Source organism: Leptidea sinapis, chromosome Z (genome assembly GCF_905404315.1).
Source record: "Leptidea sinapis chromosome Z, ilLepSina1.1, whole genome shotgun sequence".
In the NCBI taxonomy this organism is placed as follows: domain Eukaryota; kingdom Metazoa; phylum Arthropoda; class Insecta; order Lepidoptera; family Pieridae; genus Leptidea; species Leptidea sinapis.
In genome coordinates, this window is record NC_066312.1 from 16,865,472 (window position 1) to 17,009,650 (window position 144,179).

Sequence of the window (144,179 nt, forward strand, 5' to 3'; positions counted from 1 at the left end):
ATTATTATCATCAACATCATCATCATTCATCACTACCCACTACTGGTATTGTATCTAATTTTGTTAATTAATTATTCTTATTCACAAACTCTGTCGAAGAGGATATCTCGATCCTATTCTTCTAATTTATATTTATTGTGTTAGTCGACTTTACATATTCCAGTCATCTGTAGTAACCTTAACACTGTTATTTTGCAATAAGGTAAGCATTTCACTAGCTGTAAATGGTTGACATGTACGAGGGCTGCACTAAAAGTATCGGGAATGAAATATTTCCACTGTTCCTGTCATATTAAAATCTTTTAATTGAAAACTCCTTGGTTTTAAAAATCGAATACCATTTATTTATTTAAAAAAAGATTCTCGGTCTAGTCACAAGGTCTTTTCAAACTTGTTTAGTCGTTGAGAAAATGGAATTGACTCGAGAAAATTCTAGAGCGATGATTTATTATGACTTTCGAAGTGGTTTAACATAAAAACAGTGTGTTGACCGGATGATTTCTGCATTTGGTGATGAAGCCCCATCCAAAACCACAATTTATCACTGGTTTGCTGAATTTCAACGTGGACGTGTCAAGCTCAGTGATGATCCCCGTCAAGGTTGTCCAAAAACTGCAGTCACCAAAGAAAACGATGATGCTGTGCGTAAGCTGATTGAGGAAGATCGACATGTGACATACCACGAAATTCAGGTAACTTTAGACATTGGCATGAGTCAAATATAAAAAATCTTGCATGAACAATTAGGTGTAAAAAGTAATGTTGTGTCACTTCCATGATTCCCGAAACTTTCAGTGCCGCCCTCGTAATTTCTGTTCGGCTGCATTACTCCGAACTCCGGTCCCGGACTTGTCTATCCGATCAAAAAATAAAGAGACAGTTCGGATTTGGCTAACAACAGGCCTATTGCTATTACCTCCCTGCTGTCCAAAATCAGGGCAGGCATTGTTAGCCTCCAGTTCTTGGTATACACTAAGACTACCTAAGTAAGACTCGATTTTGCGCGTTTACCACTCATAAAGCCCCATTTGTTGTAACACCGCTCTTTGACCTTTAAGCTTCGCCTAGTATCGGAATAATAGATAGAACACGGCAATACTTCAGGCTGGCCCACATTCTAGCACTCTACAAAGCGCAGGTCCGGCCAAATAAGGTGTACTGCTGTCATTTCTGGTCTGGCGCACCCCAGTATCAGCTCAAACCATTTGAACGGTTGACGCAGACCTGCTTGAGATGTCGGGAATGAAGTGCTCTTTGAACGGCTTGATCACCCATGCCTTTCGATTATTATTTACATGATTTGAATATATTCGATTTAAATGTCAAAACCGATTTTTGAAAGTTGGTTTGTTAACGCATAAGCGTGGCGCATCACTTTACTCATGTACCCATCCATGAAGTATAACATTATCTGTATTTTTTTTTTATATGAGAGGGGGCAAACGGGCAAGAGGCTCACGGGATAGGGAGAGGTGAGGCAACCGCCCATGGACATCCGCAACAACAGGTGTGTCAAGAAATGCGTTGCCGGCCTTTAAGGTGGGAGTATGCTTTTTTCTTGAAGGTCCCTAAGTCGTATCTGTTCGGGAAGACCGCTGCCGGTAGTTGATTCCACAAAGTGTGCGAGGCAAGAAATTTCGAACAAAACGTGCGGTTGTGGAATGCCAGACGTCTACGTGATGCGGATGGTACTTTGCACGTAATGTCCGACGGTGGAATTCGGCCGCTGGAATCAACCCGAACAGCTCCTCTGAGCACTCCCCGTGATAAATTCGGTAGAAGATGCAGAGAGAACCCACATCTCTACGCAATGCTAGAGAATCAAGCCGATCGGAGATGACTTGATCTTCGATGATTCGAGCCGCTCTTCGTTGTATGCGGTCAAATGGAAGAAGCTGGTGATGGGGAGCACCCGCCCAGAGGTGAGAACAGTACTCCATGTGAGGCCGAATTTGCGCCTAATAAAGTTGCAGGCGGTGGATTTTAGTGAAGTAGGATTTAAGTCTCGCCTTACTGAGTACACCAAGCTTTTTAGAGGCCAGTTTGGCCTTCTCTTCCAAGTGACCACGGAACTGAACGTCGCTCGATATATCGACGCCAAGTATGCCAATACGCCTGTACAGCCTTGTGGCAGTTAGAGGAGTGATCTCGAATCGAGGGGATACGACAAAGGTAGACTTTTTAGTGGTGATCGCACAAACATGTGTCTTCTTGGGGTTGAATTGGACTAAATTATGTCAGCCCCATTCCGAGACTTTGAAAAGCATAGTCTCGATTTCAGACACAAGTTTGTTCCGGTTCTCGTCGACGCTATCCCGGGACATGTTGGCACGGCCGGTGTTGGAAGCATACCCTGTGCTGTCGTGTGCATAGCATGAATATTGCTGATTTGCAGCATATCATTGATATGCAGAAGAAACAGCGTAGGGGATAGCACGCAGCCTTGCGGGACACCAGCGTTTGCGCCCATTTATGGGTGAGGTATGCAAGAAGATCACCAGCTGAGCGACCCTGACGGAAACCGTACTGGCAGTCGCTGATCAGCTGGTGCCCCTCTAGGTATCCCAAGAGCTGGCGGTTATGATCGACTCCATTACTTTGGAGAAAATGGAGGTAATGGCAATGGGGCGGTAGTTGGACGGATCTAAGCATACACCTTTCTTAGGGATCGGGTGCACTAAAGCCGCCTTCCATAATTTCGGGACTAAGCCTGATGAGTAGGACAGCCGGAAAAGACGGGTAAGGACCGGCGCCAGTTCCGGAGCACATGTCCGCAGGACACTATCGGGGGAATGCGTGCAAGTCTCTCGCCAATTCTGCCAATGTGCTTCGACTTCGCGTCATCAATAACTCTTTTGAAGGACCTGGAGGCATGATTGAAGTGTTTTTTAAGTTCGCTGGAATTCACATCCTTAGATACAACCGCATTGACCCAAGCCTGATAGCACTCCTGCTTTCGGCGAGAGGCCATTTTGCAGGAGCGGTCAAACCATGGTTGGGACCTGCCACCGATAGGCACAGAGGAGAATGGAATGAAGAGTTCCATACCTTGCAGTACCACATCAGCAACAGCGTCAGCAGCGGCATCTGGATATCCCAGCGAAAAACAGATCTGCCTCCACGGGTAGGATGCAAAAAAGCACCGCATCTCGTCCCACTCTGCTGACCTATAGTGCCACAAGCGGCGACAGCCTAAGAAGCGGGGCCGTGTTAGGCGCGTGATCGGCACGGTGCTCCGGATCAGGCAGTGGTCCGACGATCCCAGAGGGGGGCCAACGGAAACTAGGTAGCCGTCCGGATGTGAGGTCAACAGAAGGTCCAACAGTGAAGGTGTATGATCTTGCACATCTGGGATTCGCGTTGGCGCAATAACCAGTTGCGTCAGACCATATGCTAAGGCGAAGTCGTGAACAGATCTCCCTGCATGATTGGTGGTACGTGAGCCTAGCCATTCAGCGTCGCCAAGAAACACGATCTCTGCAGTGAGGATCTGCTCCGACACGGAATCTGTAGCCATTTGGATGTGTTCGAGGAGCCGGTCAGTCTCTGCGTTACCGCTATGGGACCTATACAGGCATGCTAGATTTGCGGATGGTCATCGCAGTCTACACGCAGCCAGATGATGGAAAGGTCCTGTCCTTCAAGAAAACTCAGGCGTGGAGAACAGACATCCTCCCTAACGTAAACGCACACGCCAGCCCGTGGTATAAAGGAGTGTTCCAAATTATACCCCGGGTAGGAAAGGTAAGATGAATTAGCCAGGGAGGATATCTGTGTCTCGGTTAAAAAGAGCAGGGCCGGCTTCACCGTCTCCAGGTGAAAGTGGACGGCATTTAAATTTGATCGAAGCCCCCTTATGTTGCAAAAGTCCACAGTGAGTATGGAGGAGGGTGGTTTGAGCCTCCTGCTCTGTTTGCCCCGAGTCAGCGCAGATTTGCCCCCTCCAGAATACGCGGGGCAGCCTGGGCAACCACTGTTAGGTACAGGCCCTAATTGTGGACGCCTAGGGACGGATTCTCCAGGGCTGCATAGCCTGGTACCGTCCTGGAGTAGTCTCTTTTTAGTCTGTGCTGCCATTTGTATATGGGAGGGGGGGTGTAGGCCTCCGGATACCCCACTCACCGGGCGAAACACAGCGTTAGCCGCTATTTCACGCCGGTTTCGAGTGGGGGAGTGGTATTTCTCCGCGCGTGCCGGCCCAATTCAGTTGTGTCCGTGAGGACCCAACATGGCACTACCACTCCTAATAATGGTATGACAGTTTAACAAAAAAAATATGTCAAAATTAGGCGTGTGTATGCCATATACTATGTGTTGACCAATTAGAGGGTTGAATTAGCGGTTACGTATGTGTGCAAATGCTTTTTCGTTTATTTGAATAGGGCGTGTAGTTATAACATTGAGTGGCGACAATGGTTGCCATACAAATTACGCGTGATGGCCATTCTAATGTCTTTTACCTATTCTGTGGCTGTAAATATATTTTATTGAACATATACACAGGTATTCAGGTTACGATTCTTGTCAACTCAGTGGAAGAAGCCGGGATTGATGCCGTGATATCTTGTTCTTTTAAGAACAAGCATTTATTAAGAAACTCATGTCCTAAATTGGTCTTGTCAAAGATTACTCCTATTTTAATTTTGTTAATATTTTTTAAGTACTTATTGCCCTTAACCGTTGGAATCTAATCTAAAATATTGGAAGCAACTAATTCCGATAGGCTTTTTTTCATCCTTGCATTGGATGAACACAATAAATTCGTAGCCTGCCGCACTATCTTATGGATACCATCTATTATAGTCTGTCACCATCTACGGCTTCTATATTTTGTTTGCTTCATTTTCGTAATCGGCATCCTCTTCGCTAGAAAAGAACATAGTTCGCAATCAAGCGCAGCACACCCGGTGTCGTAGACAAACTTGACAGCGCTGCACAGATATTTTGTTTACTTTTATTTGCATCTATAAAAAATAAGCTATTATTGTTGTGAAACGTGTGAAATATCTACTATTTATTCAACATCAGTGACAATTTTAAGTAGAATCGAAGGAAATATGGTGCGATGTCGTTTTTTACGATGTAAAAGTGATAGTACGAAAACTTGTGTATTATTATGTACATGTACCTATTTAATATATTATTTGTCTCATGTAGGCCAAACCGATGTCTATAAAAAACTTTACTTGGTCTATGCCCTCACCACCCTCACGTTTCGAATCTTCCCGCGCTCTGCAATTCATTGTTGTTGATGTTATGTTTTTTTTTATTCATCCGGACCAGGAAAGAGTCAAAGACCACACAGCCTCATCAGCAAGTTACATTCATATATCTTAGAAATCGAATTACATAAAATCAAAAAATAAATCCTATATATATATATTGTCCATCGCACAAAATTATTACTATTTATTATAACTGTCCGGGACGTATCGATAATAATTATTATAATAATAATAATTATTATTATTATTGGTGGTAGGCGCCCATCGGACCGTTGGAAGGTCCATCCGGCAGCCGTACCAAATAAGTCCACAAAATTCGTTACAGACGTAGTCTTAATATTTGTATTATTAAAATTTGTTTAGTATTGTGATTTCTTGCTACACTTTAGTGATCAGTTTTTAGTACATTTTTATGACATTGCGAAATGGCTCCAAGCCCAAGAAAAACTCCAAAGTCTACTCCACAAGTTCAGCGTAAGATAGATAACGCACAACCTTCTGTTAACTCGCTAAAAATTGTCATGACTTCAAAGACTACAGAAAAAAAATTTGAAATTAAAGTCCAAAAAGGTTGTAAATAAGCTCACTTGTTGCAAACAGTAAATGTAATACCAATGACCATTTAAATCATTATTTACTCAAAAATGTTTACTTTGTTTAGAAATAAACACGCCTTTGGTAGAATCTAGGAAGAGAACAAATACAGTACCGAACCTTTTAACTCCTAAAGCGAAGGAGAATAGAACATCGCAGATACCCGATAATGTTACTAAAAGTGCAATGAAAGCATCCTGGAATCGTAAACCTGCGCCAGCCCACTCTGGAGTTCCAAAGCCAGAAAAAATGAAAAACCTTGATGAGAGAATTCTGTTAAAGTTTCTGGATCCTGAATTTAAGAAATAAAATAACTAAAGTAATTGACCGATTTGCCTAAAAATATGTTACTTATAATTGTAGAAATATTCGGTTTCAGACTGTCTCAGCCTATTTTGTTGATTTAACCAAATTAGTCTTGTTCTTGTGTGGCTAAAATATATATTATTTTGCTATAACATTAGTATACCCACAGGCTGTAGCATAAAGAGTTGTTGCTTGGCCTCTTTGTTCAGGAAGTGTTTCTTTAGATTGTGATCTCTATCTTAGCCTAACATTCAGTCATTTAGGCAGTGAAAAAATCTTCTGCATATAAATAATAGAAGACTCAAACATCCATTATGTGTACACTAACTTTAAATTTTGTATTCTAAATATGATATGATAAAACTTATTGAACATCCAAATCTACAACCAATATGAAGATTTATGTCACCAACCTGATAAGAATACATGCAAGAAACTCTGTGCTCTCCTTTTTTTCATTCTGAGGGTGGTTGCTCCATTCCTAGTCTGTGTTATAGTAACCTTTTAGTAGTTCTGGAGACAGATACACAAGCAATAGTCATACAAAAAATTTCAGACTAAATAATAGTAAACCATTCTAAATAAAGTGATAAATTATTCAATAAAAGCATTTATGAGGTTGATACCATAATATGATAAGCAATAAAGATGTTATAAACCTATTTAGCCATTGTATTATATATGTTTTTATCGGCATTGTGCTGGATAAATTCTAATATATATATCAAATAACTAATGGGTAAATATTTTTTTTGCAGATTGGATGGTGAAAATTTTTGACTTGCTAAGATTGACAATTCAATTATTGAAGCTCATTCCTACTTTTTACTGTTACTTTAATCTACTGATAACTGAAGTGTTGTTAGGGTGCCTGATAATGTGCTTGAGTAATATTAGTTACATCCATCTCAACAGTATTCCACAACAATTATTATACTGCATTTGTTTGGGCCTCTAAACTCTTTAATACATAAGCTGGATTGACCATCACATACAACCCAACAGCTACTGTTTCTACTGAATTGAGAAAATATTGCAAGTGTGTGTATATTAATGTTTTTGTCATAGCGTTAGACATTTTAATATAATATAATATATGGAATAAGAGTGTTTGTGGCAATTGCCTGCATCATATTAGCTGTTATAACGGGTCTCACACACCTGCATTAGCATTGAGATTTATGTATTGAAGTGTTTGTCTAAAACTGCAACATTTAATTTTAAGATAAGGCTGCAAAAAACTAAGCTTTATTCTAAGCAGTCCTAATTTTTTAAAATAAATCTGCATATGTTATATTTTTTTATGTTAATAGCCTAATAAATCAAAGTGAATTTAAAGACTCATTTTATTTATTAATTGGAGCTCATTCTTTTTACTTTCAACATTTGTGTTTAAAAATTAAACTATGTTTAAAATAAATAATAGTTAAAAAAAACTTTTTAATTTTTTTTTAACATGACATTACACTAATTTGACTAAAAAATGAAAAATAAATAATAGTTAAAAAAACTGATAAGCACGCTTCATATAATAAATATTACAATAAAATATATTTTTTTACACTATTTTCAATTTAAATTTATTTTCTATTTTTTAGTTGAATTTTATATTAAGCGTGCTTTTTAATTTTTTTAACTATTATTTATTTTTCATTTTTTAGTCAAATTAGTGTAATGTCATCGGTCCTCGATAAATCTACAAAGTTTGAACGAAATCTAGCCGATAAAAGTGGGTCAAAATCGCGCCCAAAGAAGTCGGTTACAAACATACAGGTGAAGCTGATATAAAGCGTATAAAAACCGACTTCAAAAACTGAAAAGTATCAAATAACTAAATATTTAATTTAATTCACATCTTATGCAAATCTTAACATTTAATATTAATAAAATACAATTATTTATATGTACTACCTATTGATAGGTTTTAAGTCAGTGCCAAGCCCTAAACAAAATAAAACTTAATATTATAAACAGCTTACTTACTGTATTTATGTAGGTTGTCTGGCCTTGCGTGTCTGTCCGCTTGGCTTGTTTTTTGTTAGACGAAGCTATCTCGCTCATAGTCACGCGTGGCGAGTGTAGGTACCTTTATTACATTTGGCTTGGCGCCGACTTCAAAGCTATCAGTTTGTAGCACATACAAATAATAGTATTTTATTAATATCAAAGGTAAAGGTTTGCATAAGATGTGTATTTGATACTTTTCAGTTTTTGAAGTCGGTTTTTTTAAACGTAGTTTATTTTTTACGTTTTAGTGTCAGTTAATAATAATATATAATCAACTTGAATGAAAACTCCAAAAAAAGCGGTACACAGAAAACAATTATGACATCCAGGTAGACGAGACTTCATGTTGTTCATAAAATGAAAACTACTGAGCCAAACTATGTAAAATTTTCATGGGACCAAATGGTATCTATTTCGCATCAAACAAAAGAAGAATTACATTAGTCGGATCATAAATCTCAGAGTAATCGGTGTACATACATAAAAAAAACCGATCGAATTGATAACCTCCTTCTTTTGGAAGTCGGTTAAAAATAAATGGACTATTTCTCGACATAGTACTGTACATAGGGTCAGTGTTATTATCTCTGAAAAAATCTATGCCTGACTTTCAAAGTAAGAATGCCCGATTTTCAAGATAAAATGATCTTTACCCGTGATTGAAGTAAAACTTAACAAAAATTAACTTCAGGAAAAATTAACAGATACATTAACATATTACATTAAACAAAGCCTTGTTACCAAATAAGCACTCACGTACTGAAGGTTTTGCTATTTTTTTCTCGATAACGCTAACGCTGTAACTTCATCTTTTAAGCAAAGTTGGCATTTTCTCTATCTAACATAAAATAATGCCTTCATAATAAATAATATTATTTAATCAAGCGAGATTTTATATATTTAACAAAGAAAGATATAATCTTATATTTCGATATTATTATTCATCAGCACACTACCCTTTATTCATAATAGTCTGCTAACTTAAAGCATTGCTAATTCTCAGTCTGTCTTCTTCTATTGCCCTAAGTCATGAGTCAATGAGAAAAAACACTCTTTAGCGAATATTTAAAGCTAGCGGACTATTATGAATAAGGGGGTTAAACTTTTTACAGGTGAGGTCATTATCAGGTTCTTGATTTTCTCTTTTATGCTTATTGATGAAAGAGTAAAATCTTCAGAATTCACATATACAGGTGAACCTAATAAAAGCAAAACGTACATTATGTATAACTTTTTGATGTTATTGAAGATAAATTTATTTGAATTAGAATAATACGTTGCGCGCGCTCAACCAAAGAGAATTTAAACACAAACGTTCACGCTCAACGACATTTAAAAATAAAAGTTTTCAGAAAGTTTCTATTATATTACTATTTTTATATTTTTTATTAGGACAGGCAAAGGGTTCGAGCTAATACAGTCGTATACGTTAATATTCAATAATTTATATCATAATTTTTACAATATTCTACAAACGTAGATTTAACTGTAACTTTCTACAAACGTAGAATAGCACGACGTATACATTATTTTAAGGATTTGTTTTGTTACGCCAAAGACGTATAAATTCTTGCGTGAATACATAACACACCTATACTAACACTTTTATTTTAGACAGTGGAATTCAGTGGAAACTGCCTATTTTTTAGTATATCAGTAAAATAAATATTTTTATATTAGGAACCAGAGGAATCACATCAGCGTTTAAGGAAGCCGGCCGAAGCGCCGGCCTTTAAGGAAGGAACAACGAATGAACGCGCATTTTTTTGTTAGCCGTTTATTTATGATTTCTAGCTACTGCTGATTCATTGTTCTTCTTTGTATTTGCATCGGATATAAAAAGGCAAAAAGTAGTCAATGCTTACTGATGCTTGCGAGACGATTATAAAAGTTTTGAAAGAATATCTTAATGTAAACCGAGATATATATTGCTAATAGAGTTTGTTTCTTTGACCACGCCATTTATCTTCTTCTTTTCCACTTTTAAAAATGCGGTCTGTCCGGTAAATGTATAAAACTTTATACAACAAGCATAGATAGAGTATAAAACTTGTTTTAAATATTACGTATTATACATATATGTCCATAAAAATAGCTATACTTGTTAACAACATGCATGTTTTTTGTTGGTGTGAACGCTATCAAGTATCAGACTGTATCAAACATGTCTTAGACCTGTATGTAAAAGCAAATGCAAATGCTAAACTTGCATAAAGACTTGTTGGCAACACAGTGAGAACGAAAGTAGTGTAAGTAGCTAATACTTAGATTAAAATAATTATGTCATTATTCGAAGGGCTAATACTTGAATCTTGACAGACTTATTAGTCTGTGATCTTATCTCTTATTAGTCTGTGGTCTTTACTTTAATAATCTTAGTTACCAGGTCAAAATATCAAAAAAAAATGAGTACCTATATTATACAATTGACATACAATAAATTGTAAAATATAAATATTATACCTGATTATACCTCTTTAATACAAAATAAAAAGGTATACCTAGCTAACATATTGTGACACTTATTATTGTTGCAATCAAATTATACAATAAATTGTAAATGGAGATCACTGATATTCGAATTAACAATTATGCCGTTCAAGAATAGGTTCACTTTCCATAGCGGACACAAAAAAATATAGTTTATATTGGCGAATGCGCAGTAGAATATAAGATTTTACGCAGGTGCAGCTCATCGCGATCTATATATGCGCAAAGAGTAAAATTATGCGTGTATACACAAGATGGGAAATAGGCCTTTATTTGATACATAACCAGGGTATGTACTGTCTATTATCAATATTTTATGGGATAGGCGAAGATCTACGGAATGAAAACGATTGTTTGTTATTGTTGGTCTTGTCAATACTGAATTTCACGAAGTGTTAGGTTCTCCAGCAGATGTGAAGTTTTATCTAATAATATCGTCATTACTTGAAATGACTTTGGAAGATCCATTTTATGTTGTAAAAGAGTAAGTCATTTAGTTTCCATTTTATTTATATTCTACAATCATTGATATTTTATACAGAATACAATTTAATTCATTGTATTTTGACTGAATCCGTTTTTTTATTGCATTATTGTTGGCAATTATTATAAAATATGAAATTAAGAACATGGTGATGGTTCCAGCTGACCTCAACTTTCCCATGTAGTTTTGTTTATGTGGTTATGTCATGATTAAATTATATTTTGTTATTAAAAAAATCATGTTTTTGTTTCAATTGCATGGAATCCTTATTCATTTTCTTAAAGTCATTTCTTATAATATGACCTATCCACTCTGGCTGTTTTAGTGATTACCAAGAACAAAAAGAAAGAAAATAATTTTAAAAAGTAGTTGTCTGATAAAAGTATATTAAACCTTCATATATGAATTAAGCTGTTATTCAAATTGTTTTAGGTCTTATTGTGTACAATAACCATGTTTCAATTGTTAGAGTTTGTTCACTAGTTAGTGTCCCGTAATCGTAAGTAATTCCGAATTTTTGCTGCAGAGAATCTTAAAGAACCCCTAAACCGGCTCTCTCTTATCAGGCTAAGTAGTCTATTTGCACATAAGCTGGGTTGTACCGTGAAGGTGGGTTGTACTTAAATCCAACGAAGCTTTTCAAACAAATATTCAGGCTTCTTGTTCCAAATGACCTTTTGAGTTAACCAAGTATAGTGAATTTGTCTTCTTGCATTCATGTTCAGGATGCCCTTGCTATTCATGCTTTTGTCATAATTATTCTTTTACATTAGTGAGGTGTTTCGAGCATTGAACAAAACCAGAGGGCTATATATAAGGTGGCAAGAGTTGTCAACTTCATCATTACTCCCAAACAATGTAGAGATTGAATGGACTTCTATAGAATTGCGGAATTCCCTTCGTAGCATAGAGTGGGATTTGGAAGATTTAGAAGACACTATATATATCCTTTTTAAATGTTGTAGTAAATATAATTACTGGTACTTACTAAGAAATAAATCTTGTATGTATTCTTTGTTTATATTATGTACTAGCTGACCCGACAGACAGTGTTATGTATATAATAAATAAAATAATGTTTTTATATGAATTTGTCAATAATATATCATAACATCAAAAATTACTTCGTAAAATATGCACCCTGCTGTCGTAATGAAATTGTTTCACAGCAGAACTGTCATACATTAAATGTCATTAAATTCTCTCATAGAAATTATGTATGGACACATCAAAGGAAAAACAGATTTGTTGTTTTTATTTAATTTAGCAGCAGTTTCCTATTTCACAAATAATTCAAGACAAAAATTAGCCAAATCCGTCCAGCCATTCTCGAGTTTTAGCGAGCAGCAATTCACAGCAATTCATTTTTATATATATAGATATTAATTATATGTATATTATTATATTATATATATTAATGTTTATATTTAAAATGTAAGAAATCATTACATTTGGTGTTATAAGCTGTGCTAATTAGTGTAATTGCTACAAATACATATTTCTTATTTTAATGAGTTGCAAATTTTAGTGAAAAAAACATTATATGTTGTGTATTTCCATAACTTTTCATCACGTATTGCAGAGAAGAATTCATCAAAATTTAAAATAGATAATAAAGAAATTTCCGACAGGCGATCATTTATTGAAACAACTAAACAAGAAGTTAAGGTATGTTATTTATTTTGTATCTTCATCATAATTAATCAACACCAAAAGTTATTAACATGATATATATGAATGCATTATATTGTATGTAATTATCAGCTATAAAACTAATCCAGGAGCTTGAGCACACAACTCCAGAGAGTACTAACTGCCAGACATTCTAAGATTTTTTTTGATTTATGGTTAAAATAGAACATAATACTACAATTTCTTTAAATCATTATAATTTTCTCTTAGGTTATGAAAAACAAGATGAGTATTAATAGAAATCATGACAGTGATGGCACAGCACATGAACCACTTCTTAGGGATGGAAGTCCAACAAACTTCAGGAATATCACATGGTCATCAACACCCAAGTATTCCAAATACACCAAACTGGCTTCAACAGACAGTCCCGTTAGATTTGACATATATGATAATGACATGATGTCTTTGCAAGATGGTATGTTGATAAGTCAAAATGATCAGCTGACAATGATTGGTAACTCTGTCGGATCTTTGAAAACTGTCTCCACCCAGATTGGCCTGGAGCTTGATGAACAGGCTATGTAAGTAAAACACTTCATATGCACATTAGGGATGTCTGCTGTGAGCCCTATTTGCGTAGTGAGGTTGAGTGGATTATCCCACCGCCCTTAAGCCTCCCACATTCTCTTGCAATACTATAATAATCACAGGAGTGTTGCCGGCCAATTTATAGGTTTTGTAACTAATTTTCTCATAGTACACATTTTTTGTCATTATATAGAATATAATATTATATTTGAAATGTTTCTACCCTATAATGAGCCCTGATTAATGTGTACAATGAGTGATAACTTTACACAAAAATGTTTCTCATATTTATAGCTTGCACCAGGGTGTAGTGAAGTAGGGGAAATGATTAAAAAAATGGGGCTACTTCATGTACATATTTCCTAAAAATAGTCTAAGTTCTAACATTTAGGAGAGTGAAAAATAGATAGTAGCCGATTCTCAGACCTACTGAATATGCATATAAAATTTGGTAAAAATCAGTTAAGCCATTTCGGAGGAGTAAGGTAACTAACATTGTGACACAAGAATTTTATATATAAGATAATCTGTTGGAAGTTGTAATGCTGTCTGTGTGAGCATTGTGTTATTTCTCATAAATTGTATGCAATTTTTTTAACTTTCAGGATGCTTGAAGATTTAAACTCTGAACTTGAGAATGCAGATTCAAAGTTGCATACAACTGTTGTGAAAATATCCAAAGTACTCCATATAAATAATGGTAAATTTACTTATTTTAAATTATTGTTGTTTTTTAGTTTCACTCTGGCTAAAATTAAATTTGCCATTCGGATTCACAAATAACCAAAATGTATGTGTAATGTAAAGAAATACCTTTTATTTTAAGCCTCAAAAATATATTTGATATTATTGTTTATAATAGTAACTGAAAGATAATGATTGCCAGGTTTAGCTTATACCAGGTTTTAATGGCAATGTCTTCATCTGAATGTACTTCAAAGCATGGTCCACTATAGCAGGGTGCTCATTGAGCAAAACCAGTCTTATTCAATTAAGTCAAACTATGATACTTATGAATGTAAAAAAGTTATACTTTTCGCCTTTTATCGCGAGTTTGGAAATTGTTGAACTTTAGTGAGAAGAAGTATCAACAAACTCATTCTATTATTGAAGCCACTCTATTATATCAATATTTACAGTATATAAATAATTTATTAACCTATTATGGGAGCAATCATAGATAATTTATATGTCTAAATAGGGTCTCTTCCTTTGTTAGATAACCGATAAAAACCGATGTTTTCACAGATGTCATAGTCTATTCTATTTTATTCTTTCTAGTGGTTTCTGTGGAAGGGGCACCACCACTCGCCAATGTCACGTTTCAGTAGACCACCAAGCTTAGAGTGTGTCATTTGATCGGTGTTAGCGATTTTACAAGTGATTATGGTAATGACCAGTGCCCAGATTCATAACAGATTTATTTTCTTATTATACTTGAAACAAATATACATACTGTTAGATTAAAATGGACAAACACTGATAATATTACTTATATAAAACATTTATTGTGTTAGTTATCACTTAATATTATTTTGTTTGATATATTTACATAAAATATTTACAAAAGGAATCTAAAGAAGAATTATATCAACATTATGAATATAATATATATTTATTATATTAATTATATTAAGTTTAAAATTAACAACATGAAGCAGAGTTTTTGATGACAGAATGATGGAGGTTATGGCTGGTCCATTACTATAAGTAGCGCCATACTAGTAGTAATGAACCAGCCATCACCTCCCAAAACCATATTTCAAGGAAGGAAACTACTTACTTCACGTAACTGCCACTAGCAATGACATTTAAGTGAGCATGATGAAGCCTGATATTAGAACTCAACTAGTTAGAAACATAATAATGTATATTTGAAAGTGATAAACTTACAATAAAAGATTTACATATATGGTATGGTATGGTAAAGGGGCTCCTGTTTCCGCAATTACACCACTTAATTGGGTCTATTTTGTGTGCAGTGTTGGCCAGTCATTCCAACCAGCCTAGCTTCTTCCAGAAGTTCAGATCACAGTGGCAGGCTCCTTTGCACAGAATGCCGGCTAAATTATGGGTACCACAACGGTGCCTATTTCTGCCGTAAAGCAGGAATGTGTAAGCATTATTGTGTTTCGGTCTGATGGGCGCCATAGCTAATGAAATTACTGGGAAAATTAGACTTAACATCTTGTGTCTCAAGCTGACGAGCGCAATTCTAGTGCCGCTAAGAATTATTTGGTTTTTCAAGAATCCTGAGTGACACTGCATTATAATAGGCAGGGCGTAGTGTCCTCGGCCAGACAGCTATTAGAATGCCCACCATGATTTGGATATAGTGTTTGTTTAGTCTGATAAGTTGATGTCTTATTTTCAATAATTAATAATTAACTAACCTGTCTTTGATACAAAACTTTATTAATTTACCTTTTTATTTCCAGATGGTCGACAGTGGGCAGCAATCGGGCTACTTCTGTGTATACTTGTAATTTTGTTAATAATATTTATAATTGTATAAGATTAGTAGCTCTCATAAAGTACGACCATTCTATACAATATAATGTTAAACATTAATTTGTCATAATTGCTGTAGTTTAAAGCTTTATCAAGTTCATCTCATACCAATTAGTATAAATTCTTACTACAAATAAAATACTAATATCTAAGGATTAGTATAGTCAATGCAAGCTGGTATAGCATAAATATTGAAAATGAAACACTATATTAGACAACAATGATAGTTATTGCAGTATTGCTCTTCACAGCTACAATAATTTACTTTCAACATTCCTTGTGTATAAAAACACTGCAACACTAAGCTGTTTCATAAATATGAGACTAAAACTAATTCAGTTATAACTAATACATTCGTGCATCTAGATTCTAGATAGCCCATTGGAGTTATCTAGATTTACTATCTAGATTCTATTTAGTAAACTAACTTTTATTGATATCTTTTAAACAACAATGATCAGTTGTAAGAAAAGGAAAGATTTAAACTGAGCTAAATTTATGCACATCTGACATAAACAAAAGGTTTCCATACCAGGTATTATATATTAATAATAGTAATTGTATATTTTTAAGTTATAGTAACATTTGTTGTTATAGTGGCAATAGAAATACTCTGATCAGATACAGCCAGCTAACTAGCAGATAGAGTTGAGAGAGTCAGGTGTTTCTTCACTTCACTTCACTCTTTGTATACAAAACTCAGAAGAGAATATGATACACATTGGTATTCAAATGTGGAGGTAATGTTTGCATTTTGATACCTACACCTTGCCACAAGATGGAGCTACAAGGGAAATATATATTTATTAATTTATTGTAAGTGCTTCATGAGTGAGCTATAGAGAAGTGCTGCCAGATGTACCTTGTAAAAAATATTAAATCCAAATGATATTTTTGCAACTTGAACTCGAAATGTAATTCTTTTATCAATTTAGTGTTAATATTATTGGAATTTTGGTTGGTTGTGGTATTATTGTCTCATTTTAATTTACTAAATAGGTGATAAGTATTAATATACATAACGTTCAGGGGTGATTAAATTATAGTATTGGCACACTTTTTACACAAATTACCTTGCCCCAAATTAAGCATATATAGTATATATATAGCCTGTGTTATGAGTTGCAAACAATGATATATTTAATACAATATAATTACTTAAACATACATAAATACTTATACACATCCATATTCATCATATAAATGCTTGCACCTATTGGGATTCGTACCCGGAATAACGTAACCTCATAAGGTTACCTTTCCTGTAACATCCATACAATTTTATGTATACTTACATATAGGAGAGTATCTAAACGATCAATTAGGCTCGGACTTCAATTATTTTTTATAGCTCTATCAAATGACCTCGTAGGTACAATACTGTATAAATTGTATTACTTAAAACATCACAAAAAAATAATAATTTTATAGTTTCTTGCCCCTTCTCTTCTATCTCATGGCGCTATTTCTTTCCGAGGCGGTGCCTGTGCTTTAATTGATATTAAAAAAAAACTCAAATGAAACTGACTTCAAAAAATAAATGCCTTTTTTATATTTTTGAAGTCTTGAATCAATCAAGTCAATAAGAGGGTATTTTGTAAAATTTATGAATGTCCGATGTAGGTGTCTATGTCAGTCTTTTTACTATTGGTAAACTTCGTTCATGTTTCTTTTAGTCTCGTTTAGGAATGTAAGTATATTTTTTCACTTTTAAATTCAATAATTTTTAATAACTACATACATTATTCTCATAGTCGTTTCCATCTCTCAAATTGCCAATATCATGTTTATAAAACAATAAGAGAATAATTATTAAGTACATAATTGATAATATTCGTTAGTGGAATAGTAATAGCTTTGAACAGTTTGTTATTTTAAAAGATATCTCCCACTTTTGGGATTATCTATACTTACAAATTTAATTTAAACCAAAATTCACGGACGGTTGGCTCAGTTGGTAAGAGCGCTCGGACGGAACCCGAGAGGCGCGGATTGGAGTCCCGTATCGTCTAATATTAATTCATTCGATATATTTATGTGCTAAATGTGTAATTAATTTTATTCTGATACTATATCTTGTGTTTTATCATAATTTTATCGTCTTTAGAGATGAAGTATCAAAAATAGACATGAAATAATATTGTAGTAGTCACTATGTCTATTATTTAAAATTGAGTTAAGTAGATACTGTGGTCTCCTTAGATTTTATGATTTACCCCCTTATTCAGAATGGTCCGCTAACTTTAAACTTTTTTCTCATTCTGACTTAGGTCAATAGAAGAAGACAGAGTGAGAATTAGCAATGCTTTAGGTTAGCGGGCTATTATGAATAAGGGTGTTAATATTTATTGTATTCAAGTTCTACATGTGCGCCTTAAAATGTACCTGTTTTTAAAATGAAATTGAAAAGAAGAAATGTCTAGTATCTGACTGTAAATAATTATATTTTTAATGAAATAATTACCTATCGATAAATCTCACACAAAGTTGATTATTAAATACTAGCTGATGGCCCGCTGATATTGAGCTTGGATACGCTTTTTAAATCAATTCGAGTTATTAAAAAGCTAGTTTATAAGATACAGTAGGAGGCTCCTTTGCACAGAATGTCGGCTAGATTGTGGCTACCACAACGGCGCCTATTTCAGCCGTGAAGCAGTAATGTGTAAGCAATACTGTATTTCGGTCTGAAGGACGCCATAGCTAGTGAAATTACTTGGCAAATGAGACTTAACATCTTATGTCTCAAGGTGACGAGCGCAGTTGTAGTGCCACGCAGAATTTTTGGGTCTTTCAAGGATTCTAAGCGGCACTGCATTATTGTGCTGGGCAGGGCGTATCGACTACCATCAGCTGAACGTCCGGCTCGTCTCACCCTTTATTATCATAAAAAAAATACAAATTACTGTCACCAGTGCCAGATATCCGGTTCTAACGTAACTACCGTCGTAGTGGTAATGTCGTCCTTTATGTGTGTGCAAAGTTTCATTTCAGTTAGGCTAACAGTTCTCGAGTTTTAGGTGAACTACATTCATACACATTGCATTTTATAAATGTAGATTAGCTTTTTAGCATATTTTAATGCATTTTAACACTCATAGGAATTATGAAAGATATTTTTGTTGACTTTCAATGTAATGAAAGTTGTAATTTACTAGCTTACGACGTAACAGGTACGTGACCTAAAATTTTAAATATTTTTATACATTCTAAAAGCGATTTTAATGTCATTTAAGCTAATATATCGACGAATTTAATCTAGCTTATGATTTTAAATAAATAGTAAATAAATAAGAAAAGAAACTAGTCAAATTATCCTATTACATGCTTTCTACCAAAATTAACGAAAATAAGTTTTTTTTTAAATAATTGTTATGTAATGATACGATTGACTTTGACCATAAATAGGCGGCTAGAATTGTTTGGCTCTAAATGAAAAATTAATAATGATAAAATATATTATTATTATTAACTTTTTAATATTTCGTTGTAGGGAAAAAGAAACGTTCAATGTATATTTTATTTTAGGGTTGTGTTCATTGACATTCTATACATTATAGACAAATCAAATAGAATAATATAAAAATGAAGCCAAAATCTGGAACATACCACAAATTACACACCATAACAAACTTCGACTGCTATATCTATACATTCCCGCATTTACTGCAGTTGTTTAAAATATTCTTAATCGATAAGCAGCAATTGTTCGAGACTGGCTCGAGTACGCCTGCGGTATTTAGTTGGAGCGCAGCTGCGACCAATTCTTAATCTAAGGATATTTCATTAGTAAACAAATATTTAAATAGCCATCACAGCTCGCCGCTTGTTCAGTTATTAGTTAGCTGTTAGGCAATTGAACAAATTAAGACATAAAATATTTCATTTTAAACCTAACATAGCGGATGGAGATCGGTGGTAAGTTGAAGGACTTGGTGTTTTGTATCGTTATGGTGAAGCCATGATTCGTCAAGACTAGCTTGTTTTTGGGCATAGGTAAGCTGTCGGACGATAGAAAGCGTTTTTTTTTATTGTTTAAAAATCTGTGCTAGTACTTCTTAAGCTTGAAAACGTACTGTGACAATGATACGCTTTTATCAACTTTCTAAACGTTTCTCGGTCACTGGCGATGGGTGTTCCGAAAAAATCCTTGATCAACTTATTCTGTAGTCAATTTTTGACGTGATATCGCTTTGCCTGAGCCGAGCGTGCAAGCGAGAGCGCGGAACAAGCGATAGAGAGGCACGACCGGCGTAAGCGTTCGGCTTGCGACGCATCTTGTTCTTTGATTATTAGAAAACGTAGCATCGATGGGCGACTGCAGTAGTAATTGGTTGTTACAATTTTTACTAAAAGATGTTTTATATAAACGAAAACGAAAAGATGTTTTATATATTTCATATAAACGATCGTATAAATAGATGTTTTCTTGTGACGATATCACGTTAAATTATAATCCGTAAGCCGACTTTACAGACAACCAATTTTTTATTGGAATCTCGCACAGATAGGTACTTAATAACTTATTATTGAGCGAAGCGAAGCGAAGCTGAGCGGAGCTCCCACCGGGTGACTCCAATTGATTTCTGTGTTAAATTGTTTCTCGGCCAAATTCTGGACCGATTTTAAAAAATTTTGAACTCATATAGAGCTTTCGAAATTTATGGTTATTGTCGAGTTAGAATATTGAATTTCGACTTGATTCAATCATTATAATTAAAAACAAACATTATTTCAAAATTATTCTAAATTAGCACGCGGTATTTATATTTAATTAAAAATTGAGTCGATTGATCAAATCTTGTTTGATTAATTTTGTTTTGTTTATGTACACAGACTTAGTTTAGATCGCTTCGCTCAAATATACACCGGAGCGAAGCGGTACGACGAGCGACTGCGTCATCCTAGTTTTAGTTTATAGCTCTGACTATTTATTGGATGCTTTATGTAGATTTATTATGATGGCTTGCAAAACCGTCCGCGTTGTACTTGGTGTAATTATACGCTTAGCATCGTAGCCTTATACAGACTTCGGCAGATTCCGACTTCATTCTGCTTTCATATCTCTGAGGAAAATTTAAATTAATAGAATACACGATTTCGCCTGTGCTGACGTAATAAGACTGTGTTTCTGCCTTAGCCGAAGGTAGCAGTTGATTTGTTGGAACTCCTTATAGACTAAATATAAGAATATATATTGATGTCTTAGTGTAGCTATTATTGATGTCGATGTTTTTGACTTTTTAACTGAAATACCTTGCGCGCCAGTCTTTTGTATCGTGAACGAATATCGAAACGAAATAAGTTCGACACAATATTGGTACAGTGGCGCAGAAAGCTCTTAATGTTTAGATTGTAATTTTTGTTGTAGATGTTGACTAATCGTATTTATTTGTTATTTAATAAAGTGTCATTATTTTACAAACTCGTTTTATTCTATCTTCGTCTATTTAATGTCCACAATCTATAGGTATACGACTAAAGGTGAAAAGGTTGTACAGAAACAGTATCACCAATTACCACAAGTTTGGAAATGGTTGAACATTAGTGAGTAGAAGAAGCACCAAACTCATTGCCACTTTATTACATCAATATTTACGTAAATAATTTATTAACCTATTATGGGAACAACCTTAGATAATCTATATGTCTAGCTAGAGTCTCTTGCTAAGAGACAACCTATAAAAACAGGCCAGGAATATTAGTTTAGCGTGCGTGACACGCTACGTCTTACACTCACGATTTGTATGACATTGTTTTGTGTTAAAAAAATCACGATATGATATTAATAAATATGAATTTTTTTTCGACGTTTTCACAGCTTTCATAGTCTATATAGACGTATAAATGATCTAAGGTTACTAGCAAAAAGTCATTGAACAAAATGGTATCTATATATATATTTATACTTATATAAATCTAATTTTTAAAAAATGTTTGTGTGTACATTATGTAGGTACCTACGCACGCAAGAAGTTATAGGTCTACCTTGGGCGTAACAAAACAAAAATCCTTGAATGAATTTATTTCTCGTGCTATTTTACGAATAACAATATTGTCATAAACAAGGTTTTAAATACAATCACGAAACTTACCGCGTCAATAGAAATATAACTTATATTTTACATTAATACTAGCTGCCCGGATAAATTTAGTAAAGAAAGAATAGATCTAATTAATCAATTAAATTTATACTCATTAACAATTCAAAAGAACCAATTAAAATATGAATCAGATATAAATAAATTAAATAATGAAATCCTAAATCTACAGAAATCATTGGAAACAATGAATAACAGATACAATGTTACAAACAAACAAGTGAAGGATCAAGTACTGGTTTTAGATGAACTTCTTCTAAACAAGGAGTCCGTGACAAGACACCACAAATGTGTTACCTACAACTTAGAGAAGAAATCTGAGCCTACTTGTGAGCCTCTTGCTAATCAGCAATTACCTTCACACAAATATAATCAAAACACAAGCTTATCTGATACTAAGTCTATCAGTTCCTTTAAACCAAATAATGTGAATAGCAAAATTGTAATGTTTAGTGATAACTTAGGTAAAGGTATGGGCCGGCTTATTTCAAGCGAGATGGGACAGGCAGTAACAAATTATTGTTTACCAGGACTAACCTTTTCACAGATTGTGCAAAGGCTATCTAAATTTAACTTCACCCCTGACACTACCTTAATGTTATTAATTGGAAACAGAGGAAATACAAACAGAACACAGCTAATCAAACAGTTTGAGTGTTTAGATTCTCTAAACATAAAGAATGTTGTTTTGTTTACTTTCCCCTACGGTCACAGATTGTCACAATCTGAAAATGATATCAGATATAAATTGAATTTATCACTTGACATGTTGATATGCAATAATAGAAATAAATTCCATTTGATTGATATAAATAATTATATTAAATCTAATTTCTCTATGAGAAATATTATTCCAATATAGCCCAGTCATATTAGGGCTTTCACCTCGGAATGAAAGATAATAAGCTGCAAATTGGTATGAACCTTTGTTTTGTCATTCTAAATGTTGTCTCAAAAGTCACAATCGTTATCGTGTCCGCGTCTCAAGATATTCAAGGTCAAAGGTCACAAAAATCGGTTTTTCGCGAATATCTGGCTTCCTATCGATTAAATGAGATTTGCATTTATTATAAAAGTTGTAGGCTATAAAATTCCCTACAACTTTTGTTTAAACTTTTTTTTCATACGACCAACCGTTTTGAAGGTAGAGCGCGAAGTGCACATCGTACAGTCATATACGGCCTAATGCAAGGTCAAGCGTGAGTTATGGTTATCAGTACGTTATAAAGTCAATTATTTACTTGGAAATTATAATTATTAAACAATGCCTATTATTTATGTACTAACTATTAATTATTTATATTTAATTAAAGTAAGTAACTTGATTATTTATATATAATTATTCATATTTAACTATTTAAGTATAAAATATTATTAATTCTGGATTATATATTTTAGTTTTATTTTAAGTTAAAATGATAGTAAGAGTATATATTTTACACATATTTTTATTTATTATTAAATACGGCATAATATACATTTATCAAAATGTGAGTTCAAATATCAAAAGTATCTTTGTTGATTTTAATTGTAATGAAATTGGAAATGGAAGCTAATTATCTTCTTCTTCTTCGTCTTCTTCTTCTTCTTGTCGCTCAAAAATGTTCGATTCATTGTCATCATCCTCATTATCTGTCATGTTCATCTCCAAACCTTCCAGAATATCGGGATCATATGTATTTTCTTCATCGGGATTACTTGGATACAGTGAAGCGTTGAGGCAAGCTTGTCCGTTGCACTGGCCGCAAGCTAAAGAACATTGTAGCCCTGATTTTCTGCATCCACAGCGGGAACCACAACCATTTTTGCAATTGCAAAATATTACGTTTAGTAGTTCGGCTAGTGCTGGAGGTAATAACGTTCGTATGGGCTCCAGGATTTCATTTTCAAGCATCCAGCCCCATTCTTGAGGTTCTAAGTCCTTCCCTAACCACGTTTGAATCTGGTAGTAGACACGTTTTATGTGTTGATGAGCTGCTACACTTGTTGGTGGAAGTGTTGACAGTTGTACAGGTTTATTTAGTTTTGTAAATTTGATGAATTGCGTGTAGCGGAAATGATCAATGTTGTCCTCAGATTTTGGAGCATTATATAATGCCAACAAGATGCGCACTCCATTTTCTAATAATGTTTGTTTTGGGCAGTTTTCTTGTTGAAATACTTCCACCAGTTTATCTAAATCAGGAATTTTTTCTAATGCTCTAGTAACAGTTTTTTTTCCTTTTTTAAATAGCGCAGAAGTCGTGTCACAGCCACTGAATGCGTGTAAAAATAAAATGTGCTTTTTAGTACGAGGATATTGGTCAAAACTTTTAGTAGAATATATTTGTGTTTTGACATTGCCTTTGCCAACTTTTTTCAAAAAAATTTCCTGATGATGTGACTGAGTACGTCCAATTAAAATAACGAGCAAATCGATATCTTCTCCTATGATGACAGCAGTCTTTTGATGTTCTGATAAGGCAATAGCTGTGTCAATGATGAGAACATCAGCATCATCTCTGGCTTGTTTTGTTGTGATATTAACAGTTTTAAATTTTTCAACAAGCATGTCGATAATTTTTTTTTTATTAGACCGATTTGATAAAAATTTTTCTTGACTGATTGGCACAACCATTGTTTCGTCAAAACAAACTTCATATGATTTTGAAAGTGCAGCAGTTCTTCTTCGTTGTTCCAGTGCTTTAATATTTTTACTATAGTCCGAATATCCGTCAAATACAACAACAATTGCTGAGCCATAATGTGTTTGTAAATATTTAATGTACTTATTTAAAATAATAGAGAAAGTATCGTCTTTGCTCCATACGACGCGATGCAGAAGAAATCCACCATCGATGATGTATGTTACATTATTTTCATCAAGATCGATAACGACAGGCATCATATTGTCATATAATGTTGCTTTCGTGGTTTTTCTCATGCCATTACTATCAAATAAAGATGTCGGATACGGGCTTAGTTCATACTGAAGATGTTCTTGTAAATTACTTTCAAATTTTTTGCTTACAGTTATTCTCTGGAAAAGTAACATTGGATCTATAGAAACTTTACAATCATTAATTTTGACAGATTTGTTAATGGCTGAAAGCGGTAAAACCTTATCGACGCGTTTTAACTTTATTTCGTTGAAGTTCAAACCAGTTACCTTTACCATAGATTGCAATCCGATTTCATGGGCTCGGTGACAATTAATTTGGTCATTTCCAACGATTCCTGAAGCTAAGGATACCAACTGATTCGTATTTGGAAAGGGATTATGAAGCGTAAACCAACCAACCAGTTCATTTACATCAGTATCATCCCTTTTTATTCGTGAATCTCTAGCATCAACATGTTGGTCCACAGAATCTAAAGAAATGTTACAAAACCGTTCAATTTCTTCACAAATTGTATTCGTGGCATGCATAGCATATACCCACTTACATAGAACACTTTCTTGTGTACTTCGGCCTCGAGATACTCCTCCTTCTGTCTTCATAGATTTCATCAGACTTTGCTCGATTACCATGTCTGTCCATGTACCAGAATTGAATTTTTCTGTTCGTTTTACAGTAAAGAATCCGTTTTTAAAGTTCTCAAAAGCCTGTTGATCCATTGTCTCCTCAAGTTTTAACATATCTTGAAGATACAAATGAGCTGATTTCGCATATAGGAAATGACCACCAGCATGAAAATAGGGCAGCATTTTTCGCACTGCATCCAAATGTTCTTGAAAAAGTCCCAGCCTTTCAGCGCGAATGAAATCTAGGGCTATTGATACCATTTCAAAATATTGCACCCATAACTGTGCCGTGGGACCTCGAGCTTTTAATTCTTTTAGTTTATCCTGAAATTGATCAATTAACGAGTTGGAGCTGCTCGTACATCCTTCAACATCTTCGTAGGAAACATCGCGACTAGTTATCTGTTCAATTAACTCATCTAACACACAATTTTCAATTTTCATCTCTTCAAAAATCTTTATTGATAATGCAAGTCGTAATAATATATGGCCTCTGATACTTCTTGCATAAGCGTGACCATTCAACATTTTGTCGACCGAATTTGTAGCATATATTTTACTTAAAGCTTCCTTGAGACCACTACCGTCCATTACATGTCCTATGCATCCAAGAAAAGACATGAGCATATGAAATCCTCCAAGTTTGACAACTGTTTTAGACAAGTCTGAGTTTGCATCTGACGCAGCAACCATTTCACGTGCTTTTGAGTACAGGGGCTGATCAAATGTAATTATGCACGTTTTTTGTTGATGTGACTTGGCAATATTTATAGCACTATGTAAAGTTGTATAAATTGTGTCTAAATTACTGGCAGGATGATCAATGAAAGGTAGAAATATAACCTGAGAAGTTGAAAAATTTTGATTATTTTTCGTAAGTTGTTGAAGATAGCCATTCCACCCTGGCAACGGTGAAAGATTCTTCCATTTTCCGTATAACCACAACAAATCAACTGCATTAAATTTTTTTTCAATCAGTACTTGATCATCATGTAGATTTTGGACTTGAATCTTGCTGTACCCAGGTACAACTGGCTTTTCATATGCTAAAAGAGATACATGTGATATTGCTGCTAACTCTTTTGCACTCGGTTTAGTTGTACATTTTTTTATGCGATCATCATAAATTACAGCATCTTTCGGAGTAATTATTTTTATCATTCCCATAACGTGAAGAGTATTATTACCGTCAAGAGTACTGACATTAATATCTGCATTGTCTCCAACATATTGTACCAACGCACCAGACTCTGATGGTAAAATACGAGGTTGTATGAGTAGTAGTTGTATTTATATAATAAAATGATAAGGATTAATATAATAATTGTGTGAACAGCTTTTACATTAACGCTTTATAATTGCCCATTTTATAGTATTCAAACAGATATAGTTATCCTGATCATATGCCATCACGGACTCTTCTGTGTTATCGTGTAACACGATTACACTATTCATTATTTTGTTATATCTCAAAGGGTTTAGACCGCGTTTTCGTTAAAAGATCCTAGACGGCTTCTTTTTTCTGACACGGCCAATAAATGTCGTTAATGTATACAAAAAATTGTACAAAAACTTAACAAATGATATATTAAAACCATCCTCGAGAATTGGTGAAATTTACATGCAAATCAGTGCAGTAGTTTTTGTGTTTATCGCGAGCAGAGAGACGCGGCGGGGGACTTTGTTATATTATATGTAGTGATGATTTAATATATAAGCGTGAGGTATGTGAAAAAAAACTTTTTAATACAGTTGCTTAAAAGTGGCGTGGGCTATTACTCTTACTCGTGCTTTTTCTTTAGGTACCTTTTCCGAACTCGTGTGTTCTCTTTTCCAACTGTCAAAATAATGTCTTTTAAAAAGAAAAAACCAACCACGAAGTTTTTATGGTTTATGCAAATATTTCTAAATAGAAGCTACTAATTTGTTTCAATATCAGATTTAATGATTTGATTCAATGAGTTAGGTTAGGTTTTATTTCATTTCGTCTCATTAAATTTCATTTTCATTTCATATTAAAAAAAATCTACTTAAGACTTGGCTGTATGGGCCTTTGCCTACCCAAAATGGGTAAAGAAGTCAAAAAATGCGCCTCGGCTCGAGTAGACATTTGTCGGAACTCTTTGCAATGACAGGCTTTTCGCACTCGTAATGAAATATACTATTCTCATCCCCTTTTTGTGGCATTCACAAAACTTGACAAGTCTTAGATAAACTGCCATCTACCAAACCTATACATCCTTAAAATGTTCTTCACGTGAGCAAAGAATTTAATACGAATAATTAATAAAACCACGCCACAGGTGTCGCTATTAACCCAAATGTCTTTATTATATACTAGCTGACCTGGCAAACGTTGTTTTGCCATATAAATTATATATGTAAACCTTGATTGAGCTTCAACGACTCTATCACAAAAGATTTCATTAGGATCGGTCGAATAGTTTAGGACTTTTTAGGGAACATACAAACATACATTCTCTTTTATATAGATAAAGAAGAAGATATAATTAAAATTAACGATTAAAGTTTATCGACATCTTAGATATTACATAATAAATAGTTCAGAGAATTTAAATAATTAGTTTCAAGATTACATGAATGAATAAATGAAAATAATTGTTGTCTGAAGAATGATACAAAATATGGTCTAGTTGACCAGTTAACCAGGGTGTCCAATTTGCGTGACGGTGTGCGAAACGAAGTAGTTTTAACTTTAAAAATTCTTGAGTTTTAATATAAAATGCATAGACCCTGATTACCAACCAACCAAAATACACTCCCTATAATATTTTGGCTATTTGTGACGAGTATTATAAGTGTAATCAACAAAGTATTTATTTCATTGCACAAAGCTCGACGGACAGATGGCCGTTGGAGCATCAGTCTTTGAATGGCTACCACCTATAGGAAGACGCATGTTGGTAGGCCCCCCACAAGATACACCGATGATCTGGTGTAGATCGCCGAAATAGGTTGGAAGGCCTTTGTCCAGCACTGGACATCTTCCGGCTGATATTAGGATGGTGTACCATTGGTAGGTAAATCTTATAAATTTGCGAATAAAATGTACCCTGTTTGCCTTTCTTTAAAGTCTCATGATTGATTAGTTTGGGTCGAAAAGCATTTGCATTTATAATATTAGATTAGAATGTCATTCATTGTGATCAGTAAATACGTTCCTGATCTTTAAACGGTCAAGAAAAGCGAAAATTTTCACACGGATAAGGTTCTATTTATAAATTACATAAAATAAATATTAATATAAATATTATATTTTTGTTATTTTCACTAAACAACCACTTCAAATAATTTTCTATTGTTAAATAAAAATGAAACAAATTCTCTTCTTTAATTTTCTTCACTTGTGCTGGAACTGCCAACCACTTTGTCGTACACTGCCGGGATAAAATCATACTCATTACCGTACATATCTTCATTGAGTGAGTTCTTTAGATCGTCCCACGATAAATTGAATTCGGGGTCGAATAATCTGTATGGGCAAAATTTATGATTTAATTTTTTCAAATGCTTTAAATATATTTTTTTTTTCAAATGTTTACATTACATGGTTCCTACTATTAAATTTTGTGACGTATTAATATGTGGACAGAATTCTTTTAATAATATGATGATTGAAATATTTAATAAAATTTGAAGAAAAAAAAAAAACGGTTTCAGTACATTTTTAGAAGCCGTATTCGGAACAGTGACAAGTAATTCCTCTAGTGTAACTTATTTTTTGATGTGAAAACTTCTTTAGCGCCGTTGAGCACTTTTCTTGGGATCGGTATAAAATGTTTAGCTCTCTTCAGGACACGTGGCCAGCTGCAGAGCAATAAATAAATATTCTAATCAACTAATAAAATAATCTTTTATACTGATAAAATATAAAGCAATTCGTGCGAAACTAGTCCCTAACCCTTCCAAAATATTCACAAATGCACAACGTTAATGATAGCTATCATAGTTTTATGATAATATAAAACAATTCAAATAACAAGCCTATTTTTCAAAAAATTATCAAATATTAAAATCAATCGAGAATTTTTTTCGTAATCGTGTTTTCGAAACTGCCATAATTTAGTTGGAACCGTAGTATTTGTAAAAGTACTTTAAGTAGATTTTTAGGTCTATAGCGCCTTAAGTTTTCACCCATTTCCGGAGTGCACCCGTATTCTTGGTGATTTTAACTTTGTTGCTTCTTCTTCCACAGAGACTCAAAAAACCGCAAACAAGCGTGTTTTTAACGAATAATTTCTCGATATACTTAATTCATTTCCTGATTTAATCGATTTACGCATTTTGTTTTTACAATGCATCTATTGGTATTTAACTCGATTTTTAGCGTTTCTGTTATGATATGGATTTGAAAATAAAGATTTTAAATCTATTGAAATGCAGATCTGGTTAGGATTAATTGACAGGTGACATAAAATCTGTATACTATAATCTTAGATAAGAAATCTCATATTGAAGTTAGAAAGAAAAGATGAACAGACTAACCGCCAGTTGCACAAAGCATATTTGAAGTTAATGTTTCGTTATATCACATTATTAATAATTGTAAAAATGAAAAAGAAAGTGACGTAGTATTATATTTAATGAAACATTAACTTTAATGATGCTTTATGCAACTGGCGGTATATCTAGTAATTAAAAAAGAAACAAAAAATCATACAGTCATTCTATTCGTAGTCAGAGTCATAGTCAGAGGACCAATAATAGTTAAACCAAACTGATTTTTTTTACACAATTTTATTAATGCTTAAGGCAGAAGCAATTTTCCTTTAAGTTGTAAGTCAAAGGTCCTGAATTGTAGTAGTTGGGTTCCATTGATTTACAAACTAGATTGTATAGTAAAAGCGAGTAGGGATGGATATTTACGTATTTAAAAGTACTAAATTGTATAGTAAAAGCGCGTAGAGATGGATACTTACGTATGTAAAAGTACTAGATTATGTAGTAAAATGTAGTAGGGATGGATACTTACACATGTAAAAGTACTAGATTGTATAGTAAAAGCGAGTAGGGATGGATACCTACGTATATAAAAGTACTAGATTGTACAGTAAAAGCGAGTAGAGATGGATACTTACATATGTAAAAGTACTAGATTGTAACGTAAAAGCGAGTAGGAATGGATACTTACATATGTAAAAGTGAAGATAAATTTGAACGGGGTTACTTCATCGGAAACCGTTTGGTAATGGGTAATAACTGATAATTAGTAGCAATTACCTGCTAACACAATTCATGAAGCCCCATAAATGCTCGGCACTGACTGAATGAATCATGTTAGTGAATCCAGTGCAGTTGGACCATTGTGCATCTGGAGCCATCATCAAGCCCACAACCTTACCCTGACATATTAGTGGTGCACCATACATTCCCTGGAATACGGGTAGTTATTACTATACCTATTACTATGAGATAAGAAAAATGTAGATTGTTAAGTCACTTATTGAGAATACATACTAGGTTGAAAGCAAGGCTAGCAGTTATTTTAGATTAACCATTTTTTCGACTCTCTCTTCTTCTTTTTATTTATTTATGAAAATGAGGGATAGGACGAGTAGGACGTTCAGCAGATGCTAATTGATATGCCCTGCTCATTACAATTCAGTGCCGCTCAGGATTCTTGAAAAAACCAAAAACTTTGAGCGGCACTACAATTGCGCTCGTCACCTTGATATAAGATGTTAAGCAGGGGCGTGCATATCATATAGGCAATAAGGCAGTGCCTACCTCATTATGAAACTAAATAATTATAGTGTTAAAGTTAATTTAGTTTAATTTGGTTTTGTTATTTTATAACCAAACTTCAATTGAACCCCACCATATTTTTTATCCTAAATAATAACTCCATGCTCAACTGCGACTAGTTAGATCTACAGTGGCTTCCTTGCTAGAAAACAAATGCACGCCTCAAATGCATTTGCCCACTTACTACAGCGCCCTTCAGACCGAAAACAGTAATGTTTACACATTACTGATTCATGGCAGAAATAGTCGCCGTTATGGTACCCATAATCTAGCGGCCATCCTTTGCATAAAAGGAGCCTCCCAACCCCTTTTATATTACTATTAGTTATTTTTAAAATATCCCACACTTTTGGGATTAATTATACAAATTAAATTTGTAACCAATATTTATGAATGAAGCGTGACGTGAACCCGCGCCTCTCGCGTTCCGTCCGATCGCTCTTACCATCAGATCCAACCGTTCGAGTGACGCATGGATCGTAAATCTTGGTATGTCTTTTTCAACTCTCAGGCTGTGGCTCCATCTACAGGATTTACTTTACAGTAATTGATAACCTGCTCAACCCCGATTATTGCATTCAAATCTAAACTATTTATTTGTATTTTAAAGTGATATCTCTCACCTTTGGGATTAAATCATACAAATTAAATTTGTAACCGAAATTTATGAACGAAGCGGGATTCGAACGGGTGGTTCAGTTGGTAAGAGCACTCGGACAGACCCCGAGAGGCGCGGGTTCAAGGCTCGCATCGTTCATAAATTTTGGTAACAAATATAATTTCTTTTATTACTTTAAATATAACTTGAACGGCAACAAATTATTATTGCAGTTAAAGAAGTAAGGCCTAACTTCGTAAATGGTAAGCTCATTTTTTAATAGTTCACATGTGGACACATACCAGTGGGAGGCTCCTTTGCACAAGATGCCGGCTAGATTATGGGTACCACAACGGCGCCTATTTCTGCCGTGAAGCAGTAATGTGTAAGCATTACTGTGTTTCGGTCTAAAGGGCGCCGTAGCTAGTGAAATTACTGGGCAAATGAGACTTAACATCTTGTCTCAAGGTGACGAGAGCAGTTGTAGTGCCGCTCAGAATTTTTGGGGTTTCAAGAATCCTGAGCGGCACAGCATTGTAATGGGCAGGGCGTATCAATTACCACAAGCTGAACGTCCTGCTCATCTTGTCCCTTATTTTCATAAAAAAAAATGTAATCTGAATGAAAACAAATTCATTTTTCTGAGTTTATTTTCTTACCCTTTATATAAACTATAATAGATTATTATTGCAGTTGTTTGCATAATGAGCGGGGATGTTATTGTACGATATTCTCATTATAAATTTACAACAAGAACAAGAACTAAGTACTACGGCGGAGCTGCACTAACGATGAATAAAACATGCAAACAGTATTGTTAAGAAAACTTAACGGAGTTTCCTATAATAGTCTACCGGGTATCAAGTGTGCAGCGGGAAAATAAATAAGATTCTTTCAAAAAGAAAGCAGTCTTTACGAGAAAATAGTTTATAAGAAATTGATGTGGATTACCTAACAAATGAAGTATTTTCTTTGATTAACGCGAGTCTAACACATTTAAATAAAACACTTTTAAAGGATTAAAACGCGTGTAATTGTAACTGTTTTACATTAGATTTTTGCGTAAAAGTTACATTTTTATTTTAGTTAACCCGACGTTTCAAGATCTTTCCAGATCTTAAAAAATAAAGAGAATATACTGCAGATAAAATATTTCTATATTTAAAAAATTAAGAAAAATTTTCATCTGCAGTCCCCCTGAAAACGAGATCTGGAAAGGTCTTGAAACGTCGGGTAAACTAAAATGAAAAATGTAACTTTTACGCAAAAATCTAATATAAAACAGTTACAATTACACACGTTTTAATAGTTTAAGAGTGTTTTATTTAAATTAACACATGAAACTTGATAATAAAATACATTTAAATAAAATTTTAATTTGTATCACTAAGTCTCGGTTGCATCGTATTACCTATTATAGATAAGGTTAAAGTCAAATTTAACGTTAACTTTAAAATAGTCTGCGGCATGTGTTACACCATCGTATTCCTTGACATAGTTAAAGTTAAAACGTGAAATATCAATTCAATATCGAATATTCATTTGAAACTTATGACAAATCGCTATAATATAGATATTTAACATTAACAGATAGCTTTAACTGGCGAAGATTGGACGGTTAGTTAAAGTTATGACGTCATCTAAAAATTTTCAAATGGTGCAACTCATTTTTAGTACGCTATTATTAGCTTCATACGTATGTTAGTATATAACGGAATCTTTGTACATGATTTTGACCCCCTTCGAAACGTTGGATTAAGTCGAAATTTGGCATAGTTATTGAGGACCGATGACAATTTAAAATAACAAAAAAAACTTTAAATTAAAATTAAATAATAGTTTAAAAAAAAACAAAAAAAAATACGCATTTATAGAAAATCCCACTAAAAAATAGAAAATAAATCTTAAAGTTTTTTTCAAACTATTATTTATTTGGTTGACCGATACCGTAACATGTATGTTATTGCTAAAGTAAGTTGGTGCAACCCAATCTAAAAACACACGATCTATTCACATTTCACATGTAAATAAAATAGTTTATATAATTATGTTAAGTTAATAATTTATCTTTGTTTCTAGAACAATTAGGGATCTGAACTAAGTTACTAACTAGCTTCGTTAAGAAAACTTTCTTTATTACGCGTGCCTCACGTTTCTACTAATTAGAGACTGCTTTGTTTATGGTTCGAGTAATTTTAAATTGAAATAATTTGCTATTTGCAACAAGCTGAATATTGATAACATGAGACATTTCTTAGCTTACAAAAATATGATTTTACACAAATTGTAAACAAAATTTATGAACGATGCGAGACTAGACTCGCGATCTCTCGGGTTCCATTCGAGTGCTCTTCTACTGAGCTAACCGTTCGAGTGACGTATCTTTTAAAAAGTCTCGATATTCATTGTTCAATTCTCAGATTGTGGCTCCATCTACAGGATCTACTTTACAGTTATATAACCTGCTCAACCCCAATAGTTGCATATTAGGAAATTGACTTGAGATGTCGCTCTTTCAAATCTAAGCAATTTGTTATTTTTTTAAAGTGAAAACGCTCACTTCTGAGATTAATTACACAAATTAATATTAAAATTTATGAACGATGCGGGAATTGAACCCGCAACCTCTCGGGTTCCGGCCGACCGCTCTTTCACTGAGCCAACCGTTCGAGTTACGCATGGTTCTTCAATCCTGGTATGTCTTATCAACTCTCAGGTTGATTTTTTAAATAATAACATACTTTTATGGATATAGAGACAATAATCTTTCAATTTGTTAAAATTTAACTATTACAATTTGCCTTTGATACCTTTTATGATCATAATATTATGTGTGCGGTGATTTGCTATATTACAATTTCTATTTTAATTTTTTTTTAAGATTTTGTGGAAATATTTAAGTGTTCATAAAAATTTGGAGAAATAATTTGTAATTTAGTAAGTTTTCCGCAAATTGTAAAAATAAAAAGGGTAAGTTGGTCATTACTACATAAATTTATGTTGCGGTTGAATTTGTTAAGTTTTTAAGAGGTTTTAATTAGATGATTCTGCTTATTTTTTTGCGTCACATTTAGTAGTTATCAATTAAACCCTTTTCTGTTGACAAATTAATATTATATTTCGTACACACCTGAATTATATATCAGTACCTACCATTTCTAGTTGAGATATACCGGGTAGGCATTACCTGGGATATTTTCCAGAATATATGGACTAAGGCTAATAAAGTACTATTTCTACCTGAGGCAAGTAGAAAGGTCTACTGCCTACCAAGCTCTTTCATATTTAAACCTTATTTTCTTTCTCCTGAAGGGTATCACGGAGGTCATGGATAGGTATATAAGACAGGATGCTCTTAGCCCTTTTAAATTTTTCAATATGCCTTCTGTAGAGGCAGAGGCAGAGCAGGCGATACAAGACAAACAAATAGTGTGCGTCTGTGCGTTCCTAGACATTGAGGGCGCTTATGACAAGACCCCTTGATAGTCAAGGGCCTAATAAACAATAACATAGACTCCACCACTGTCAAATGGGCAAGGCTCTCAAATCTCAAATATCTAATCTCACTCCATGGCACATCACTGGCAGAGTTTGCTCACAAGGAGGCGTTCTATCGCCACTTCTATGGACACTAGCAGTGGATGAACTACTCTGTAAGCAGACCTCAGGGCTGATACAATAGGGCTTGCAGACGACCTAGTTGGAATCATCAGAGGGTTCTCCCAAAGCCTATTAAGCTCAATATTGCAAATCCCGCTATACACTATTTCACAGTGGTGCACAGCTAACAAACTCTCAATCAAAGCAGGAAAGACTGACTGAAAAAGAGTACTTAATAAACTGAAGCCTCCCAGTTTCCCTCCCCTCACTTAAATGCAAGAAAAATATTTAAATGTCACGAGTAAGTATAACACGTAAATTAATTAAAAACCAAAATTAATTAAAAAAAAGATTAATAGATTCACCAATCCACAGACGCTGCATAAAATATTATTTTATGCAAGCATTCAACATTACGAAGATAATAATATCTATAATGTATAATTATAAATGTATGAGATATCGTAATATTTAACAACATAAGACAGGATAATCCAGCCGCAACAAGTCGCGCCCGTTCGCCTCACTCCACCATATTTTAGGTAAGAGAACGACCCGCCCCACGACACTGCTACAAGTATTTACATTTAAGCTAAAATGGCGTAGCCTGCCACAAGAAATCGAATTATAGAGATATCAAATGTCAGAGATATCTGTATTTAAAAGTAGACTATACTACGACTTTTTAAAGTAGGTAATCTAAAATTAATAGATTAGGAAACTATTCATTCTGAAGTTTTAGAATTGAATTGAATAAGGTATAGTATAATTATGTTATTAAAATTACTTACATGACATGGCTGAGCTATTCTTTCAGTCTAAAAAAAATAAAGTAAATTAGATGCCACTAGACATTAAAATCTTAAGCGTTACGGTTAAAAACTAAAATCTTAAGGCTTACGTTAATTAAGAAGTTCAATAAAGGTGAAGTACAAAATGTAATATAAATGTTTTATTCCGACTTTTAAGCTTCGTTATACAGATTAATGTGATAGTATAATAATCTTTTTTCACTTGTCCAACTGATTTTGTCTGAGGGTTGTGATGTAGGTACCTATGTTAAATTGGTACTTATTTACAGCCGTTCCCAATATACTATCTACAGATAGAGATAAATTACTACCTTCTACTGTCAGTATAAGGAAGTAATTTATCTTCTATTTGCTATTTCCATACAAACTTCTATCGCTGGTAAACTATACGTCGTCCCATTGACAGACAGCATGTACGGATAAGGTGAGTTACCGTCGATAAGTTTATTGGGACAGAAAAGTCAACGATAGTTACGATTTTTACCTCAAGTAAGAGATAGACTGAATATTGGGAACGGCCGTTAATAAATTTAACATAAAGCCATTCACTTCTTTTTTGACAGTCTCACACCAATTCTCATACAATCTTTTTCGTATGAATAGCAACATAATTCTGTCATGATCTATTATTTTTTAATCAGCGACTGAAAATACTTACATCTCGTACGCATATGCAAGCATTTTTATCGAAGTATCCTGTGTAACCAAGATTTACAATAGCTTGCTGAAACTTTAAAGACAGCGTCTCGCACCATACACTTCGTTTCGAGATATCCACGTACTGGGCTCTCAAGTTTCTTTGCAAAAGAAACTTGTTACCTGAAAATATTTTATCCTGTAAAATTATGGAAACTTTAGTGTAATTTTATTGACTCCTTATTTACTATATCAACTTTAGAGACACACGGTAAAATAAGCGTCAGAGAAACTTCTTAAGCTATTTCTATATTTATAAATGACTGTAAAATGTGCAACAGTAGGTACGACGCCATTGCAACATAATTGTTGTTCGGAAGATATGAATGTATATAAGTGACAAATCATATAAGAGATTTATCTATCTTTGACAATTAGTTAATTTGATTCGTGCAAATTAGTTGGCACTCAAGCAGTGTCATCTAACAGTTGGTAGCATCATCACGGTAGACGGTCGTGCCCTATAGGTATAAGTCAAGAGCGCTAAGTAGTAGTTCGAGTAGGTATTACTTATTGTGTGTTATTTATGTATTTATTCTCCCTAGATACCTAACCTAGGGGTAACGCTGCCCAAATTGTATTGAGTCAGTTATTGTTATAATTATTAGTGGAAACTGTAAAATATAGATATTTAAATTTTATTAAGTGAGTTTAAATTACCAACGCTTTCTACACATTAAACAAAAAGTCCCCGCCGCGTTTGTTATCGTAACGCGATAAACTCACAAAGTACCGAACATATTTACCAATTGACGGGGTAATTTATCTGATTTTAGTGTACATACTATCGGCATTATGAAAAATCCGATATTTTATGCAATAGCTGTGCGAATGAATAGAATCCTAAAGTTTGTCTGGTCCATACAGGCAATATATAATACCTATATATATTTCCAAAAAGCAAGTCGAGATCAGTCATCAGATATGTATTACAATAATAATTATAGAAGCAAAATTAAACAAACTATCTAGCTAGTATACAACGATATATTTCATATTGTAAACTCAGAACCAAGAAGTTGTCTAACGGCCGTTCCCAATATTCAGTCTATCTCTTACTTGAGATAAAAATCGTAACGACGGTAACTCACCTTATCCGTACACGCTGTCTGTCATTGGGAGGACGTATAGCTTACCAGCGATAGATGTTTGTATGGAAATTGAAATTCACGAGTCAGAATATAAGGCGATAAGAATGACTTATCGGGTATATTGGGACAGCTTCAGATTATTGACAGTAGAAGGTAGTAATTTATCTCTATCTGTAGATAGTATATTGGGAACGGCCATAAAGGCAAAGGTTTTTTCTTATCCTAATTTTGGACACAGTAACTCCTAAATTCGGAAAATAATAATCTTACATTTTTGTAAAAGAAGTGCCATCCAGGTATTAGACATTCCTCATGAAGAGACAATGGTATCTCTCCTTTGTAGTCTATTTTAATTCCTCTTGGTGGTATTTCGGTCAAAATGTCTGGAACCTTGCGATAGAGTATCAAAAATGCCGGAGATTTTTCTACAAAGTATCCAATTTCGTATGTTTCGTTTACTAAAAATAAAAAATAAATTGATTAACAATGAAAACACTGTCTTATTAAATAATATCGGATCAATGAACCACAGAACTGTATAACACTTACACAGATGGATTTCTATTTTAGTAGTTGTATATTTATAACTAGTGCCCTATTTCTCTACGTTTACTTATATCTTAATAATACATATAAATTACGTGACACATTGTTTGTCCGCAATGGACTCCTAAACTAATGAACGGAGTTTAATGGGGATTACTTCATGAAGTGCAGTTTGGTCCAACTTGAGAGATTATGTTAGAAAACTTTTGATGATTCATAATATTTTTCATTCAATTTATTTCGAAAGTTAAAAACATATATGATATATCTATCCTAGTCCCAGCTTCACAGCTATTGAAAATACTTTATAATAATATGTAGTGTGTGGCAATAACAGTTTTTTAAGAAATGCGTTTAGTGAACATTTATGTATTATGTAATCATTTAAATACTAATTTTAATTTCTTTCTGTATGTTTTCTGTATGTACCGGCTGATCGCCGAACTCTGAATCGGCTGTACCAACTTTGACCGAAATTTCACTGGAAGTATGCTCAAGTAAGGAGTAATTAACATAAAACTAAAACTCCTGAAACGGTGAACAAAATACAATTCAATGATATGTATTGTTTTTTATTGTAAGAAAGTCTTATTTTATTTATCAAATGAAGTTTTGATAGAACTTTTCAACTGATTTTTAGTGATACGCCCTGTCAGTACAGTGCCGCTCAGGGTGCCATAATTATATTTATTATTATTTATTTAATGAAAATAAGGGACGAGACGAGCAGGACGTTCAACTGATGGTAATTTATACACCCTAATGGGTATCATCAGTTCAATGCAGTGCTCAGGATTCTTGAAAAACCGAAAAATTCTGATATATTCTATTCTGATTCTGACCGAAATGAGATTATAAGTCTCATTTGCCCAGTAATATATATAACTGCTTAATGTGAGAAAAAACCGCTTCTGTGTTATCCATTTTCCCGGTATCCTATGCAACGAAGCCTCTTTAAATAATTGGAACTTACTCCGTGGCAGCACAATTTTTGACACTTGTACTTTAATACCACGTCGTGGATGTCTGTAGGATGAACCAGTCACGATGGTTATGGATCTATAGTCGTGCATCTCAGTCGTTGGATTGGTGACGCATACAGCTGCCGTTATAACCAAACTCCTTGATAAAAGAGTCCCGACACACACACCACGGTAACGAGATGCAAAGTATACCTAAAACAAGAAAATTTTATTACCATTGCAAGTGATTATGAATATGCTTCCGGCAGGGGCGTATACTGTTTTTCAAGTAAGGTAGGCACTGTGGATCTAACTAGTCGTAGTTGAGTTTTGAATGTGAAAATATTGCTTACCGTATGTATTGAGTAGGTATCTAGCGTAAGGAAATTTTTTATGAGCAGGTGTTAAATAGAAGTTTGGTTATAAAATAACGGAATCAAATTAAACTAAATCATATGATTTATTCCGGTTTATAATGATGTAGGCACTGCCTGATTGCCGATATGATATGCACGCCCCTGGCTTACGGCTTGCTGTTATCAAGTAAGTTATATTATGATCCTAAATTGAGAGTATTACACACATATTGGGATTTTACAGCAGGGTATTGCGCAGGGAATGAAAGAAGTCTTGGATCATTGGAGGACTAGTGACCTGCTTTCGAATTTGAAAATTTATTTTCGATATAAAAAAACTAAACAATTTGTTTTTTTTTACGTGATATCCTTAACTAAAATGATACTCTTACAGAAGAAGAGAATCATTCTTAAATACGGAGACTTCGTTCCAATACTATAGCATGAAGTCCTACAGTTTTTTATAATTTACAAAATTTCAACGAACCTACATCCATTTTTGAAAAATATTTACTAATATGGTAACCACGACCACTTCTTTAGTTTTTTTTATCAGTAAATGTGTTGTGTGATCATCATATCATATCAACAATAGCTGATCAGGCCCCCACTTAATTATTACCGTTGTAGTGATTTTAAATTTATTTATTTTATGACATAAATCTTCTAAATCTAAAGTACCATAATGCATAATCTAATAATAGCCCAAACACATGTTCGGATGTGGTACGGCCGAACCAGCGGACAGTCCGGTGGGCGCTTCGCACCTATTGTTGCCGCGTCGTACTCCGTACGGTCCGGACGGTAACAATAATAATTTTGTGCGATGGACAATGCTACATATCTTCTAAAATGATCCGATACCAGACCGCGTTCGATGGTTTGGCCGTACCAAATTCTATCATGTGTTCAGTTCATTCATAATGAATACAAGCAAGTGGTATTAAGCATTGCTGCGAGCATTACGCCAATTCTAATATCCAAGATTTGCGACTGTAGCAATTCAATATTAAGGTATAGTAATACTAATTTATAGATCATTAAGATCTTGCATGACATCGATTTCGTGTTATAAAGCGTAATCAGAAATTAGAACTTTCGATTAACTATCCATGTATTATGGCCAACGCTATTCATAAGTATTCATTTCATATCACCGTTCCATGTGATGATAACCTTGTGAAAGCTGAAATGGACAAATTGTCGAAGTACCTAGACTTAGCACACGAGGTTACTGACATGTGGGAAGTTGATTCAACAATAATTGTCCTAATAGTCGTTTCCGTAAACGGTCTTATAGCAAAGAGCCTCGACCATCATCTCAAGAGGCTCTCACTTAATAACTGGATAAAGGGTCAGTTACAGAAAGCAGCTGTATTGGGAACGGCAGGCATCGTGCGGAAGTTCCTCAGTCTGTCGCCCTAACCACCGGCGGAATTGTCGTGAACCAACGCCGGTGGGACTCTATTTTATATATTTATATTTGTAATATTGTTTTTTATAAATATGTTATACATATATAAATGTAGAAAACAAGATAAAATTGTAATAAAGAGAATAATAATATTGACACACTTTTACAAAAAATAATCTTGCCCAAACTAGGCATAGCCTGTATAATACAAGTACAAGGGTACAAGACAACGATATAATTAATACAATATACTTACTTAAACATACATAAATACATATCATTGCACCTATCGGGATTCGTACCCGGGACCTCTAGCTTAGTAGTCAGGGTCACTAACCATTCGGCTATATCGGTCGTCGAATTATATATTATATATTAATATTCGTTATTACTCACTTAAATATTGTTACATAGATTACAGGGTAATGTTTAAATTGTGAAAATACTTACAAGAAACGGTACTGAGCCTTCAGTTGGCTTAAAAGGTTCTCGTCCATAACATAATGTTATGGCTAAAAATAACACCACGACTATAGTATTTCTGCAAACATAATATTAACAACAAAATTCATGAGATCTCTGTTTTAATTATAACAATCAATTATTTTTAGTGATATTACCGAATATGTGCGATGAATTCCATACACATATTGAAATTGTAAATATTCAACAATATTTCATTAGCAGATATGAACGCTCCATGTATTTTTCAACGATAACAATTTAAAAGTTTACAAACAATATCTCGTTATATTAAAACCTAATTGATTTTCGCTTTACTGATTGCATCGGAGTAAAACTCTGGTTAAGCTTTTTCGTGTTCGACCCCGGCGTATGAAAAGATAGGGTTGTCCCAGGCCTATGAGTGTCGATATAGTTGACTGTGGCTTTTGATGTAGAAGAGTTACGCAAGATTCTTACAACAACAGCTTGACAGTATTATACAGAACTAGTGTTAGCCCCGAAGTTGAAATAAGACCATTATTCTTTTAATTTTTAAATATCAACTTAATCAGAGTTTATTTGTCAAATCCTATTTAACCTCTATAGTGTTTGTGTATGTGTATATTCTGTGCCATTCAAGCATTAGAGTTATTTTAATTGTTTTAATGTATTTGTAAGGCATTTTATTTGCACTTTTTCTCCGTATAATCTTTGATTGTGTTAAATTCGCGTTCATCCATTTGTTTTCATTTGTAATCGTTTTTTTTTAAAAGGGGTTTAAAGTTTTCTATATAGATTATTATAACCTATAATAGTTTAGTCTCGAGAACGAGCGCATATCAATATCAGTGTACCTGCAGAAATCATTACTTCAGTAAACTACCATAGTTCGATTTACCACATCCCACGCTGAATGTGGATTTTGCAGAGGACTCCACTGCAACTTAAAAACCTTCCATACCTGTCACAGCCGACCTTGACATTCCAGCCTGATAAAGCGACTCAACCTACTAATCTACAAAATTGATCGTTATTTTATGCTTCACCCTGGCATTGGTATTTGTGTTCGCTATAGCCTAAACACATAATCGTATTTGTTACGGTCAAACCATCGGATGCGGTCTGGTAGCGGACTATATACGATAGTATGTCACATTGTCCATCGCACAGTATTAATATTATAACTGTACCAAGTGCAATGAAGGAGAGCAATCGATGCGAGTTGCCCATTGGACCGTGCGATGGTCCAGTTGTACCAAATCCGAAAATGTGTTTAGGCTCTATAGTTACGGGCCAGTCTACTCTCAGCTGCACGTAGATGTTGGGTTCTCACGGACACAACCGAATAGGAGTGGTAGTGCCATGTTGGGTCCTCACGGACACAACCGAATTGGGCCGGCACGCCCGGAGAAATTCCACTCCCCCACTCGAAACCGGCGTGAAATAGCGGCTATGCCGCTGTGTTTCGTCCGGTGAGTGGGGTATCCGGAGGCCTACACCCCCCCTCCCAAATACAAATGGCAGCACAGACTAATAAGAGACTACTCCAGGACGGTACCAGGCTATGCAGACCTGGAGAATCCGTCCCTGGGAGTCCACAATTAGGGCCTGTACCTAACAGTGGTTGCCCAGGCTGCCCCGCGTATTCTGGAGGGGGAAAATCTGCGCTGACTCGGGGCAAACAGAGCAGGAGGCTCAAACCACCCTCCTCCACACTCGCTGTGGACTTTTGCAACATCAGGGGGGCTTCGATCAAATTTAAATGCCGTCCACTTTCACCTGGAGACGGCGAAGCCGGCCCTGCTCTTTTTAACCGAGACACAGATATCCTCCCTGGCTGATTCATCTTACCTTTCCTACCCGGGGTATAATTTGGAACACTCCTTTATACCACGGGCTGGCGTGTGCGTTTACGTCAGGGAGGATGTCTGTTCTCGACGCCTGAGTTTTCTTGAAGGACAGGACCTTTCCATCATCTGGCTGCGCGTAGACTGCGATGACCATCCGCGAATCTACGCTGACCGGCTCCTCGAACACATACAAATGGCTACAGATTCCGTGTAGGAGCAGATCCCCACTGCAGAGATCGTGTTTCTGGGCGATTTTAACGCCCACCATGCCGAATGGCTAGGCTCACGTACCACCGATCATGCAGGGAGATCTGTTCACGACTTCGCCTTAGCATATGGTCTGACGCAACTGGTTATTGCGCCAACGCGAATCCCAGATGTGCAAGATCATACACCTTCACTGTTGGACCTTCTGTTGACCTCACATCCGGACGGCTACCTAGTTTTCGTTGGCCCTCCTCTGGGATCGTGGGATTACTGCCTGATCCGGAGCACCGTGCCAATCACGCGCCTAACACGGCCCCGCTTCTTAGGCTGTCGCCGCGTGTGGCACTATAGGTCAGCAGAGTGGGACGAGATGCGGTGCTTTTTTGCATCCTACCCGTGGAGGCAGATCTGTTTTTCGCTGGGAGATCCAGATGCCGCTGCTGACGCTGTTGCTGATGTGGTACTGCAAGGTATGTAACTCTTCATTCCATCCTCCTCTGTGCCTATCTGTGGCAGGTCCCAACCATGGTTTGACCGCTCCTGCAAAATGGCCTCTCGCCGAAAGCAGGAGTGCTATCAGGCTTGGGTCAATGCGGTGGTATCTAAGGATGTGAATTCCAGCGAACTTAAAAAACACTTCAATCATGCCTCCAGGTCCTTCAAGAGAGTTATTGCTGACGCGAAGTCGAAGCACATTGGCAGAATTGGCGAGAGACTTGTACGCCTTCCCTCGGGAACTCGTGCGTTCTGGTCGCTCGCCAAGGCTGTCCAAGGAAACTTCTTCCAGCCAGCCATTCCGCCACTGCACAGGGATGATGACTCGCTGGCCCATGACGCGAAAGAGAAGCTGATCTCCTGGGCTCCCTCTTCGCGTCCAACTCGACTCTGGATGACCAAGGTGCACCACCACCGCATATTCCGCGGTGCGATTCATATATGCCGGAGGTAAAAATCCGGCATAGTGCCGTGCTTAAGGCGCTTCTCACCTTGGACATTCACAAATCGAGCGGGCCCGATGGCATTCCCCCGATAGTGCTGCGGACATGTGCTCCGGAACTGGCGCCGGTCCTTACCCATCTTTTCCGGCTCTCCTACTCATCAGGCGTAGTCCCGAAATTATGGAAGGCGGCTTTAGTGCACCCGATCCCTAAGAAAGGTGTACGCTTAGATCCGTCCAACTACCGCCCCATTGCCATTACCTCCATTTTCTCCAAAGTAATGGAGTCGATCATCAACCGCCAGCTCTTGGGATACCTAGAGGGGCACCAGCTGATCAGCGACTGCCAGTACGGTTTCCGTCAGGGTCGCTCAGCTGGTGATCTTCTTGCATACCTCATAAACGGGCGCAAGCGGTTGAGTCGAAGGGAGAGGCGTTGGCGGTGAGTTTGGACAAAGCGAAGGCCTTCGATCGGGTGTGGCATAAAGCGCTTATAGCGAAACTGCCATCCTATGGGCTTCCCGAGAAGTTGTGCAAATGGGTCACTAGCTTTTTGGCTGATCGGAGCATCAAGGTTGTTATCAACGGTGCATGCTCCGACTTAAAACCCATAAACGCTGGTGTCCCGCAAGGCTGCGTGCTATCCCCTACGCTGTTTCTTCTGCATATCAATGATATGCTGCAAATTAGCAATATTCATTGCTATGCAGACAGCACAGGGTATGCTTCCTACACCGGCCGTGCCAACATGTCCCGGGATAGCGTCGACGAGAACCGGAACAAACTTGTGTCTAAAATCGAGACTATGCTTTGCAAAGTCTCGGAATGGGGCCGACATAATTTAGTCCAATTCAACCCCAAGAAGACACAAGTTTGTGCGTTCACCACTAAAAAGTCTCCCTTTGTCGTATCCTCTCGATTCGAGATCACTCCTCTAACTGCCACAGCCTGTATTGGCATACTTGGCGTCGATATATCGAGTGACGTTCAGTTCGAACGAAGAGCGGCTCGAATCATCGACGATCAAGTCATCTCCGATCGGCTTGATTCTCTAGCATTGCGTAGAGATGTGGGTTCTCTCTGCATCTTCTACCGCATTTATCACGGGGAGTGCTCAGAGGAGCTGTTCGGGTTGATTCCAGCGGCCGAATTCCACCATCGGACATTACGTGCAAAGTACCATCCGCATCACGTAGACGTCTGGCATTCCACAACCGCGCGTTTTGTTCGAAATTTCTTGCCTCGCACAGCCACTTTGTGGAATCAACTACCGGCAGCGGTCTTCCCGAACAGATACGACTTAGGGACCTTCAAGAAAAAAGCATACTCCCACCTTAAAGGCCTTCTTGACACACCTGTTGTTGCGGATGTCCATGGGCGGTTGCCTCACCTCTCCCCATCCCGTGAGCCTCTTGCCCGTTTGCCCCCTCTCATATAAAAAAAAAATCTGGGACCACGCCGTTTTCCACACGCGTGTGTGTGTCCGGTACACACCTAATGCGGAGCAGGATTGTCGCAGGGGATGCGTTCAATAAGCAATCTACACGTCCTTGCTCAGATACCGTCCGCTAATCTCATAGTATTGAGTAACTTTAACACTCACAAGCCCACAGAATATCGCGCTACAGATAACGCAGGGCGATCATAACATAATAACATAGTAATGCATTTGGTGTATGGTTTGTCAAACACACCAGATGTACCGTATAGATGAACAAAAGCGTACGAGAGAGACGAGCAGCTCTAGCAATTCACATTCATTTTAATTTTTATTTTAGTCAACCCGACGTTTCAAGACCTTTCCAGATCTCGTTTTCAGGGTGACTCCCCATGTATCTCTACTCCCCAAAAATATAACATTTACGCAAAAATTTAATGTAAAAACACAGTTAAAATTACACACGTTTTAAACCCTTAAAAGTGTTTTATTTAAATGTGTTACACTCGCGTTAATCAAAGAAAATACTATACAGAGTACATTATTAATATAAATATCATACAGATCTTATTAAACAAATAACTATTATTAGTAATATACTAGCAAACGAATACATATTCATGTATTTAACACACGATAGGATAGGATATTCAATATCCGTTCTGCCACTCTCTTCCTGTGATTGGAGAATATGAAGGAACGACATGATGCAATAGTAAAGGCAACAATAGAGCATCTATGAATATCATAATATCAAATAAGATAAAGATCTGTTGAGGTCTCCAAATTAAATCATATTATGTAAAAAATGCCAATAAGTAGATAATATTAATTAAGTCAATTGTGAAGAGGCTGCTTGATTCTTATCTAATAGCCTAAACACATGATCGGATGATTATTCGGCCGTACCAAATCCGATCATGTATTGATCGGACGCGGTCTGGTGGCGGACCATATTCGATGGTATGTCGTATTGTCCATCGCACAGAATTATTATTATGACGGTCCGGACCGTACCGAGTTAAATGCCGGATCAATTGGTGTGAGGCGCCCACCGGTCCGTCCATTGGTCCAGCCGTACCAAATCCGGCCATATGTTTGGGCTATTAGACTACATCTCATCTACGACTGTTCTATGACTGTCGATACATAGTAGCGTTATGTTGTTGAGGTATTTTTTTATCTATTTTTTTTTGGAACAGGAGAACGAACGATCGTACGGGTCGCCTGATGTTAAGTGATAACCACCACCCACATTACCTTACAAAAAACCAGAGGAATCATAGGTCTTTTGATTTGTCGGCCTTATAGAAAGGAGAGCGCGCTTTTTTCGGTGTATTAACTTGGAAACACCGCACAAAGAAGCCCATTCCACAGCTTGGTTGTACATGGAAGTAACTATCCCATTTATGAAGTTACGTACATATTTTTCTTATCTGATGTTTTACATTTGTTTTGAAGAAGTAAATCAGCCCATACCAATGTTGGAACAAAGGTTTCGCGTATAATAAGAAAACGATGTTTTAGTAGTCTTCAGTATGACTTGGTTCATTGCTTTTGCGTCAACATTTTTTTTGTGAACTGCTTAAATATACTCTTAGGAATTCATTATTTGCGTTATAATTTGAAAATCCACATTGTACAATAACCTACTGTAATAATCGTCATTTGGACGTAATTCCAGAAAAACGTTCCAAACCACAATCATGTCAAAATTGAGTTAAGAACACTAAACTGGTCACGCGATTTCATATTAACAGACTGACAAAAATGGCAGCCCTACTGTCACTATTTAAATAACATCATGACTAAATAGCCCAACTCACATGTATGGAATGATATTTATTAAACTTTAAGCACGAATTCCCTAAAATGTGATGTTTGTGGCTTGGAACATTTTTCAGGAACTGCGTCCATTTATTGGATGAAGTGTCTGTTTTTAGCGCCAGATTTGGACGATACACATCGTGGCGGACAATATCTAGAGTCTAGACAGTTGGAAGTTCAAACAATAGTCCGTTGAGAAGGGCCTGTCACTCTTGATTTTGTCGTCAATCTGCTTCAATCGTCGGCAATTACGTTTGGGTTATTGGGTTAATATAAGACAAAGAACACGGTTTGTTGACCGTTAGTATCACAATACTATATCATTGTGTTGGTCTTTGCGTTTTTATTAGAGCATCATGTAGGGTGGAATTTACTTAGCAGTGGGAGGCTCCTTTGCACCGGATGCCGGCTAGATTATAAGCAGTAATGTAAGCATTACTGCATTTCGGTCCGAAAGGCGCCGTAGCTAGTGAAACTACTGGGCAAATGAGACTTAACATCTTACGTCTCAAGGTGACGAGTGCAGTTGTAGTGCCGCTCAGAATTTTTGGAGATTTTTAATAATCAAAAGAAAAAAATTATAACGACCTGCGTACGTCAAGCCATAATGCTTATAAAATGGCAAATAACACTTCTCTGTATATCAAAAAAAGAAGTCTTATTTCCAATTATGTGCATAGAAGTTATTTGCTCCATGCATTAGAACGATAAACAACTCACATTCAAATCTACGACCAAAACGAAAGAGTTTGTCGTTATGCATTTCAATAGTTATATATATACATTATAGCTGACCCAGCAACCTTGGGGTACAAAAAATTGGTGACGACCGATTCTCAGAGCATACATAAAATTTATCGTACTACAATTATTATTATATTCGATTTCCATCTTGCAACCCTATTGTTATCCTATTTTTTTTTATGGAATAGCAGGACAAACGAGCGTACGAATAATATAAAAGTCGCGGTACAAAACAGGCGTTGATCGTAGACGGGTAAAAAATTTAAAATTGTATTTATATTTTAAAGCTGAATCATAATAATAAAAAAATTATGAAAAACAAAAGTTTTTGGGTGGGGTCACCCTTATCATTTATGGATATGATAAATAGATGTTGGCCTTTTCTAGGACCTACCCGATACGTGCACAAATTTTTATACAAATCGGTTAAGCCGTTTCGGAGGAGTTTGGTAACCTGGACACGATTTTATATATTAGACTAGCTGACCCGGCAAACGTTGATTTGCAATATAACTTTTTTTACACCTCTGCTACCTGCCAATAAATTCCCGTCAAAATCGGTCCAGCCATTGCAGAGATTAACCGGAACAAACAGACTGACAGACATAACTTGTAAAAAAATTATTTTAGTGTATGTATGTATGTATGTATACATGTAGTAAAAACGGTTATTTCAATATTACAAACACACTCCAATTCTATTTATATGTATATATATAAGATAATGAAAACACAATCTACTGTGCATGCCGTTATATAATTTTAGGTACCGTATTACTAAGACTGGTAAAAATTAAAAAAAAAAAAAAAAACAAATTCATATCAAAAAATGCCTAAACCAATTTATTCCAATTTCGTTGCTAGAAGAATGTATTCGTTGCTAAAATTCGTACTCTTATAATACACAAGAATGACATATCACTGAATCGGGGTACAACCATGACAATATTTTAACATACGAACCAGGAGTAGCTATAACTGTCAACGCAACCTAAAAAAAAATTATTCAAAACATATATCTTGTTTTTACTACCTATATACTTATTTTAAATATTCAAATATGTTGGAATTTATTTCCTATGTTACGATAGTGAGGGCCCACAGTTATTTTTTTTTAACAGCCAAGGATGCTGGTTTATAAGCTAACAAACAAACATATTTGTAGTTAAAACTTCTTTGGACTCGCGACACCGTTACGAGACGCAGCTATAGTGTGTGCAATTATCCATGTACATATAGCAGACCGCGAACGAGTATTGATAAATAAAATGTAAATATATTATTATTAGTATGTTTCTTACATAACTTTACATCTGTTATATGTATCTGACCCAGCAAACGTTGTATTGCCGATATTAAAATCGCGATACAAAAGTAACTGATGATCGTAGATGGGTGAAAATTTGAAGTTGTATGTATTTTTTAATGCTGACTCATAATCAAACAAATTAAAAAAAAATGTCAAAAAAATTAAAAAGAAAATCGTGTGGACCACCCTTAACATTTAGGGGGATGAAAAATAGATGTTGTACGATTCTCAGACCTACCCAATATGCAATCAAAATTTCATGAGAATCGGTCAAGCCGTTTCGGAGGAGTTCAAAGTTTAACACCATGACACGAGAATTTTATATATTAGATATTGTAAATTTTTTTTATTAAAAAAATGTAAATCTTGATTTAAAAGAGTGGCAAATGAATTTCTTGCTACTTTTTCTCATTAGCTCAACCCTTTATGAAGTAGCAGTAGATTAATTATAAAAAAAAATTGGTGATAGAAGTGATAATTTAGAAAATGTTAAATTTAGTATTAAAATTTGAAATTTCATAACGTGTAAAAATAATTAAATTATTCATTTCAATTAATTTTTGAAATCTTTTTTTAATAATATATTAATCAAACAAAAACACTATATCAACAATGCACAGTAAATACAATATGAACTTTTCACTAAATCCATTCAATTTCACTTGTAAGATATACACAGCATTAATGTTGCACATTACGTTAGCTGTATAGCTACAGATACACTGCTATAAGCATTTCGGTGACGCGATTCTTACTATATAAATGTTGATTTTTTAAATTGTTTATTTATCGCGTACGCCAGTCATGAGCATATTAGTGACGCGACCCCATAAGATTTTCCCTCACCAAAAAGTGCCCAACGCGGCTAAAGGAGTTTTCACTTCAAATATTTAAATACATACAAATTTCATACATTATAGACAAGTACATATCTGCCAAATTGTATCGAAATACATAATCATTCAGTATTAAAAGTGCATTGTATTTAAGGCGCGGACAACCAACCCTACAATATTTGTGTTGATCATGTGGCTAAGCTGCAAATGGGCATATAAAATTGAAAAATTGTTCGGTTTAAGTTTTAGAAAAGTACTAATTCTATTGAATTCTTTAAAAAAAGAATGTTGTTATGGCTGAAAATTTTGAGATTTTTGACTCTAAAGTTTAATTTTGGGAAGCAACTTCCAAATTTTTTATTGGATATTTCAAATTATATATAAATATTCTATTCGGTTCAAAATTTTCTTTAGATACTTTTTTGTGCACTGTATTTTTTGCGTCGGAATATTTTCATTGCGTTATGTTGTAATCGACTCCCTAAGAAACCAATTTTTGTGGATATTGAGGCATACCGGTCATAACCGCGCCTTAATTAATTAATAGATGTATAACTTAGTAACAATGACCATTACCGTTCACAATAAAAATAAAGCTACAAAGTTGGACAAAATAAACAAAAGCTGTCTCGTATTATTTCCAACGAAGCCGTATTATAACATTCCGCAAATCTGAAGTAACTTTTAAGTCGAGGAAATCCGGTCATTCCCGGAAAAGACTATAAATCTTGCCTTTCCACAGATAGAGATGCGGTAAGAGGTGAGTGGGGCGGGGGGAGAGGGGGGGGGGGAGAGTTCAGGAGTAAGCAGGAGCAGTCGTTGTATAGACGGATCAATAGGGGAGCGTCCTAGGCGCGGTTAAGAGTTGCGACTGCCGCTTTCGCGTTACTTGCTGGTGGCACTTGCGTACTGGCCCTCGCTGACAGAACACGACCGCGCTTCGCTTACTACTCAACTGTTCCGCATCATCCGATATGGAGGTAAGCTCTATATTTATTTTATTACTCTATATTTAAACCTGTACAAATCCATTCTATATTTAAATTTTACTACGGACTCGTTACATATTTTGAAAACATTCTTTATTTGAACCGCTCTTTACATTTATTCAAAAAATTTATTCATGGACTTGTTTTATATATTGCTTTTAGTATAAAATTGATGTGTACAGAATTGATAAGTAATTTATTAGTATTAAAACAAATTTAAAATATTTATTGATTGGTAGAGTTACGCTATTAAGGTTTTTTAATTGCCAATTAAGGCGCAGTATTTCGCTCAAAGTAAAACTTGCGCGATATGTATATAGTACATCACATAGAGACCCCATCTACTTTATACAATCTCATCTCTGTCACACGACACAAATATAAAAATATAATACAGTGCCATATGCGATTTATATTTATCTCGCTCTATCCTGTGGGGCTTAATAGCTCTAATAACATACGCAGGGATTTTATCATTCCTTTTTTGTGGAATGCAGCTTCTACAAGCTTTTTTGCTTTGCGTTTCTCGGGTAAAGCAATATCATGTTTACGGAACTCAGCTAACAAACTTTTGGTCTGAACTTTGTTGGAGACAAAATAGGTCAGTTTACCTGCAGCGTCAATGTTATATGAACCCTCATATTTACAGTTAGTTTTATTTCGCAACTGTTTTAAATAAAAAACCAAAATAAATTATTGTATTATTAGAATATCATAACTACCAGTACGTAAACAAATATAGTTTTTTATTCTTGTGTTTTTTTGATCATCCAAAAAAGCGATTTTGCAATCGCTTTTCGTAATTTATTCTAGCTGTAAGTGTTTAATCGATATTCATAATGTGGAAGTACATGAAAGATAACTTGCTTATCTGAGGTCACATGGATGAAATGACCCATCCTCAAGTTTATTTTAGAAATGGCGCCATTATTAATAAACAATAAAGTCATTGACATGACACTGAGGACTATGTACTTATTGGATATTGTCCTTGTTCATTGATCTTTTAACTACATAAATATAGGCACGAACATGTAGACAGATAAATCAACGGGGATCCAGTGGCTGGATCACTTGGCGTTGCATAGAGACGTCGCTTCATTGTGTGTCCTCTACCGCATTTATTATCCGAAGATGTTTTTTTTTATAATTGCTTATAAAATGCTTACAGAATACCTTTTTTTTTACGGGGTGTGTGGATAATGCAGCTACTGTAGTCAATAACTTTTGTTTTGTTTTAATTTATTTTTACTGTTTTGACTTACTCGTGTAAAGCATTGACTATTTTACGTTTGAGTATGTTTGAATTGAAATGATTTGTAAAACGATAAAAATGTAATTAAATCTTGATTTAAAAGAGTGGCAATGTGTTTCTTGCTACTTCTTCTCATTAGCCCAACCCTTTACGAAGTAGCAATAGATTCATTAAGAAAAACATTTTTTTTGACATAAGTGTTATTTCCGTGACCTACATGAATAAAGGGATTTTTCGATTTAATTTGATTTGAAGAGCTGTTTCACCTGATTCCTGCCGCCTAACTCCACCTTCGCATGATAGGATATCATTGCTATCATCTGGATGTGTGGTGTTCCTCTACAGTAGGTTTTTAAAGGAACTTTCTTCCACGTACAACGAAGTTGTGGAATGTGCTTAATTATGCGGTGTTTCAAGCACAATACAAATTTGGTACCTTCAAAAAAAGCGCGTTAACCTTTTTAAAAGGCCGGGAACGCCAATGTGATTCATCTGGTGTTGCAAGGGAAAGAAGTGATCACTTAACATCAGGTGCTCGTTAATCCTCCTCTGCCATAAGACTACTATTTCCTCATTAAATTTATATTTATAACCCCCTTAGCCATGAGATAAATAACGTATAAATTATAAACTATCTTCAAACATTCAGAAATTTGTCGTTGAGTATACACACAAAAATAAACATTTTGTTTATCAAATACAAATTCATTTTCCCTGGAAATATTAAAATGAAACTCATAGCAGGCGTTAATATTAGGTTTAATTCCGAGCGAAGCGTTAAATCCGAATTAACTCTGCAGACACTAGACTGTTAACTGACGTGTAATTATTATGCTTATCTAGGTTAGGCATTGCAATTAAAACTGTATAGAGCCTCTTTTACCCTTAACCTTTTACATTTTAATATAACAACATTGAAACGGAAAGTTGTATGTTGGAGTTTAGTTAAATTTTAATACTTTAGGAAAACTATTTGAAGATACAGTTTAGTAATATTGTGTCATCTTTGGTAAGTTTTTGTATCACAAAATAATTAAAATTAAGTACATAAAATAATTTATTCTACTATAAATCTTTAACTAATTCGTTTTTTAATATGATTAATACATTTATAGATTTAATATACAACGTATCATTATATTGTTTTTCTCCTACTCTTCTTTTAACTAACATGATACTTCATTAAAACATTATGTTGGTTTTTTCATTCGTGATTCTTTCTCAGAAAAATTTGTTTATATTTTTATTATTATTAAGTTTTGACTTTGTGATTGAATAAGTAAGCGATTAAAGTATTTATAATAAAGGAGCTTGAAGTACAATAAAAATTGTTCTATTTAATAATAGTTTTTATATAATATAACGTTTTACGAAAAATTACTAATGTAATTTTTCGTAAAAACGTTGTATTACCATATAAATAAATTTTAAGAATGTAACAAATACTCGTTTAAGTTATAAAAATATGATTGCTACCCATTTTCAAACCTATGAAGTAAACACATAAAATTTCTTAAAAAACGATCAAGCTGTTTCGTAGGAGTATGGCAACTAACATTATGACACGAGAATTTTATACTTATATCTATATATATATAAAACAAAGTCGTGTTATACCATTTATAAACTCAAGAACGGCTAGACCATTTTTTCTTTTGTTTGATTTTTTGGGTTTCTCTTAGTCCGGAACAGGATAATAAGTAATGAAATATCGAAAAAATTTCAAAAAAATATTATTATAAAAACATTTATTTTCTCATACATTTTGTATGGATTGACATTTTCTTGACATCTCGAGAATAGAAAGAATTCAATGAAGTTTTTTGGTAGTTTCACGCTACATGAGTAATAAAATACAACAGACAGTGTACGTCATGTTATTCAAGTTGACTGGTGGGTGCAATGACGTTCTTATGTAAAGAATGTCATTGGGTGGGTGTGTTTGTTTCGGGTTTCTATTAGCTTATTGTGCCATCTTTCCCGACATAGACGCAATGCAACTAGGATTCGAAACATTGCGAACAGTCCAATTCGTCCGTACGAAGAACAAGAAATTGCAGGTAAAAAGCACCGCATTAGTATGGGCTCGACGAAGACGCTCTGAATCAAAAGAGCAAAGCGAGGCAGCCATTAAACCTCAGAGATCAACAACTAGATAATTTTCGACGCACAAGAAGAAATTGATGAAGTACTGATTTGAATCGAGCAGCGTTTCGATACGATTGCAGTACTAGCGTTCACATTGGGCAATGGACGTTGTTTGCAAGTATTTTCCGAAGAAACGCCAGGATTGTGCTGTCTTAGTGGGAAACGACCGAATCACGACATTTTCTAGAAAAAACACTCAAAAATACAATGTTTGTTTCTAAATGTCCTCATTTGGGGCAGACATTATCTAAGAACCACGATTTAATCCGACATTCAGGGTATTAATTTATTTATATTCTTACACACGATACAGTAGAAGAATAACATACCTACTATACTTATTCCTATGTATTGTGTATGCTAATTCTAAAAATAAGTGATTTATGAAATTCCATTGGCGAGAGTTTTTTTTTTTTTAACAGAACAACGTCTATCGGGTTCGCTAGTAGGTATATAAAGTTATCATAATCTAGATAGAGGTAAAGGATATTCTTAAATTTTCAAAAAATATTATATACACTAGGTATTTGAAAAAAATGTTTAAAAATCAATTTATTGATATTAAATTATTACGCTTAAAAATTGTTTCAATTCATTCTTTTCTGACGGAAGTTATCACTTCAAAAATTTTACTTATAAATTACACTTATTCGTATAAAACTTGGCCGGATAAGTTACATATTATCACATTTAATGCAGGTAGAGTATTTTTGCTGCTTATAACATCCATGTGGACGACGTCGCGGGTGGCAGCTAGTATTAAATAAATCGTTACTAATAATTTTCGATAAGCAATTAGGCCAATACATACCTAACACAATAGGTATTCAACTGTTATCCAATATAATTGTAATTAATTCATCATTTATAACTACAAAACTGCGCTGCTTGCGAACTATCACAATTATGCTTTTGCGAAAATTTATTGGCTTCATTGGTGAGTCCATTGTTCTGAATTGTATTTACCTAAAAATATAGTGTATAAAACTATATTTACAAATACATTCACATAAACATAACATAATTTCTATGAAGCCGAGCTTATTGATAAATCTACGGAGTGGTGAGAATGGTATTTCTTTGTGCAGAACAAGTATTGGATACTTCTTGTGGCCGGTTTGGTTCTCGTGTCAATCTCGGCTGCCATTGCCGACGGTGAAGTTGTCGAGGAGAGTGACCATGAAGTACTGATCCGTAACGAAAGGGGCGCTAAAAATAGAGGTAAGGACGATGTAACTCACTCACACACGATACAGTGCTACTTAATGCAATTTGTATTGGTTAAGATGTAATTGGAATCTTGTTTATAATTCAATTGGTATCATTTAAGCTCGCTCAATGTAAATTCACTTAATTTAAATATTAAATTATCTACCCATATTGTAATAAAATCCTTTTATAAGTTTTTTAGGGATCTTGGCTATTAAAAAATGGTCTTTTTGTTAAACATTATCATATTTATAAACTAAGTTAAAAAAATATTTGAAATGGTCTGAAAAAGTTCAAATTTAGATCAAAATTCAATTATATAACATAATAACACTTAGAATTGAATATGAGTGATTATAATTCATATTATTTTAATTAATATTATATTATTTCATTTTAACTTTAATCTTTCTATATTTAGAAAAGCATTCATGAGCAAAGTAAAATATGCCATTATGCTAACTCTAATCTTACAGAATATTATTGTTATAAATATGTTGTTTGTAATTTATTTAATTATTTATCGAGTGCAGTTTTAGAATCAGAATTATTGGGTTTTCAAGAATCCTAAGCGACACTGCATTGTAATGGGCAGGGCGTATCAATTACCATCTGAACGTCCTGCTCGTCTAGTCATAAAAATAATATTTTTTTCGGGATCCTTACAAATTCATTATGATCAACAAAACAACATGTTTATAATATCAGATAAAGAAAATAGTTAGAAAGAAATGCTTATAAATGCCAGGAGATAAAAAAAATCTATATTTTATTTGATATATACATATATTTTTTACTAATGCTTATCTTTGTTTTATAAATAGCTTCATGATTACGCACCATATATCAAATGCACAGAAATGGCTTACTTTATTAGTTACTAATATTTTTGTGACATCAAAAATATATAAAAGTATTAATTAATTCAAAACAAAACGCACGCATTTTACAAGAGAGTTCGTTTAAAATATAAATATACACAAACAAAATTTTATGTACGATGCGGGATTCGAACCCGCGACGTCCGGCGTTCCGTGCCGGTGCTCTAACGAACTGAGCTAACCGTTCGAGTACCGCTTCGTTATAAAATTCTGTTTGCTTTGTTCAACTCTCAGGTTGCGGCTTCATCTATAGGATCTACTTTGATAACCTGCTCAACCCCAATATTTGCATATTAGGAAATTGACTTGAGATGTCGCTCTTTTGTAAATCTAAACAATTGTTATGTTTTTAAAGTGATAACCCTCACTTCTAGGATTAATACACAAATAAAATTTGAAAAACAAAACTTTATGAACGATGCGGGATTCGAACCCACGACCTCCGGCGTATATAAATATACGTCAAACTTAAGTTTCCGTTAATCAGAAGCCGCCATGAATCGTTGCCACATGTGTTTACAGTTAGGGATAATTTTTTAAGTCCTTTTGTTTTTGCAACTGCTTTCCATTTGGTCATTTTATTTGTTAGCTCCCAGCATGTCTGGAAATAAATCTCACAACACGTGTTTCAAACAAAGTTTATTATTGTATACACATTTTGTCTATGAAATATACATAGAATAGGGATAAAAACCTTTAATACTTTTCGAGTTGGGTATTACGAGGGATTTTGACAGACATGAGGATAACTACGATGCCTGTTATCGATTGTATAAATTATAAATATGTAGATAAATTAAGATTAAGACAATTTTTAAAAATGAAAGTTCAATGTGAGATTTTTACATAAATAATTTACGTATTCTAACGTTACCTCTTATTATTAACTCTTATTAGCGTGGGTCCATAATAGTTACCTACTCTCAATCATCCGCGAAACGGCTTAACGTTTGTCAATTCAAAAATATAATTTTGAACTAAATTTAGAAATAATTTTTTTATGAACGATGCGGACTCGCACCTACTACCTCTCGCGTTCCGTGCGAGTGCTCTGCAACTAAGCCAACCGTTCGAATGACGTATCGTCATAAAATCTTGTATGCTTTGTACAACTCTCAGGTTGTGGCTTCATCTACAGGATCTACTTTACAATTGATAACCTGCTCAACCCCAATATTTGCATATTAGGAAATTGACTTGAGATGTCACTCTTGCAAATCTAAACGTTGTAGCTTCATCTACAGGGTCTATACGGAACGCGAGAGGTCGTGGGTTCGAGTCCCGCATCGTTCATACAATTTTGCTTTCAAAAGTTTATTTCTGTATTAATCCCAGAAGTGAGGGTTAAGCTTATTAGAGGTTAAATTAGAAAAGGTTTCATTTTAGCTCTCTTACTCTGTCAATGTTGTGTTACCCTTAACATGTAAGTAAGTATCTATCGCTCTGTGCCCTTGACATATACCTTCGCTTCGTCCTCCTCTGTTGGTAACCAAAGCGCTGTGGCATTGGTAACAGATGTGCAAGTTTAGACACATTTTTTGATGCATATTGCGTGCATGCGGACATATTCGACTACGTCAGAATATTTATTTTATTTCTTTTTTGAGTAAGGACATCTAAAAAGTTTCTTTGTTAGACAAACAACAAACCTCCTAAAAGGCTTGATATCTTGAAAATTAAGCTGGTGCATGAGCAAGGGGTGCTCATTTAAAATATATTGAAAAAAACTTTTTTCTTTGTTTTCATTGTAAATCATTGAATTTTTTTTTTCAAATATTCCTTTTTCTAAAATAAAATTCAATTTTCTGCAAAAACGGTCTCTTTAATTTTTTCGCTATAACGCATAGAAATAAAGTTACAAAGCTTTTAAATAGGAAAATTGTAAAAAAAATTACTAATAAGTTAATAAAAAAAGAATTTTGTTCTACTTAATAGAAAAATTGATACGCACTTTTTTGACTTTTTATAATTTTCGTTTTTTAAAGCCTAGTAATTTTTTTCCTATGCGTATAAGCGAAAATATGAAAGAGACTTGTTGTAGAAAATTTAAATTCCTACAAGATAACGAAAAGGAAAATTTTCAATAAATCAAGCTCATATTTTAGGTTTTTTGTCTAACACAGAAACTTTTTAGATATATTAATAAAAAAAATATGACGCAGTCTAGTACTTATTGCTATATAATGCATAAAATAGAATCTTCTCGTTATAAATTATTGTAAGGCGTGATTTCCAATATTATATCAAAAGTAAAAATAACTGAAAAAACAGACATACATACGCTAAAGTGGCAATCAAATCACTGTTTTAATTTCTTACGCCTTAATTACTTGCGGCCGTTTTCAATAACCTATCTATCCTTAGTTTAACTTACTAGACGTAGACAAATCTATCCTTTTAAGCTTACTTACATTTCAATTACCTATTGACAGATAGCATTGGACTATAACTATATTGGACATTACTATGGATAGATAAGATCTTGTCATTACACGGTGACAGCAATGTACCCGTAAGTTAAACTGAGGGTAGATAGGTTATTGAAAACGGCCGTTAATTAACTTTTAAATAAACGCTTGAAGAGAGAGTCTCAACTGTAAATTTCCATTAAATATCAAACTGACCGCAAATATGCCCTTTGAAATTATTTAAAGACACTTGCCGCTATGTGAGAGGAACCTGGTCTGACTGTGATCCGAAGACTAACATTAGATCCCGGACTTTGACGCTGAAGAAAGGCGACCCGGCCAGCTGTGATCGCTCCAAGACAATACAAAAGAGATGCAAGAAAGGTAATAACTATATATATCACAATAACATAGCATAGTATGTGTGTAATCATCCCATTTACATGCAAATTATAGGCATTATAAATATTGATTTTGGTATCAAATCACCTAACCTACCCTAAGACCGAAAGTCTTTTTAGTTTAAGTGTGAAAGCTTACGTAGGTAACTCTCAATACTCATGTAATTATTACAAATTAATTAAACATAATATTTACAAGTTTTAAATCGTAGACTTAAAATACACCAACGTACCAGTGGGAGGCTCCTTTGCACAGGACGCCGGCTAGATTATGGGTACCACAACAGCGCCTATTGTAGTCGTGAAGCAGTAATGTGTAAACATTACTGTGTTTCGGTCTGAAGGGCGCCCTAGCTCATCAAATTACTGGGCAAATGAGACTTAACATCTTATATCTCAAGGTAACTAGCGCAATTGTAGTGCCGCTCATAATTTTTGGGTTTTTCAAGAATTCTGAGTGGCACTGTATTGTATTGGGTAGGGCGTATCAAATACCATCAGCTGAACGTCCTGCTCACCTCGTCGCTTATTTTCATTAAAAAAAACTAACATGACAGTCCGATGATGCATGATCAATTTTGGTTTGTTACTGTGTGCGTGAGCCAGTTGGTTTCATATTCAAAATACTAAGTAGCTAATACGACGCGTGGCTGACTGTTTGCGACTTGCCCATGAAAATTCGTTTACAGTAACAATAGATTCACGTTTCTCCGTTAGAGATGTCCATCTCTCTCGCACGCTCTGTGAATACAAACAATGAATACATCAGCCATGTGGTTATTATCTCTGACATAGAAGGTGTGTATGTATCAAGGACGTAAGGATTGATAGTCAATAGTAGATATTATAAGTGCTGCAGATGTTTTAGAATGAATTAGTGTACTTGCATTGTAATTGCTGATACTTTCATACCAGGAATGTAAGTTGTAGCTTACCGTAGAGAAAAATCAAACGAAGAAGTACAAGCCGATATCTTAGTAGAAGCCAAACCTTGGAAGGAGTAGCGTAAAAAGTGAAATAAAAGTTATAAATAATTAATATTTATGATTCTTATTTGAATTATCATTAAAACAATGATAAGTAAACATGGCAACGTCGCTTCACTAGCATGCGCGGATCTGGGACGGAGCGGCAACGTGGTGGCGTCGCGTACTTTTCGAAATGTTTGGTATCAGTATCTCTACATCCCTATTTCATACATCATACAATTTGATTCACACTTCATAGTTATCTTTACAAAGAGCGTCACTGACAGCAATGTCGTACCGATATCAACCGGCGTAACATTGTGGGGACGATGTTCGCACACTTTGCAGATATTAGTATAATTATTTCGGTAGGAATGTTTAAGCAATAAATAATGAAATGTAAAACAAATACAACTTGTTCACTGCTTCCTTTCTGGCGATTCTGTCAACCTTAACCGTAGAGCGTCGAATGACCACAGGCAATCGTTAAGCCGGCGAAGACGTGTTGGTCCATAAACGAAATTGACACTGTCTATGTATCCATTGTACATATTTTTACTCTCGAAAACCAGCTAGTTGTAATGCGGGCTGTTGGTGTACATTTTTTTTGCGATTAAGTGCTTACAAGCGTCTTCTTATTAAGTATCTAATTGGAATAGAAGTTGCCTGCGTACTTAATAAATGCCCCCGCGGTTAACTACTTTAGCGTTTAGGTAGGCGGATTAATGTATGGTGGCAGATTTAAAAAACATTTTTTTTTCTGTAGCATGCCGCTATGAAAAGGCGTCTTGGAGTGTATGCGACATAAATGGTGAAATGACCCGGACTGATATGCTGAAGACAAGCAGTGATCCGACCTGTGACCAAAGCAGACGGATTACGAAGAAGTGCAATAGGAACAAACAAGCTAAATCCATTAAGGACAAGGGTAACTAAGACACCTCACTAATTTATGGATGGTTTATCTATACATCTATACAAATAAATAAAATTGGAGTGTCTGTTTGTAATATTGAATTTTTTACTACATGTATATGAATGTACACCAAATTAACATTTTTTTTTTTTTACAATTTTTGTCTGTCTGTTTGTTCCGGCTAATCTCCGAAACGGCTGGACCGATTTTGACGGGACTTTGATTGGCAGGTAGCTTATGTAATAAGGAGTAACTTAGGCTTACGTTTATTTTAGAAAAGTATAGTAATGTTGCAATGTCCAAGAAACGGACTAACTCTAAAAATAATTTATATGGCAAAACAACGTTTGCCGGGACAGCTAGTAAAATAATAAAAACTAACGATTGCTTTTTACAAAGATAATGTTGAAGACAGTTTCCGCTGAGTATTGAAAGATAATCTGACTGACGTGATTTGATCAATTAAGAAAAATGTTTGATTTCTTTGATTCCACAGTAAGAATTAACTCTATTTAAATATTAATATAAAAACAAAGTCAAATTTATTTATTGTTCTGATGTTCACATAAGCAAATAGGTTAAAAAATATTTTTGTTTTGGTAAAATATATTCTAATCCATTTTGAAAAGAGCTCTTATAGTTTTGATTGCACAAAAACTTTGATATAATAAAGTTTGGGCTAAAATAAAAACAGAAATAAAAAGCTCTGTCGCTGTCCGAACAGCCAGCAAAACTTTCTTTTCACTTAACTTACTAAGTTTCTCCTAGATTCAATTCCGATTCAACTCGGCAAAACTAAAAGTAACTATTTTTATTCAAAATAGGATGTGACATCACTTATTGAAAGTCAAAAACTACCACCCATTCCAAAATTAATGCCTCAGATCTGAGAAGAACGGGCGCAACAAACTCAGCGGGCTTTTTTTTCATCGAAAAAATATGTTTGCAAAGTAATATTGTACAATTAAACTTATTATTTAATAGCCTGAGGGCGGTCCCTCCATTCCCAATCTATGGTATCATTAAGAAAGTCATTTATGTTATAGTAACCTTGACCACACAAACGGTTTTTAACAATTCTTTTGAATAACGTAATACTTTTGTTGTAAAAGCATATTCATCGCCACACAAAAGACTTACTAACTCGACATAGCCGAGTAATTGTCCTCTCGCGTTCCGCCGAGCGCTCTTTCCAACTGAGCCAACCATGCGAGTGCTCATTTGTATTATTTTTACATTTCTTAAATTTTCTAATCTCAACATTTCATACCGCTATTATCAGCCGGTTTTCATTGTTTGCTATGAGTAAGTATTTTATAAATAAATAAGGATCTTTCGGACAGGACCGCGGTTTTTTCTGGTCTTTAATTATATAATATACAGCGTGGCGCTACAATAGCGATATTCATTAAAAATAAAATACATAATTCACCTAAATAAATAAATTTTCCGTTATATAATCTCGGAACATCCTGTAAGAAATCTAGTAGCCGCGCGTTAGCGTAGGCACTGATACCTATATCTTGCCGTCTTTAATCGACCACGTGAGAGCGATTAAAATTTTGTTTCTTAATATATTTATTAATTTGTTTGTTTGGAAATTACAAAATTTCATTTATATACTTTTAGATTTATTTTTTTACGATTAAGGTTAGAAAGCTCTTTTCGTGTGTTCAATCAATGTCGCCAATATAGTGCTACTCTATATATTAAATCGATATGTGTGTTACTTATCATTGCATTTCGAAACGGCTGAGACGGTATTGATGAAATATTCAGACAATTTTTTAACATCAGCCGAGAGAGTATGGGTGCGGAGGGTATGTAACTGCTTCATAAACTGCCTGTCAAAGACTTATCCCTTCCCCATTTAAACAGTAACCACTGTAAATATCTCATTCATCAATAAATGTTTTATTTACTTCCAGGTCGTCGAAATCGCCAGTAAGAAGAATAAGAATATTAATTTTTTTAGATAAAATACATTTACCCATGAAATTAATTCATAGGATTTAATTTATAAGCGTTAGTGCCAAAAATATTCTTTTAACTTGTGATGTTATTAGGAATTTGGCAACAATAGTACAATCGAAGTATAAACCTACATTTAGTCATTAGATATCTTTACTTTATTATAACATTATAACGTCTTTGATATTAATAAATATTATGAGTACTTAGACTTGTTTTATTTTATACATACACCAAAATTGCTTACCCTAACACTAGCGTAAGTCTTCAAAATACCCACAAGACGATCATGGTCTTGAGTTGCCAGGAGCAAGATGGCACAACCGAAGGTTCGATGATGATATGGTTCTCCTGAGTAACAATCTTAATAATCTTCAAGTCATGATCCTTGAGTTTAACGAAGTTGATGTGTTTAAGAGAAATGAAGTGGTGCTCGAATTGTGGGGGAAGTAGTGCTCTATGAACTCACTTGGCGTTGCATAGAAACGTCTCTTCATTGTGTGTCTTCTTTCTCACCTAGTTTTTCGACCTGATTCCTACCGCCGAATTCCAGTTTCGCACGCAAATTAGGATGTCATCCCCATCATCTAGATATCTCACGTTCTTCTACACTGCCGTTTTTAAGATAATTTCCCCCACGTACAACCAAATTACGGATTGAGCTTCCTTTCTGCGTGAAAGTATATACGGATTATGTGAAGGCGTAATAAATTTACAGGTCTTCTTAGAATGATAGGTACCAATTAAAATGGTAGTTGTAGCTGGATCATCATATTACCAAACAAGCTGCTGCCGATCTCTGCTGTATACTCCGTTAGAAAGGTTAGATAACACATTATTGTTATTACCGTCGTATTAGCATCTTAATTTTCATAGCATAGAATTACGATATATTGGCAGGGCGTCGTACTACTCTAGTGACCTTCTTGATCCTTCTTGCGTTGTAGGAGAGAGTAGAGATACGTTTACAGCAGTCACCTTTTGCCAAAAAGTGATTTCACTATTACAACATTAGAAATAATGATTTGCTTTAAGCTTGGAACAAAACAGAATAGGGGATCACAGGGGGGTTGCTGACCTTTTAGACAGGTGTACGCCCTTTATTTTAAAGGTACTCATATCCCGAAAAGAAGTTAATTTCAAAGCTATGATGTAGATTTTGCTGGATACTTACATACCGCACTGCACATCCAGATTCAGTTTTGGCGTGTGGTGCGAAGGTGGAATTGGGCCGGACTTGCGTCTTTTAGGGCGCTAGAATATGGGCCGGCTTGAAATAATGTTCTCTCTTGGCGTCCCCCTTCTTCTTCCTTGCCTTCCAGTCAACCGCAGAATTGGCAATCACTCGAGATTTTTGAGGGGGAGGCAAGGGGTAATGTTTCCGAAGTATAGTTAGAAAGACACAACAACAACAACAACAAGCATGCCTTATGCTTCAGGCATCCCATATATGGCTGATTTGCAGAAGAAATATTGTTAGGGGTACCATACAGTTTAGAAGAATTCCAGGGTTCACGGGCTTGAGTATAATCATAATCTGTCAAAAACAACACTTCTATCTGCACCTGGCGAGGTAGCTGGTGGTCCACTTGCGTGAATTTTTGAGAAGCGCAATTTGCAAATGATGGAATCGCCTTGTGCCACCCCGTTCATAGGCCTTCGCTATATCCACACAAACTGGAAGGCCTGCACACTTACTTTTCATAGTCACTGCTCATCTACGTGTTAGGTTTACCAGAAGATAACCAGCTGATCGACAATGGCGATAGCCGTTCTATCGGTCTTTCATTAACTAGTAACCCTCTAGGTATAATTGAAGTGGGAGGTTAATGATGCTTCCCATGACATAGAAGAGGAAGGAGCAAATAGCTTGAAATAGATTGAATGACAGGGGCAAAGAAATTGATCCGGCACCTAAGCTTTTGAAATATGAGTGAGTGACGCGTTAAGCCGGTGTCAAAATAAGGACTCTCTTGGTTGCTTCTACCGTAAGACACGGTAGAAGCACGGAAGCAACCAAGAGGGTTTGGGACTTCCCTATTCTTTTACGCACGAAGCACTGAGCACTCAGGGGAGCACAGATTTAAGGGTATTTACACACTTTCATAACAAAGTCAAAGTTGTTATAAGGCGCCATTTAATAAATAGATTTTACTATAAGAAAGCTCTGCTCTAAACCTCAAAGTTCAGAAGCAGAATATCTACGCGATCTGTCAGCCAGTGATTAAATTACGATTAAGGATTAATCATATTTATAGTAATATCAAATGACATAGTTTGATATTGTATAAATAGTATTTTTTATGGCCCAGTATGGCTACCTTTTTATCTAAAAATTATAATTAATAACGTAAAATTTTAGTGCAATAAAGAATTTTCATTCATTTAATTGATTTTTGTGTGACTGTATAGTAATCGCAAAACAAGTACTTAAGGAAGGATACTCGTACGCAAGTACTTGTATGAAAGTATGGATAATATTGAGTTATGTCATTTTGAGTTCAATGTCAAAGCCCCTCAGATATTTTCATGGCATTGTACGTTTCATTTATTAGTTTTTCAAGCGAAAAGGTAGAACATAAAGAAGTTTTGTTCAGTACATTAGTACAGCCCTCTCATGATGATCTTATATCAACTAAGAACTTCCCTTAAAGCCTCGCTTAGTATCGGAATACTGGGTCTCGAAATCTCGAGCGATTTCCAATTCCGTGGCCAACTGGAGGGCAAAGCCAAATTGGATTCGAAGAAGCTGGGTGCCATTAATAGAGCACGGCAATACTTCAAGCCGGCCCACATTCTATCGCTCTACAAAGCGCAGGTCCGGCCACACATGGAGTATTGCTGTCATCTCTAGTCTGGCGCACCCCAGTATCAGCTCGATCCATTTGACCGCGTGCAACGCAGAGCAGCTCGAATTGTCAGGGACCCAGTGCTCTGTGAACGGCTGGATCACTTGACGTTGCGGAGAGACGTCGCTTCATTGTATGTCCTCTAACGCATTTATCACGGGGAGTGTTCCAAACAGCTGTTTAACCTGATTCCTGCCGCCTAATTCCACCTTCGCACAACACGCCACAATTAGGATATCATCCTCACCATCTGGATGTGTGACGATCCTCCACAGTGCGGTTTTATAGGAGCTTTCTTCCACGTACTACAAAGCTGTGGAATGAGCTTCCTTGTGCGGTGTTTCAGGGACGATACGACATGGGTAACTTCAAAAAAGCGCGTACACCTTTCTTAAAGGCCGGCAATGTACCTGTGATTCCTTTGGTGTTGCAAGAGAATGTGGGTGGCGATGATCACTTAAAACCGCAAACGGTCCTACCCGTACGCTCGTTTGTCCTCCTATTCCACAAAAAAAAACACACTAAAAATAAAACAAAACATATATAGTAACATTATATTCATCGAAAATATTAGAATAAAACCTGAATCGCGATGCTTGTGGTTCGTTGTTATCGAAATGACAATTATGCACCTATATTAACGTCTCCCTCTATCAACAAACACAAACATAACATCCAGATTCAATCCTTTACATAAATTAAATAAATAATCTTAATCTAAAATAAATACTTCAACTAAAGTCGAAGGATGTACGCTTTGTACTAAATTTTCTATTCGTACTAAATGTTTGCGTTGAAATATCACAGGTTACAGCGTACGAGAAACAATCTATTTAAACAACTGTTTCGCGTAGTACCATATTCGGAAGAAATATTCGTCTCTTCGAAGAAGTGATCCACTGGCGTATGATTCTATATCGGCATCCATGTTATGGTCTCTAAGCCAGGACGTTGTAGTTTGTGTACTGAATGACGTTGGTTCTGTCATCTCTGTTTGTTCACCTGGCTCTTCGTCGATTTGTGAATCTGTAAATAGGTTTACATAAAGCACTATTAGAATACAGAAATAAAATTAAGCAGATGATTTATACGATATAAAGAGTCTATATATATTTAGAGTGTGGCCCTGCCTGACTGAAAATTTCAGTTCTGAAACTAAGGTGCTGAGTACCGTATCTTTATTATTACGATTCTCAATACTAGTGGTATGAAAGAATGGCAAACAAATCATTACACAGATTTAAATAATAATAACTGGAGCGATATATAGAAATTGCACTCTTTTGAAAAATCCTGAAATTTTTTACTATTTAAAAATAAAAAAATATATATTAACGTTTTTAACCATTGCGACACAAAAAACGGTGACTCAGGTAGAGCTATATATAACTTTTAATTCACGTAATTTGAATTTACATGAGAGGAATATTAAAAATCAATAAATCAAATCAAAGAAAAACCTTATTAAAAATGGTATCTTCACGTCACATTTATTATGATAAAACTGATTGCCTTTGGATAAATAAGTATCTATTAAAACTAAAAAGTTGTGCACTTATTAGTACCTAGTGGATGTTTATTTTTAGTTTATTACTTCTATTTATTTTAAGATTTTTTTTAGAGATTTATAAATGTACTTTATTGAAAATTCTAAAAATTCCGAGTTTTCATGAGATTTGCTAAATTTAGCCGCAATCCTGAGAAGAGTCCAAAAATCCTGAGATCTCAAGACATATCCGGAGATATGATAACCTTATCATGAGTAACGAGTACTTTAGTCACACTTATTATTTTAAATAATAGCAAGGGGCAATATGTACGGTCCCTCATACTATAAACTGTGTTCAACAGTTTATTCGTAAGCCAAATTTCTTTTAAAATTATTTCAGTGTTCAACTTTAAATTTAAATAATATTATATGTATTCCGACGACCTTAATGTACACGGTAAAACTCGAATGAGTTTATGTATGTACAATAATTTTGTTATCTATTATATGTAATTAGTTAATAAGAAATAAATAAATAAAGATTTTCTTTTATCATTCCACACTTACCATCGCCAGGTATAAATTTGAATGGTTCATCAGACTCGAGCGGTTCGCTAACACCGATCTCATTGCGAGCATAAATACGTATGATGTAAGTATGATTTTCGCTTAGATCTCGAATGTTGAACTTGAGGTTGTTTGCGTCCACTTGACCAACTTCCATCCACATTGTCTTCGTGACGTCACGTATTGCAATGTTGTAGCCCAATAGCGGTGCTCCACCATCCCATTCTGGGGTTCCCCAAGCAGTCATTACTACATTGTTGCCCACCATTCGCATTTCTAGTGGGCCAGTAGGTGGTGAAGGCACAGCTGAAATGTTATCAGTATGATTAAGATACACACCGACCAAGTGTATAGTAGACTCTAAAAATATTATTAAATTAACATTCGTAAAATACAATTAATTCTTCAAACAAGGCGTCAATAATCGTGTAACTTAAATTGGTGAAATATGGCCGAAACCTAATAGATTGATAGTGACAACGTATAGTAGGTTCAAACGCAAAGTTATGGTAAAACCTGACTTTCGTAGTTTGACTGACATGATGAATAGGTTATCGTCATCATGATGATTTTGCAGTAATAACTACTGTCCAATTAGCTATACCAAAACCAGACTACTTACTCGCATATTTCTCTAGTCGTATACTCTGTGACTGAGTGGGCAAGCTGATACCGATCGCATTTTCAGCTGAAATTCTAAACACCAGCTCATCTTTTTCCTTCAAGTTCTCCAAGCAATACTCGTAAATAGAACCGCTCACTGTTTTCACTTTAGTCCACGTTTTACCTTTCACAGTCTTATATTCAATTATGTAATCTGAAATTAAAATTAAATTGAAGACAATACCACGAAACGAGTAAGAGCAGAAATACTACGATTCTTTTTTGCGATTTATTTTAAAATTGAAACATAATAATTAATATTCACCATTTTATTTTTAAAACAATTTTTAAACATTGTCATAAAACGAACTAATTTCAACATTAGTATGCCTGTGTCCATACTGGTATATTTTTAATGGACGTACCACTAAGCAGAGTAAAATATCGATTGACTTGAATTATTGTCGATCATAAAAAATGTAGCATCTTATATTTTTCAACTTATTGTTTACAATATCGTTAAATACAAGTTTATTTATGAGTAAATCACTTAATAATAATCAAATTGTTTATAAATAAATAAAGGCATAAAATACATTAATTTTCTCAAAATTGATTCCTTTAGAATGCTTTAGGAAAACAATTCCAGATTAACTTTTAAAATAAAACCATGCACCATCTGATTAATATATAATAATAACGAGATCTTCTACATAAATTATATTTGTGTCGGAAATTTAAAATACCCAGTGCAATCAATCTCCTTTTTGTAAGCTTTGTATAGCTCTAATTACTGTAATAATAACTGCCTCAATAACAATTAACTTTTTTTATTTACACTAGAGACAGTATTGCGGAATTTCACACTTAGCCCTTTCAATGATTTATTAATTATTGAGCTTACAGGTTAAATATCCAGCTGATCTATATTTTAAGTAACTATTTAAGTAATTATTATTTATTTCCAAAATTCATTTTTTTCTTATGATAAGTATTTCTATAGCTAGTAATTATTAAATTTACACATATTTAAATAAACCACTGTCAGTAATATTTTCATTTCCTAAAATATTACAGGAGGAAAATGCAGTTTTTTTAATTTATATTGGTGGAATGACCCATTTCTGGAGTATAAATACTGTTTGATTCTTGGCAGTATACTCCCAGAAAATATTATAGTTATTGTTTCACGAAAAAAACCGTACTTAAAGTACATAATATTCCAAATTTTACGTACTCGTTATTGGACTTCCACCATCGCTCTCTGGTGCGGCCCATTGCAGTGTCACCGATCTTGATGTGATTTCCCGAATGATAAAACTCTGAGGTCTTGATGGCGGTGCTGCAAGATATTGTTTAATAAGATACACATTTATATTAATTAGTGTTAAATTATTGCTGTTAGACGTGGCAGTGGAACATCAGGAACATTGCCTAACTTGATTAGCGACTTTATTTTTCTTAGATACGTACATATTAATTATTTTTATCAATTCACGCTAAGTTAATTAGTTAATTTCAATTACAGTGTAAACATTTTTGATATTTCCTAAATCTAGTGAATAATTTCCTTCGCGCACTCAAACGCGAGCGCAGAAGAAAATTATAACGGACCAAACAAGAAAGTTCCTAACACTCAGTTTTAAGTTAAAATAAAACCTATGAAAAAAGCATTGTTAAAACTACTAGTAGGCCTTTAAATATGCGGTACAAATAATATAATATAATCATATTTAATGGCTTTGCATATGTATATATACCTAATATGCTATGGGTATGAAAACATCTAACCGAATTCAATCACTCGTATAAAAATAAAAAGAGAATAGATATAAAAAAGGAAACTTTTTTGCATATCGGATTTGCAAGCTCTAATTTCATTCCCAATATATATTTTACTCTGCACGAAATTTGATAAAAATTTACATATTTTAACCAACGTGCATAGCTGCAATTACAGTAACTCCTTCCGTTCCTTTTTCAAATACAGCATAATCTAATCTTGCTAAGACACCGTCCATTTTTGGCACTGACTTTGAGTCAGTAACGTACATGCAAAACGGTCCTAATGGCAGTAATGGGATATCTTAAAAAATAGAAACATAAAATTACCGCTACAATTTAGTGTAATGCTGATTAGAACTTCTGAGAGAACTATGTACATTAGTAATGTAAATATGAAGGAAAAAATGAATTATCAACATACCTAAAGCAGTCTTTATCACAATTGGGTCACTCTCTAAAGCTTCTGACACACCAACTGGATTCTGTGCCATAACTCGGAACATGTATTCGCAATTCTCGTTCAGTCTTTGAATACAGTAAGTCTCAATATCTTTATTGACGTCAGCTATTTTGATCCATTGGTCAACCTCTGGGTCATGCTTTTCAATCGCATACTTCGTTAGCTCAAGACCTCCGTCATCGAGAGGTGGTTTCCATTCTATCGTAACCGATTCCCTGCTTATCTCTCGTAAAACAACAGGACCTTCTGGTTTGCTGGGCTTGTCTGAATATTACATTTTTAATTTAATCATAATGTTTATGTAGTATAATTAATCCGTCCCGGCCATCGGATATATCGGCCACCCAAAATCGTAACTAATATTATAAATGCGTAAGTGAGTTCCTTTACGATACACAAATATTTGTGATATCCAAGATGGCCGGCGCGCAAAATTATCATAAAAAAAAATATTTATAAATATATAAATAAAAAAAATCTAATTATTTTTGATGTCACTTCTATCATTACCACCTATGTTAACCTTGAAAACGATGTCCATATCACTCAGGTGAGAAGAGAACTTGAGATGACTGTTGAACTCCAAGACGGCCGTGTAACAAAACTATGATTTCAACAACGTGGCTATCGTTTTCAAGGTTTTAGGTTTTCAATTATTTTTGAAGTCTAAAATGACCGCCACCCAAAATTACTATTTCAACAATACGCATATTATTTCCAAAGATCTTGGGGTGTCTGATATCAAATAATTTTTTATTATGTATGTATTACATATTATGTATTAATGTTCCGTACGTCCAAACCAAAATATAAACGCGGTTCCTAAAAATCACGATTCATCCGTCCGTAAAAAATCGCTGTGCAATAAATTGATGTTATTTTAATTGACTTACCGAAAACTTTGAGTGATAGATCAAACGTTGTTGTACCAGATTTATTTGTTGCTTCAATAGTGTATCTACCAGTATGTGAACGTCGCAGTTTCGATATAATAATCCTGCTTATATTCTCTTCCGTGACTACATCAATTTCTTTCTTACTATCAATTCTTGATCCATTTTTATACCATACTACACATGGATTAGGGATGCCTTTTATAGTCGCCGTTACTATCCATTCCTCATCAACCTTTCTTTTCTGATCAATTTCATCTTCGTGTACTGTTATTATTGGTTTTAAATGTATTTCTAAATTACATGATGTTTCGACAACGCCAAATTCATTTGTGGCTATACATTTGTACAAGGCTTCTGAATTTTCAGTTGCTTTAACAATTAATGTTGCCACCCTGTTTACATATGTAGCCTTCGCAGTTTTTAATTGTTTGCCGTTCTTCATCCAACTGATTTTTGGTTCCGGAATGCCACCGAATATACATGTTAATTCGATATTCTCATTCGGAATAGCCACTATATCCCTCAACGGCTGCTCAATAGATGGCGCCTGACCCTTTGTCACTTTTTCAATTCGAATAAATTCGGTAACCTCGGAAGATTCGCTAACTCCCACTTCATTTACGGCGAAAATACGGAAGCAATATGACGATTTGTTTTTCAAATTCATAACACAATATTGATTATTTCTTACATTTTCAATTGAAATCCACCTATAAAAAATATACGTGTTAAAATTAATCGTAAGCATTCGTAATTGTAAACAAACTTATTAAAGAATGTAGTACTGCATTTATAAGCTAATCTTAGTGCAATATTACATTGTTTTTATTGATTAATGATTTTTTATTATTTTTATTATAATATGTATTAAATTTACAGCTTTTTTGTAGATATTATGATTTAAATATCGTCTGAGGCTAAGTTTATTTGTGTATTATATAAAAACTATTCGAAACGTACTCAGTCGTATTTATCTCTTGATATTCAACTATGTAACACTCAATACGCGAGTTGCCAATATCGGAAGGTTCGCTCCAGTAAATGTTAACTGAATTATCGTCCACCTCTAATATTTTCGGTGCTCCTGGTTGCGAAGGAATGTCTGAAAAATAATTTATTATTGCAATAGCAAATCTTATATCTAAATTGGTTTATGTGAATGTTAAAAAAATCTTATGGTACCTAGAATAAAAAAGCTTCACACAAATAATACTTATCAGTTTGAAATATTTATTGAAAACGAAAACAGTCATTGAATGACGTACGGTCAGGAATGTTTTGTATACTTTTACTACTACTACTACTACTACTACCCCTCTTTTAAATGTCCAGAATGAATGTACTGAATCAGATGTTTCTGTTTCTACAACATTCAGTCTGTTGTATTACAAGTTATTCTTATAAATCTATGTATATAATATCCATAATAAATTTCTTATGAATCGTATATATTTTTGATAAAATATTATAACATGTGAGGTCTCATAAAATATTGATCAGTAAATAAGGTCTCACTGAAATAATATAATCATGGCAAAGAGAATGACGTAAGATAGGAAATCAGGCCGAAAATCATTGTCAAATCCAAAAGTTTTCGTAAGTTGGTGGCAAATTCAACAATGACAATCATTAAAAATAATATGTACGTACCCATAACAATAACTTTAATTTCTATTTCTACCTCTCCACAATTATTTTCTAGCCTCAACTTGTATGATCCTGCGTCAGAATTTTCAATTTTTCTAATAGTAAGTGTAGCAGTCTTTGAATCTATAGCAGGTCGTTTATGTTTCGATCTCTTTATAATTTTGGAGCTAACTATCCATTCATCGTTCGGTTGCGGATTTGCTTCATATTGGACATTTATTGTCACATCACCACCTCGTCTAACCCTGTATTCTTTATTATATGAAAGTATTTTTGGTGCAAATTCGATGACTGAAAAATCAAGAAAATTAGTACATTTAGTGCGGTGCACAGTTTATTAAAATTATCGATTGGGATCACTCATCGACTCATAACGGTGAAAATTTGATCTGAGTCATCAAGAATTACTAAATGATATATGGCGGAGTGTACCACGATACGATCGTGATTACAACCCACTGCGCCCCTTACTTTAAGACCATCCATTGGACTGACTCATCATCTAATTACTAAGGAAAACACTATATTCAATAGTTACTGAATGGGATTCAGTAACTATTTGTGATTTTTAATTCCTATGATATTAATGAGCGGATCATCCATGAAGGCTTATATTTATTACAGTTTAGAAAGTAAATATTACCTTCAACTTTCAGCTTAGTGGTGCATTTGGCATCTTCTAGAACGCACGTATATTCACACTGATCTTCTTCCTCACATTTTCGTATCACTAGTGTTCTCTTTTTCCCATCAAACATCAATGTAAATTTGTCACTATCTTCAATAACAGTTTTTCGTTTATACCATGTTACATCCAGTGATTCATCAGGAATCTCGACTGTTAAGTAAGCATCAGTACCAGATTGCACAACAACAACTTCAGGTAACCTTAACGTAAAATCAACTAGTGGTTCATCAACAACCAAATGTGCTACACATCTATCGCTACCGACTTCACAAGCATATTCTCCCACATCATTGGTATCACAATCGTAAATTTTCAATTTTTGCTTTTTTCCATCGATTTTTAGCTGAATATGATTTGAAAACTGTATTTCTGTGTTATCTTTAAACCACCTGACTAGAGCATCACCTTTAGTAAGCTCAATATCAAAGGTGGCTTTATGACCTTTACTCACACGCTGATCTTTAAGTCTTGATATTATTTCTGGTGGTAATTCAACTACAGTAATTTCAGCTGCGCAAACATCATCTCGTAACCTACATGTATATTCACCTTCGTCATGTACGGATGTGTTTCTAATAAATAACTTTCTGACGTTACCTTTCTTTTCAAGTTTAAACTTATTCTTTTTAGTTTTAATGATTTCACCATCTTTTTCCCATATAACATCAGCTGTTTCAGAATTGACTTCTACTTCTAATATAGCGGTATCCTTTTCTTTAACTTCAAAATCTTGCAATTTTCGAATGAATTCAGGAACTGTCTCATTAACTTGCAGCACTGTACTAGTTTCCTGTCCCTTAACGACACATTTGATTAAACCAAGATCAGACAACTTAACTTTTTTTATTCTTAGCTTATGAATTCTTCCTTCCTGTATGATTTCTCTATGGTCCATTCCACTTAACTCCTTCTCATTATGATACCATTTTGTTGACACGGTATGAGACGTTTCACATTCAAAAACAACTGATTTTCCTTCTTCTGTTTCGTATTTATTTTTAAGAAGCTTAACAAACGTAACTTCTTCAACGTCTATCGTAACTCTTGCACCATGTGACGCTTTACCAGCGCTATTTGATGCTACACATTTGTAATCACCAGAATCTATTTCTGAATCTACATTCGTAATAATTAATTCTATGCTTTCACCATCAAATCTTTGTTGAATTGTATCCGATTGCCTTAATATTTGATTGTTTCTATACCACGTTATAGTTGGTACAGGATTTCCTGTTACTTTAGCGTGTAGCTTAATGGTCTCTCTTTCTTTTACAGTTATTTCTTGGAATCTGTGCACAAAAAGTGGCGGCTCGGCATCTTCTTCTGTAGGTTCTAAAATTAAAAGTTATAAATCAATTTTTAATTATAAAAAAGCATCATTAAAAAATATAAATATATAGAATTTTACCTTCTATTACTATAACTGCATTAGTTTCCGTAGATCCTTCAGAGTTGACTGCTCTGAGGGTATAAATTCCATCGTCTTTTCCTTTTTTTGGTTTGATAATTGTTATGCAGTGAATATTACCGTCGGATTTTTGTGGTACTGACTTCAAGGGCTTATTGTCTTTAAACCATGAAACTTTAGGTTCAGGGTTACCAACAACCTGAGTTGTAAGAACAAAACTTTCCCGTTCCCTAATAGTCATGTTCTTTAATGGTTCGATCACTTGCGGTTTTTCTTTTTCACCTGTCTTTACCTTCAAAACGATCGGCAAGCTAGCCTCACCTTCTCTATTTACAGCTAAAACTGTGTACGTTCCTTCTTGATGTTTTTTTACATTCGTTATTTTTAACACGCTACAATACATATGCATATCCGACTCAATGGAAATTGAAACATTTTCACTTGGGATTATTTCATCACCTTTGAAAAACCATGATATATCTGGTTCAGGTATTGCAACAAGACGACATTCTAAATATATATCTGAGCCCTCATCAATATATTGCGCCTTTGGACGTTTGGAAAATGTAGGGGGAATACCTTCTAAAATATCTGCCAAAGAAGATTCTCGAGACAAGCTCTTTCTTGAGAGAATTGTCATCTCAGAGCCGTGATCAGAAAGTGGTGCCTCTACAATCAACTCGGTCGTGCTCGACGCAAATCCAGCTGCATTTTTGGCAACACAAGTAAATGTTCCCGCATCTTCTGGGAATACTTCACGAATAACTAAAGTGGCAACGTTGTCATCGTCATAATATATTTGGAAATCTTTCGATGGCTTAATGATGGCTGTCTGGCGGAACCATGTTATTTGAGGTCTAGGATATCCCTCTACTTGACATTCAAATTGCACAGTAGAACCGTCTGGCGTATGTTTTGGACGCAATTTTTCAACGAATATTGGAGCGATGGCCTGTTCTTCGGATGTAGGTTCTATAAAAATAAATGTTATTTCAAAAACTATCAAATCAATGTCTAAGGTTTTGAAGATTATATAAGTGATTGTAAATAGCCACAATATAACGAAAATATGTTTTTTCTATGAATTGGTAGACTTTAATATATTTCTACAATGACTTGAAGCAACATATTGGTAGCTAATGTTAGCAGGAACAAATTATAGACGGACAAACAAATTATTTTCTGGTATAATCACCGAATAATACTATCAATAAGACGTTACCAAATATAAACTGCAGTTTTATTTATAAACACCACACTCTGCTGTAACACCATAGTAATCAAAGTAACATTGTCAGTCTTATAAGGAAGTGCTATTTTTGAAGATCATGTCGTATCGGCCTGGAAACTCCGTACAAGGAAGTTCATTCCATACTTTGGGGGTACGCAGCGAAAAGTTCATAAACAAAAAAGAAACCTCTAGGGAAGCTAAAGTGATGCGAGTTCCGAAAGAAGCACCTTGTCATAAACAATACAATGCTTTCACTTTATCCAGACTAACTGTCAGTCCTTCTCCCTTGCTTTCGATAGCTGCTACACATGTGTTAGGTACATCTGAATATCACCAGCCGATACCGATCAGCTAGATTTGTAACACCAGTTTACAGGCAATGTGCACTTGTATTGTCTCCTAACTTTCAAGCATGAATTAATGTTTATAACACGGAATGAATTTTCTTTGAATATTTATATTATTACTAGTCATAACCATTATGTTAACACCAGGAACAGACATAAACTTATACAACAAGATTCCACAAAATGTTCAAAACAAAAGTATTACGTTATTCAAAAGAATTATTAAAAAACATTTATGTGGTAAAGGTTACTAAATTATAAATGACTTTCATATACCACAGATTGGGAATGGAGCGACCGCCCTAGGCTATGAAATAATAAGTTTAATTGTACAATATTACTTTGTAAATATATTTTTTTTAATAAAAAAAGCCTGCTGAGTTTGTTGCGCCCATTCTTCTCAGGTTTGAGGCATTCGTTTTGGAATGGGAGGTAGTTTTTGACTTTCAATATGTGATGGCACATCCTATTTTGAATAAAAATATTTGAATTTGAATATACTTACTCTCAAAAACAGGCAGTTTATCAATTTTCTCGTTTAATTTCTTTTGCAAATATAGCGTGTAGTTATCTTCATCCATCAAATATTGCGCGGGCACCCAGCCCTTTTCTTCAGTTAGATGCTTACAGACAAACCACCAATCTTGATTTGAAGTATCTATACAGTAAAGATAAACAAAGAATTATACACAATATTCCATACAAATAAATGAGAAATAAAAATATACAATAATAATTTGTGCATAAAGAGTATTTTAGTCAAAATATGTAATCATTTAGGAATTAAATAAATTTGTTATATTTACCTAATATGTAGAGACGTTCACCCTCAACAAGATTGATTGCTTCATCAGTTTCAGCCACATACGAGTATACGGCAAACACAGTGTCTCCAGAACGTACATTTACTGGAGTTTCTGTGAAAAAAGTGCAGTAGTAAATTTTACAATTTACGTGCAGCCTTACGTTTTCATTAATAGTTTCGTGAAACGTCCTCATATTTCTAGCAGATACACAATAGTTACCTATTGGTGCATAGTTACTTAATTTGTACACAGCTTATTTAGAATGGTGGGCCATTACCGATCTTCAGACTTTGATGCTCTTTGGAGTATCTAATTTATAAATTTTTAAAGGTTCTTCATTATTCGTGTAGAATTTAAGAAGTCTTTTTGACGTGAATATTTTTTGGTGGAAAGCATAAAGGTGGTAGGAATTCCAGAAAAGTGGAGATTACAAAATATGGGCTCATAGCTCATGAGTGTTATAGTGATATAATTATTATCTATCATCAACATCGAAATTTTAATTAGGTTGAGTGACGTTTGTGAATTATTGCGCCAGGTGGAGGGGAATGCACCCCATTTTTAACAACTTTCGTTTAAAATATTCTTTTACCTAGATACCAACGTCGCTCTTTTATATTTCAATCATGATTGAAATCAATCGATTGCTTATAAAAACTATGTAGATTACAAAATATTGTATACTATGATAATTGTAAAAGCATCCCACTGAAATGTGGAGACCGCGGCTTTTTGAGTGCCAAAACCTGCATAATGGTGAGTTGTGTAATATCTACGTAAAAAATAAGCGAATATTTTTGTACGTAAAGAATGGGCAAGGCATTGAGAAATTGTGGCGGTTGACAATGGAATTACTCCGCTCTCTTTATATAAAGAGAACTAGTGAAAACCGGTTATACTTAGTACTCAAGATCGCTTGAATGTATGGAGGGGAAAAGAGCTTCATGGATGGTTATGCCAGGCTCTCGTATCGGCTTATGAGCCTGATGGCTACGATTTAGAGATCTCTTTGGGGAAACTGGATTTGCCTGTGCAATTGCTGATGATGTTGTCAAGACAAAAAACTACTGGAAATACATCATGGAGGATGGCACAGTAGACATATAGGCGTAGGGTGTGTCATCATCCTGTCTGAGTCTATAAGACATATTATTTCCGGTTGGTCTCGTCTTGCCAATGGAGAGTGTTTACACAGACACAACCAAGTTGACAGAATTATCCATCAGCGACTTGCTCTTCGATACAATCCTATGCATTTTGAAGTACCGTATTATGATTACACTCCGGTCAAATCTCTTTCAGAGGATTTATAATAACTAAATATTTACCTGGGAATTCTTGTTCCTTTGCAATGCTCATAGATACATCTGCTTCTGTAAGAAGTAAAATTTTAAACTTATTGGGTTAAAAAAATGTCATAAAATTCTAAATCATTATTAAATAATGAACAATATATTCTTTTACTACCTTGTAACACAAGCTATGAAAGTTATTTTTTATTTTAAACAATATAAAATAGATCAATATCATGCTGATGATACAAAATAAATTCTGTTAACGATTAATTAAACAAGGAAATTATTTTAAATGGAACCAAAGTAAAAAATGAACAATGTAAAAAAAACAAAATACCTTGTAGAGATGTAATTTTTTTGGGCGTACGTCTCGTTGATACCGTGACTTCTTCTTTTTCAAAGGTTTGAGGTCTATTCTTTTTAGGTTTTAACTCAACACTTAACTCCTCGACATCATTCACTTCATACGAGGGTTTTTTAATTTTTCTCGTAATGGTCATTTCAATATTTTCATCAGATTCAATATCACTCAGAACTACCTCTTCGGCTTTATCAGTATCAAAAATTTCTTGTTCTATTTTAAGTGAAACTTCATCGGATGCCTCAGAAAGGACCTTTTCTTTCTTCTTTTTTAATAAAATTTTGCTTGAAAGTGAAAGCTCCTCTTGAGTAAACTGGTCAGTTTGCTGTTTAACATCAAATGACACTTCATCTTGATTGTCTATAATGTACGGATTCTTGTTTTTTAGAGTTATATTAACATCCTTTGTTATTTCCGTCGAGACATTTGTTTCTATTGGTTTTGATAAAGTAACTGTAGACAAAATTTCTGACTCTGCTTTTAACTTCTTTTTCATTGGTATGAATATATCTGTCGCATCTTCGTCAGCAATGTCTTCATTATTGATTATTTCAGTTATATCTGGGCCTTGTTCCTCTTCATAAAATTTGATTGATGTTTCATTTGCTTCCTCACTATAAGTAGGTTGCTTTTGCTGTTTTAATTTCACCTTACTAGACATTGATATTTCTTCTTCAGCGTATGAATCTAATTGAATATTGAATTCCTGCTCCACGTCTTCTAATGTTTTTGTAGTTTTAGGCCTGAAAACAACTACTTCAGGCTCTGTTATTTCTGGTAGAGTAACAGAGGACTTCCTCACGGGCTTAAGCTTTTTCTTAATTACAACCTCATCAACCAATTCTTCAACTTTTTTCAAACTTGCACGACGAGGCTGTACGGTAACTTGTTCTGGCTCATCATCTTCTTCGGTTGTCTTTATGTTGTCAGTAATTTCACAACTTTGTGTTTTATTTTTAGTTTCTGCTATATCTATTTGTGTAAACATTGGTTTCTCAAGGTCTACTTTTTCAACCTCTGGTATTTCTTTTTGTATCAAAGGCTTTTTCTTTAATTTTTTAGCTTCTTGAACATTTCTTGATAATATTCCGTTCTGCCTTATACTGTCAATACTAGTTACTAGTGGCTTAAAAATCTCGGGAGGCCAATCATTCACATATTTAATTCGACTTTTTAACTGTATCTTTGGTAATTTTACGTCGGAAATTTCTTGTTTTGGTTGAGTTTTGGTTGTTTTTAATTTTAATTTTACGAATTGAGGTGTATCCATATTTTCAGCATGTTGCAACTTATCTATTTGAATAATTTTTTGTTCTATTTTGAGCGGAACTAATTTTTTCAAGTCTTTTTTGCTAGAAATTTTACATTCAAGAGGTTCGATCTCAGGAGAGTGTCTCTTATTTATCAAACTAATATTGCCATCTTCTAATTCTTTAGTCTTTTCATAATCTAGCTTTTCAGGGACCTCTAAGTCGTTTTTCTCATATTCTGGGATTATAATATCTTTCTTCAGTTTCTTTTTTACTTTATTCGCTTCTTTTACACTTCTTGATAGTTCGCCATTTTGTTTTATACTGCCCACTATTGTAACTGAAGGTTGTATAATACTGGGAGGCCAATCATTGACAAAACGAATTCGACTTTTAAGCTGGAACTTAGGTAAAGATACTGATGTAGGTTCATCTTTTGATTTCAATGTGGGTTTTTTAAGTTTCAATTTAGCAAAACTAGTGCCTGGTGTTTCACTCGGTTGCTGGGCTTGAAAACCTTGTACCGACATATGTTCAATTTTTTGCGGTTTCAAGTTAAATTTCACTTTTGCAGTTTTTTCTGAATAATCGCCAGTAGATGTTCCCACAGCATCTGTGAATAAAAAATATAATCAAAAAGATTTAATTATTACCGTGTTATATATAATAGAACAGAAATAGAATTTTCAACAAAAATCACAATAAAAAGACGGAAATGCGGTATTAAGTGTCTATATTTAGTTCTTCAGGAGATGATTGAGCTAGCACATTTAGCGAAGGCCCTGAAAGAAATATAAATACAATTAAATGATTTAATATAATATATACAATGACAAACACAATAAAGACATTAACTATAAAACGTATAACTGTATATATATATATAAACAACTCCATGCAAAACATTATATGTTAGTATATTTTTGTGCGTCAATATTAAAAAATATAAATATACATCAACATCTTTGTCAGATCCGTCTGTAATCATCAGTTCAACGCTGATTAGTAGTTATTAATTCTGGTGCATTTTCAACAACGTTTAGAATGTCCCACCGAGAGTTTGTTTATCGATTATATGTATCATGTGAAGTCATGTTTTAACTAAGTATATTATGATGGGTGTGGTCTCATTATGGATTTAGTTTTATTTGTGTATTATATTTTGACTGTGTGTAAATTTGACTTCTTATTGCAGCCCAGCTCTTCTGTTTTCAACAACGTGACTTCCGGCACGACGAAGTTTGTCGTTTATTTTTTTCCCTACAGCAACCCTCCAGTCTCTTTTGGTTTGGTGTCTTTGCGACAATGTCTGTACTGACCAGATGTGATATCTCTTCAAGCCACTGGGATGTTTCAATATTCGTTCTCTGTCGTGTACTGTAGAATAAGTAGTGTCAGGTGTCGTGAAAAGTAGTTTTCTAAGTAAGTTTATTGACTGTCTTAGTAATTACTATGCCCATGGGCATATCTTCGTATTCTTCGACATTCGGTTCTTCAGTTATTTCTACGTCATATTATTGTTCTTCAGTTATCTCCACCTCTGTGAACACCTGCTGGATATTTTTTCGGTTTTGTATATCGTATCTTATTCATATCCCTGTGTGTGCCTCCGTGATTTCGACTGTCAGATAAATATTTGACAGCATAGTAGACTATGTCCAGTTAAGGTGATCATCCTTCTAACAGCTTGGATTTTTTATAGAAAAAATGCTGTGTATCGTATGTTATATTGTCATATTAGTATCTGTATCTGTATGTTAAAAGTTTTGAGATGGACTTTTGTTCGTAAAACATAATATGATCTTATGATGTTGTACCGCTAGGACTTAATATACACTGGCTTTTGTACATTTTATTTATATTGTTATGTAAATAAAGATATTTTAAAATTGAAATTGAATTGATATATTTAAAAAAAAATCGGGAAGTTTTTGGTTTTACCCCGTTTTTCGAAAATTGCGTTTTCATCAGATCTCGATTTTTAAAGTCCTAGGAAGCTTCACTGACTATTCCCGCGATGGTGTGCGCACGTCTGTATGTGTATTATAAACATATTATATATAGGATTACCTATTAAAAAACTATAGCAGCTAAAATAATTTGGACCTGCTAAGTAATATTTATTCGTTTTAACTCGTACAAACATTTTCACTGTTGTTAATTTAATCTTATCTTAAGTATGACGTTGTAATTTATTGGCATTATTTTTTTTTAAATCAGTTGATTCGTTCGTGAGTTAACGTTGACGAAATAGAACCGATAAAAATGTTTTTTCGGAATTACTTTGAAATTCCAAGTTCGATCAATTGAAACTCAAAGATTCTATAAGAAGTTCAACAAACTGCATCGAATGCCGCGTGAAAATCGATTCATTCATTCAATAGTTATTGTCGCTTGAAAATTTAAATTTATAAATAAGGGTTATATTTAACTTTTATCAGACTTTTGGGCCCGAAAACAGAAGAGCTCAAAATAATAGAAATTATATTTTTGAGGTAGAACGTCATAAGTACAATTTGAACCATTTAGGTATGGAATTAGCGGGAAGCGGGTGGCCTTAGGGTCAACGGTTTTGCTAATTGTTATATGTTTTCGAAACTCTTTAGTCTCAGTCTTTGTATCTTTAATTCCGAGATATATTTCATCGAATATTTCTTCAATTTTGTGTACTGTAGTGTCAGTGGTACAAGGTTTTGAGATATGATTAGATTATGGTATGGTCGTGTCAGTGGTATAAGATGTCGTAATATGTTTAGATTACTTAGTGTGTTTTTGACATTCTTAGTAATAGTCTTACCTTCGGTTGTATCAAGGATATCTACTACAACTGGTTCATCAATTATTTCGACCTCTTCCTGTGGTCCTTCTGTGGTAACCACCTCTGCAACTTTCTTGGAAACGTCATGCTTTGCGGAAATGTAAATAAGATTGTGACTTGTCATTTTTGCCTTACGCACCTCTCCAGTCCCTGTTTTTGTCTCTGTGACTATGAGTGTTTCTGATGTGTCTTCAACCACGTCTGCAAAGTCCAGCCGAGGTGTCTCCTCTAAAGGGATAGTTGTATCGTCTTTTATTTGTTCAATTTCGTGTACGGTGGTTACAATGGAGTCAGGTGTCGATATATGTTTAGTTTTCTTAGTGTGCTTTTGGATAGTCTTAGTTATAATCTTACCTTCGGGTGTTTCAACGATTTCTTCAAATACTGGTTTTTCAGATATCGCGTTGACGACTCCATCTTTTCCTTTGACCTTGCGTTTTAATGTTTTTGTCTTACAAATCTCACCAGTTTCTGTTTTTGTCTCTTTGATTTCGACAGTCTCTGCTGTGTCGTAACCAACGTCCAGCCGATGAGTATTCTCTAATGGGGTGGTTGTTTCGTCTTTTATTTGTTCAGTTTCGGGTACGGTAATGTCAGTGGTGTCAGGTGTCGTGATATGTTTAGTTTTCTTAGTGCGCTTTTTGACAGTTTTAGCGTTGGTCTTACCTTCGGGTGTTTCAACGATTTCTTCAACAACTGGTTCCTCAGTTAGTTCCACGACTTCTTGTGGGCCTTCTGTTTCTTCCACCTCTGTGATCTCGTTCACGACGCTATCTTTTCCTTTGACCTTGCGTTTTGTTGTTTTTCTCTTACGAATCTCACCAGTTTCAGTTTTTGTCTCCGTGATTTCGACCGTTTCTGGTGTGTCTTCTACAACGTGTGCGAAGTCCAGCCGAGGTGTCTCCTCTAAAGGGGTGGTTGTTTCATCTTTTATTTGTTCAATTTCGTGTATGGTATCGTCAGTGGTGTCAGGTGTCGAGATATGTTTAGTTTTCTTTGTGCGCTTTTTGTTGACAGTTTTAGTGATGACCTTACCTTCGGGTGTTTCAACGATTTCTTCAACAACTGGTTCCTCTGCTATTTCGACGTCTTCTAATGGGCCTTCTGTTACCTCCACCTCTGTGATCTCTTGGACGACGCCATCTTTTCCTTTGACCTTGCGTTTTGGTGATATTGTCTTACGAATCTTACCTGTTTCAGTTTTTGTCTCCGTGATAACGACTGTATCTGGAGTGTCTTCAACAGCGTCTGCAAAGTCAAGCCGAGGTGTCTCCTCTAATGGGGTGGTTGTTTCGTCTTTTATGGGTTCTATTTCGTGTACGGTGGTGTCAGTGGTGTCAGGTGTCGAGAAATGTTTTGTTTTCTGAGTGCGCTTTTTGACAGTTTTAGTGATGGTCTTACCTTCGGGTGTTTCAAAGATTTCTTCAATAACTGGTTCCTCAGTTAATTCGACATTTTCTTGTACCTCCACCTCTGTGATCCCATGGAAGACGCCAGCTTTTCCTTTAACCTTGCGTTTCGTTGTTTTTCTCTTACTAATCTCACTTGTTTCAGTTTTTGTCTCCATGATTTCGACCGTTTCTGGTGTGTCTTCTACAACGTCTGCAAAGTCCAGCCGAGGTGTCTCCTCTAAAGGGGTGGTTGTTTCGTCTTTTATTTGTTCTATTTCGTGTACGGTAGTGTCAGTGGTGTCAGGTGTAGATATTTGTTTAGTTTTCTTAGTGCGCTTTTTGACAGTTTTAGTGATGACCTTAGCTTCGGGTGTGTCAACGATTTCTTCATCAACTGGTATCTTATTTAGTTCGACGTCTTCTTGTGGGCTTTTTGTTACCTCCACCTCTGTGAGCTCTTGGAAAACGCCATCTTTTCTTGTGACCTTGCGTTTTGTTGTTTTTGTCTTACGAATGTCACCAGTTTCTGTTTTTGTCTCCGTGATTTCGACTGTATCTGGAGTGTCTTCAACAGCGTCTGCAAAATCCAGCCGGGGTGTCTCCTCTAATGGGGTTGTTGTTTTGTCTCTTATGTGTTCTATTTCGTGTACGGTAGTGTCAGTGGTGTCAGGTGTCGAGATATGTTTAGTTTTCTTAGTGCGCTTTTTCACAATTTTTATGATGATCTTACCTTCGGGTGTTTCAACGATTTCTTTATTAAATGGCTCCTCAGTTAGTTCGAAGTCTTCATGTCGGCCTTCTGTTACACCCACCTCTGTGAGCTCTTGAACAATGCAATCTTTTCCTTTAACCTTGCGTTTTGTAGGTTTTGTCTTACGAATGTCACCAGTTTCTGTTTTTGTCTCCGTGATTACGACTGTTTCTGGAGTGTCTTCAACAGCGTCTGCAAAATCAGGCCGAGGTGTCTCCTCTAATGGGGTTGTTGTTTCGTCTTTTATGTGTTCTATTTCGTGTATGGTAGTGTCAGTGGTGTCAGGTGTCGAGATATGTTTAGTTTTCTTAGTGCGCTTTTTGATGGTTTTAGTGATGAACTTACCTTCGGGTGTTTCAACGATTTCTTCAACAACTGGTTCCTCTGTTAATTCGACGTCTTCTAATGGGCCTTCTGTTACCTCCACCTCAGTGATCTCTTGGACGACGCCATCTTTTTCTTTGACCTTGCGTTTTGGTGATGTTGTTTTACGAATCTTACCTGTTTCAATTTTTGTCTCCGTGATTACGACTGTATCTGGAGTGTCTTCAACAGCGTCTACAAAATCCGACCGAGGTGTCTCCTCTAATGGGGATGTTGTTTCGTATTTTATGTGTTCAATTTTTTGTATGGTAGTGTCAGTGGTGTCAGGTGTCGAGATATGTTTAGTTTTCTTAGTGCGCTTTTTGACGGTTTTAGTGATGACCTTACCTTCGGGTGTTTCAACGATTTCTTCAAAAATTGGTTCCACAGTTAGTTCGACGTCTTCTTGTTGGCTTTCTATAACCTGTACGTCTGTGAGCTCTTGGACAACACCATCTTTTCCTTTGACCTTGCGTTTTGTTGTTTTTGTCTTACGAATGTCACCAGTTTCTGTTTTAGTCTCCGTGATTTCGACTGTATCTGGAGTGTCTTCAACAACGTCTGCAAAGTCCAGCTGAGTTGCCTCCTCTAACGGGGTGGTTGACTCGTCTTTTATTTGTTCTATTTCGTGTACGGTAGTGTTTGTGGTGTCAGGTGTCGAGATATGTTTAGTTTTCTTAGTGCGATTTTTGATAGTTTTAGTGATGACCTTACCTTCGGGTGTTTCAACGATTTCTTCAACAACTGGTTCCTCAGTTATTTCAACATCTTCTTTTAAACCATCTGTAACCTCCACCTCTGTGATCTCTTGGACGACGCCATCTTTTCCTTTGACCTTGCATTTTGGTGTTGTTGTCTTACGAATCTTACCTGTTTCAGTTTTTGTCTCCGTGATTACAACTGTATCTGGAGTGTCTTCAACAGCGTCTGCAAAATCCAGCCGAGGTGTCTCCTCTAATGGGGTTGTTGTTTCGTCTTTTATGTGTTCAATTTCGTGTACGGTAGTGTCAGTGGTGTCAGGTCTCGAGATATGTTTAGTTTTCTTAGTGCACTTTTTGACAGTTTTAGTGATGACCTTACCTTCGGGTGTTTCAACGATTTCTTCAACAACTGGTTCCTCTGTTAGTTCGACGTCTTCTTGTGGACTTTCTGTAACCTGTACGTCTGTGAGCTCTTGGACAATACCATCTTTTCCTTTGACATTGCGTTTTGTTGTTTTTGTCTTACGAATGTCACCAGTTTCTGTTTTTGTCTCCGTGATTACGACTGTTTCTGGAGTGTCTTCAACAGAGTCTGCAAAATCCGGCCGAGGTGTCTCCTCTAATGGGGTTGTTGTTTCGTAGACGGTAGTGTTTGTGGTGTCAGGTGTCGAGATATGTTTTGTTTTCTTAGTGGGCTTTTTCACAATTTTTGTGATGATCTTACCTTTGGGTGTTTCAACGATTTCTTCATTAAATGGTTTCTCAGTAAGATCGAAGTCTTCTTGTCGGCCTTCTGTTACCTCCTCCTCTGTGAACTCTTGGACAACGCCATCTTTTCCTTTGACCTTGCGTTTTGTTGTTTTTGTCTTACGAATGTCACCAGTTTCTGTTTTTGTCTCCGTGATTACGACTGTTTCTGGAGTGTCTTCAACAGCGTCTGCAAAATCCGGCCGAGGTGTCTCCTCTAATGGGGTTGTTGTTTCGTGTACGGTAGTGTTTGTGGTGTCAGGTGCCGAGATATGTTTTGTTTTCTTAGTGCGCTTTTTGACGGTCTTAGTGATGACCTTACCTTCGGGTGTTTCAACGATTTCTTCAACAACTGGTTCCTCTGTTAATTCGACGTCTTCCTGTGGGCCTTCTGTCACCTTCTCCTCTGTGAGCTCTTGGACAACGCCGTCTTTTCCTTTGACCTTGCGTTTTGTTGTTTTTGTCTTACGAATGTCACCAGTTTCTGTTTTTGTTTCCGTGATTACGACAGTATCTGGAGTGTCTTCAACAGCGTCTGCAAAATCCAGCCGGGGTGTCTCCTCTAATGGGGTTGTTGTTTCGTCTCTTATGTGTTCTATTTCGTGTACGGTAGTGTCAGTGGTGTCAGGTGTCGAGATATGTTTAGTTTTCTTAGTGCGCTTTTTCACAATTTTTGTGATGATCTTACCTTCGGGTGTTTCAACGATTTCTTCATTAAATGGTTCCTCAGTTAGTTCGAAGTGTTCTTGTCGGCCTTCTGTTATCTCCACCTCTGTGAGCTCTTGAACAACGCCATCTTTTCCTTTAACCTTGCGTTTTGTTGTTTTTGTCTGACGAATGTCACCAGTTTCTGTTTTCGTCTCCGTGATTACGACTGTTTCTGGACTGTCTTCAACAGCGTCTGCAAAATCGGGCCGAGGTGTCTCCTCTAATGGGGTTGTTTTTTCGTCTTTTATGTGTTCTTTTTCGTGTATGGTAGTGTCAGTGGTGTCAGGTGTCGAGATATGTTTAGTTTTCTTAGTGCGCTTTTTGACGGTTTTAGTGATGACCTTACCTTCGGGTGTTTCAACGATTTCTTCAACAATTGGCTCCTCAGTAAGTTCGACGTCTTCTTTTGGGCTTTCTGTAACCTGTTCCTCTGTGAGCTCTTGGACAACACCATCTTTTCCTTTAACCTTGCGTTTTGTTGTTTTTGTCTTACGAATGTCACCAGTTTCTGTTTTTGTTTCCGTGATTACGACTGTATCTGGAGTGTCTTCAACAGCGTCTGCAAAATCCAGCCGAGGTGTCTCCTCTAATGGGGTTGTTGTTTCGTCTTTTATGTGTTCTATTTCGTGTACGGTAGTGTCAGTGGTGTCAGGTGTCGAGATATGTTTTGTTTTCTGAGTGCGCTTTTTGACGGTTTTAGTGATGACCTTACCTTCGGGTGTTTCAACGATTTCGTCAACAACTGATTCCTCTGTTAATTCGACGTCTTCTAATGGGCCTTCTGTTACCCCCACCTGTGGGATCTCGTTCACGACGCCATCTTTTGCTTTGACCTTGCGTTTTGGTGTTGTTGTCTGACGAATCTTACCTGTTTCAGTTTTTGTCGCAGTGATTACGACTGTATCTGGAGTGTCTTCAACAGCGTCTCCAATATCCGGCCGAGGTGTCTCCTCTAATGGGGTTGTTGTTTCGTCGTTCATGTGTACAATTTCGTGTACGGTAGTGTCAGTGGTGTCAGGTGTCGAGATATGTTTAGTTTTCTTAGTGTGCTTTTTGACGGTCTTAGTGATGACCTTACCTTCGGGTGTTTCAACGATTTCTTCAACAACTGGTTCCTCTGTTATTTTGACGTCTTCTAATGGGCCTTCTGTAACCTCCACCTCTGTGATCTCTTGGACGACGCCATCTTTTCCTTTGACCTTGCGTTTTGGTGATGTTGTTTTACGAATCTTACCTGTTTCAGTTTTTGTCTCAGTGATTACGACTGTATCTGGAGTGTATTCAACAGTGTCTCCAAAATCCGGCCGAGGTGTCTCCTCTAATGGGGTTGTTGTTTCGTCTCTTATGTGTTCTATTTCGTGTACGGTAGTGTCAGTGGTGTCAGGTGTCGAGATATGTTTAGTTTTCTTAGTGCGCTTTTTGACGGTTTTAGTGATGATCTTACCTTCGGGTGTTTCAACGATTTCTTCATTAAATGGTTCCTCAGTTAGTTCGAAGTCTTCTTGTCGGCCTTCTGTTATCTCCACCTCTGTGAGCTCTTGAACAACGCCATCTTTTCCTTTAACCTTGCGTTTTGTTGTTTTTGTCTGACGAATGTCACCAGTTTCTGTTTTCGTCTCCGTGATTACGACTGTTTCTGGAGTGTCTTCAACAGCGTCTGCAAAATCCGGCCGAGGTGTCTCCTCTAATGGGGTTGTTTTTTCGTCTTTTATGTGTTCTTTTTCATGTACGGTAGTGTCAGTGGTGTCAGGTGTCGAGATATGTTTAGTTTTCTTAGTGCGCTTTGTGACGGTTTTAGTGATGACCTTACCTTCGGGTGTTTCAACGATTTCTTCAACAATTGGCTCCTCAGTAAGTTCGACGTCTTCTTTTGGGCTTTCTGTAACCTGTTCCTCTGTGAGCTCTTGGACAACACCATCTTTTCCTTTAACCTTGCGTTTTGTTGTTTTTGTCTTACGAATGTCACCAGTTTCTGTTTTTGTTTCCGTGATTACGACTGTATCTGGAGCGTCTTCAACAGCGTCTGCAAAATCCAGCCGAGGTGTCTCCTCTAATGGGGTTGTTGTTTCGTCTTTTATGTGTTCTATTACGTGTACGGTAGTGTCAGTGGTGTCAGGTGTCGAGATATGTTTTGTTTTCTGAGTTCGCTTTTTGACGGTTTTAGTGATGACCTTACCTTCGGGTGTTTCAACGATTTCATCAACAACTGATTCCTCTGTTAATTCGACGTCTTCTAATGGGCCTTCTGTTACCCCCACCTCTGGGATCTCGTTCACGACGCCATCTTTTGCTTTGACCTTGCGTTTTGGTGTTGTTGTCTGACGAATCTTACCTGTTTCAGTTTTTGTCGCAGTGATTACGACTGTATCTGGAGTGTCTTCAACAGCGTCTCCAATATCCAGCCGAGGAGTCTCTTCTAATAGGGTTGTTGTTTCGTCTTTTATGTGTTCTATTTCGTGTACGGTAGTGTCAGTGGTGTCAGGTGTCGAGATATGTTTTGTTTTCTGAGTGCGCTTTTTGATGGTTTTAGTGATGACCTTACCTTCGGGTGTTTCAACGATTTCTTCAACAACTGGTTTCTCTGTTAATTCGACGTCTTCCTGTGGGCCTTCTGGTATCTCCTCCTCTGTGAACTCTTGGACAACGCCATCTTTTCCTTTGACCTTGCGTTTTGTTATTTTTGTCTTACGAATGTCACCAGTTTCTGTTTTTGTTTCCGTGATTACGACTGTATCTTGAGTGTCTTCAACAGCGTCTGCAAAATCCAGCCGAGGTGTCTCCTCTGATGGGGTTGGTGTATCGTATTTTATGTGTTGTATTTCGTGAACGGTAGTGTCAGTGGTGTCAGGTGTCGAGATATGTTTAGTTTTCTTAGTGCGCTTTTTGACGGTTTTAGTGATGACCTTACCTTCGGGTGTTTCAACGATTTCTTCAACAATTGGTTCCTCAGTCATTTCAACGTCTTCTTGTGGGCCGTCTGTGACCTCCACCTCTGTGACCTCTTGGACGACGCCATTTTTTCCTTTTACTTTGCGTTTTGTTATTTTTGTCTTACGAATCTCACCAGTTTCTGTTTTAGTCTCCGTGACTTCCACTGTTTCTGGCGTGTCTTCAACAACAACTGCAATGTCCAGCTGAGTTGTCTCTTCTAATGGGGTGGTTGTTTCGTCTTTTATTGGTTCAATTTTATGTACAGTAGTGTCAGTCGTGTCAGGTGTCGTGATAGATTTAGTTTTCTTAGTGCGCTTTTTGACAGTTTTAGTGATAATCTTACCTTCGGGTGTTTCAACAATTTCTTCAAAACCTGGTTCCACCGATGTTTCAACAACGTCTTGTGGGCCCTCTGTGACCTCCACCTCTGTGACCTCCTGGACGACGCCATCTTTTCCTTTTTCCTTGCGTTTTGTTGTTTTTGTCTTTCGAATCTCACCAGTTTCTGTTTTAGTCTCCGTGACTTCCACTGTTTCTGGCGTGTCTTCAACAACAACTGCAATGTCCAGCTGAGGTGTCTCTTCTAATGGGGTGGTTGTTTCGTCTTTTATTGGTTCAATTTCATGTACAGTAGTGTCAGTCGTGTCAGGTGTCGTGATGGATTTAGTTTTCTTAGTGCGCTTTTTGACAGTTTTAGTGATGATCTTACCTTCGGGTGTCTCAACAATTTCTTCAACAACTGGTTCCTCAGTTATTTCAACGTCTTCTTGTGGACCTTCTGTCACCTCCACCTCTGTGACCTCCTGGACGACGCCATCTTTTCCTTTTTCCTTGCGTTTTGTTGTTTTTGTCTTTCGAATCTCACCAGTTTCTGTTTTTATCTCCGTGACATCCACTGTTTCAGGCGTGTCTTCAACAACGTCTGCAATGTCCAGCTGAGGTGTCTCTTCTAATGGGGTGGTTGTTTCGTCTTTTATTGGTTCAACTTCATGCACAGTAGTGTCAGTCGTGTCAGGTGTAGTGATAGATTTAGTTTTCTTAGTGCGCTTTTTGAAAGATTTAGTAATGATCTTACCTTCGGGTGTTTCAACGATTTCTTCAACAACTGGTTCCTCAGTTATTTCGACAACGCCTTGTGGGCCTTCTGTTACCTCAACCTCTGTGACCTCCTGGACAACGCCATCTTTTCCTTTGACCTTGCGTTTTGTTCTTTTTGTCTTTCGAATCTCACCAATTTCTGTTTTTGTGTCCGTGACTTCCACTGTTTCTGGCGTGTCTTCAAGAACGACTGCAATGTCCAGCTGAGGTGTCTCTTCTAATGGGGTGGTTGTTCCGTCTTTTATTGGTTCAATTTCATGTACAGTAGTGTCATTCGTGTCAGGTGTCGTGATAGATTTAGTTTTCTTAGTGCGCTTTTTGAAAGATTTAGTAATGATCTTACCTTCGGGTGTTTCAACGATTTCTTCAACAACTGGTTCCTCAGTTATTTCGACAACGTCTTGTGTGCCTTCTGTTACCTCAACGTCTGTGACCTCCTGGACAGCGCCATCTTTTCCTTTGACCTTGCGTTTTGTTGTTTTTGTCTTTCGAATCTCACCAGTTTCTGTTTTTGTCTCCGTGATTTCGACGGTTTCTGGCGTGTCTTCAACAACGTCTGCAATGTCCAGCTGAGGTGTATCTTCTAATGGGGTGGTTTTTTCGTCTTTTATTGGTTCAATATCATGTACAGTAGTGTCGGTCGTGTCAGGTGTCGTGATAGATTTAGTTTTCTTAGTTTGCTTTTTGAAAGTTTTAGTAATGATCTTACCTTCGGGTGTTTCAACGATTTCTTCAACAACTGGTTCCTCAGTTATTTCGACAACGTCTTGTGGGCCTTCTGTTACCTCAACCTCTGTGACCTCCTGGACAACGCCATCTTTTCCTTTGACCTTGCGTTTTGTTGTTTTTGTCTTTCGAATATCACCAGTTTCTGTTTTTGTCTCCGTGATTTCGACGGTTTCTGGCGTGTCTTCAACAATGTCTGCAATGTCCAGCTGAGGTGTATCTTCTAATTGGGTGGTTGTTTCGTCTTTTATTGGTTCAATTTCATGTAAAGTAGTGTCAGTGGTGTCAGGTGTCGAGATATGTTTAGTTTTCTTTGTGCGTTTTTTGACAGTTTTAGTGATTATCTTACCTTCGGGTGTCTCAACAATTTCTTCAACAACTGGTTCCTCAGTTATTTCAACGTCTTCTTGTGGACCTTCTGTTACCTCCACCTCTGTGACCTCCTGGACAACGCCATATTTTCCTATGACCTTGCGTTTTGTTGTTTTTGTCTTTCGAATCTCACCAGATTCTGTTCGTGTCTCCGTGACTTCCACTGTTTCTGGCGTGTCTACGACAACGTCTGCAAAATCGAGCTGAGGTGTATCCTCTAGTGCGGTGGTTGTTTCGTCTTTTATTTGCTCTATTTCGTGTACGGTAGTGTCAGTGGTGTCAGGTGTCGAGATATGTGTAGTTTTCTTAGTGCGCTTTTTGACAGTTTTAGTGATGATCTTACCTTCGGGTGTCTCCACTATTTCTTCAACAACTGGTTCCTCAGTTTTTTCAACGTCTTCTTGTGGACCTTCTGTTACCTCCACCTCTGTGACCTCCTGGACAGCGCCATCTTTTCCTTTGACCTTGCGTTTTGTTGTTTTTGTCTTTCGAATATCACCAGATTCTGTTCGTGTCTCCGTGACTTCCACTGTTTCTGGCGTGTCTACAACAACGTCTGCAAAGTCGAGCTGAGGTGTATCCTCTAATGGGGTGGTTGTATCGTCTTTTGTTTGCTCAATTTCGTGTACGGTAGTGTCAGTGGTGTCAGGTATCGAGATATGTTTAGTTTTCTTAGTGCGCTTTTTGACAGTTTTAGTGATGAACTTACCTTCGGGCGTCTCAATGATTTCTTCAACAACTGGTTCCTCAGTTATTTCAACGTCTTCTTGTGGGCCTTCTGTTACCTCCACCTTTGTGACTTCCTGGACGACGCCATCTTTTCCTTTGACCTTGCGTTTTGTTGTTTTTGTCTTTCGAATCTCACCAGTTTCTGTTTTTGTCTCCGTGACTTCCACTGTTTCTGGCGTGTCTACGACAACGTCTGCAAAATCGAGCTGAGGTCTATCCTCTAGTGGGGTGGTTGTTTCGTCTTTTATTTGCTCTATTTCGTGTACGGTAGTGTCAGTGGTGTCAGGTGTCGAGATATGTGTAGTTTTCTTAGTGCGCTTTTTGACAGTTTTAGTGATGATCTTACCTTCGGGTGTCTCCACTATTTCTTCAACAACTGGTTCCTCAGTTTTTTCAACGTCTTCTTGTGGACCTTCTGTTACCTCCACCTCTGTGACCTCCTGGACAGCGCCATCTTTTCCTTTGACCTTGCGTTTAGTTGTTTTTGTCTTTCGCATATCACCAGATTCTGTTCGTGTCTCCGTGACTTCCACTGTTTCTGGCGTGTCTACAACAACGTCTGCAAAGTCGAGCTGAGGTGTATCCTCTAATGGGGTGGTTGTATCGTCTTTTGTTTGCTCAATTTCGTGTACGGTAGTGTCAGTGGTGTCAGGTATCGAGATATGTTTAGTTTTCTTAGTGCGCTTTTTGACAGTTTTAGTGATGAACTTACCTTCGGGCGTCTCAATGATTTCTTCAACAACTGGTTCCTCAGTTATTTCAACGTTTTCTTGTGGGCCTTCTGTTACCTCCACCTTTGTGACTTCCTGGACGACGCCATCTTTTCCTTTGACCTTGCGTTTTGTTGTTTTTGTCTTTCGAATCTCACCAGTTTCTGTTTTTGTCTCCATGACTTCCACTGTTTCAGGCGTGTCTTCAACAACATCGGCAAAGTCCAGCTGAGGTTTTTCCTCTAATGGGGTGGTTTTTTCGTCTTTTATTGGTTCAATTTCATGTACAGTAGTGTCAGTGGTGTCAGGTGTCGAGATATGTTTAGTTTTCTTAGTGCGTTTTTTGACAGTTTTAGTGATGATCTTACCTTCAGGTGTCTCAACAATTTCTTCAACAACTGGTTCCTCAGTTAATTCAACGTCTTCTTGTGGACCTTCTGTTACCTCCACCTCTGTGACCTCCTGGATGACGCCATCTTTTCCTTTGACCTTGCGCTTTGTTGTTTTTGTTTTTCGAATCTTACCAGTTTCTGTTCGTGTCTCCGTGATTTCAACTGTTTCTGGCGTGTCTGCAACAACGTCTGCAAAGTCTAGCTGAGATGTGTCCTCTAATGGGTTGGTTGTTTCGTCTTTTGTTTGCTCAATTTCGTGTACGGTAGTGTCAGTGGTGTCAGGTATCGAGATATGTTTAGTTTTTTTGGTGCGCTTTTTGACAGTTTTAGTGATGATCTTACCTTCGGGCGTCTCAACAATTTCTTCAACAACTGGTTCCTCAGTTATTTCAACGTCTACTTGTGGGCCTTCTGTTACCTCCACCTCTGTGACCTCTTGGACAGCGCCATCTTTTCCTTTGACCTTGCGTTTTGTTGTTTTTGTCTTTCGAATCTCACCAGATTCTGTTCGTGTCTCCGTGACTTCCACTGTTTCTGGCGTGTCTACAACAACGTCTGCAAAGTCGAGCTGAGGTGTATCCTCTAATGGGGTGGTTGTTTCGTCTTTTATTTGCTCAATTTCGTGTACGGTAGTGTCAGTGGTGTCAGGTATCGAGATATGTTTAGTTTTCTTAGTGCGCTTTTTGACAGTTTTAGTGATGAACTTACCTTCGGGAGTCTCAATGATTTCTTCAACATCTGGTTCCTCAGTTATTTCAACGTCTTCTTGTGGGCCTTCTGTTACCTCCACCTTTGTGACTTCCTGGACGATGCCATCTTTTCCTTTGACCTTGCGTTTTGTTGTTTTTGTCTTTCGAATCTTACCAGTTTCTGTTTTTGTCTCCGTGACTTCCACTGTTTCAGGCGTGTCTTCAACAATATCGGCAAAGTCCAGCTGAGGTTTTTCCTCTAATGGGGTGGTTTTTTCGTCTTTTATTGGTTCAATTTCATGCACAGTAGTGTCAGTCGTGTCAGGTGTAGTGATAGATTTAGTTTTCTTAGTGCGCTTTTTGACAGTTTTAGTGATGATCTTACCTTCGGGTGTCTTCACAATTTCTTCAACAACTGGTTCCTCAGTTATTTCAACGTCTTCTTGTGGACCTTCTGTTACCTCCACCTCTGTGACCTCCTGGACGACGCCATCTTTTCCTTTGACCTTGCGTTTTGTTGTTTTTGTCTTTCGAATCTCACCAGTTTCTGTTTTCGTCTCCGTGACTTCCACTGTTTCTGGCGTGACTTCAACATCAACTGCAATGTCCAGCTGAGGTGTCTCTTCTACTGGGGTGGTTGTTTCGTCTTTTAGTGGTTCAATTTCATGTAAAGTAGTGTCAGTCGTGTCAGGTGTCGTGATAGATTTAGTTTTCTTTGTGCGTTTTTTGACAGTTTTAGTGATGATCTTACCTTCGGGTGTCTCAACAATTTCTTCAACAACTGGTTCCTCAGTGATTTCAACATCTTCTTGTGGACCTTCTGTTACCTCCACCTCTGTGACCTCCTGGACTACACTATCTTTTCCTTTGACCTTGCGTTTTGTTGTTTTTGTCTTTCGAATCTCACCAGATTCTGTTCGTGTCTCCGTGACTTCCACTGTTTCAGGCGTGTCTACAACAACGTCTGCAAAGTCGAGCTGAGGTGTATCCTCTAATGGGGTGGTTGTTTCGTCTTTTGTTTGCTCAATTTCGTGTACGGTTGTGTCAGTGGTGTCAGGTATCGAGATATGTTTCGTTTTCTTAGTGCGCTTTTTGACAGTTTTAGTGATGAACTTACCTTCGGGCGTTGCAATGATTTCTTCAACAACTGGTTCCTCAGTTATTTCAACGTCTTCTTGTGGGCCTTCTGTTACCTCCACCTTTGTGACTTCCTGGACGACGCCATCTTTTCCTTTGACCTTGCGTTTTGTTGTTTTTGTCTTTCGAATCTCACCAGTTTCTGTTTTTGTCTCCGTAACTTCCACTGTTTCAGGCGTGTTTTTAACAACGTCGGCAAAGTCCAGCTGAGGTTTTTCCTCTAATGGGGTGGTTGTTTCGTCTTTTGTTTGCTCAATTTCGTGTACGGTAGTGTCAGTGGTGTCAGGTGTCGAGATATGTTTAGTCTTCTTAGTGCGCTTTTTGACAGTTTTAGTGATGATCTTACCTTCAGGTGTCTCAACAATTTCTTCAACAACTGGTTCCTCAGTTATTTCAACGTCTTCTTGTGGGCCTTCTGTTACCTCCACCTCTGTGACCTCCTGGACGACGCCATCTTTTCCTTTGACCTTGCGTTTTGTTGTTTTTGTCTTTCGAATCTCACCAGTTTCTGTTTTTGTCTCCGTGACTTCCACTGTTTCAGGCGTGTCTTCAACAACGTCTGCAATGTCCAGCTGAGGTGTCTCTTCTAATGGGGTGGTTGTTTCGTCTTTTATTGGCTCAATTTCATGCACAGTAGTGTCAGTCGTGTCAGGTGTAGTGATAGATTTAGTTTTCTTTGTGCGCTTTTTGACTGTTTTAGTGATGATCTTACCTTCGGGTGTCTCAACAATTTCTTCAACAACTGGTTCCTCAGTTATTTCAACGTCTTCTTGTGGACCTTCTGTAACCTCCACCTCTGTGACCTCCTGGACAACGCCATCTTTTTGTTTGACCTTGCGTTTTGTTTTTTTTGTCTTTCGAATCACACCAGTTTCTGTTTTTGCCTCCGTAACTTCCACTGTTTCAGGCGTGTCTTCAACAACGTCGGCAAAGTCCAGCTGAGGTTTTTCCTCTAATGGGGTGGTTGTTTCGTCTTTTATAGGTTCAATTTCATGTACAGTAGTGTCAGTGGTGTCCGGTGTCGATATATGTTTAGTTTTCTTAGTGCGTTTTTTGACAGTTTTAGTGATGATCTTACCTTCAGGTGTCTCAACAATTTCTTCAACAACTGGTTCCTCAGTTATTTCAACGTCTTCTTGTGGGCCTTCTGTTACCTCCACCTCTGTGACCTCCTGGACGACGCCATCTTTTCCTTTGACCTTGCGTTTTGTTGTTTTTGTCTTTCGAATATCACCAGTTTCTGTTTTTGTCTCCGTGACTTCCACTGTTTCAGGCGTGTCTTCAACAACGTCAGCAATGTCCAGCTGAGGTGTCTCTTCTAATGGGGTGGTTGTTTCGTCTTTTATTGGTTCAATTTCATGCACAGTAGTGTCAGTCGTGTCAGGTGTAGTGATAGATTTAGTTTTCTTAGTGCGCTTTTTGACAGTTTTAGTGATGATCTTACCTTCGGGTGTTTCAACGATTTCTTCAACAACTGGTTCCTCAGTTATTTCGACAATGCCTTGTGGGCCTTCTGTTACCTCCACCTCTGTGACCTCCTGGACGACGCCATCTTTTCCTTTGACCTTGCGCTTTGTTGTTTTTGTCTTTCGAATCTCACCAGTTTCTGTTCGTGTCTCCGTGATTTCAACTGTTTCTGGCGTGTCTGCAACAACGTCTGCAAAGTCTAGCTGAGATGTGTCCTCTAATGGGTTGGTTGTTTCGTCTTTTGTTTGCTCAATTTCGTGTACGGTAGTGTCAGTGGTGTCAGGTATCGAGATATGTTTAGTTTTTTTGGTGCGCTTTTTGACAGTTTTAGTGATGATCTTACCTTCGGGCGTCTCAATGATTTCTTCAACAACTGGTTCCTCAGTTATTTCAACGTCTTCTTGTGGGCCTTCTGTTACCTCCACCTCTGTGACCTCCTGGACAACGCCATCTTTTCCTTTGACCTTGCGTTTTGTTGTTTTTGTCTTTCGAATCACACCAGTTTCTGTTTTTGCCTCCGTAACTTCCACTGTTTCAGGCGTGTCTTCAACAACGTCGGCAAAGTCCAGCTGAGGTTTTTCCTCTAATGGGGTGGTTGTTTCGTCTTTTATAGGTTCAATTTCATGTACAGTTGTGTCAGTGGTGTCCGGTGTCGATATATGTTTAGTTTTCTTAGTGCGTTTTTTGACAGTTTTAGTGATGATCTTACCTTCAGGTGTCTCAACAATTTCTTCAACAACTGGTTCCTCAGTTATTTCAACGTCTTCTTGTGGGCCTTCTGTTACCTCCACCTCTGTGACCTCCTGGACGACGCCATCTTTTCCTTTGACCTTGCGTTTTGTTGTTTTTGTCTTTCGAATCACACCAGTTTCTGTTTTTGCCTCCGTAACTTCCACTGTTTCAGGCGTGTCTTCAACAACGTCGGCAAAGTCCAGCTGAGGTTTTTCCTCTAATGGGGTGGTTGTTTCGTCTTTTATAGGTTCAATTTCATGTACAGTAGTGTCAGTGGTGTCAGGTGTCGAGATATGTTTAGTTTTCTTAGTGCGTTTTTTGACAGTTTTAGTGATGATCTTACCTTCAGGTGTCTCAACAATTTCTTCAACAACTGGTTCCTCAGTTATTTCAACGTCTTCTTGTGGGCCTTCTGTTACCTCCACCTCTTTGACCTCCTGGACGACGCCATCTTTTCCTTTGACCTTGCGTTTTGTTGTTTTTGTCTTTCGAATCTCACCAGTTTCTGTTTTTGTCTCCGAGACTTCCACTGTTTCAGGCGTGTCTTCAACAACGTCTGCAATGTCCAGCTGAGGTGTCTCTTCTAATGGGGTGGTTGTTTCGTCTTTTATTGGTTCAATTTCATGCACAGTAGTGTCAGTCGTGTCAGGTGTAGTGATAGATTTAGTTTTCTTTGTGCGCTTTTTGACTGTTTTAGTGATGATCTTACCTTCGGGTGTTTCAACGATTTCTTCAACAACTGGTGCCTCAGTTATTTCGACAACGCCTTGTGGGCCTTCTGTTACCTCCACCTTTGTGACCTCCTGGACGACGCCTTCTTTTCCTTTGACCTTGCGTTTTGTTGTTTTTGTCTTTCGAATCTCACCAGTTTCTGTTTTTGTCTCCGTGACTTCCACTGTTTCAGGCGTGTCTTCAACAACGTCAGCAATGTCCAGCTGAGGTGTCTCTTCTAATGGGGTGGTTGTTTCGTCTTTTATTGGTTCCATTTCATGTACATTAGTGTCAGTCGTGTCAGGTGTCGTGATAGATTTAGTTTTCTTAGTTCGTTTTTTGAAAGTTTTAGTAATGATCTTACCTTCGGGTGTTTCAACGATTTCTTCAACAACTGGTTCTTCAGTTATTTCGACAACTTCTTGTGGGCCTTCTGTTACCTCAACCTCTGTGACCTCCGGGACGACGCCATCTTTTCCTTTGACCTTGCGTTTTGTTGTTTTTGTCTTTCGAATATCACCAGTTTCTGTTTTTGTCTCCGTGACTTCCACTGTTTCAGGCGTGTCTTCAACAACGTCAGCAATGTCCAGCTGAGGTGTCTCTTCTAATGGGGTGGTTGTTTCGTCTTTTATTGGTTCAATTTCATGCACAGTAGTGTCAGTCGTGTCAGGTGTAGTGATAGATTTAGTTTTCTTAGTGCGCTTTTTGACAGTTTTAGTGATGATCTTACCTTCGGGTGTTTCAACGATTTCTTCAACAACTGGTTCCTCAGTTATTTCGACAATGCCTTGTGGGCCTTCTGTTACCTCCACCTCTGTGACCTCCTGGACGACGCCATCTTTTCCTTTGACCTTGCGCTTTGTTGTTTTTGTCTTTCGAATCTCACCAGTTTCTGTTCGTGTCTCCGTGATTTCAACTGTTTCTGGCGTGTCTGCAACAACGTCTGCAAAGTCTAGCTGAGATGTGTCCTCTAATGGGTTGGTTGTTTCGTCTTTTGTTTGCTCAATTTCGTGTACGGTAGTGTCAGTGGTGTCAGGTATCGAGATATGTTTAGTTTTTTTGGTGCGCTTTTTGACAGTTTTAGTGATGATCTTACCTTCGGGCGTCTCAATGATTTCTTCAACAACTGGTTCCTCAGTTATTTCAACGTCTTCTTGTGGGCCTTCTGTTACCTCCACCTCTGTGACCTCCTGGACAACGCCATCTTTTCCTTTGACCTTGCGTTTTGTTGTTTTTGTCTTTCGAATCACACCAGTTTCTGTTTTTGCCTCCGTAACTTCCACTGTTTCAGGCGTGTCTTCAACAACGTCGGCAAAGTCCAGCTGAGGTTTTTCCTCTAATGGGGTGGTTGTTTCGTCTTTTATAGGTTCAATTTCATGTACAGTTGTGTCAGTGGTGTCCGGTGTCGATATATGTTTAGTTTTCTTAGTGCGTTTTTTGACAGTTTTAGTGATGATCTTACCTTCAGGTGTCTCAACAATTTCTTCAACAACTGGTTCCTCAGTTATTTCAACGTCTTCTTGTGGGCCTTCTGTTACCTCCACCTCTGTGACCTCCTGGACGACGCCATCTTTTCCTTTGACCTTGCGTTTTGTTGTTTTTGTCTTTCGAATCACACCAGTTTCTGTTTTTGCCTCCGTAACTTCCACTGTTTCAGGCGTGTCTTCAACAACGTCGGCAAAGTCCAGCTGAGGTTTTTCCTCTAATGGGGTGGTTGTTTCGTCTTTTATAGGTTCAATTTCATGTACAGTAGTGTCAGTGGTGTCAGGTGTCGAGATATGTTTAGTTTTCTTAGTGCGTTTTTTGACAGTTTTAGTGATGATCTTACCTTCAGGTGTCTCAACAATTTCTTCAACAACTGGTTCCTCAGTTATTTCAACGTCTTCTTGTGGGCCTTCTGTTACCTCCACCTCTTTGACCTCCTGGACGACGCCATCTTTTCCTTTGACCTTGCGTTTTGTTGTTTTTGTCTTTCGAATCTCACCAGTTTCTGTTTTTGTCTCCGTGACTTCCACTGTTTCAGGCGTGTCTTCAACAACGTCTGCAATGTCCAGCTGAGGTGTCTCTTCTAATGGGGTGGTTGTTTCGTCTTTTATTGGTTCAATTTCATGCACAGTAGTGTCAGTCGTGTCAGGTGTAGTGATAGATTTAGTTTTCTTTGTGCGCTTTTTGACTGTTTTAGTGATGATCTTACCTTCGGGTGTTTCAACGATTTCTTCAACAACTGGTGCCTCAGTTATTTCGACAACGCCTTGTGGGCCTTCTGTTACCTCCACCTTTGTGACCTCCTGGACGACGCCTTCTTTTCCTTTGACCTTGCGTTTTGTTGTTTTTGTCTTTCGAATCTCACCAGTTTCTGTTTTTGTCTCCGTGACTTCCACTGTTTCAGGCGTGTCTTCAACAACGTCAGCAATGTCCAGCTGAGGTGTCTCTTCTAATGGGGTGGTTGTTTCGTCTTTTATTGGTTCCATTTCATGTACATTAGTGTCAGTCGTGTCAGGTGTCGTGATAGATTTAGTTTTCTTAGTTCGTTTTTTGAAAGTTTTAGTAATGATCTTACCTTCGGGTGTTTCAACGATTTCTTCAACAACTGGTTCTTCAGTTATTTCGACAACTTCTTGTGGGCCTTCTGTTACCTCAACCTCTGTGACCTCCGGGACGACGCCATCTTTTCCTTTGACCTTGCGTTTTGTTGTTTTTGTCTTTAAAATCTCATCAGTTACTGTTTGTGTCTCCGTGATTTCGACTGTTTCAGGCGTGTCTTCAACAACGTCTGCAATGTCCAGCTGAGGTGTCTCTTCTAATGGGGTGGTTGTTTCGTCTTTTATTGGTTCAATTTCATGTACAGTAGTGTCAGTCGTGTCAGGTGTCGCGATAGATTTAGTTTTCTTAGTGCGCTTTTTGACAGTTTTAGTGATGATCTTACCTTCGGGCGTCTCAATGATTTCTTCAACAACTGGTTCCTCAGTTATTTCAACGTCTTCTTGTGGGCCTTCTGTTACCTCCACCTTTGTGACTTCCTGGACGACGCCATCTTTTCCTTTGACCTTGCGTTTTGTTGTTTTTGTCTTTCGAATCTCACCAGTTTCTGTTTTTGTCTCCGTGACTTCCACTGTTTCTGGCGTGTCTTCAAATATGTCGGCAAAGTCCAGCTGAGGTTTTTCCTCTAATGGGGTGGTTGTTTCGTCTTTTATTGGTTCAATTTTATGTACAGTAGTGTCAGTGGTGTCCGGTGTCGATATATGTTTAGTTTTCTTAGTGCGTTTTTTGACAGTTTTAGTGATGATCTTACCTTCAGGTGTCTCAACAATTTCTTCAACAACTGGTTCCTCAGTTATTTCAACGTCTTCTTGTGGGCCTTCTGTTACCTCCACCTCTGTGACCTCCTGGACGACGCCATCTTTTCCTTTGACCTTGCGTTTTGTTGTTTTTGTCTTTCGAATCTCACCAGTTTCTGTTTTTGTCTCCGTGACTTCCACTGTTTCAGGCGTGTCTTCAACAACGTCAGCAATGTCCAGCTGAGGTGTCTCTTCTAATGGGGTGGTTGTTTCGTCTTTTATTGGTTCAATTTCATGCACAGTAGTGTCAGTCGTGTCAGGTGTAGTGATAGATTTAGTTTTCTTAGTGCGCTTTTTGAGAGTTTTAGTGATGATCTTACCTTCAGGTGTCTCAACAATTTCTTCAACAACTGGTTCCTCAGTTATTTCAACGTCTTCTTGTGGGCCTTCTGTTACCTCCACCTCTGTGACCTCCTGGACGACGCCATCTTTTCCTTTGACCTTGCGTTTTGTTGTTTTTGTCTTTCGAATCTCACCAGTTTCTGTTTTTGTCTCCGTGACTTCCACTGTTTCAGGCGTGTCTTCAACAACGTCAGCAATGTACAGCTGAGGTGTCTCTTCTAATGGGGTGGTTGTTTCGTCTTTTATTGGTTCAATTTCATGCACAGTTGTGTCAGTCGTGTCAGGTGTAGTGATAGATTTAGTTTTCTTAGTGCGCTTTTTGACAGTTTTAGTGATGATCTTACCTTCGGGTGTTTCAACGATTTCTTCAACAACTGGTTCCTCAGTTATTTCGACAATGCCTTGTGGGCCTTCTGTTACCTCCACCTCTGTGACCTCCTGGACGACGCCATCTTTTCCTTTGACCTTGCGCTTTGTTGTTTTTGTCTTTCGAATCTCACCAGTTTCTGTTCGTGTCTCCGTGATTTCAACTGTTTCTGGCGTGTCTGCAACAACGTCTGCAAAGTCTAGCTGAGATGTGTCCTCTAATGGGTTGGTTGTTTCGTCTTTTGTTTGCTCAATTTCGTGTACGGTAGTGTCAGTGGTGTCAGGTATCGAGATATGTTTAGTTTTTTTGGTGCGCTTTTTGACAGTTTTAGTGATGATCTTACCTTTGGGCGTCTCAATGATTTCTTCAACAACTGGTTCCTCAGTTATTTCAACGTCTTCTTGTGGGCCTTCTGTTACCTCCACCTTTGTAACTTCCTGGACGACGCCATCTTTTCCTTTGACCTTGCGTTTTGTTGTTTTTGTCTTTCGAATCTCACCAGTTTCTGTTTTTGTCTCCGTGACTTCCACTGTTTCAGGCGTGTCTTCAACAATGTCGGCAAAGTCCAGCTGAGGTTTTTCCTCTAATGGGGTGGTTGTTTCGTCTTTTATTGGTTCAATTTCATATACAGTAGTGCCAGTGGTGTCAGGTGTCGAGATATGTTTAGTTTTCTTAGTGCGTTTTTTGACAGTTTTTGTGATGATCTTACCTTCGGGTGTCTCAACAATTTCTTCAACAACTGGTTCCTCAGTTATTTCAACGTCTTCTTGTGGACCTTCTGTTACCTCCACCTCTGTGACCTCTTGGACAACGCCATCTTTTCCTTTGACCTTGCGTTTTGTTGTTTTTGTCTTTCGAATCACACCAGTTTCTGTTTTTGCCTCCGTAACTTCCACTGTTTCAGGCGTGTCTTCAACAACGTCGGCAAAGTCCAGCTGAGGTTTTTCCTCTAATGGGGTGGTTGTTTCGTCTTTTATAGGTTCAATTTCATGTACAGTAGTGTCAGTGGTGTCCGGTGTCGATATATGTTTAGTTTTCTTAGTGCGTTTTTTGACAGTTTTAGTGATGATCTTACCTTCAGGTGTCTCAACAATTTCTTCAACAACTGGTTCCTCAGTTATTTCAACGTCTTCTTGTGGGCCTTCTGTTACCTCCACCTCTGTGACCTCCTGGACGACGCCATCTTTTTCTTTGACCTTGCGTTTTGTTGTTTTTGTCTTTCGAATCTCACCAGTTTCTGTTTTTGTCTCCGTGACTTCCACTGTTTCAGGCGTGTCTTCAACAACGTCTGCAATGTCCAGCTGAGGTGTCTCTTCTAATGGGGTGGTTGTTTCGTCTTTTATTGGTTCAATTTCATGCACAGTAGTGTCAGTCGTGTCAGGTGTAGTGATAGATTTAGTTTTCTTAGTGCGCTTTTTGAGAGTTTTAGTGATGATCTTACTTTCAGGTGTCTCAACAATTTCTTCAACAACTGGTTCCTCAGTTATTTCAACGTCTTCTTGTGGGCCTTCTGTTACCTCCACCTCTGTGAGCTCCTGGACGACGCCATCTTTTCCTTTGACCTTGCGTTTTGTTGTTTTTGTCTTTCGAATCTCACCAGTTTCTGTTTTTGTCTCCGTGACTTCCACTGTTTCAGGCGTGTCTTCAACAACGTCAGCAATGTCCAGCTGAGGTGTCTCTTCTAATGGGGTGGATGTTTCGTCTTTTATTGGTTCAATTTCATGCACAGTAGTGTCAGTCGTGTCAGGTGTAGTGATAGATTTAGTTTTCTTAGTGCGCTTTTTGAGAGTTTTAGTGATGATCTTACCTTCGGGTGTTTCAACGATTTCTTCAACAACTGGTTCCTCAGTTATTTCGATAATTCCTTGAGGGCCTTCTGTTTCCTCCACCTCTGTCACCTCCTGGACGACGCCATCTTTTCCTTTGACCTTGCGCTTTGTTGTTTTTGTTTTTCGAATCTTACCAGTTTCTGTTCGTGTCTCCGTGATTTCAACTGTTTCTGGCGTGTCTGCAACAACGTCTGCAAAGTCTAGCTGAGATGTGTCCTCTAATGGGTTGATTGTTTCGTCTTTTGTTTGCTCAATTTCGTGTACGGTAGTGTCAGTGGTGTCAGGTATCGAGATATGTTTAGTTTTTTTGGTGCGCTTTTTGACAGTTTTAGTGATGATCTTACCTTCGGGCGTCTCAACAATTTCTTCAACAACTGGTTCCTCAGTTATTTCAACGTCTACTTGTGGGCCTTCTGTTACCTCCACCTTTGTGACTTCCTGGACGACGCCATCTTTTCCTTTGACCTTGCGTTTTGTTGTTTTTGTCTTTTGAATCTCACCAGTTTCTGTTTTTGTCTCCTTGATTTCGACGGTTTCTGGCGTGTCTTCAACAACGTCTGCAATGTCCAGCTGAGGTGTATCTTCTAATGGGGTGGTTGTTTCGTCTTTTATTGGTTCAATTTCATGCACAGTAGTGTCAGTCGTGTCAGGTGTAGTGATAGATTTAGTTTTCTTAGTGCGCTTTTTGACTGTTTTAGTGATGATCTTACCTTCGGGTGTTTCAACGATTTCTTCAACAACTGGTGCCTCAGTCATTTCGACAACTCCTTGTGGGCCTTCTGTTACCTCCACCTCTGTGACCTCCTGGACGACGCCATCTTTTCCTTTGACCTTGCGTTTTGTTGTTTTTGTCTTTCGAATCTCACCAGTTTCTGTTTTTGTCTCCGTGACTTCCACTGTTTCAGGCGTGTCTTCAACAACGTCAGCAATGTCCAGCTGAGGTGTCTCTTCTAATGGGGCGGTTGTTTCGTCTTTTATTGGTACCATTTCATGTACATTAGTGTCAGTCGTGTCAGGTGTCGTGATAGATTTAGTTTTCTTAGTTCGTTTTTTGAAAGTTTTAGTAATGATCTTACCTTCGGGTGTTTCAACGATTTCTTCAACAACTGGTTCCTCAGTTATTTCGACAACTTCTTGTGGGCCTTCTGTTACCTCAACCTCTGTGACCTCCGGGACGACGCCATCTTTTCCTTTGACCTTGCGTTTTGTTGTTTTTGTCTTTAAAATCTCACCAGTTACTGTTTGTGTCTCCGTGATTTCGACTGTTTCAGGCGTGTCTTCAACAACGTCTGCAATGTCCAGCTGAGGTGTCTCTTCTAATGGGGTGGTTGTTTCGTCTTTTATTGATTCAATTTCATGCACAGTAGTGTCAGTCGTGTCAGGTGTCGTAATAGATTTAGTTTTCTTAGTGCGCTTTTTGACGGTTGTAGTGATGATCTTACCTTCGGGTGTTTCAACGATTTCTTCAATAACTGGTTCCTCAGATGTTTCGACAAAGTCTTGTGGGCCTTCTGTTACCTCCACCTCTGTGACCTCCTGGACGACGCCATCTTTTCCTTTGACCTTGCGTTTTGTTGTTTTTGTCTTTCGAATCTCACCAGTTTCTGTTTTTGTCTCCGTGATTTCGACAGTTTCTGGTGTGTCTTCAACAACGTCTGCAATGTCCAGCTGAGGTGTCTCTTCTAATGGGGTGGTTGTTTCGTCTTTTATTGGTTCAATTTCATGTACAAAAGTGTCAGTCGTGTCAGGTGTCGTAATAGATTTAGTTTTCTTAGTGCGCTTTTTGACGGTTGTAGTGATGATCTTACCTTCGGGTGTTTCAACGATTTCTTCAACAACTGGTTCCACCGATGTTTCAACAATGTCTTGTGGGCCCTCTGTTACCTCCACCTTTGTGACCTCCTGGACGACGCCATCTTTTCCTTTGACCTTGCGTTTTGTAGTTTTTGTCTTTCGAATCTCACCAGTTTCTGTTTTTGTCTCCGTGACTTCCACTCTTTCTGGCGTGTCTTCAACAACGTCTGCAATGTCCAGCTGAGGTGTCTCTTCTAATGGGGTGGTTGTTTCGTCTTTTATTGGTTTAGTTTCATGTACAAAAGTGTCAGTCGTGTCAGGTGTTGTAATAGATTTAGTTTTCTTAGTGCGCTTTTTGACGGTTGTAGTGATGATCTTACCTTCGGGTGTTTCAACGATTTCTTCAATAACTGGTTCCTCAGATGTTTCGACAAAGTCATGTGGGCTTTCTGTAACTTCAACCTCTGTGACCTCCTGGACGACGCCATCTTTTCCTTTGACCTTGCGTTTTGTTGTTTTTGTCTTTCGAATCTCACCAGTTTCTGTTTTTGTCTCCGTGACTTCCACTGTATCTGGCGTGTCTTCAACATCTTCTGCAATGTCCAGCTGAGGTGTCTCTTCTAACGGGGTGGTTGTTTCGTCTTTTATTGGTTCAATTTCATGTACAGTAGTGTCAGTCGTGTCAGGAGTCGTGATAGATTTAGTTTTCTTAGTGCGCTTTTTGACAGTTTTAGTGATTATCTTACCTTCGGGTGTTTCAACGATTTCTTCAACAACTGGTTCCACCGATGTTTCAACAATGTCTTGTGGGCCTTCTGTTACCTCATCCTCTCTGACCTCCTGGACAACGCCATCTTTTCCTTTGACCTTGCGTTTTGTTGTTTTTGTCTTTCGAATCTCACCAGTTTCTGTTTTTGTCTCCGTGACTTCCACTGTTTCAGGCGTGTCTTCAACAACGTCTTCAATGTCCAGCTGAGGTGTCTCTTCTAATGGGGTGGTTGTTTCGTCTTTTATTGATTCAATTTCATGCACAGTAGTGTCAGTCGTGTCAGGTGTCGTAATAGATTTAGTTTTCTTAGTGCGCTTTTTGACGGTTGTAGTGATGATCTTACCTTCGGGTGTTTCAACGATTTCTTCAATAACTGGTTCCTCAGATGTTTCGACAAAGTCTTGTGGGCCTTCTGTTACCTCTACCTCTGTGACCTCCTGGACGACGCCATCTTTTCCTTTGACCTTGCGTTTTGTTGTTTTTGTCTTTCGAATCTCAGCAGTTTCTGTTTTTGTCTCCGTGACTTCCACTGTTTCAGGCGTGTCTTCAACAACGTCTTCAATGTCCAGCTGAGGTGTCTCTTCTAATGGGGTGGTTGTTTCGTCTTTTATTGATTCAATTTCATGCACAGTAGTGTCAGTCGTGTCAGGTGTCGTAATAGATTTAGTTTTCTTAGTGCGCTTTTTGACGGTTGTAGTGATGATCTTACCTTCGGGTGTTTCAACGATTTCTTCAATAACTGGTTCCTCAGTTATTTCGACAACGCCTTGTGGGCCTTCAGTAACCTCCACCTCTGTGACCTCCTGGACGACGCCATCTTTTCCTTTGACCTTGCGTTTTGTTGTTTTTGTCTTTCGAATCTCACCAGTTTCTGTTTTTGTCTCCGTGACTTCCACTGTTTCTGGCGTGTCTTCAACAACGTCTGCAATATCCAGCTGAGGTGTCTTTTTTAATGGGGTGGTTGTTTCGTCTTTTATTTGTTCAATTTCATTTACAGTAGTGTCAGTCATGTCAGGTGTCGTGATAGATTTAGTTTTCATAGTGCGCATTTTGACAGTTTTAGTAATGATCTTGCCTTCGGGTGTTTCAAAGATTTCTTCAACAACTGGTTCTTCAGTTATTTCGACATCGTTTTGTGGACTTTCTGTAACCTCCACCTCTGTGACCTCCTGGACAACGCCATCTTTTCCTTTGACCTTGCGTTTTCTTGTTTTTGTCTTTCGAATCTCACCAGTTTCTGTTTTGGTCTCCGTGACTTCCACTGTTTCTGGCGTGTCTTCAACAACGTCTGAAATGTCCAGCTGAGGTGTCTCTTCTAATGGGGTGGTTGTTTCGTCTTTTATTTGTTCAATTTCATGTACGGTATTTTCAGCCGTGTCAGGTGTCGAGACATGTTTAGTTTTCTTTGTGCGCTTTTTGACAGTCTTTGTTATGACCTTACCTTCGGGTGTTTCAACGATTTCTTCAACAACTGGTTCCTCAGTTATCTCGACAACGTCTTGTGGGCCTTGTGTTACCTCCACCTCAGTGATCTCCTGGACAACGCCATCTTTTCTTCTGACTTTGCGTTTTGTTGTTTTTGTCTGTCGAATCTCACCAGTTTCTGTTTTTGTCTCCGTGATTTCGACTGTTTCTGGCGTGTCTTCAAAAACGTCTGCAATGTCCAGCTGAGTTGTCTCTTCTAATGGGGTGATTGTTAAGTCTTTTATTTGTTCAATTTCATGTACGGTACTTTCAGCCGTGTCAGGTGTCGAGACATGTTTAGTTTTCTTTGTGCGCTTTTTGACAGTCTTTGTTATGACCTTACCTTCGGGTGTTTCAACGATTTCTTCAACAACTGGTTCTGCAGTTATTTCGACAACGTCTTGTGGGCCTTCTGTTACCTCCACCTCAGTGATCTCCTGGACGACGCCATCTTTTCCTTTGATCTTGCGTTTTCTTGTTTTTGTCTTTCGAATCCCACCAGTTTCTGTTTTTGTCTCCGTGACTTCCACTGTTTCTGGCGTGTCTTCAACAACGTCTGAAAAGTCCAGCCGATGTGTCTCCTCTAATGGGGTGGTTGTTTCGTCTTTTATTTGTTCAATATTATGTACAGTAGTATCAGTGGTGTCAGAGCGCGAGATAATATGTTTAGTTTTCTTTGTGCGCTTTTTGACATTATTAGTAATGACCTTACCTTCGGGTGTTTCAACGATTTCTTCAACAACTGGTTCCTCAGTTATTTCGACGTCTTCTTGTGGGCTTTTGTCTTCAACAACGTCTGAAAAGTCCAGCCGAGGTGTCTCGTCTAATGGGGTGGTTGTTTCGTCTTTTATTTGTTCAATTTCATGTACAGTAGTATCAGTGGTGTCAGGTGTCGAGATATGTATTGTTTTCTTTGTGCGCTTTTTGACAGTCTTAGCAATGACCTTACCTTCGGGTGTTTCAACGATTTCTTCAACAACTGGTTCCTCAGTTATTTCGACGTCTTCTTGTGGGCCTTTGTCTTCAACAACGTCTGAAAAGTCCAGCCGAGGTGTCTCCTCTAATGGGGTGGTTGTTTCGTCTTTTATTTGTTCAATTTTATGTACATTTGTATCAGTGATGTCAGTTGTCGAGATTTGTTTAGTTTTCTTTGTGCATTTTTTGACAGTCGTAGTGATGACCTGACCTTCGGGTGTTTTATTTATTTCGTCAACGACTGGTTCCTCAGTTCTTTCGTCGTCTTCTTGTGGGCCTTCTATTACTTCCACCTCTGTGACCTCCTGGACGACGCCATCTTTTCTTCTGACTTTGCGTTTTGTTGTTATAGTCTTACGAATATCACCAGTTTCTGTTTTTGTCTCCGTGATTTCGATTGTTTCTGGCGTGTCTACAACATCGTCTGCAAAGTCGAGCTGAGGTGTCTCCTCTATTGGGGTGGTTCTTTCGTCTTTTATTTGTTCAATTTCATGTACAGTAGTATCAGTAGTGTCAGGTGTCGAGGTAATATGTTTAGTTTTCTTTGTGCGCTTTTTGACAGTCTTAGTAATGACCTTACCTTCGGGTGTTTTAAGAATTTCTTCAACAACTGGTTCCTCAGTTATTTCGAAGTCTTCTTGTGGGCCTTCTGTTACCTCCACCTCTGTGACCTCCTGGACGACGCCATCTTTTCTTCTGACTTTGCGTTTTGTTGTTTTTGTCTTACTAATCCCACCAGTTCCTGTTTTTGTCTCCGTTATTTTGACTGTTTCTGGTGTGTCTTCAACAACAACTGCTATGTCCAGCCGAGGTGTCTCCTCTAATGGAGTGATTGTTTCGTCTTTTGTTTGTTCAATTTCGTGTTCAATGGTCTGAGCTGTGTCGGATGTCGAGATGTGTTTAGTTTTATTTTTATTACAAGTCATTTCAATTTCTTTTAGTGAAACTTCACGTTTTTTGAAGTCTTTATTTATTTTGTTTATTTTAATTTTACTTGTATCGTCAATGACTTCTTGTATTTCAACCTTAGATGCCATCTCTGGTATTTGATAAATTTCTTCCGGCATTTCGATTGTGCTTCTATCTGTACTTAAAATACTTGTTATATCATCTCCATCATATTCTTCTATATTTAAGTCATTTTTAGGCTTTTCAAAGGGCTTGTTGATATTTTCATCATCCAAGGTTTCTTCAATGACCACATCGCCATCATATTCAGTATTACTTCGCTTCTTCTTTCGTAGAATTGTTCTTTTTGTTCGTATTTGTATCGGTTCATTTTGGCCAGGTGCTCGTATAAATTTTGATATTATCTCTTCACATTCTTCAACATCACTCAACTTCGGCGACATCATCCTTTCAGAATCTGTAAAAATACTTATGTGTTAATGTTACCTGCATACCATACCATATACCATTTTTTTTAATCATCAGATTCTGTATCAATTAGAAGTAGTTGATGGTGGTTTCTATAAAAAATAATTTTAACACATAGCTATAGCTTCAACATCATTGGGATTAAGCATTTTCGACACTTAAGGCTCACCACATCTTTTATGCCTTTCGAATCTTCGTATAAAATGTATATAAAATATTAATACATGAAACTGGAAATTGATACCCAACGAAAAAATTATCAAATTAGTATTAGATTATGAACATTTAAAACGAAGTCTGCCTTGTTTTAACATTAATATTGATTTTTACCTAGTATATACATTTTTCTATGTTTAATAAAACTTATTTGTATTTATTTATTGAACTTATGCATTAAACAATAAACAATAAAGAATAATTTTCAACAGCACCCCTTCTATTTAAAACCTATGCATCGCGGGGGAGCATAAAGAATAGTGATGTCCCTGGACCCATGTGAGTCATTAGAGGTAACTGAGGGCTTGGCGATGTATGCAAGTCACGTTGCCGTTTAAAAACGCACAAGATCAGATTCGTTCGAATTAATACCAAGTTCGTACTGAAAACCAACGTCAAGTAGCGGCCGAGCGCTGCTATGTTTCACATAGGTTAGTGTCACTCCACTACAATATTGCAACGATTGTAGAATCCCTCCCAAAACGTTATCGTTCGGGCTATCCGTCCTATCATGGGGAAGGCACAGTTCAGCTGATTGCTAAGGATTAACAAGGCAAAAATATCACAGGACCCCACTCCGTTTAGCTTACGCTTAACGTGAACTTCTGCAACACTAAGGTATCGTCCCATCTTAACGCCGTAACTCTAACGTAATGTAACGTGCTAAAGTAACAAAAAGGCGTAATGCAGACTCTTAAAATTCAGCCCTTGACCATACGCTCTCTAAAAAGGTAACAGCTTGTATCCAGCTCACTAAAGGCTTATTAGTTACCTCACAGCTCCCCAAAAATATTGGAAAGCATGAATAGCCACCAGTTCTTGGCATAATATCGATCTTCCAGGCTTGGATACCAGATGATATCGAAAGTAGGGGAGTAGTCCTGGCAGTTAGTCTGCATATAGGGAAAAGCTTTGATCGTGTATGGCATCAGGCACTTCTCTCTTTTTGCAAGTGGACCACAAGCTTCTTTACTGGGCGCAGCGTACAGATAATTTTTGAAGGATATTGCTCAAACGAAGCCCGTGAACGCTGGAGTTCCTTAAGCCTGTGTGGTATATTCACCTTTTTTTCTGTTCATAAACTATATGCAGAAGAAAAAATGTAGGAGGGAGAATAGGAAGAGATACCTCCAGCATGCACTGTTATCAAGATGATAGTTATGGGGATGTTGTTTATACCGGCTATGCAGGACTCTCACAGGATAACGTTGACTTATGACGGAAGAAACTTATCTCTTCTATCAAGTTCCCTCTTGCGAAGGTATCGGAATGGGTTAAAATGTACGTTGTTAAATTAAATGCCCAGAAGTCTCAAGTTTGTTTATAAACCACAAAAAAAAACCCATTTGCTGCAGGAAGTCACATGTGGAGTATAGTTCTCATCTCTGGTCTGATAGTATTTTTCATATGAAGTATTCCGAAGCGCTGTTTGTCCTGATCCCTCCTGCTCATTCCAATTTCATACCTTCCGCCACATGCTTTTAAATTGCATGATATATTTTAAACCAGCTGATTAAAAGGTAAAAAATATTGTCGCTACAACATATTGAAGTTTCCTCGTTTAAAAGAACTACTAATATGCATGTTTGAAGTCGAAATTTTTTGTATTTATTTAATTTACACTTAAGTTAATACATCAATTTATTAATAATTGATTTAGAATAATCAATCCCACACACATAATTAATATTTGCATATACGAGTGGTGGCTGAATTAAATCTACTTTATTTTATAGAAAGTTACTAAACGTGTATAGGCTACATTTATAGTTACACTACATTTTAATATTCTTTGTTAATTCCTTTTTTTAAATTCGAGATACTCATATTTTATTTTCAGGCTATCAAAAATTTTGTTGTTTTTTTTTTGTAGAAATTAGCAAATTGTTTCAAATTTTGCTACGTGTCTTGATTAAATTACTTAGGTAGAAGAAAGTAACCCAATTCAGATATGGGAGCGCATGTTAAAGGTATTTGGCAAGAACGTCATTGGTATTTGGGGATTGTCATGTCATTCTGAGTTAGTGATTAAAATTTTAGTCTAAGTAGTTTAGACTCATATACCCTGAAAACGAGCTCCACCATACGAGGGTTTTTTCTGCAGATATCCAAAAAGAGAAAATTGAAGCAATTGATATATCAATTGATCAATTGATATAGATATTGGAATCAACAAGGAAAGATGATTTGGTGATGACGAAGGGAACGCAAGTTAGTTATTTAAAATCTTGACCGCCTTTGATAAGCAAAGGCAATAGTAATATCGCCCAATATTTTTAAACAAAGTGAGGGGAAGGGAAAACGGCAAGAAATTATATCACAAACAGTGACCTGTTATGAAATCTGAATTAAGCAGTGGTATCCTGAAAGAAAACAAGAGTTAATGCAATGAAAATGCCAAGGAGAAAAGCCACCAAGAAAATTGAAGGTCCCGCCACTAGTTTGCTTGTTGACAACAAGCAAACTAGTGGCAACCTTTTTTTAGGATATAGAGGGGATTCTGATGATACACTCTCTGCCATAAATATCACGCAGGCGTACTGTATCAACTCTGCAAGAAAATTAAGGAAAAAAGGAAGATCTCAGGGAAGGTGTTTTGATTTTGGATGACAATGCGCTTTAAAAGGCCTTTAAAGCGACTCCATCGCTGACGAAAAACGTCTTCATGGAGATCAAACACCCACTTTATAGTCCAGGCCACCCTTTGTAACTATATTTTTTTAAATTTGAAGGCCGCTGAGTTACAACGGACGAAAACATAAATACGCTGAATGGAACATTTAACAGCCGAAATAAACGTGACTTTTTTAATGGTATGATGTCGATTATTTAGAAAATGTCATAGGCAAATGTATAGTATTGCTGGAGATGACATTTTGAGCCGCTCCTCATTGTATGTACTCGTACCTTGTATTGCCATAAATAGTGAAACAAAGAAATAAAAAAGTGTGTGCATGTAATTCTTACACGCGATTGAAGTAAAGCTTAATAATTAACTTTAGGAATAATTTACAGACGCATTAATATATTACATAAAATTTACATTAAATAAAGCCGTGGTACCAAAAGCACTTACGTATTACTGAAGAGCTAGGAGCATTGTTAGATTTTTTGCTATTTTTTTCTCGGAAAAATCTAATTAATATTATTTTATCAAGTGAGGTTTTATATATTTTACAAAGAATGATATAATGTTATATTTTGATATTATTATTCAACAGAATATAAAAACTTACACTTTTTACAGGTCAGGTCTTTGATTTTCTCTTTTATTCTTATTTACTGAAGAAAGAGTAAAATGTTCCTGGGATTCCGCCATTTTATTTGACTGATTATTATTTTCATTATATATTCTATTTATAATTCAGTTCATTGTCGATTCGCACATTTTAAAATTTTACTCATTAATAAAATAATTGATGATAAGAAATTGAATTGACGTTGTTATTGAATATAACCAAATATGGCTGTATGGGCTCGAACCCTTTACCTATCCTAATAATGGAAACAAAAAACAAAAACCAAGAACAAATTAACGAATGTCAGAAAATTTCTGAAAACTTATATATATTATTTATTGCAATAGTAGTAATAAATAAACAATAAAAATCTTGGAGATTTAAAAAAAAATATTATTGAGCAATTTGAAATATTTTTTAAAACCATTGAATTATACCAGCTTAAAAAAATCTCAATTGACTTTTGTACTGAGCGTTACTTCCGTCATAAGAAAATTCTGACTTACCCCCAAGTCGCGCCTAAAGAAGTTTTACTTCAAAAGAACTTTCTTTTGCAAAAAACATTAATTACTTCTACAGTGTCTTAGTTTAAAACATAACTATAAAACAATTTAAAATGTAAAAGGCTTATTCTAAGTGGTCTCCATTGGCTGCAATACAGTCCTTTAAACGTCCAGTTATCAATAGAAGCACGCACTCTTTCGATGGGAAAATTCTTCAGTGCCAATTGTACAAATTGTTTTCATCTCCCGAGTTGAAATCTTTTGCTTTCGGACAATATTTCTTCGAATTCTTTCCCTTACTGCTTTGACCACCAATTGCGTACGAATACTACGTGAACGGTCAGATCTTTTTCTGTCACAAACAGAGAAGGTCTCATTGTACCTATTAATAAACCGGTACATAAACATTTTACTAATACCGAGCGTATGGATAGTGGATATAAAAATTGCATTTTTCTCCATACCTACTTTGTGTAAAGCAATAACAAATGTTTATTTTTAATTGTAACAGTATTTATGGCCAGACTAAGTACTCGTATAATAATATGCATACAGTAAGTAGTGCGATCAAGTAGTGATTGTATCGGTGGAAAATACCATTATAATGAAAAGAAAAAATCAATTCAGGTAAAAACACTTTTAGTGTACATCGTCATATTAAGAATTTTATATGCCTACTTTTTCCGGTTTCATCTGACCTTAGGTCAGATCATAGGTAAATTTATCTTCGAATTTCATAACTTGATATTTTGCATTGTTTTGTTAAAAAGAAGTTGACAAAATATCATATCACATGTTATATCAATAAAATGGATTTAAATATTTAATTATTATTATTAAATAGTTTTAAATACACTAAAATAAATAATAATAAATATAAAAGTACTTACCCATCAAGTCAACATGGGGCTTCGATATCGTTGCAAAATTTTCATTTTGATTCGTAATGCTAAAACGAGCTTGATGGAAATTCGTTGAATCTGATTGATGTATGACTGCCTCTTCATTTATAAATTCTTTACTTATCTCTAGAACATGAGTACCTGTAATTTGTTGTTCAGCCTTCTTTTTTTCCGGGATAGTGGGGGAAATTAATAGTGACTCATTTTGCAAAGGTACGTTATCAGATATTATCAAAGATGACAATAGTGCCGTTGTTTTTGTCGCAGAGCTTTTTAATTGCGCTTGTTGAAGTTCTAAGTCTTCAACTTCTGATGTTAAAATATTTTCTGTACATTGTAAGTGTAAAAATGGTGTAAGAGTTTTATGGGCTTTCTCTTGGCTATTGTCAATTTTTTCAATATCCGTTGGAATACTTTCCTGATTTATTTCGAAAACATTAATACCTTCCACCATTGAAAAAGTTACAGAAACATTATCTGTAACAACGGGCTTATCGAAATTCGTATTAACTTCACTTTCGTGTACCGTCATATCTAGTTGCTTGATGGATTCCAATTCAATTGGCCTTACTTGAGCTGTTATTTTTTCTCTTGGCGCTACTTCTTCCCCTTCAGTAATTTGTTCGTTTGTTATAATTTCAGTTTGTTGTAACGATTTCAGTTCTAATATTTGCTCAGTAATTTTTGTGGGCTTTGAATTATCGAATTTAGCTTCTACTGGAGTTTCCTCACATGAATTTTCTGTAGTAATGTAGCTAGTCTGGGTTTCTAAATCAACTAAAGCTTTACTTAATGTTGGATTCAAAGCGTTTATTAAGCTACTGGTGCTGTCAAGAGGTTCGAGTTCTGTCCTTTCAATACTTTGTAAACTTACGAGACTTTTATTTGCTTTTTGTTCTTTAACTGTATCCAAGCCTTCAAATTTTCCAATTTCATCTAAAGATAAAACCTCCGATTGTTGAATTGGTAATAATTCAAAAACAGACTCACCTGCACTTGACAAGTTAAATGGTTCAGTTAATATACTTTCAGGTATTTCGTGAATTGCCTTTTCCTCAACTGAAATTATTTTATGGGCTTCGACGTCTATTAACACTTTATTAGGAACTGGTGAAGGAGCAGTAATAATGTTTTTAGTAGATTCCATAACTTGTGATAACTGCGTCTCGAGAATTCCATTCTCGGCAGATTTTGTTGGTGTAGCTTTAAATCCTTTAGAAACTAGCTCTAGTAAGATGTCAGTTTGTTCTTGAAGAAACATTTCTGTTTTTTGAGCAGTATTTAATCCAGTAATATTATTTTTCAATCTTTCAACATCAGGCTGACATAATTGATTCGTGAAGTTCACATTATCTATCACGTTTATTTCTTCATTGTGCAGTTCTTCTAACAGGACTTGTGACTCGTTAGCAGTTTTCTCGTTAGTCATATTTTCTGTTGAAGTGACAATGTTAAGAACATTGTCACTCTCCATGGGTATACTTTGCGAGACTGTAATGTGTTTTGATGTTAAAATATCGCTTTTCTGGGGTTTTTTGTACATCGCAGTAAAATGTTCTAAATTCTCTTCCTTTTCTTGTGGGAAAGTATCAGACACAATAATATGACGTTGTGATTCATAATCATACTCTGGTTTTGCATCTTTGGGTTGATAAAAAGATTCCGCTAAATCTTCCTCTCTTTCTTTTGTGAGTACTTCTTTTACTTCAACTGGGCAAGATATTTCGAAAATAGGAACACCTTTATGTCTTGGATGATCAAGCTTATTTTCCATAAGATTTTCCTGTTCTAATGATGCCACTTCTGTGACTGAAAGTGGTTTTACGGGTTCTATATTTAAACAACTTACTTGAGGCTTTTCACTAATATCTTGTTTGAAACTTCTACCGTCTTCTAAGGGTGTAATTTCTCCGATATTGATGTAATCCTTTAAGTCAATTTTGTAAGACGCAGTATTAGTTTTAGTCAATTCAGGTTTCAGTTTTTCATAAACTTCTTCAGATTCCGTTTTAGTGATTGCCAATGGCTTAGAGACCTCTAAAATAAAATTACCTTTCTCTTCTTTTACAGCTACCGGTTTCATCATTGATTTCTCGGATTCAGATGGTTCATGAACGTCAATGTTAATATGCTGATGAGTATCAAAAGTCACGGAATTCAATACACCATATGGTAATTTTTTAACATAAATGGTATTTTCTTTTTCACCTAATACATCTTCCATTACATTCAAACTTTCCGACGATTGCAAATTCAATTCTGCAAAGTTTCTTTTAGCATTATATTCTACATTAAAATCTTCCTCTCTTTCTTGCACAACTATTTCATTCGTATTCAACTCCGACTGACTAAGAATCTCTGAAATAGCAACATGTTTTTGAAATTCGTTTTCATTATTTAATAGTGGAGAATCAAACCCTGATGGGAATATTTCTGTTATATTTAAGGATTTATGTAACTCAATTTCACTTGTTGTATAATTAGGCTTCGGTTTAAGGCTGACATCAAAATCATTTTCAGACTCGATTACATATGGCTCCATCTTCTGTATACTTTCATTAAGCTCATGAATAGGTTTAGCTTTATTGTATGTCATGTCAATTACTACCAATGATTCGCTATTATCTTGCATAATAATTTCTGTATTTTGCAATGATTGTTGTTCATTAATAGAAATAGTAGCCACATTTTTATCCGTTTTCAACACTATGTTAGGTAGCGATTTATCGCTTTCATTTATTTGAACTTCTTGTATTTGTTTTGCTACAGATTCCATTAACGAAGGTTTTGCTTCTTGTTTTGAGTGTTTTACAGTTATAAAAGGTGATTCCTTTTCACCTGTTTGTATTTCAACGCCTTGCACGTGTCGCTGATACGTGTCTTGTGATATTGTAGCCGTTCCAATTGGCTCTTTTTTATTATGCAAGTTGGATAAATCATCGGTAAGAACTACTTCTGTATTAAGTGTTCCCATAAATGGAAGGATTCCAATTTTAGCATTTCGACTGGGATGTTTGTCTGATGTTATTTCTATTTGTTCCTCTTTTTCAACAATGTGCACCGTATCCGTCATTAAAGCTTGATGCTCAGACATTTGTGGAATAATATTTGTTGTCGCAGTTACTTTATCATAAGATAAGTCAAGTTCAGTTTCGGCAGCCACAGTTTCTGTATTTTTTAACGGATATATTGTAATTGGTGTCACTGTGGGTTTTTGTTCTTGATTGATATCCTTAAGAATAGTCTGTGGAAATTCGTTGGTTATAATCTCTTTTGTGCTAACTGTTTTTCCATAATTTTCCTCCAATCTTGTTTCCGCCATTTTTAGAGATACTGCAAAGTCATCAAATCGTTGTAAATTATGGGATTGTGATAACACTTCTGATGTTTCAATGCTGTGGTGGTGATCAAGAGAAATATAAGCGCTATGGTAGTCTGGCATTATTTCAACAGGCATATCAGCTTCTTTTTCTATCATCATGGGTTCATCGTATTTTGGAGCGCCTAGTGCACTTACAGAAACTATTGGATTTTGTAAACATATTTTATCGTCATTTTTTAATATCCCCTCGTGTATATTGATAAACGTTTCTTGTTGTACCATTACTTTATTAGGTATTGATTGAAGATATGCTTTGGCTTCTGATGTGACGTTAGTACTTAACTCTGAAGGAGTTATTTCTGCCTTATTTTCTTCCACTACTATTCCCTGTAATTCCGTTATATTTTGAGATGCTATTTGCTTGTTAGGCTTCTTATTTTCCAAAGGACTTTCTATTTCATTATAATTAATAGTATTTACAACAACCTCTTTATGCAACAGATTTTCTACTTTTGCTTTTTTATATTGAGAAGCATCATCAGTATTTTGCGTATAGCCTACACTCGAATCAACAACATACTCGGTAGCCATTGCAACAGGTAGAGTAATGACATTTTGTAAAGCTTCGTAAAGTTCAGGGGCGTCACCTTTCAAAAGTTTACCTTCCTTTTCAGAACATAAAGTTTCTGTAATATTAACAATATCTCCAAGTGGAATAAGTTCCGAATTAATAGATTTTGCATTAGGACCTTCAAATTGTTGTAAGATACTTTGACTATCTAAGGATTTAGTTTCGGACACAACTAAAGATGATAAAGTGGTAGATTGAATTTTTGCTTCCTTTGTATCAGGTCGATGTACACTTAATAAATCTACAGTTTCACGTGGACTTATTTCTAAAGTGACAGGTATTTTATGAGATACGTCAATATCAATATTTGCACATGTATCTTTTACAATCTTATCCTCAGGAAGTAAAGACTCACTACTATTAGGAACAACTTCAAAGACACCCACACCTTCTTTTTGAATAATACTAGTTTTTGCATTATTCCTAGTAAAATCAAATTTATTCAACTCGTTAACTTGCTCGTTAATTGTTATTTGTGAAACAGATATTTGCTCACATAGATCTCTCTGTTCAGTCGCTACATCCCTACTTTGCTCGGTTTTTATAAGTTCATTTATTTGATCTGCAGCTGTAATTATTTCTGATAGGGGTGATTTAAGTAGATGGCTAGGGGCTTCCTGCGCTTTGAGACTGATCGGCTTTTTCATTGATGGTAGGTTAGCAGTAGAATACGACGATTCTGTTTCCAAAACTGATATAGATTTTTCAGGTACCATAGATATACCCACATTTTCAGATTTTCTGGAATCATATATCTCCAATGACTCTTGGTCATGCACAAAAGGGGCACTAACTGTTTTTGCATTTTGTGTTGTAATTGTTTCTTTTGCTTTTTCATTTATTTCCTTTTCTTCTAATTTTAGTTCTGTCATTGTAGACATTTCGACCACTTCTGATGTAATGATTGAATCAGCTTCCTTTATATCTACATTAGCTTTAATAGGTTGCTTATCTTCTTTAACAGGCATTTTATCCGTGCTTTCGTGTATTTGAATTTCTTCTGTAATGTTTTTATGCAAAACAGCTATATTTACATCTGCAAAATTCCTATCAACTATTCTATCTTCGTCATATACTTTTTCAGACTCATGTGTATGAATTTCCTCGCTAGTTTTGTGTTGGTGTTCATTATAATTTATATTTGCAAATTTTGCTATGTAATCTATTGGTTGCAGTTCCATTTCCTTCATATGTGATGTTGTTATTGTATTGCTAAGACTTGCATGTGTCGAAAATTCTTCTTCTACCTGAGCTTTTTTTGGTGTTTCGTGTTGTGGGAGTATACCTTCTTTGTCGTGCAAAGTATTAATAGATACTACTACACCATCATTAGGTGTTAGTTTCAATTCAGCTTCTTGTGTACCAGGTGGCTTAAAATCATCAATTGAACCTTCTTTTTCTTGTACACTGTGGATTTCCGTGAATATCTGATTAGAAACTGTGACACCTGCACTAGCCATTTCTGTAGGCACTATTAGTTCTGGATAATATTTTCCTGATTTATCCTCAATATACACTTCACCAACTACAATAGGTTCCAGTAAATTGAAATTGGATTTTGGAATAACAGCTTTGTCCAATGTATGCTGTATTAATTCATGCTCTTTTATTTCGGGCTTGATTTCTTCTATTGTAGTAATGCCTGTCAATGGTGCAATAGAGACAGCTGCAACAGAATGTTTTGATGTGGTGCTTTCAAAGGAACTCTCTTTGAATGGTACAAATTCTTGAGATACATTGATGGCGTCTCTTAAGTTTATTGATTTTGCGGAGACCGCTTTTGCACTATCTCTATGAATTTGACATGTATCAATCGTACTCACTGAACTTTGGGGTACTGTTTCCTCAGTTTTAAGACTCTCCAAAGGAACAATATAACTGTCTGTAAGGTTTTCAGTATTAAACTTTTCATCTGAATATTCTTCAATGAAATCGTTAACGTCCACATGTGATGTTTGCAAGTGTTCTGATTCGATTACAGTTGATTTACCGAAGGCTTTTCGATTTTCAACAATGTGTAAAGCTTCTTCACTTTCTTGAATTTGTTGTAAATTGCTTACTAACGGTAGATTTGCATCTACTTTGGTATGAGCTTGCACATTGCTTTTAGGTTTATCTGGTGTTATACTTGAAACTTCACTAGAGGAAATAACTTCTATATTGTTTTTGTGAAAATCAGTTGGTAAAGATTTGATAAAAGGAAAAGGTTGTATATCCAGTGTGTTTAATCCCAGTTCTTCTTGTAAGTGTGTTGTTTGTGTTGGTTTCAATAATATGGCACTTGATTCTTCTTCGATACTTTCAGATGTTTTTATTTGTTTTGTGTGCTTTTTGCGTTTTACTTGTTTGATCTCATTAATATCTGTGGAATATGGTATTGTAAATAAGTCTTTTGTTTTTATTGAAAAATATAATATTTAAAATATTATGAAACTCAAGCTATTTTCATAGCATACATATATAGCATTGTCGTGTTAGCATTCAAAACTAAAATTAATTAGTGCTTTGATGAAAACCAAAATTAATAAGTCAATTTGTACTTACATTTAACATACGCACAACTTCAAGAATAAATAAGCTGAACTCTACGTACGAATTGCTTTAAAAAGCATTATCAAAAGGAATTAGTATCTGCGACAGGATATTACTTAATAAACTAGAAATTACTATAAAAAACTACAAATTACCGCTATCTTATACCTCAACGATTAAGTCGCGAAATATTGTAGCATATTGTAAAAAAGCAGCTTGCAAAGCTCTGTCGATGTTATATTTATTAAATAATTATGTATTGTTAAATTCTTCAGAAAAAATAATTAGCTTGATGAAATATTACATCAAATATGTTTTCACGAGCCGTGACTTGACACTGTGTATCTAATATAATACTATAAGAGTGAGTTTCAAATTTTTTAATTTATCGATAAAATTTCAAGTCACAGCTTATGAATTTTTTTAAAGAATGTTTATTTTTATTTTAGTTATAAAGCGTTAAACCGAGGTAATATTTTCTCTTGTTTTAAAATGAAAAAAGTATTTGAAGCATATTAGAAGTTAATTTTATCTATATGTACTGTTGACAAAATTATAATAATTACCTTGAACTATATTCTGCTCGAGTTCCGTTAAATCATCTGTAAATAATTAAAATTATAATAATAATATGTTACCCGTGCCTTATATTAATATAATATAATATAATATAATATAATATAATATAATATAATATAATATAATATAATATAATATAATATAATATAATATAATATAATATAATATAATATAATATAATATAATATAATATAATATAATATAATATAATATAATATAATATAATATAATATAATATAATATAATATAATATAATATAATATAATATAATATAATATAATATAATATAATATAATTCCGAGCAGAACCCTCTTGTTATCCAATTCCTACAATGTTTAGCTGAAACAAAAGAAATACCTATCGAAGAGCGCGATTACCTGCCGAAAGCTAAAATCAATAGACAATTTTTGCAAAATTTAACCATAATCGATAACTATTTACCAACAATTTTAGCAAGTAATTGCACTCTCCGAGGTACTAATGACATTATTTATTCCGCCGCGAGAACTTTAATAGTCAACAACAACCAACACCCTTACTCGCCTAGCAGCACAATAAAACCGCATAGAGACCCACCATGGAAAAATAGGATAAAGATAAAGATAGAACGTTTGAGGAAAGAATTAGGACAGATGGTGGAAATTTCAAGAGGAGTTAATTCAAGGAAAATGATAAAGATCAGGGATAAACTATACGCAAAATATAAGATAAAGAATGAAATAGAACTAAAAAGTACAGAAGAAATAATGAAACAAAGAATAAAAGCTCTGGCAGGCAGAATAAAGCGTTATGAAGAAATAAATAGCAGAAAACGACAAAATAAAATGTTTACAGAAGACGAACATAGGTTATATAGAAGTTTAGACAGTAATAACGAAAATATAGATGTACATATAGTACCCGTACCGAGTAAACACATCACCGAGGAGTTTTGGACAAACATTTTATCACAACCGGTTGAGTACAATCATCAAGCAAAATGGATTTTAGACATGGAACAATCTAATAACAATATTATCACGAGCTCAGCTGATGTAATAACTTCTGAACAGATTAAACACTCTTTAAGTAAAATGTTAAATTGGAAGGCACCAGGGCAGGATAAAGTTCAGAACTACTACCTTAAATATTTTACCAAGACGCACGACCACCTTGCCATGCTATATACGAGAGTTCTGAAAGGGGAAGAATTATTAGAAGATTGGCTAACAACAGGCAAAGTAATTTTAATACCGAAGAATAAGGATACCGAAAATCCAAAGAACTGGCGCCCAATCGCATGTTTACCGAGCATGTACAAACTCCTAACTTCGCTATTATCCGACCAATTGTATTCTCACTGCCTAACAAACAATATCATGGCCCCAGAGCAAAGAGGATGTCGGCGCGGGGCTCGGGGATGCAAAGATCATTTGATGCTAAACAAGGCAATATTGGAGGATGCACATGAGGCTCAAAAGAACTTAAGCATGGGATGGATAGACTATCAGAAGGCGTTTGATAGTGTATCGCATGAGTGGTTGCTCCGCGTCTTGGACATTTATAGATGCCCGCCGGTAATTAAAAGTTTCCTTGAAAGGGCAATGCCCAAATGGAAAGTTATAATGACGGCAAAGGGCTCTACAGACTCTTACACTACTGAGCCGATTTATGTTAGGCGGGATATCTTTCAGGGAGATTCGTTATCTCCATTGTTATTCTGCTTAGCAATTAATCCGATTTCTACTATTCTAGAGAAATATCAAAACAAAGGATATCATCTTAAGGACAGCGTATGGATTAATCACTTAATATATATGGACGACCTTAAAGTTTATGCAAATAATAAAACTAACCTAAAATTTTACTAGATAGTGTCGAAATTTTCACTACAGATATAGGCATGTCGTTCGGCCTGGATAAATGTAATATACTTCATATAACCGCTGGCTATAGAAACCATACTGATGGCAATGAACATATACTACTGAACGGAAATACCTTTAAGCAATTAAAATTAGACCAAACATACAAATATTTAGGAATTAACGAATCTGGGAAAATAAATCATAGCGACATTAGGGACCAACTAACGAAAGAATATTTTAGGAGAGTTAAAAAGATTACAAATTCTTATTTAAATGGGCGAAATCTAATAAAAGGGATTAATACATACGCTGTACCTGTTCTGATGTACTCATTTGGAGTCATAAATTATAAAAATAGCGACTTAAAACGAATCGATATGAAGACGCGTAAGTTGTTAGCGATAAAGAAGGCTCACCAGCATAAGGCAGATGTGGATAGAATTTATTTACCCATAGCAATGGGTGGCAGAGGATTGATTAATTTAGAAAACTTATACAAAGCTCATATTTTGAAATATAAACAATATTTAGAACAGAAAAATGATAAACTCATATAAGCAATAACACAACACGATAAGAACAGAGAAACACATTCAATTTATAAAGATTCGTATGAAATAGAAAAAGAACTGAAGCTAACAACGGGCAAAGATCACACCAAAATTGAAATTAAAAATAGCATAATAAAGAAACAGAATGAAGCCTGGAGAAACAAGAGCCTGCATGGGCAATTCCCTAAAAAGGTCCTCGACCTTGCCAATGTGGACAAAGAGCTTACATTTAAATGGCTGAAGAAACAACCTATTTCGCCAACATTGGAGTCGTCTCTATTTGCTATATAAGATCAGGCAGTGCTAACGCGACAGCACGAACGCGATATATTGAAAAGAAATACAGATGCAAATGCCGCTTGTGTGCAAATAAAGACGAAACCGTACAACATCTTTTAGCAGGATGCGAAAAACTCGCTCGAACATATTTTGTAAAAAGACACAATAATTTAGTTCAATATGTATTTTGGTGCTTGGCTAAGAAGAACGAAATCGATGTAAACAAGTTATGGTGGCAGAAAGAACTGAAGCAACCGATGTTAAAAGAAAATAGTATAGCCAAACTAATGTGGGAAATCCCTGTCCAAACTGACATTACAATTACTCACAATAGACCAGATCTTATTCACATAGATAAACAAAACAACCATACTTACCTTATAGATATCTCGGTACCATCGGACTATAACATTGGAGCTAAGGAAATAGAAAAAATTAGCAAATATCACCCGCTAAAAGTGGAACTCTCCAGGCTATGGAACACCACCGTCTCAATTATTCCGATTGTAGTAGGAGCCACGGGTGCAGTGACGAAGAGCCTTAAGCGGTATTGTGACAAATTAGATGCAAACATTAACATACACATACTACAAAAACAAGCAGCACTTCATCCTTCCACCATAATTAGTAAGGTGCTTGGAGATACCGTTTTCGTTTCACAATCATCGCAGACACATCAACAACACACAACACACTCAAACACACAGTCAACGTCTTCATATCATTCATCCACATCTGACACTCAACTCCAAGGATCGACCGTTCGATCACACAATATTTTAAATGGGGGGACAGAACAGGATCATAACTCTAGATATCCTTTTTCCTGAGGGTCTTGGGACGGGATATTAAGATAAGTTACCGACACAGTCGTGAAAAAATCAAATAATATAATATAATATAATATCAAATTGTATTACCTTGTTTAGCTAGCGATGTGTGAGTTTTAGCATGTTCTTTTATTGAAGACTCAACGATGACCTGTAGAGAGCATACGTTATATTAGTTTTAATTAATAAAGTAGATATGATAAGAAATTACAACAAAACCTCAATTGATTAATTTTTTTACGAGAAAAAGTGACGAGACGAGCATGACGTTCAACTGATGGTAAATCATAAATACGCCGTGCCCATTACAATGCAGTGTCGATCAGGATTCTGTTAACCGTTAAAAGTCACTATTTATGGACTCATTGAATATGAAATAATTAAAAAATATACCAAAAATATAATAATATAATTACCTCAGTAGCCTCTTTCTTTTCCCAGGATCGGGGAGTGAAGTCTTCAGGATATAAATGAGCTATAATTTCTTCCACAGAGGTATGTTTCAATTCAACCATCTTCATAAAAGCTTTAAATCCCACTTTCGCTGCTATAATGTCTTCACTGTCTGCGGACTCCTCAGTAAGTACTTCTGTTATAAGCGCTCCGTGACCCTGCCTTTCAACTAACTGCACCAGTGCGGATTGTGACTGTGGCATGCGCAAAGATGGGAAACGCTGAGAGTCATACAAGCTTTCTATAACATCAACAGTAACGCCATTCCTTAACATGTATCCAATTGTAGCAAGTTCCCGTAACGGAGATTCACCTGGGCCAAATTCTTTTGCATTTATTACTTCTAGTAACTCATTTATTTCAGCAACCATTCGTGAATTGACTTCTTGTGTAGAGACCCCCTTTTCTAGGTCATAAGATAACTTTTCCAGTGTTTGTGCTACTTCATCACTCAATTGTTGCGATGAAATTATATGTTCATTGGGAGTTAAAACGGGTTCAATTTTTTCAAAATTTTCTTTCTCTATTGGCTTCTCCTTCGAATCAGTTTTTTTAAGTGTAGAGATATCAATTGTTTCAACATGTCTTGCTTCAGTAAGAACAACCTTAGCCGTATTCTTCATTTCAAGAACTTGTTGTAATTCTTCAGTACTTTCTATTACCATATTTTCAGACTTTATTATTGAACTAGAAATATCTTCGATATTCTCAGAGGCATTCTGTGCACGATATTCTTCAACTTTAACAGATTTAGCTTTCTTTGTTTTAGTTTTTTCAATGTGTTCAATTCCTTTATATACCTGCAATTGTGCTTTGGTAACGGCCGTGCCTACATCACTAACCGCTTTACACGTGTAAGTTCCTTCCTGTGATTTATTTACTTTGGCTATCTTGCAAATTGTTTTATTTTCATGCGTTACTATTTCTAAGTTTCTGTTACTTTTTATAGCTTTTTCGTCTTTGTACCAAATGATTTCTGCAATAATGTTTAGTTACACAATTATTGAGCATGTTTAAAAGTTTTAAATAGTCTATATAGTCAAGATAATTAATATGATTATTATAATTAACACTTTTATTATTAATTATAAAAATACAATCAATTATAAATAAATTTTAATTAACTTTGAGAGTTTTAAATAGTCTATATAGTCAAGATAATTAATATGATTATTATAATTAACACTTTTATTATTAATTATAAAAATACTATCAATTATAAATAAATTTTAATTAACTTTGAGAGTTTTAAATAGTCTATATAGTCAAGATAATTAATATGATTATTATAATTAACACTTTTATTATTAATTATAAAAATACAATCAATTATAAATAAATTTTAACTAACTTTGAGAGCGTCAATTTCATCATTAAAATTTGTAAAAATTTTGAGAACTAACCTGGTTTAGGGGAACCACTAAAAACTGCCTCAAGTGTAACACTGTCTCCTTCCTGAACATGTTGAGGTTGAATATTCTGAATAAACGTTGGTACTGAATGCATAGCTAAAAGGTTAAACATACAAATTATAATAAAATAAAATAAATTGCTATTGTTTAAATTTTAAAACATTTATGCAACGATAATAGTCCTAAGTCCTAAAGCTCAATTAGTGGTTAAGCTCAAATAGAATTAGTTGGTCAAGATGTGGCTCTTTAAGATCTCTCAGTATTGGATTCAGTTAATCGATAGTGTACCATATTTTATTATGTATACCTAGTATTAGTCATACCTTTAAAAGTTTCCTCCATATCTTCCATGTGCGTCACCCACTCTGGTTTTCGATATGTTTTCGTCCCAACTAAACCTTGATACATAAATATTGCTTAATAAAAGTCTTTTAAATAGTCAAAATTATAATGTATAGAATATAATATATGCATTTGATATAGTTATGAAATATAGTAATATATTTATATGCCTATTAAATGTAGATAATGTTTGATTATTAAGTATAATTGAGTCGTATGGATACGTCGTTCTTTGATTGTGTCGAAGTGAAGAGAGATTAAAACTGACATTGATGTATTTATTTCATTTAATTATTTGTGGGCCAAAATGTTTGCAAAAATTAAAATGTTTCATCACACTTGCCATTAATTTATTAGATTATTATTTTATTATTTACTATTCATTAGATCGTTCCTACGCACATATCAAAGTTATTAGGTATGTGTGCTTTTTCCTTTCCTTTAACTGCACTAGTGCGGTAAATAGTGATTAATCTTATGCTTATTTATGTTACCTTGGTACAACTAGTTAGTAATATAATAATATTTATGTATACGAAACGTTATTAAGCTCTTCAGTATACATTTAAGTACTTATTAAAATAAAAAAGAGTGTTAATTTAGAGCAATATATAAAAAATACGTAAATAGGTCTAAATAACTTAAAATATTTAAAATAACAATAAGTTACGTTATAAATACGAATAATATTCACATACACATAGAGGCCACTATATTTGTATATGCTGTTATTAAAAATGTATGCATAATTATTAAATAAATTAATTTTAGTGTGTTGAAAAACATCGTATGAAACGTGAGTGCATTGATTATGACACTCTTGGTAATAATAATTTAATGTAATTGATCATAATAATGACCCACCACACTAATTGTAATATCAAGAAGGCACTATTTTGCAGAGGTGAAGCAATGTTTCTTACTATTGAAGTCCAAAATATGTTTAAAGAAAGTTAAAAAGGAAAGGATAAAGGTTGGTGAATCGAGACTTTCGGGAAAAATTCTGAAAATAATAATTATAAAGTATTATTAAAATATTTTGATATCCTTCAAATATTATAAGAACAACCCTGTTAATTTTATACCATGATAATATAACCAGTCAGCAAAAAAAAATGCGCATGGGTTTTACATACATTACATATAAATAATGTGATAACATATCGAAAATATTTGCATTTTCAGAACTTAGAGCGTATTGACTATTTTAAATTTACGCGCCCAATAAAAATCGGTCTTATAATTACGACAGTATTAAAATGCTTTTCATCATCATCATCATCTACATTCCGGCCGGACGCATCATTTCGCCATGACGATCTGTCCCGTACTGCCCTCATCCAACATATTGCGGCAATCTTGACCAGATCATTGGTCGATCTTGTGGGGGGCCTACCAACACTACGACTTCCAAATTGCAATTAAATATATGAAAAACAAGTGCAAAGTTACTGAAAACATGAAGATGGTATTATTTTTGTCTGGAACGCATATACTTTACACTGCTGTTATCTTTGCCAGTCGGAAGGATAGTAGAAATGATGCCACTCACTACCGACAAATCATTGGACTGTACGTATTTAGTACGAAGTTGGAATATACAATATTAAATGAGAAGCAATTGTCGATCCTCAGACTTTATTAATGATGCCATTGCGTCTCTTAGAAAGCTCTTATTCATGATCCCGGAGGATTCGAATATTTGAAGAGATTTTTTCATAGCGTTTAGAGGCGAAAATTAAAACGTATATATTTGTAGGTCATCAATACAATTTTTTCTATTATTGGATGTGTAGGGAGTCTCTAAATATATAAAATATAAATTTAAACATTTAAACAGCTTATTCGGAAGAACAAGTAGAGCGCTTGCATCAAGATATAATAGAATTTGAGAGAGGTTACCTAAGCCAGTAAACTGAAAGCATAGTAGGAGACTTTATTTGGGGGTTCGTAAGAGAAACTTCTACTGAACGTAACAGGACAAATAAAACTGTCAATTTTAAAAATTTTAACTCTATTTTAAAACTTCTCTTGTAAGAAAATATCAGAAAAGGATATTCGGTATCATTTCATATATCATCACTTTGTCACACTTTATGTATTTTCACTGATTTTAATTTTTCCATATTTCACTCAGAAAAACAAATTCAGAACTATTTTTTACTCCTATTCTTATTTGTAGATATAAAAGCAATCAAAATAAATTATGTATAACCCATGTACAAAAATTTTGTTGAGAAATGTTATATTTATAATTTTATGTAAAGTTAATTATAAGAAGTTATTCAATATACAAAATATGATTAGAGACATATTATATGACAATGAAATTTGAATACCACAATATTAAAATGACACGAGTTCTAAAGTCTAAAGTTATTACAACAATATCTGAAAATTGCCTTTTTAGAATCTATAAAATAAATATACATGTCAAGCAGTAAATATTTACTAGTAGTAATAGTACTGTAAATATTTTATCTACACCCATGCTTTAAATCCTCAGTTTTCATTACAACACTCGTTTTGATGATGTAATGGTTACCAGGACTGGCTTTTTTAATGTTATCAGTAAAGTAACAGTTTCAGAACTTTTTATAAAGGATTAATATTATGGGTGTAGATAAAGTCTTGTATGCTACTGTTAATAATTATAATTATTATTAATTATTAATTATAATTATTAGGTATTAAAACACTCTTGTGATACTATTATAACCCACATTCGTGTTTTAATACCCTATAATGTAAAAAGGGTTATAACTGTTGCATAAATAACTATAACATCCAAACAATTTGTTATGTTTTTAAAATGATAACCCGCACTTCTAGGATTAATACACACGTATACACTGGCATGGAACGCCAGAGGTCGTGGGTTCGAATCCCGCATCGTTCACAAAATTTTGTTTTAGAAATTTATTTGTGAAATATATCATCATAATAAGAGCATTATTATTAAATTTTGAAATGTACATTTTTTCCTCGTGAGACTTACTCTCGACAGACAAAGCGGCAATCGTTGTGGTGACACCTAACGGATTGTGAGCCTCAAATGTTATGTCGCCTGTGTCATCTTCGTAGACTTCGGATATAATTAATATGGAAGTGCCATCTTCCATTTCTTCTACTTGATATTCTTGAGATTTTTTTATCTCCAACCCTTGTTTTAACCATCTTACTTGAGGTTTTGGCATACCTATAGCTCTAGCTTCAAGCCTGTGAAACATAATTTTAACAATAATTTCAAATTTCAAATTTATCCATTCAATGGATATTGGCTTATATTACCTCGTATAATGTAAAGTTGTCATTTATAATTTGGCTTTTCATTATTAACTTTTCCTTCTTGAATACAAAATTAAATAATATAAAAAATATATGGTAAATATATTAATTAAGGCCATTGATTTGTCACTAGTTTTATGATAACGTTTATAACGAGCTTAAAAAATAAAATTAATCTAAAGTCGAAAATCGAAATCGAATCTCGTTGGAAATTCGCAAATAAAAAGTTTAAAAATATTATTACCTTGTCAATTCTCCCTCATGTGTTTTAACAACAATAGGGAGAGCTTTAACAATTCTTGGAGCAAACTCTTCAATATCACTAGTTCTCTGCAAAAAAATAATTCGTAAAATACATACCAACTACTTCACTCATGTAATAGAACTAAGCTACGTTTGTGGATGCTCATTGAAATTATCAAGTAATGAAATTATATTAAAAAATAATTAAAAAGTAGATAGAAATATTTTTTTGATTAGGAGAGTTCGTTCTATAGTTATGTAAAGTTAGATTTCACTCAGTGAAATTTACAGTTGAATATTTTTTACTTCAGCTTGTATCAAAGCTTGTTTTGTTTGCCATAGTATATTTCCTTCTTTTTAATTCACAAAAGAACCTACAGTAACATACATTTGTTTAAATTGATTACTTGAAAATAATTCAGACACACTCCCACAGCATCCAAAACAATTATAGAAGAAACTATAAATTTTCAATGATTGGTCTCTTCTTATATCTTATTGTGGCGATATATTTTTACTACTAATGTCTTACCTCATCACTCACTTCCTCTTCAGATGCACTCGGTACATACTCATATGCTGCAAAAAAATTAGTAAGTTATAAAAGGTAATTAAAAGTGCGCCAAAACAGTAATTTTCTGTAGCTCTTAAACAAAAAGCTGTGCTTTGTGCGAAATAATCAGCAATATTATCGTTAATAGTGTACAATGTAGTAATAGTTAAAAGTGATCTATGTTACAATAAGTTTATAACTATATTATGTAGAGTATAGCAAATCGGTGCACAACAAACAATTTAACTAGTCTTAAAAAAATAACTAATATAATAAATAACAAGTAAAAAAACTTTAGTCAACTAAATTATGTATCTATCGATAAATTTAAATAAGTAGTTATTTTCCCTTTCCATTATGTTGCTTTGTCATGCAAATTGAATAATGCATTGAACATGCTTATAAATATTTCGAAGCAAGGCTACCTTCCACATCGACAACGCATTCACTTATATTCTGGCCAAATGAATTGGAAGCAATGCAACGATAAGTCCCAGACATTTCTGGAAATGCTTCTTTTATGGATAGTTCACACAATCCTGATTCCTGGCGGCCTATAGTAATATCTCGAGCCACTGTAATAGGCGTTTCGTTTTGGAACCAACTGATTTTTGGCCAAGGTTCACCAATAACAATACACTTAAGTAAAATGGGATCACCATCCATGACTGTAGTCGATTTCAAAGGACTAATGAATACAGGAGCTTTTCCAAATTCAGTCTCTGTATAATCCTCAACGAGAAGGGAAGATGAAGTTGATACAGATCCAGCGAAATTTTCTGCTCTGCATGTTATTATACCTGTCATATCAGAAGTTATATTTTCTATACAGAGACATGAAACGTTTTCTCCACTTGTTATATATATTTTGCCTTGCAATCTATTTTCCTTGATGTAACTTGTGACTTCCTTATTACCTAAAAACCACTGGAACGAGGCGCAAGGCATTGAGATTACTTCCGTTTCTATGAGGACTATGTCACCTAAAATAACCCTCTTGGGATTTAAAGGTCGAAGAAAAATTGGTGGAATGATATCTTCGGTATCTAAGGACTTTTTCATTTTAACAGAACAAGCAGATTTGGCAATGATACCATCCTTTTCGATAACGACTTCATATTTGCCTATTTTCTTTTTATTAACCCTATTAATTCTTATAATGGAAGTTCCGTTTTCTGTAGTAATGCAGCAGTCATCATTATCTTCCAGTACGTTATTATTGCAGTACCACACCACTTTAGTAATATTTACATCATTAAACTTTACTAAAAGTTGGAAATCATCGTTTTCTTTTACAATAGCTGCTTGAATAGGTAGGATTATTATTGGCCCAAATTCTGTAAAAAGTATGATTCATATTTTGAGAATAGGAACAACTTAACTATAAACTAGAAAATTGCTTATTGGCACCATGACTATAAATTCTACAACATGAATTGTATTTTACATTATTTACTATGATGAAGTACATTTTTTACAATTAAGATTGATTTTTGAGTTCAATACGTAGGCATATTGATGAGAATAGTATAAGAATATATTATACATAAAATATATTGTAAGTATATTTTTTTAATTAAATTTTAAGAAATATTCACATGTTATAAGGCATTAATAAAAGATAGTATTAGATAGTAAATATTATATATGTAGTTTTAAGCCACCACATAAACATATTTTAGCTTTAAGTAGCTAGAAATTTAAACAGAATATAACGTGGGAGAACCACAAAATTTTGCTGTGCTTGAGTCCAGTATCAATTGAAATAATTCAGCATGCTTAGCTAGTTATGACAAAAACAAAACTAAACCAAGTATATTATGCAAATCATTTGAATATTAAATTTATTTCGACCAGATAAAACTTAAATTAATAATAACCCATATAAATAGAAAAACAAATATCTATGTAACTATTTTGTTGAAATAATGAACAATCGTCTCTTATAAAAATATTTAATATTTTCTGATTAAATATTTCAGCTTTATGAATGATGTGAAGTAAAAGTTAAAGATATGCCGGATAAAATAGAATAATATGCATTCACATAAAAACTGTTCATACAATAAATAAACATTTTCCAAAATGTTATGTCTAAACATACAATAACATTTAAAAAAGAAAGAATACCTTTACTTTCATGAGTTGATTTCTTTTCCTCTGTTTTTATTTCTTCAATCTGTGTCTCTTTCTTTGCAGGTTTCAATAGAACTTCTTCAGGCTTCTCTTCCTTTGGCTCTTGTATCGGCTTCAAAACCACTTCTTCAGCAGGTTGCTCTTCTTTGGGCTTCCTTTTACCCTTTCGCCAAGTTACTTCCTCTGTTTTAATCTCTTCATCCTCCGTCTCTTTCTTAACAGGTTTCAATAGAACTTCTTCAGGCTTCTCTTCCTTTGGCTCTTCTATGGGTTTGGGTATCGGCTTCAAGACCACTTCTTCAGCAGGTTGTTCTTCCTTGGGCTTCCTTTTACCCTTGCGCCAAGTGACTTCCTCTGTTTTTATCTCTTCAACCTCCGTCTCTTTCTTAACAGGTTTCAATAGAACTTCTTCAGGCTTCTCTTCCTTTGGCTCTTCTATCGGTTTGGGTATCGGCTTCAAAACCACTTCTTCAGCAGGTTGTTCTTCCTTGGGCTTCCTTTTACCCTTTCGCCAAGTAATTTCCTCTGTTTTTATTTCTTCAACCTGTTTTTCTTTCTGTGCAGGTTTCAATATAACTTCTTCAGGCTTATCTTCCTTTGGCTCTTGTTTCGGTTTGGGTATTGGCTTCAAAACCACTTCTTCAGCAGGTTGCTCTTCTTTTGGTTTCCTTTTACCCTTTTGCCAAGTAATTTCCTCTGTTTTTATCTCTTCAACCTCTGTCTCTTTCTTAACAGGTTTCAATATAACTTCTTCAGGCTTATCTTCCTTTGGCTCTTGTTTCGGTTTGGGTATCGGCTTCAAAACCACTTCTTCAGCAGGTTGCTCTTCTTTGGGCTTCCTTTTACCCTTTTGCCAAGTAATTTCCTCTGTTTTTGTTTCTTCAACCTGTGTCTCTTTCTTTGCGGGTTTTAATAGAACTTCTTCAGGCTTTTCTTCCTTTGGCTCTTCTATAGGTTTGGGTATCGGCTTCAAAACCACTTCTTCACCAGGTTGTTCTTCCTTGGGCTTCCTTTTACCCTTTCGCCAAGTAATTTCCTCTGTTTTTATTTCTTCAACCTGTGTTTCTTTCTGTGCAGGTTTCAATATAACTTCTTCAGGCTTATCTTCCTTTGGCTCTTGTTTCGGTTTGGGTATCGGCTTCAAAACCACTTCTTCAGCAGGTTGCTCTTCTTTGGGCTTCCTTTTACCCTTTCGCCAAGTTACTTCCTCTGTTTTAATCTCTTCATCCTCCGTCTCTTTCTGAACAGGTTTCAATAGAACTTCTTCAGGCTTCTCTTCCTTTGGCTCTTCTATAGGTTTGGGTATCGGCTTCAAAACCACTTCTTCAGCAGGTTGTTCTTCCTTGGGCTTCCTTTTACCCTTTCGCCAAGTGACTTCCTCTGTTTTTATCTCTTCAACCTCCGTCTCTTTCTTAACAGGTTTCAATAGAACTTCTTCAGGCTTCTCTTCTTTTAGCTCTTGTATCGGTTTGGGTATCGGCTTCAAAACCACTTCTTCAGCAGGTTGTTCTTCCTTGGGCTTCCTTTTACCCTTTCGCCAAGTAATTTCCTCTGTTTTTATTTCTTCAACCTGTGTTTCTTTCTGTGCAGGTTTCAATATAACTTCTTCAGCCTTATCTTCCTTTGGCTCTTGTTTCGGTTTGGGTATTGGCTTCAAAACCACTTCTTCAGTAGGTTGCTCTTCTTTTGGTTTCTTTTTACCCTTTTGCCAAGTAATTTCCTCTGTTTTTATTTCTTCAACCTGTGTCTCTTTCTTTGCGGGTTTCAATAGAACTTCTTCAGGCTTTTCTTCCTTTGGCTCTTCTATCGGTTTGGGTATCGGCTTCAAAACCACTTCTTCAGCAGGTTGTTCTTCCTTGGGCTTCCTTTTACCCTTTCGCCAAGTTATTTCCTCTGTTTTTATCTCTTCAATCTCCGTCTCTTTCTTAACAGGTTTCAATAGAACTTCTTCAGGCTTCTCTTCCATTGGCTCTTCTTTCGGTTTGGGTATCGGCTTCAAAACCACTTCTTCAGCAGGTTGTTCTTCCTTGGGCTTCCTTTTACCCTTTCGCCAAGTAATTTCCTCTGTTTTTATTTCTTCAACCTGTGTCTCTTTCTTTGCAGGTTTCAATAGAACTTCTTCAGGCTTCTCTTCTTTTGGCTCTTGTATGGATTTTGGTATCGGCTTCAAAACCACTTCTTCAGCAGGTTGTTGCTCTTTGGGTTTCCTTTGACCTTTTCGCCAAGTTACTTCCTCTGTTTTTATCTCTTCAACCTCTGTCTCTTTCTTCACAGGTTTCAATATAACTTCTTCAGGCTTCTCTTCCTTTGGCTCTTGTATGGATTTTGGTATTGGCTTCAAAACCACTTCTTCAGCAGGTTGTTGCTCTTTGGGTTTTCTTTGACCCTTGTGCCAACTCACTCCCTCTGTTTTAACCTCTTCAACATCTTTCTTTATCTCAGCAGGTTTTAATAGAACTTCTTCAGGCTTGTCTTCCTTTGGCTCTTGTATCGATTTGGGTATCGGCTTCAAAACCACTTCTTCAGCAGGTTGTTCTTCTTTGGGCTTCCTTTTACCCTTTCGCCAAGTCACTTCCTCTGTTTTTATCTTTTCAACCTCCGTCTCTTTCTTAACAGGTTTCAATAGAACTTCTTCAGGCTTCTCTTCCTTTGGCTCTTCTATCGGTTTGGGTATCGGCTTCAAAACCACTTTTTCAGCAGGTTGTTCTTCCTTGGGCTTCCTTTTACCCTTTCGCCACGTAATTTCCTCTGTTTTTATTTCTTCAACCTGTGTTTCTTTCTTTGCAGGTTTCAATATAACTTCTTCAGGCTTCTCGTCTTTTGGCTCTTGTATGGATTTTGGTATCGGCTTCAAAACCACTTCTTCAGCAGGTTGTTGCTCTTTGGGTTTCCTTTGGCCTTTTCGCCAAGTTACTTCCTCTGTTTTTATCTCTTCAACCTCTGTCTCTTTCTTCACAGGTTTCAATATAACTTCTTCAGGCTTCTCTTCCTTTGGCTCTTGAATCGGTTTGGGTATCGGCTTCAAAACCACTTCTTCAGCAGGTTGTTGCTCTTTGGGTTTTCTTTGACCCTTTCGCCAACTCACTTCCTCTGTTGTAACCTCTTCAACATCTTTCTTTATCTCAGCAGGTTTTAATAGAACTTCTTTAGGCTTCTCTTCTTTTGGCTCTTGTTTCGGTTTGGGTATCGGCTTCAAAACCACTTCTTCAGCAGGTTGTTCTTTCTTGGGCTTCCTTTTACCCTTTCGCCAAGTTACTTCCTCTGTTTTTATCTCTTCAACCTCCGTCTCTTTCTTAACAGGTTTCAATAGAACTTCTTCAGGCTTCTCTTCCTTTGTCTCTTCTATCGGTTTGGGTATCGTCTTCAAAACCACTTCTTCAGCAGGTTTTTCTTCCTTGGGCTTCCTTTTACCCTTTCGCCAAGTAATTTCCTCTGTTTTTATTTCTTCAACCTGTGTCTCTTTCTTTGCAGGTTTCAATAGAACTTCTTCAGGCTTCTCTTCTTTTGGCTCTTGTATGGATTTTGGTATCGGCTTCAAAACCACTTCTTCAGCAAGTTGTTGCTCTTTGGGTTTCCTTTGACCTTTTCGCCAAGTTACTTCCTCTGTTTTTATCTCTTCAACCTCTGTCTCTTTTTCCACCGGTTTTAATATTACTTCTTCAGGTTTGTCTTCCTTTGGCTCTTGTATCGGTTTGGGTATCGGCTTCAAAACCACTTCTTCGGGAGGTTGTTCTTCTTTGGGCTTCCTTTTACCCTTTCGCCAAGTCACTTCCTCTGTTTTTATCTCTTCAACCTCCATCTCTTTCTTAACAGGTTTCAATAGAACTTCTTCAGGCTTGTCTTCCTTTGGCTCTTGTATCGGTTTGGGTATCGGCTTCAAAACCACTTCTTTAGCAGGTTGTTGTGCTTTGGGCTTCCTTTTACCCTTTCGCCAAGTTACTTCCTCTATTTTGATTTCTTCAAGCTCCGTCTCTTTCTTAACAGGTTTCAATATAACTTCTTCAGGTTTGTCTTCTTTTGGCTCTTGTATCGGTTTGGGTATCGGCTTCAAAACCACTTCTTCAGCAGTTTGTTGCTCTTTGGGTTTCCTTTGACCTTTTCGCCAAGTTACTTCCTCTGTATTTATCTCTTCAACCTCTGTCTCTTTCTTCACAGGTTTCAATATAACTTCTTCAGGCTTCTCTTCCTTTGGCTCTTGTATGGATTTTGGTATCGGCTTCAAAACCACTTCTTCAGAAGGTTGTTGCTCTTTAGGTTTTCTTTGACCTTTTCGCCAAGTTACTTCCTCTGTTTTGATCTCTTCAACCTCTGTCTCTTTCTTAACAGGTTTTAATTTAACTTCGTCAGGTTTTTCTTCTTTTAGCTCTTGTATGGATTTTGGTATCGGCTTCAAAACCACTTCTTCAGCAGGTTGTTGCTCTTTGGGTTTCCTTTGGCCTTTTCGCCAAGTTACTTCCTCTGTTTTTATCTCTTCAACGTGTGACTCCTTCTTTATAGGCATTAATCGAACTTCTTCAGGCTTGTCTTCATTTGGCGCTTTTTTCGATTTAGGTATGGGCTTCAAAACCAATTCTTCAGCTGGTTTAGCACTCGGAGACTTTGTTTCATCTACAAGACTCTTTGTCTCATTGGATAGTTGCGATTCTTTATTTTCTTTTTGTTCCGTTATTTTCAGGATAACCATATCTTCTTCCGATGTAAAACATTCGTCTATAACAATTGTTTTCAGAGGTTTTAAAATAACATCTTCTATTTGTTCTTTTGCAATTGGAGCTTTTACAATTTTAGCAGGTTTAAGTTTTATCGCTTCTTTAGTCCATGGTACTGCCTCTTTGCGTTTTGTATCGATTGAATCTCTCCTTTGTTTATGTTTCAGACTTTCTAATTTATCATTCCGACCCTCAAACAAATCCTCTTGAATATTTTCATGGTCCTTTCTACATTTTAAAGTTGTTGAAATAGATTCATCCTGATCGATTTGAAGTATGTTACGGTCTTCAAAATTTGAATATTTGTCTTTAAAAGTACTTTGATGCTCACGATTCTTTCGCCATGTTTTAGTTTCTAATTTTTGTTCATATTTTGTTTGTACGTTTTGCTCCAAACCTGTTTTCCTCCATGGGACGTTACTCATTTTCCGTGTAAGAACATCTTGTGAATTGTTTAATCTTAAAATATTTGTATCTTCGGATGTTGAATATTCTACACGATGTACAGATTTGTTTATTTCATTGGAATTTAAATCTTCAATTTCCACTTTGTCTTCATGTATCGTTTTCTTTTTTAATTTAGATGACTCTGAAAGATAATGAAAGGATCCTGTTAATTTAAGTTGTACATAAAATAAGAACGTAAACGTGTCGTGTACTGTACTGTGATGTACCTTAAGAATATAATAAAATAATTTACAGTATTTTAGGCATCAGTTGTATAAGAAGAGTTAAAAACATAAGTGTGTGGGTTGCGCAATAAGTGGCACCTCTTGGTGCAAAGGATACATGATATTCTCTGGTGAGTTGTTTTATTTTTACTTCACGGAATGGCAAAGGTACACCCATACAGCCAACACGGTAAATATGAAAATTACCAAGCTGCATCTTGGCAAATTTTATTAATGAGTATTTTTTTAAAGTTGACTTTGAAATGTTTAGTCTAATGATTTAAACATGGAAATATTATGTATGTCGTATAGTATGTACTACATATTACCCTATCTAACCTAGATTCAGATGTCTGTGGCACGAAATAACTTTCATTTTATGACGACATTAAAGTACGATATACAATTGATTTTTACGCCAAAAATATAGACTTATTCAAATACTCAAAATACTTTTTTTTAGGAACAGAGAACAAACGAGCGTACAGGTCACCTGATGTTAAGTGATCACCGACGCCCACATTCTCTTGCAACACCAGAGGGCGTTATCGGCCCTTTAGAAAAGTTTACGCACATTTTAAATGTACCCATGTCCTGGATTATAGAAACACCGCACAAGGAAGCTCATTTCATAGCTTGGTTGTAAAAATCTTGGTAAAAGGTTCCTTATAAAATGCATTGTGGAGGCACGCCCCACATCAAGATATTAGGGATGATATCCTAAATTGTGGTGTGTCGTGCAAAGTTGGAATTCGGCGGCAGGAATCAGGTGAAACAGCTCTACGGAACACACCCCATGATAAAAGCGACGCCTCTACGCAAGGGCATGTGATCTAAACGTTCACAGAGCACTGAGTCCCCGACAACTAGAGCAGCTCTGATGACAGTTTGGCTTTGCTTTACAAATGACCGTGGAATTGGCAAATTCGGTGTGCTGTTCGCATATATTTTCACTTTTGTTTGATAACTTAGGCCTCATTTCACCTTACCTTAGGTGTTAGATCGCAATTCTTTGAAAGTAACATAAGCCTATTTACTTGCTGCTCAGGATCAGGGCGAGCTAAGCATGTGAACATATTCCAGAGCAGCGGACGTGGTTAAAGAAAGGGTAAAACAGTAAAAGACGCAAGATAGTTATAGATAGGTCCTCCAGAGATGCTTAAAATTATTAGTATACCCATTCAGCGTATTGAGTACGACACAATTATATCTATTGTAAAAATTAATCTACAGAAGCCTTCCTTTTACAGCATGTGAATAGGGTGTACATATAGGGGGTTGAAGGGCGCTTGAGAACAAACTAATTACATTTTGTTCCTTACTTGACATTGAATGAAACATCGATAAAACACTAAGGGCTTCGATTAAGGATGAAATAGCCGATCCTACTACAGTCAGATGTGTCGTATCGAAAGCATCGTTCTTTCGATCTTACGATTTAACTGGATTGTAAGATTTTGGCTACACGAAGTTTCTCGTGATCTTCAGGCAAAAACGGGATGTCTATAAGGATGCACAATCTCGCCTCTAATATCGGTCCTGGTCATAAAATAGCGTCACTGCACTCGCAATCACTCAAGATGTATGAGCCTCATATCGATACTCAACTGCTAGTCAAGATAGATGACCTAATGATAAATACAATATGAGGTAACTAAGGACTATCTAGTACCTAAAACAAAAAAGCAAGTGTCAAGATTGTCCTGACTGTCTGGAGTCTGAAGTAGCAGACAATGCAGAGAGGATGTTTTTGGTGCCTTTTACTAGGTAGCAAAAATCGGATGGCCTCACATCTCCGCCACTAGA

The 144,179-nt window shown here is 36.0% G+C and overlaps 4 protein-coding genes and 2 long non-coding RNA genes across 8 annotated transcripts in view; 4 read left to right on the forward strand and 2 right to left on the reverse strand.

Moving 5' to 3' along the window:
- The first annotated feature begins 5,469 nt into the window (after positions 1–5,469).
- On the forward strand, positions 5,470–7,463 carry LOC126978919 (uncharacterized). Its single transcript, XR_007732728.1, has 2 exons — positions 5,470–5,699; positions 6,884–7,463. It is a non-coding gene; the product is annotated as an uncharacterized LOC126978919 (long non-coding RNA).
- A 3,118-nt stretch (positions 7,464–10,581) lies between these two features.
- Positions 10,582–21,265, forward strand: LOC126978989 (syntaxin-6). 2 transcript variants are annotated; one of them, XM_050828128.1, is made up of 6 exons: positions 10,582–10,911; positions 11,880–12,049; positions 12,680–12,774; positions 13,009–13,322; positions 13,935–14,029; positions 15,768–21,265. In XM_050828128.1, exons 4-6 carry the CDS (start codon positions 13,012–13,014, stop codon positions 15,842–15,844), a joined length of 483 nt encoding a protein of 160 aa, XP_050684085.1. In that variant the 5' UTR covers positions 10,582–10,911; positions 11,880–12,049; positions 12,680–12,774; positions 13,009–13,011; the 3' UTR covers positions 15,845–21,265. The 2 variants fall into 2 exon arrangements, with proteins under 2 accessions (XP_050684085.1, XP_050684084.1); XM_050828127.1 differs by lacking the exon at positions 10,582–10,911 and adding an exon at positions 10,919–11,106.
- Positions 21,266–28,703: 7,438 nt separating this feature from the next.
- Positions 28,704–41,973, reverse strand: LOC126979123 (uncharacterized). Its single transcript, XM_050828335.1, has 8 exons — positions 41,908–41,973; positions 41,738–41,828; positions 39,529–39,730; positions 38,280–38,467; positions 36,881–37,057; positions 36,202–36,228; positions 30,688–30,839; positions 28,704–28,939 (listed from the first exon to the last, which is right to left on the reverse strand). Exons 1-8 carry the CDS (start codon positions 41,934–41,936, stop codon positions 28,798–28,800), a joined length of 1,008 nt encoding a protein of 335 aa, XP_050684292.1. The 5' UTR covers positions 41,937–41,973; the 3' UTR covers positions 28,704–28,797.
- Positions 41,974–51,691: 9,718 nt separating this feature from the next.
- On the forward strand, positions 51,692–64,234 carry LOC126979271 (uncharacterized). The gene is made up of 5 exons (XM_050828554.1): positions 51,692–51,859; positions 56,360–56,492; positions 60,016–60,153; positions 61,905–62,066; positions 63,983–64,234. The coding sequence occupies exons 1-5, from the start codon at positions 51,854–51,856 to the stop codon at positions 64,000–64,002; spliced, it is 459 nt and encodes a 152-aa protein (XP_050684511.1). The 5' UTR covers positions 51,692–51,853; the 3' UTR covers positions 64,003–64,234.
- A 3,180-nt stretch (positions 64,235–67,414) lies between these two features.
- Positions 67,415–144,179, reverse strand: part of LOC126978835 (titin-like) — a 128,443-nt gene continuing 51,678 nt past the window's right edge. The window contains exons 22-75 of the mRNA XM_050827923.1: positions 141,062–142,291; positions 138,290–140,890; positions 136,988–138,118; positions 135,283–136,194; positions 134,837–134,883; positions 134,306–134,391; positions 133,772–133,992; positions 130,755–130,829; positions 130,423–130,527; positions 128,983–129,995; positions 128,657–128,717; positions 125,047–125,082; positions 117,984–124,310; positions 110,626–113,124; positions 110,105–110,259; positions 109,418–109,738; positions 108,139–109,051; positions 107,222–107,406; positions 106,124–106,489; positions 105,392–105,757; positions 104,770–105,025; positions 104,179–104,403; positions 102,800–103,080; positions 101,476–102,067; positions 101,000–101,109; positions 99,280–99,901; positions 97,525–98,547; positions 97,084–97,158; positions 96,608–96,717; positions 95,389–95,875; positions 94,291–95,235; positions 93,680–94,137; positions 93,193–93,313; positions 92,095–92,460; positions 91,594–91,941; positions 90,992–91,227; positions 89,654–90,259; positions 88,396–89,287; positions 86,647–86,952; positions 85,717–85,926; positions 80,434–82,320; positions 80,130–80,174; positions 78,802–78,912; positions 78,501–78,653; positions 76,418–77,389; positions 74,965–76,341; positions 74,325–74,612; positions 73,635–73,776; positions 72,672–73,384; positions 71,740–72,042; positions 70,771–70,875; positions 69,553–69,747; positions 68,931–69,236; positions 67,415–67,900 (exon numbers count right to left, since the gene is read on the reverse strand). Coding sequence (XP_050683880.1) covers positions 67,704–67,900; positions 68,931–69,236; positions 69,553–69,747; positions 70,771–70,875; positions 71,740–72,042; positions 72,672–73,384; positions 73,635–73,776; positions 74,325–74,612; positions 74,965–76,341; positions 76,418–77,389; positions 78,501–78,653; positions 78,802–78,912; positions 80,130–80,174; positions 80,434–82,320; positions 85,717–85,926; positions 86,647–86,952; positions 88,396–89,287; positions 89,654–90,259; positions 90,992–91,227; positions 91,594–91,941; positions 92,095–92,460; positions 93,193–93,313; positions 93,680–94,137; positions 94,291–95,235; positions 95,389–95,875; positions 96,608–96,717; positions 97,084–97,158; positions 97,525–98,547; positions 99,280–99,901; positions 101,000–101,109; positions 101,476–102,067; positions 102,800–103,080; positions 104,179–104,403; positions 104,770–105,025; positions 105,392–105,757; positions 106,124–106,489; positions 107,222–107,406; positions 108,139–109,051; positions 109,418–109,738; positions 110,105–110,259; positions 110,626–113,124; positions 117,984–124,310; positions 125,047–125,082; positions 128,657–128,717; positions 128,983–129,995; positions 130,423–130,527; positions 130,755–130,829; positions 133,772–133,992; positions 134,306–134,391; positions 134,837–134,883; positions 135,283–136,194; positions 136,988–138,118; positions 138,290–140,890; positions 141,062–142,291 — 33,713 coding nt within the window. The 3' untranslated portion in view covers positions 67,415–67,703. The remainder of the gene's footprint in view (positions 67,901–68,930; positions 69,237–69,552; positions 69,748–70,770; positions 70,876–71,739; positions 72,043–72,671; positions 73,385–73,634; positions 73,777–74,324; positions 74,613–74,964; positions 76,342–76,417; positions 77,390–78,500; positions 78,654–78,801; positions 78,913–80,129; positions 80,175–80,433; positions 82,321–85,716; positions 85,927–86,646; positions 86,953–88,395; positions 89,288–89,653; positions 90,260–90,991; positions 91,228–91,593; positions 91,942–92,094; positions 92,461–93,192; positions 93,314–93,679; positions 94,138–94,290; positions 95,236–95,388; positions 95,876–96,607; positions 96,718–97,083; positions 97,159–97,524; positions 98,548–99,279; positions 99,902–100,999; positions 101,110–101,475; positions 102,068–102,799; positions 103,081–104,178; positions 104,404–104,769; positions 105,026–105,391; positions 105,758–106,123; positions 106,490–107,221; positions 107,407–108,138; positions 109,052–109,417; positions 109,739–110,104; positions 110,260–110,625; positions 113,125–117,983; positions 124,311–125,046; positions 125,083–128,656; positions 128,718–128,982; positions 129,996–130,422; positions 130,528–130,754; positions 130,830–133,771; positions 133,993–134,305; positions 134,392–134,836; positions 134,884–135,282; positions 136,195–136,987; positions 138,119–138,289; positions 140,891–141,061; positions 142,292–144,179) is intronic.
- LOC126978869 (uncharacterized) lies at positions 88,192–109,752 on the forward strand. Of its 2 annotated transcripts, XR_007732720.1 has the most exons (14): positions 88,192–88,341; positions 88,687–88,740; positions 89,473–89,763; positions 90,496–90,570; positions 96,793–97,158; positions 97,525–97,590; positions 98,323–98,547; positions 101,110–101,250; positions 104,179–104,403; positions 104,770–105,210; positions 107,041–107,406; positions 107,773–108,063; positions 108,430–108,870; positions 109,603–109,752. It is a non-coding gene; the product is annotated as an uncharacterized LOC126978869 (long non-coding RNA). The 2 variants fall into 2 exon arrangements; XR_007732719.1 differs by lacking the exons at positions 88,192–88,341; positions 88,687–88,740; positions 89,473–89,763; ... (5 more) ...; positions 108,430–108,870; positions 109,603–109,752 and adding exons at positions 92,623–92,766; positions 94,597–94,887; positions 95,254–95,394; positions 105,577–105,607.

What these genes read in the sequence shown, in the direction of transcription:
- LOC126978989 (XM_050828127.1), top strand. Translation starts at nt 11,072, where the DNA reads ATGACTTTGGAAGATCCATTTTATGTTGTAAAAGA. An exon ending in CAACTAAACAAGAAGTTAAG is followed by an intron (nt 12,775 to 13,008) that starts GTATGTTATTTA and finishes ATTTTCTCTTAG; the next exon opens with GTTATGAAAAACAAGATGAG. An exon ending in AGTACTCCATATAAATAATG is followed by an intron (nt 14,030 to 15,767) that starts GTAAATTTACTT and finishes TTTTATTTCCAG; the next exon opens with ATGGTCGACAGTGGGCAGCA.
- LOC126979123 (XM_050828335.1), bottom strand. Translation starts at nt 41,936, where the DNA reads ATGTGTATGGAATTCATCGCACATATTCG. An exon ending in GAATTCATCGCACATATTCG is followed by an intron (nt 41,829 to 41,907) that starts GTAATATCACTA and finishes TTATGTTTGCAG; the next exon opens with AAATACTATAGTCGTGGTGT. An exon ending in AAAAATTGTGCTGCCACGGA is followed by an intron (nt 38,468 to 39,528) that starts GTAAGTTCCAAT and finishes TTTTATTTTTAG; the next exon opens with TAAACGAAACATACGAAATT.
- LOC126979271 (XM_050828554.1), top strand. An exon ending in ACAAAAGAGATGCAAGAAAG is followed by an intron (nt 60,154 to 61,904) that starts GTAATAACTATA and finishes TTTTTTCTGTAG; the next exon opens with CATGCCGCTATGAAAAGGCG. An exon ending in TAAATCCATTAAGGACAAGG is followed by an intron (nt 62,067 to 63,982) that starts GTAACTAAGACA and finishes ATTTACTTCCAG; the next exon opens with GTCGTCGAAATCGCCAGTAA.